The 144,179-nt window shown below is 39.5% G+C and overlaps 4 protein-coding genes across 8 annotated transcripts; 2 read left to right on the top strand and 2 right to left on the bottom strand.

Annotated features, from left to right (window-relative positions):
• Positions 1 to 8,036: 8,036 nt before the first annotated feature.
• LOC114002803 (probable acyl-CoA dehydrogenase 6) lies at positions 8,037 to 99,825 on the bottom strand. Of its 3 annotated transcripts, none has more exons than XR_005566234.1 (10): positions 99,667 to 99,825; positions 88,119 to 88,239; positions 52,781 to 52,910; positions 48,440 to 48,546; positions 42,618 to 42,785; positions 36,969 to 37,142; positions 30,879 to 31,040; positions 30,593 to 30,743; positions 24,073 to 24,226; positions 8,037 to 8,312 (listed from the first exon to the last, which is right to left on the bottom strand). XR_005566234.1 is itself a non-coding variant. In XM_027749079.2 (9 exons), the coding sequence occupies exons 1-9, from the start codon at positions 99,787 to 99,789 to the stop codon at positions 24,136 to 24,138; spliced, it is 1,227 nt and encodes a 408-aa protein (XP_027604880.1). In that variant the 5' UTR covers positions 99,790 to 99,824; the 3' UTR covers positions 23,400 to 24,135. The 3 variants fall into 3 exon arrangements, 1 of the variants encoding a protein (XP_027604880.1); XR_003546005.2 differs by lacking the exon at positions 8,037 to 8,312 and adding an exon at positions 23,400 to 23,645 and having other exon boundaries at positions 99,667 to 99,824; XM_027749079.2 differs by lacking the exon at positions 8,037 to 8,312 and having other exon boundaries at positions 23,400 to 24,226; positions 99,667 to 99,824.
• BET1 (Bet1 golgi vesicular membrane trafficking protein) lies at positions 14,586 to 23,233 on the top strand. Its single transcript, XM_027749081.2, has 4 exons — positions 14,586 to 14,749; positions 18,210 to 18,325; positions 21,409 to 21,465; positions 21,993 to 23,233. The coding sequence occupies exons 1-4, from the start codon at positions 14,731 to 14,733 to the stop codon at positions 22,146 to 22,148; spliced, it is 348 nt and encodes a 115-aa protein (XP_027604882.1). The 5' UTR covers positions 14,586 to 14,730; the 3' UTR covers positions 22,149 to 23,233.
• Positions 99,826 to 99,994: 169 nt separating the features above from the next.
• Positions 99,995 to 103,807, bottom strand: LOC114002805 (guanine nucleotide-binding protein G(I)/G(S)/G(O) subunit gamma-11). 2 transcript variants are annotated; one of them, XM_027749083.2, is made up of 3 exons: positions 103,605 to 103,807; positions 103,366 to 103,469; positions 99,995 to 100,433 (listed from the first exon to the last, which is right to left on the bottom strand). In XM_027749083.2, the coding sequence occupies exons 2-3, from the start codon at positions 103,459 to 103,461 to the stop codon at positions 100,308 to 100,310; spliced, it is 222 nt and encodes a 73-aa protein (XP_027604884.1). In that variant the 5' UTR covers positions 103,462 to 103,469; positions 103,605 to 103,807; the 3' UTR covers positions 99,995 to 100,307. The 2 variants fall into 2 exon arrangements, with proteins under 2 accessions (XP_027604884.1, XP_027604883.1); XM_027749082.2 differs by having other exon boundaries at positions 103,366 to 103,807.
• A 3,235-nt stretch (positions 103,808 to 107,042) lies between these two features.
• TFPI2 (tissue factor pathway inhibitor 2) lies at positions 107,043 to 113,053 on the top strand. Of its 2 annotated transcripts, none has more exons than XM_027749229.2 (5): positions 107,043 to 107,276; positions 107,383 to 107,562; positions 108,040 to 108,219; positions 109,466 to 109,639; positions 112,004 to 113,053. In XM_027749229.2, exons 1-5 carry the CDS (start codon positions 107,195 to 107,197, stop codon positions 112,099 to 112,101), a joined length of 714 nt encoding a protein of 237 aa, XP_027605030.2. In that variant the 5' UTR covers positions 107,043 to 107,194; the 3' UTR covers positions 112,102 to 113,053. The 2 variants fall into 2 exon arrangements, with proteins under 2 accessions (XP_027605030.2, XP_027605029.2); XM_027749228.2 differs by having other exon boundaries at positions 107,056 to 107,276; positions 112,001 to 113,053.
• The last annotated feature ends 31,126 nt before the right edge of the window (positions 113,054 to 144,179 follow it).

Raw genomic sequence — 144,179 nt, forward strand, 5'->3', positions numbered from 1 at the left:
ATTTCGTGCTGTATAACAAATGAGCAGCCTAACAGTCTGATTTTCCCCATCAATGTGCCATTATAAATGATAAACTGACATAGTTTAATAAAAGCACAAAATAGAACTAACTACATACAATAGAATTGTATATTAAGGCATATTTATTTGTTCACTTTGAAGAACTCTTCTGCCCTACAATCAGTGTTATTTCCTGATGCTGTAAGAAATTGCTGCCAAATAAGTTTTTCATTTGCAGATTTGTCTGTCTACTTAAATTGTCAGGTAAACCATCTAATTCTGACTTTCAAATGTCAGCTAACTTAATCTATACTGCTGAGTAAGTTGTGCTAATGAACAGTTGTACTTAGCCTAGTTTACGAGGGTGTAGCTTCAGTTTCCAGTCTGCTATTTGCAACATCTGCTAAACTATCAATCTCCAAAATCTTTTCCCAGAAGGTAAATGTAGAGCACAGTCCAAAACACAGCTGACATGTCCCTTACTACAGTGGAATGATTTAACCGTAGCTGAAATCATTAGTTGTTTCTGGTCTCCAGCAATGTAAAACAGGATAATCATTGCTACAAAGCATGAAAACCAAATAAAAATATTACATTCTATTGTTTCAATTCTGCTCAGGGTCATTGCTTATAGGCCAACCGGACTTTTTAAACCTTATGTCATTAACTTGGAATCTTAGACCACTTGGAAAGGCTCTCTGATTTTATGGTATCAGTACAAAATAAAATATGATGATGTCATCTTCAGAAATTTAACAGATGGTTTTCTAGTTAAAACAAAGTTCAGAAATATTTCGGTAGAATGTGGAGGCTGAAAATTTTCCAGACTCCTAGAACTAAAAGTCAGTAGTTCAGAGATGGCATTATTTTCAGGGACAGAAAAATTATTCTGGGAAGAAAAAGTAGATTTGAGCAGAAACTGAAGTACCTGATAAAGCTAAATGCCAAAGGATTAAAGAACCCCCTGAAAATGGATGGTTCCTTTCTCCTGTTTCCTAGATGCCGTGTTTCTTCACAACTGTACAGCACACACTTTGCCTCCACAGGTCATCCCCTCCTGCTACTCCACTCTGAACAGCACACTCATTCCAAGCAGCACAATCTCTCACATGGGCTGCATGGTACATGTGTCTGACAGGCCGTGGGACTTTGTAAGCATCATCGTAAACATTGCCTTTAATTATGACCAAACATGGATATGGAAAACAGCTATCTGAAAATCTTGTAGTGATTATTCATTGCCGTGTTATGCTCTCTCAGACCCAGATATATAAATATTATCCACTGTTTTATTGTCAGTCTTCTAGTTTAGCTGCTTTGCTGGCCCTTCCTGCTGTTTTATCTTTGTATTATTGATTTTATTTTTTTTTTAACTGAGAGATAAGGCAGCAAGATGAAGATTAAAGAAAACAAAATGCCTATGCTCCTCAAACTACATATATTCCCATTACAGACTATAAATACCAACTCCTCTTCACACAGCTGTTAGAAGTGAAGGTTCATATCACACAGTGGAGCATATCACACCAGATTACCCCCTACAAGCCTTGTAGATTAACTGTGAAGTTGATTTCTTCTGGGAAGCTGTCAGTCTTCACTTTATCCGTAAGTCATCTGTATTTCAGTTGCATGGATAAGATTTGAAGGTCTCTCAGTTCATCTGAGAACTTTCCATGTTGACGATAAAGAATGCATCAACATGACATATTTGTAATAGTGAACTGGCAATTTGCAAACAAAATGCAAACAAAATTAAAAGTTAAAAATACTTTTACAAATAATAATAGCTTATTAAGTGGCATTGGCCTCGCATGGCCACTGTAATTGCCCATGTAAAATTAACTTCTAAAATAGCTATGCTTTGCTGTTTTCATTTAGCTTGACAGAAACTATAATTCATCCAAGAAAAGGTTATCAGCTTTTTTAAATCAATAATTTAAAAGAATCAGTAAATCTCTCAAAAAAGTATCTAGGACAGGATCACTATTCCTTACAGAAGAAAAATACGGCTGTTGAGGAAGTTGAGGAAGGTGTATCTTTTATCTGTACTATTGTATATGTACCAGCTAACACTTGGCACCTGAATCTGTTTCACATTAGACAGCTTTCTGGTCCTCTTTCACATCCTCTTTGAGCTATTCATTCTCATTTCAGGATCTAAATTCTGCTTTCTTTAAGGTCCAGAATAATACTTCCCTTAATACTGCTTTGGTCAGAAATTCCACTGGAGTTGTATAAACACAGGCAAAATAAAAACTGTCCAAGGAGCAACAATTGCAGATTTCACTGAGTTAAACCTACTGAAGGCATTGAGTAATAATGTCTCACATGCCAGTTTGTGAAACATTAATAGTCAATGACTAAAGCAAACTTAGAGCAGGTGCTCATGATAATCTTTAATATAATGGATAAAATACCAAATACTAGCAAATATTCAGGACTTGTAAAGGAAATAAATAGATTTATATTTCTTGTTACCAGGCTATCAGCTCTGAAATAATTCAAAGTGAATGGTTTCCAAGATTCTTATATTTCTTTCCAAACCTTTTTAAGAGCCAGTAAGAGTATGAAACATTAATGTCTTAATTTTAAATATATTTCCACTTGTAGTAGGGTTTTTCCAGGTCATCAGCATATATTTAAAATCATGCTTCATTTTACATGAGAGGAAACACTCTGAGAACGAAAAAAATACTTTTACAAGGAAAAGGGATGAGTAGGAGAGATGTCCTTCTCCTACTCTGGTACTCCTGAAAATGTTAGCTAGTTCTCCTTTCCCCCCTCTGGTGGAACACAGCTGAGTCTCCAAATGATGTTTTTCCATTCCGGTGGAGGCCAATGATGCTTCCCAACACCACTGAGTTATTTCTTGTACTTCCTATCTTGCACACTGTGGTTTGGGTTAATTTGCATAAACCATTTCCATTTTCCAGACACATTTATAAAGTCATTTACATAGCTGACAACTGCATTTCAGTGAAAGATTCAGAGCGTAGCTTCTGATCTCCTGCTAATTGAGGTTAGAAAGGCATTACTGATGTAAAAATAGTATTGATATCCTGCAACTCAATACAAACCTGCTAATAATTCAGCTGTGGAAAGAAAATAATCTTTTCATATTCATTAAATGTCATTTAAAAGCCTCATTAGTATTCCATGAAATAAGATCTTAACTGTTAGTGCAATACAGTCTACCAGTAAGAGGTTTAATTGTTTTGCTGACGGTTCACATTGTATGTAAACACTTTTATTTGACTTCAAGTTAATATTCTCCAGAATTTTAGGAAAAATAAGCTCCTAAAAGATTGAAGGCAAAGAGTTGGACTATTTTAAAAGCCTCAGCTAGAATTTGTTTCTATCAAAGTTCACATAGGATATTCCTGAAAACCAGTTTTGCACAACACAGTTCAAAGAAGAACCTCAAAATAAGATATAACAACTTTAATGAACCTCTTGGCAAAAGTGACTCACAAAGCAACATAATCTCATTTTCAGCTGCCTACAATATTCACATCCCTTGTGTCATATGTGAGTGTACAGCAAGAATTTTATGAGAAGTCTGCCAGGCAGAGACAGTTGAACATCTCATCTCCCTTAAAACATCTCATACACAGCATATGGTTTTGTACTGACCATGCAGAAGGCTTCAAGTAATTTCTGGCTCTCCACATATTTTCTACCAGCCTAAGGAGGTCTCTCTCCCTTCTTCCCCCCTACTTCTCCAGGAGAGGGGTCTTGCCCAGCTACTGGGAGGATATCTGTCTTCAGTCCCTGAATCCATTTGAACACAAGCACTAGCTAATTGCTATCAAATTTGAAAAGGTTATGGCCCTAATAAGGTTAAATTCCCACAAGTATCCTGAAAATATCTGACTAGTAAAAAAACCCCTTATAACTCACCAGTGGAGGAAGAGCTGTTTTGCAAGTTCTTAAGCTTTTTAGGCTACAGAGAAAAACCAGGAGAGAAAGATAACATTGCCTTCATTGCTCATAGGAAAGCTTGAAGCTGACTGCACCTCAGGCATCTGTCAAGGCCCCTCCCTTGTTCCTTCCTTCCCTCTCTCTTCCCCCTTGTTTCTCTCGGGATGAGCACCAAGGCTGCTGTCTGACTGCCAAAAGCGGGGGCAGCGGGTACACTCATCCCAGCACCTGTACCGGTGGGTGTATCAGGGTGCAGGGATCCTTCTGAATACTACTGGCTGTTTTCCTCCCTCCGGCAGTGCCCTGAGGGAGAGATAAATTTCCCCTTTGTGACAATCACTGGTTGAAGGGTGCAATGAAGTTCAGGAGAAAGCTTTGGCAAAATCGATCGACAGTATTCAATAGTGTATTGTATCTGTGTAGTGTAAGAATCTGCCTATTCTTAACTGTCTAAATTTTTAGAAGTTCTTATTATGAATCTGTTAAAGGGTGATAGGTATCAAATATTTCTTTATAATTCCTAAAATGGACTTTTATGCCATGAATTATGTGATTCCTAGATTAGATTCTCATTACCAACACTGTAAGTGCACACAGAGATTTTGTATTTAGTCCACAATAAAACATAACCTTGGACAGCCTCGTGTAAAAGCTCTTTGTGTATAGCTGTTTGGTGGTATGGGTGAACATGATTTTGTAAACTTATCTGCATATTCCATATTGTTTTAATAAAACTGGAAATTCCAGCACAGCAGCATCAAGACATATAAGCTTCTTTTATCAAGGTATACATTATTTATAATAAAAAAAATTTCTACTTTATTCTAAATTATGTATTATATTATATTAATGTATTTTTATTAAGTTTGTGCTCCTGTTTATTTTTCCTTCCAATGTCTTCCTCGTTGCTAAAATGTGGCATAAATGTAATGCTCACAGTAACATAATAGATACTACAGGAATCAGAAGAGTTATAAGGCATCTGGGAGAGGTGTCGTGCCTTTGTGTACAACTTACAAGATGGACCATGTCATCTGACTCTATTGTAATGCAAAAAAAATGATCATTCCTCTCCCACTGATTCTGAGGGAGGAGTCATGTCTCCTTATATAATCTATATGATGGATCAGGTCATTTGATTCTACTGTAATGCAAATAGTGGTCATTCTTCTTCCACTGACTTTGAATAATACTTTTCTTTCCTAAGCCACATTTCAAGGCATTAGAGCATATTAGTAAAAATGATTAAATAAGCCTCTTAAAATCCTTGGCAAGAAATTAACATTTTAGTGACAGGGAAAAAGAGGAACAGAGATGTTACAGATTTGGCTCCATTCTAGAATTTATTTTGAAATTTTAGAATCCAATCATGCTCCCTCCCCATCCTGCATGTCACTTTCTTGGCACACTTTCTGAGCTGGCATCTGCACTGTGTGCTGCAGGAGTGATGAGGAAATGCTGCTCTTTCTCCAGGCAGCATATGAGCCCATACTGAACCTCACTTCTCATGTGCCATGATGTTAGGAGGCACAAACTTGCTCTTCTGGGAGGTCACCAAGATTTTCCTTGGAGACTTGGCCCAGAATATTTTATGTTTCCTATGATTCATAAACACCACGAGTCAGACCCCAGAGTGACACGTGCACAAGCATGTTGAACTTGCACACACATGGCACAGCTGGATATGTTAGACTCACATCAAATCAACTGCACATCAGCAGTGGCTCCAGTACCTCTCCTGCCTGAAATTTGGCACAGGATATGCCAAGTAAATGCCAGGTATGAGAGCCAGGTGCCTCAGACCTGCATTGTTTGCTGTCTGGTTTTGCTATCCTTTCCAGACTTCTTTCCATTACTAATTTCTTAAGAACTGTAATCTCTGGAAAATGCCTGAAGCAATTTGTACAACGCGTTTGGACAATGTTTTCATGCACATGGTGTGATTCTTGGGTCTGTCCTGTGCAGGGCCAGGAGCTGGATTCGATGATCCTTGTGGGACCCTTCCAACTCAGGATATTCTATGATTAATATACAGTCAGTCACACTGTAGCTGGTCATGATTTGCCAAGATACAGAAAACTGCACTTTGTAAAACAGGATCATGTGGCCAGAATCATCCCTGTGGTCAGTGGTGATCTGTGAAGGAGGAATGTGGTCTAAAGCTTATAATGCTGACACTGTTCAGCAGGAAGACATCAGAGGAACTTTAGAAACCAGATCCATGATCATGTATCCTGTCAGGAAATAGGGATGCTGACTAGGGCACTGGGAGAATGTTTAATTTAATAATTACTAAAGCATAACTTTTACATACATATGGAATATGTAACTTAAAAGACAGTCAGATTGAATAACAGTTTTAATTTTTAATAAATTAGGTTGTCCTAATAACCTTGTTTAAAGAAAAATTATCTATAAATGAAGATTCATGGATATGAAATTCAGATATCTTGTCTACATCTTCTTTTACATCAGTGGAGTATATGGACACTGAGCATTGCTGTAGTAAACTAACACTTGCATTTTAATTTCATGAGTTTCCAACTGAAGTATAAGTAATTAGCACATGGATTCAAGTCAGAAGCATCACTTTAAGTAGAGTTTACTTGTATATAGTGTCCTCTCCATCCTTCTTGAACCATTCTGGGAAAAGTTACTGTCTAGAAACCACCAACCTGACCCTTTCCCCTCATTCAGGATTTCAGAGAAGAGATTTGGATAAGAGGGTTCAGCTAAATATTTGTATTTCCTGTGTTAAAAGGATTTTAAAATACCAACCCACCTTTACTTGGCTATGTAGAACTACAGGTGGTAATTATTGAAGAAGATGGTGGTCATCGAGCAGCAGGGATATAAAATGGTGTTGTCTAGGATGGATAAACTGAATAAGGCCTCTTTAGCAAAACATAAAAGGGAAGCAAAAAGTGTCACAAGTTAAAGAGCAGGGTATGGAGTTTCACTAGGTCAAGACCAGCACTCAGAGATAAAAGACATAAAAGCTGTCTGGTGAGCTTTGAGCTGTAAGCCAGGACCCAATACACAACAAAGCAATAGCTGGTGGACCTTGAACCAAGGAGCAATCCACCACTGGATATGGGCTAGTGGATCTCAAGCCATCCACAACAAGATGTGGGTTTGGTGCACTTGAACTGGGGTTAAATGGGGTAAAACCCTTTTATCTGTAGGCAGTTCTCCAGACCTTTTACCAAACATTTTCCCTAAAGGGACAGAGGATTGTGGTTATTGTCCAACTAAGGGTTTCCAAGTAGAGTTTGTATGCATACAATAGATGGATTGTTGTGGTAGCATAAATGTGTAGACTGTAATTTAATTCTAACTCATATATAATGTATTTTTTTGACGTACAAGTGACAATGACTTTTCATGGTACTTTCAAGCAAAAGTTACTTCTGTTGGTGAACGGGCTGCGGGAGATGGAATCTTTTTACATGGTGTAGCATAAAACATACCCTTAGCTTGCTTTTAGCTACATTTATAGCAAACCATGAAGAGAACATGCAACTTCTTATTCTGAAACATAATGATCCTTTGTACTCCATAATTACTTCAGTTTTCAATCCCATGCCATAAAAATTGATGTAATTTTGTTACGGACTTTATTAAAAGCTAGATAATGTGCTCAGGTTTTTAGTAAGTTAAAAGAGCAGTTTCTTAGAAATGCATTAATGCATCTTTGTGAAGAACAATATTACACTTTCTTCCCAGTTGCTGCACTGCATCTGGCAAAAAATTCAAATACAGAAATGAAGTGTATTCTTATGGCACAGTGTAGTGCTATGCAGAAACACACAAGTAAACTCTGAATGAGCCACCACAAAACAGGAAGTCACATTGTCCCGTTACCACTGTGCTCCATCCAGTACAGGTAATCAGCCTGGCTGCTGCAGCCTAAGAAAACAATCTTTATTAATATGCTTTGGATGGGTAATTTGTTTATAATGGTCTTTCTGGAAAACAAGGGGCTTGCAAAAGCTTTTGCAGATTTATGTTCAAGCATTAGCTTCTCTAATTAGTCATCAAATAAATTGTTTTGTGCATGATTTGTTGATTCATGAGAAAACTAAAGAGAATTAAAGAAGTACATGATGGTTTGTTTTTATTTTTTTAAGTAATTCTTCAGTGGACAAGCACAAAGCTAGAATAAAGCTAGCTCCAACATCCAGAAATCTTGATTCACATTTTCAGTTTTGCTGGACAAAGAAAAAAGGATGATGTCTGTTCCACTTGTCTTGAGAAATACACTGTAGGAAACCGCTCCACCTAGATACAGGTCTGCAAAACAGTGCTCCTCTCCCTGAAAGTCATGGCACTCGAAGTCTCTGTTTTTATTGAAATCTCTGCTTTGACTGACGAAAGCCTTTCCCATGTATCTGGAAGGTCAACATAAACAGAACATAAATCATCAAATTAGTATTTAATTGCATCTTATGAACCATTGGGACTGTATGCTTCATTCATCCCATACATTTGTTCTACTAAAATGAAAAATTGCTTTGACTTCCACTTTTTATTTTAAACGTATTAGTCCTCCTCTTTAGACATTACTGTTATTAATGCTCAGGCTGCTGCAATGGCTCTGAATTCTTATCATTCATTCAGCTGATATTATTACCCAGTCAAAGCTCACATCAGAAATGGTACCTTAATATTAGAGAAAGAAATCGTGACTGGAATTATTCATAGATTACACAGCATACACTACTTGGAAGAAAGAATCAGCAGAGGCGTTTTTTTAATAAGAATTTATAGCCCGATCCAAAGTCAATACAAAAATTCTCCATGACTTCAGTAAATTTTGATTTTAGCCCTTTGTAATGAAATTTAGGAGGGAGACCAGCAGTTGCGTCCATACCCTTTCTTCTCTATTTTGATATAATTTAGCAGTACTGACAAGAAATTTATAAAAATACAGCAGAGATTTCTGTGTGTGTTCCCTGCAGAATTAAACAGGATACGGAGCAGCTTATGATACTGAAAAGTAACTAAAGGAAAGAATAAGCAGAATCACAGCATTTTTTTAATAATAATAAAGTAAATAATAATTATACTTACATTGACCATGAGCTAATATAAAGCTCAATACTTCCCAAACATAACTTATACAAAAGTGAGAAGAAAGATGTTTTCACTGTTAACAAAATTTAAAAGTGTTGTAAAGGTGAAAGAGACTGTACTTTCTTTCTAGATATTTTCTACTGATGCAACTACAGATATTGTTTCTCTTTCCCTCAGCTGGTCCTTCACTGTTGATGTGTGTCTGACAAATCAAGCTTCCTGAGGTCTCCCTCAGGATAACCTCTACTATAACTGTAAAACAGAGATGATTCTGAAATCAAGAACAAGAAAATAAAGTGGAATATGTTAAAGGCACAACTTTATATAAATACACCCTTTATATAAATGCACACTGGAAATTTTGCTCTTAGCATATTTACTGACTTTTAAAATCTTATTATGAGTTTACTTGATTTTTCAACCTGTAATCATACACAGATCCAAAGCTACGAGATAGGAAGTCTTTGTAGCTACAAAGTGTTAATAATCCTTTGAACTGTGTATGGAAAGGCCTAGGATGACTAAACAGGGATGAATATGATTACATATGTCTGAGGAAGCTCTGATTCCCAGCAACATGGTTTTATCAAAGATAACAGGAGCCCAGGTAAATATCTCCTTGCTTATCTTTTAAAAACAATAAAAGGCTATTTTGGCAGATATTTGGTAACAGTTTTATTAAAAGAACATTATATTAAAAAAAAAAGAAAGTAGTTGGAAAACACAATGAGACGAGATGACTCTTATCCCAGGAAGAAGTTCTCATCTATGATGGAAGTGCATTAAGATTGGAAACAGCTATGGTTCTCTGACAGTATTTAATAAAGTTTTGAATCATTTTGATGGGTGAAACTGGCAGTTCTGTCGGTACTTGCAGTGATTTACATATGGTGTCATCATCAGAGAACTTCAAAGACAATTGCACACAGTATTCCTCTGGTGACTTGAATGATCAATAGTGGCGGTCTGAAAAATAAAAGCTAGACACGATCCCAGTATGGGGAAACTGGAATAGTTTATTGGACACAAGAACACTATTTTAAAGGCATCTGGGGCTGTATGTTAATGAAGGGGACAACCTATGTTAATTGGAGAGTTACACAAATTTTTACTGCAATTTCCAAATAGTTAATTTTTCTTCTAGTAGGATTACATGGGGGATAGAGGGGATTACAGGGGTTTAGACATGGTTTGATACAATCATCTCAAAAGTCCTTTCTGATTTCTGCTGGAGCCAAGCTTGATCCATGAGGTAGAACTTTAACAGGTCTTGTGAGAAGGGTCCAGCTCCTTCAGATCACGAGGTTTTTGTCAGCCCTTGTTTTCCTTTGCTGAAAGCTGGGTTTGGGCTCCCACAATCAATTCTTTTCTTGACAGTCTGGGTGGCAATGAGCAGTGGCTGGGATCAGCCTCCTTCAGTCATTTAAGGTCTTACAGAAGGTGTAGTTTTGCACAGCATCTGGTTTTCTTGACGACACTATTTGGAGAATACAACCAGGAAGAGCAAGACTGATAACATCCTGAGCCCACTATCAGTTTTATCAGCTTAAGAATATGGGAGCAAACTCCTGAGTGATCTGAGTTCGTTGGAATAGGAGCATTTTGAGTGTTCTCATTTGCTAAATAGCATTAGAACAAAACAGGATGTTAAGTGACAAGGATACTGATGAAAGATGCTGGCATCACTCCTTTTTGAAGATACTGAATTCTAATTAAAAATAGTCTGTTACCTAGCTCTGCTTCTGTGTGGTTAATGTTTTAGTTTTATTTAAAATGTCTTGTCAGCTGTTACTTAATTGCACAATGGATCAAGATTTAATTAGCAAGTGGGTTTTTCTTAATAAGTGAAGCTTACCGCTTAACAAAACAGCAATTGAAATATTTGATACTAACATAATATCATGCAATATCAGCTTTTCAACTTGCTAATGATGCCTGTGACTAGATAGGCTGTTTTCATAATCTGTAATTGTTGAAAGTAGCAAGTTAATAATGAAGACTGAAAACCTGTTTAGCAAACATGTAAGAATACTGACATTCTGGTTACTTATTTAATAATTTGATGGAAATCATGTCATTATTATTATCATCTTAATAAGATTCAAGGGCTTTCAGATATGTATTGGAAGACTATACAGGAACATTATACAGGACCTTTTCAGATGGTTTCCCTGCTTGTTTTTTTTTTTCCTTTTTATTCCTTTTGCAGTAGAGTCATGGAGCAATCTGCTAATAAAATATATGGTCTGTTTGTTATGTAAATGTACTCATCTAATTTAATTAGAGTTAGTAATGACAATCAAAAAATGGTAGCAGTGGTAAGAGAGTTGGTAAGACATGTGGAACACCCCTTTTATAACAGACACCTTTTTTTTTAAACAAGGAGTTCATTAATAGTTTGGGAAAATGAGACTGACATACAAATTGCCTCAGCACGGTGTCTAAAAATGACACACCTATAGTAGGCTGCTATTAAAAGATTATAAGGGCATCAACAGGATGGGTAAGCTGCAGTCTGCATACATCTTTGTTTATTTCTTTAACATGCTTTTTTTCTTCCTGTATGTTGTCACTGTTAAACAAAACATTGATGAGTCAGTCATTTTAAACCACTTGCTGACTACTCATTTAGGCTTCCTGGCAGGAAGAACCGAAGATAGTACGAAACAGCTGCAGCCACACTGGCTGACTGACTATGCACAGCTGGTTTGCAAAGCTGGGGAGCTCAGGGCATGGCCTCCATGTGGGGGGCTGCCAGGGAATGGGCCAGAAAGCCAACAGGAGTACAGTTAATCATCTCAACAGAAAAATTGTATTCATCTCACAGGCTCATACTGTGAAATTATTAATATGAATACAAACCAATCAATGGAAATATAACATAAACATAGTAAATAATAATCACAGAGTAGCAAAGTCATAGAATATGCTGAGTTGGATGGGACCCCCAAGGATCATCGAGTCCAACCCTTAGCCCTGCACAGGGCCATCCCCAAGAGTCACACCATGTGCCTGAGAGTATCATCCAAACTCTGTCAGGCTTGGTGCTGTGACCACTTCCCTGGGGAAACTGTGTGCTGGACATTTTGTCCAGAGGGATACTGTGAGAAACAGTACCAAAAGCTTTTTTGAAATCCAAAAAAGATTCCACCAACTGGCTTCCCTTGATCAACTAGGTGGGTTACCTTGTCTTATCAGGAAATCAAGTTGGATAAGCAGGACTTTCCTCTCATGAAGCTGTGCTGGCTGTGACCAATGACTGCATTGCCATTCAGGTGCTTTTCAATACTTCCCAGAATAATCTTCTCCATAACTTTATCAGGCACTGAAGTGAGACCAACAGGCCTGTAGTTTTCAGGGTCTTGCCTCTTGACTTTCTTGAAAATTGGGATATGAGACCCAGTTATCTCTATGTCTAGATGGAATCATGAGTTCATTATTGTAGTACTATGAGATCTAAAAAATTAGCTTTCCTATGAGATACTTTCAGTGTATGAAATAAACATAAATTCAATATGATTAAAATGGATTTGAAACATTAATCATGTCAGTATCATTTCCACACTTTGCTGTAAGAAGCTGTAGAATTCAATGTGCTATTTATAAATTGCATATTGACTCAAGATGTTATTTCACAACATCATAAGGAGATTATATGTCTAAACACTCTGAGTTGTGAACACCTTACATGTGGTTAATTGGGATATTATTTTATAGAAAATGTAAGTAAAAATGAAAAATAAGCCCCTTAATGATGACTTATAACTACAGTCTTAGTGGGGAGATGTACATTTTACCTTGTTGTGTATAAATCCATATTTACTGAAAAATGGAAGATGAGTCACGTGGAAAAAAAAGAAAGGTGACAAAGAATATGCAAATACTGTAAAGACAAATCTTCATATAGCAGTGCCACCAAATGCAATAATTTTTTGGATGGTGTATCAAGACAAAAACGTAAATAAAATTATACCTAACAATGAGAGACTCAGACCAGCTGTTACTAAAAGACATTTTCCTACTGCTTCCTTGAGCCTCAATTTTACTCTCTGGTTATTTAATTATTGCATAGACTGTCACACTAGTCCTTCTTGAAAAATTGTGATGATGAGGATATTGGTCCTAACTTCAGATCTGAAGCAGTCAGGAGGGAGGTTTTCTCAAAATCCATTTGTTTTCTGTAGATTTTGCAATATCTAAATTTTACTGTCCTAAGCATAATCCTTTAAGAAACCTCTTTGCCCTGGTAAGGTGAGAAATGGGCCCATCTGTGAACTTCAGATGAATTTAGTGCAAAGAGTGTCTTTAATCTGATGATAGCGCTTTCCCCTTCTTTGAAACAACTGCTGCATTTCCCTGAACTAATGTAATCAAGTCACAGGTTATCAATGAGGGCAGCTTGCAAACTCCTGTAAGAATTGCAGAGTTCCAGACAAAATCCCATGGAGATTAGCTCCACACTGAGCACTGGAGGTGTGAAAAGCTCTGCAGCTTCGCAGAGCTCATTTCTTCTCTTTGGCCTTCTGTTTTGGATGTGTAACTAATACCATAGTAGAAATTTTGGATAAACTGCTTAAATTATCAAATATCAAAAAAACTAGAGGACCATTTTCTACAGTAACTAAATTTTCTTTTTGTAATGTTGTTTGAGACATAGGTATCCAGATGTGACTGAGAAGTAAATAACGAGTACCTTCTCAACATCTGTCCAAAAGTTGGGCAGACACAAGACTAACGACTCAATTGCACTTTGACAAGTGGAAAGAAAAGAAATGCTACATTTATTTATTGTTTTGTGCACTGCAAAGAAGATACATGGGGTACCCTACAGCAATTAAACAGGATGTCAGCAGGAGGCCATAGGCCTTCTCATTGACCAGAGTTATTGTATCCTTCCTTCTGCAACTCTACTGTCTAGATGAATACTTCTGGCATACCGCAAGCTCACTGAAGTAGGAGCTTTGGTCCGTATTTATATACCTTGTACAAATACCAGTGCATCTTGGTCCAATACTGAGTGTCCCAGTTCCTACCACAACACAAATATGAAAGCAATTAATGATATGGTAACACGTTGTAATTGAAAAAGACAGTGCAGCTTCTTTAGACCAGTGGACACCACAGCTGAAATAGGAAACTCTGAATGGGCTCTGTGATGTTGTTTGCTTTTCACTGGAGTACTGATTAATCCTTGTGGTATCACCCTGGGAAATAAATTCAATCCACTGCCATATGTAGTGATCCACATCTTTAGTGAAAGCAAGTGAAACACTTTTATGCTAAAGCAGCTCAAGGGGTTAAAGAATGAAGGGGAAATGATCTTTGCAAGTCAGATTTAAATCATTCAGACAGCTGAAGATCCAATAATAATAAAATCTTCAAGTTTCCAGTTCGAGTTGCTGTATGCTGCAGCAACGTGGTCGTTACTTCTAAATACACTGGGGGGGCGGGGGAGGAAGGTGGAAAAGCTCCACTGAATTTTCATGGTTTTGTCTGTCACAGCCCTCGGCGCGGGACTACAACCCCCAGCAGCCCCCGCGCGGCCCGGCGGCCCGTTCGCGCACCCAGCGTGCCGCGCGCGGGGCGCTGTCGTGGCGCTCGTGGGTGAATGAGGCGCGGCCGCGCCGCCGAGCCCCGCTGCGGCCCCGCCGAAGTTTCGGCCGCCTCCTCCTCATCCTCCTCCTCTTCGGCTGCCTCCTTCTCCTCCTCCCGTGGCAGGCTCTGGGCAGAACCATGAGGCGCGCGGGGCTGGGTAAGCGCGGCGGCAGGGCCGGGCTGGGCTGCCTCACGGGCAGGGCCCGGCCCCGGGGAGGGTCTGGGGCAGGTGGGGCGTGAGAGGGGCTGTGCCCGTGGGCGCAGGGCTGCAACGGAGCTCGGAAGCTTTTGGGGGAAATGCCGTCACCCCTGCTTCTGCCTCTTTCTAGCTGAGCTGGATTTACGGAGCAGCGCTGGGGTTTGTATTTATCATAGAGTCATAGAATTATAGAATGATTTAGTCTGGAAGGGACCTTAAGGATCATCTAGTTCCAATCCCCCTGCCATGGGCAGGGACACCTTCAACTAGACGGGTTGCTCAGAGCCCCGTCCAACCTGTCCTTGAACACCTCCAGCGATGGGGCGTCCACAGCTTCCCTGGGCAACCTATTCCAGTGCCGCGCCACTCTCACAGTAAAGAATTTTTTCTTAATGTCCAATCTAAACCTACTGTCTTTCAGTTTGAACCCATTCCCCCTTCTCCTGTCACTGCATGCTCTTGTAAACAGTCTTGGCTCATTTAGCTCTGATCATGATGTTCCAACGTGGTGTTAATTTGAGCCGTGTTTGATGGACAGATTTGTCACTCTTCAGTCAAGTCCTTTCCAATTTGGAGGTTTTTTCTTTATTTTAGTACTTCCATATGTTTTCCTGTTATGTTTGCGGGGGGGGAACAAAAACCCCCAACTATTATAAATTTGTTACAAATATAATCTGGTGCAAATGCAGAAATCTTTGCAGAGTTCCTGCTGAGTGTTTTGAGCAGCTTAGGCCTCATTTTTCAACCAGCAGTCATGTTGATGACTGTAAGGAAACTTTGAACTCCCACGTCGTGTTCTACAACCACATGGGTGCTATGACAGCATTGTTAAGCTTAGGGGATGTTTATGCCCCAGAAGTTTATGACTTAGTTCTGGTGCTTCTTCCTAGAAAGTATTTAGAGGTGGTAAATGCCACATGGCTAAACCAAGTGTGTCTAACACCAGCTTACATTTACTTCTACATTTTAGATTTGTGTCATGCAATGGTATTTTCATGACATAAAACAAGTCTTGGGAACACTTCTTAGTAGAGCAAGAGAGATGTTGGGATATTTATCATAAAAAAGTCGGCATTTGATAGGGCTTAGATCTTCAGTCCTTTCCTTTGTCAGACTGACAGTTTGCTGTTGAGTATGAACTGAGAGGGCCACCCAGTGCAGTGTGCTGTTTCTGAAGAGGTGATGGATGTTGGTGCAAGGAGCGCTGAAGAAAGAGCATGCTTTCTTTTAGGTTGATTCTGGCAAACAATGCCTTAAGAATCATCCTGAAACTGCTTTTTAAAAAAGTCTGCTGGAAGGTCAAGCAGAAGACTTAAATCAGCTGCAGTAAAATTTTCTGCTTTACCTTGACATTTCAGCTGTCAGTTTAGAACTATTTTTTATGTAATAGTCTGGAAATAGAAGCTGGGCACCAGCACTTAGACTGTTGTCATCATCTACCTGGTACCTCTTTTTTAGCCTGCAGTTGTGTTATGGCCATGTCCCTATTACGTGTCAATGAGCAGTGTTGTGGGACTGTCCGTAGAATTGCCACGCTGGACTTTCTGCCCTTCCCATAAACAACTGTAGCCAAATGTCTTCACTGTGCTTCCTATGACATTTAAAGAAGCAGCCATGCCTGTTGAAAAGCTTTGGGGCAGTTGTTCATATCTGCATTGTCACAGTCCATGTAAGAATCATAGTGTTTTGGCATGAAGCTGTGTGGTGTATTAGCTTATAGACACAAAAATTGTGTCACAAAATACTGTAGTTAGATGCACTTGTAAAACAGACACAAGTGAGAACAACCCTAATTCTCTAAATGATAGAATTTTAGTCAGATTTCTGTATATGACATTGGCACTTTTGATTTAAGTGGGGGGAAAAAAGGCTTCATTTCACTCAATGTGGTGAAATGAAAACATATATTTCATTGCAGTCAACAACTCCCTTATGAGGAGAAGAGGAGGGGCCGGCACTGATCTCCCCTGATGACCAGTGACAGGACTGAGGGAATGGCCTGAGGCTGTGTTTAGAGGAGGTTTAGGCTGATATTAGGAAAAGATTTTTCACCCAGAGGGTGACTGGACACTGGAACAGGCTCCCCAGGGAACTGGTCACAGCACCAAGCCTGACAGTTCTGGAAGTGTTTGGACAATGCTCTCAGGCACATGGTGTGATTCTTGGGGTTTTCCTGTGTAGACACAGGAGCTGGACTTCGATGACCCTTGTGTATCCCTTTCAATTGAGAATATTCTGCCATTCTGTGATTCAGTCTTGTTGAGGATCTGTCATTAGCTGAACTTGTAGAGTAACAATTTACAAGTACAAATTAAAAAATTGTCATACTTAGATTTAAGGAATGGCTTCATGGGTTCATAAAATGATATCTATTGTCAAAATAGCATTGTAATTCTCTTTTAAAATATTAATATTATGTATGCCAAGCACACAATGAAATTATTTGAAATGGAGTTTTCTCTGTGATTGGGATTGGTGTCTCTCTTCTCACCCTTTTTCCTCAAAAAGAAAAAAACCTCCACAAACACAAAAATCTTTACAGCGTATTTAAAGTGCAATCAAAGGCATTCAATTTTAGTGTGCCATTCTGGCTAGCTATATAAGTATATATTAATGTTATAAATGGATTGTTAGTTGAATTAATGTAGTGGGATCTTTGTCATAAAGCTTATAGTAGTTCTTTTCTATTTGCCTTTCTAAGTCTTGATCTCTCTTCATTTTTTTCAAATCTTAGATTTGAGGTCTAAGACTGATTTTTGTCCTGACTGGACGTGGCTTTAATTCTCCAGTGCCTATGCTGCTGTCCAGCTGCTGTCTATAGGAAATCTTTATTAGAGGTTGGAGGAAGTGAATGTGTGGAGCTGAGCAGCTTTCACTGCTTTCTGCCCTGCATACTCTGCTGCCTCACTTGTCTGGATGACAGTCCTGAATCTCCATCACCCAAAACGCCCAGGCAGGAGTGGGAATAGAACTGCAGAATGGTGACTGAAACAGAAATGCTCTGCTCAGAGGCCTGGCTTCTGCTCTCAGGTCTTGTTTGTAGAGAAACTCATGTAAGGATCAGAGTATGGTTTTTCCTTTAAATATGTAATCAAGTGATATTTGTTAGAGGATGGTCTCAACTCTCCTATTTTCAGTTTAGTTTCCCACATGTAGTGGCCTCAATGCTTCCTTCACATCTCTGTGTAATGCCTGGGTTGATTCCATAGAACTCATCTGAAAACACTGTCAGGAGAAAAATTTGATAGTGCTAAATTACAGCCACTCCTCAGTTTTTCTTCTTTTATTTGCATATTGGAAGGTAACTTTCACATTTGGAAAAGGTAACTTACACATTTGAGTCTCTGTCTCAGGAGCATGCAAATCACTTGTTCCAATGGTGTTTTCTGTCTGTAACTACAGACTGTTGTGTTTACAGGTGAGGGAGCACCTGCAGGTAACTATGGCTATACCAGCAGTGGATACAGTGTTTATGAAGAAGAGAATGACAGGTTAACAGAAAGTCTGCGTACGAAAGTCAGTGCCATTAAGTCGGTACGTATTTAACTACAGTGATATTGTCACATTTATTGAATTAAATTATATGAATCAGTGAAGCAGTAGACTTAGTTTAAAACATAAATTTAATACTGTGGTGAGTTAACTATGGCTGGATGCCAGGTGCCCACCAAAGCTGCTCTGTCACTCCTCTCCTCAGGTGGATGGGGACATAAAAATAAGACAAAAGACTCGTGTTAAGATAAGAGCGGGGAGAGATCACTCACCAGTTGCCATCATGGGCAAAACAGACTCGATTTGGGGAAATTAATTTAATTTATTGACAGTCAAATCAGTAGGGTCATGAGAAATAAAACCAAATCTTAAAATGCCTTCACCCTACCCCTCCCTTCTTCCTGGCCTCAACTTCCTCCCCCTCAGCAATGCAGAGGGACAGGGAATAAGAGTTGCAGTTTGTTCATCACACGTTGTCTCTGCCACTCCTTCCTCCTCGCACTCTTGCCCTGCTCCATTGTGGGGTCCTCCCATGGGAGACAGTCCTCCACGAATTTCTCTAACATGGGTCCTTTCCATGGGCTTCAGTTCTGCACTGACTGTTCCAGCGTGGGTCCTTCACTAATTGTTCCGATGTGGGTCCCTTTCACGGGATGCAGTCCCTCAGGAACAGGCTGTTCCAAGGTGGGTCCCTCACGGGGTCACAACTCCTGACAGCACACCGGCTCCAGCTTGGGCTCCTCTCTCCTTGGAATCACAGGTCCTGCCAGGAGCCTGCTCCAGTGTGGCCTTCCCACAGGGTCACAGCCTCCTTTGGGTATCCACCTGCTCTGGCCTGGGTCCTCCATGGGCTGCAGGTGGATCTCTGCTCCACTGTGGACCTCCATGGGCTGCAAGTGGACAGGCTGCTTCACCATGATCTGCACCATGGTCTTCAGGGGAATCTTTGCTCTGGTGCCTGGAGCACCTCCTCCTGCTTCTTCTCTGGCCTTGGTGTCTGCAGTGATCTTTCTCCTACATGTTCTCACTCCTCTCTATGCAATTGGTCTTGTGCAGTGTTTTTGCCCTTCTTAACTATGTTATCCCAGAGGTGGTACCACTGTTTCTGATGGGCACTGGCCTGACCAGTCATGAGTCTGTCTTGGAGCAGCTGACATTGGCCCTTTTGGACACTGGGGAAGCTTCTGGCAGCTTCTCACAGAAGCCACCCCTGTAGCCCCCCCACCAGTACCAAAAGTTTTCAAAAGTTTCCAAACACAATACAAATACAAGAAATAAGTAATGTCAGCCAGGATGCACAATTATTCATGTGTAAAACTGATTCTTTCTTTAATTAGTTTTTTAAGCTAGAGATGTCCTTTTTTGTCTACCTTGAGCACACCTGTGGTTTAACTTATGGCTTACTGTCCTACAGAATGAATTACTATCCCTGCAGAATCTAAAATCTTTGAGTTTAGGTCAGTAACCCTGTTTCATTTAAGAAAATGGACTACTACTTTTTGGTCTTATCGCTACAGCTCACCGTTTTCTGCTGTATCTGCTTATAAATGTGTAATGTGAAAACTGCTCTTAGAAACAGTATGCTAATATCCTCTGAAGAAGTTGTTCTAATGATTCGGATTCCTTCCAGAGACTGAGGACTTCTTTCAAACAAGTCTAACTGAAAGACAGCTCTGTGATTAAAATTATGTCAGTTTCTTGTTCTTAAAAACTACAAATTTTGTCAAATACATTCTTAGCAATGTATTTGACAAAATTTGTCAAATTTTGTAGGTACTGTTTCTACATGTAGAGTACAAGCTAATAAATTCTTTCCATTGAAATTCTGAACTCATTCAAAGTCCTATTGCTAATACTGCTGCTTAAATGTAATTTGTTTAGTCTCGACTAGAAACTAAAACAGATTTAGAATAAGAATTTAGAATAAGTTAAGAGGGTAAAAAGAAAAGTTTTGACCTTTGTTAGCAAATTTTATTTCTTGTCTTCTTCTTGGTATGTTACATTTCAAAATCGATGTATGTCAACAGTGCAGTTGGCAGTGCCCCAAGGAGCAGCACATGTGCTCTTTCTGCAGTTGCATCTTTTAGTGCAACATAATAATCTTGGCGTGTGGAGTAACCTTCAGATAATCTTCCCAAAAGCCTCATGTAAAATCAGTTTCACTCTTGCTTTACTATAGATTGCACTGAAATGCAGCAGTAAGAAATAATGAGATTCAGGCTGTGACACATAAAACCAAACGTGTTCAGTCTAATCCAAAGCATGGGGGCCTGGAGCACATTCCTCTCCATTCTAGGAGTTGAGCTGGTTGTTCAAGGCCAGTGTGCTGCTAAGAACTGTGGCAGAGGAAAAGCTGCTAAAAATTAGGATCAGTGTCAGTTCTCCCTTATTTGATTCCAGAGCTGCTTTTAAGACAAGGCTCTTCTGGCTGGCTCCTGTCTTTGAGATGTTGCAGCTGTGTTGCAGCTCCATCTGTGCCTGGTCTCATATCTCCCTGATTCCAACTCTAACCCAGGTTCACTTTGTGGCTTGACCTTGGACTGTCTTGGGCTGCTCACCAGGCTGTTGCTGGCCCTGGTCACGATCTCAGGACTGACTCTCCCTGGCCTATGCAGCTTTCCTCTTGGTCCTGTGGTTCTCTTGCTGTGAGGAGCAAGTTCACTAAAGAAAATCCCATTTATAGCATAACAGGAATTTGTCAAAAGAGATGCTTTAGCAGGTTACATGTGTCAGCTTGGGCTCCACTGAGTCAAACGGGTGCTCATGGTCCTTTGTGCTGTGTGCCAGCAGTTTTAACAGTTGTTCCAGGAAATGGGCAATTGCTACTTTAGACTTGACTAGATCTTGAATTTTTGAAAGTCCATGCAATAATTCTAATAAGACATTATCTGGAAGAGGACCATTGAGCACCTTCTGTGACTCTTTAGACTCACCTGATGAAAAATCTTCTCTTATGAGTTATTGATAGAATACTATGCATGTTATTTTGTTTTTTGAAAATATCAGGTACTGTTTTCACATTTTTCCTGGGGAAATGCTAGTCATGTTATGTATTTTAGACTGGGTTCTCTAATCTATGTATAAATGATTACTCATGCTTTATACTTTTTGGTGTTTTTTAACAGCTTTCCATTGAAATTGGAACAGAAGTTAAAAACCAAAATAAAATGTTATCAGAAATGGTAAGTATGAAGTAACTAAATTTCTTTAAATACAGGGCAGGACTGAGAAGTTAGTAATGTAAAGCATCCTGGTTTTTAGTATGAACATTTTTATTAAAATGTTGACAGCTTATTGACTGTAACGTGACTGATTTGGTAACAGTATTTCTGTTCAAAAAGATAAGATGTGCAAATATGTTACTTTCAAGGCATAACCAAGGCCTTTTTACTTCAGATATGACTATTGATTTTCAATTAGAAAATGTATAGTACTATTAAAGAGGCAGTTCTATATTTAATTGTATTCAAGAATAGAAGAAGGAAGCAAAAAAATTAGAAAGTCAGAAATGCCTTTTTTTCTTGCACTTTGCTTTGGCTTGGGGAAAAAACAAGTTTTTCGTGGTTAATTTTTGCCTCTAAAATAATTTTAGTTTTGGAAATTTTGAAAAAACAAGGAATACTACACTTAGCGAGCTGTAAGGGTATTTCTTTTCTCAGAGTAACCTGTTTTTTATTGCTTTGTTTGCTTGTTTTTTTTTTAAATGTAGGAGAATGATTTCGACTCTACAGGTGGACTTTTAGGTGCAACTATGGGCAGACTGAGAACACTCTCCAGAGGAAGCCAGACAAAGCTATTATGTTATATGATGCTCTTTTCATTGTTTGTTTTTTTTGTAATATACTGGATTATTAAACTGAGGTGATGCACGGTACCTCTGGTTTACATTGTGTAATTTCAACTGCAGTCTTAATTAATGAAGACATTGATCTAAAGTGGCATATTCTGTTGATAAAAAATGGTGAAATTGTTCTAAATTGCATTAACTATTAATGCAATGGTATATATAGTTTTCTTAATATGTCAGAATTTTTCCCATCATCCCCTGTTTTGGGGGGGTGGATTGTAAATACACAGAAAGTGCATAGTAGGTGGCTTTTTTTAAGGGCAAATAGTTTTTAGAATTGATTTTAAAAATACAGAAAACAAGGGTTTTTCGAATATGAAGTAATTGCAGAATTACAAGGCTTTCTCTTTCATTCTGCTTTTCATTCTGCACCATGCTCTAAATTAGAGCTCCAGTTTCAGGCATGTAGTAATTTCTAGATTGCAAAAGCAATTGGTTTTATCTGTGGATTTTTAAAAGGCTGGCCTGAAGCTAACAAATGGTAAAAGTGGTACCACCAAAAATTACTTTTGTGGCTAGATCTGATAGTGTTTAAGTAGCTTAAACTGTGTGCTTAAATGGTATTTTGGGGAGAAGTTACTTAAAACTGGATTTTATTTTTTAATTCAAATGTGACAAATCATGCTTACACATCTCTTTTAAGCAAATGCCTTTGATCATTGGGATCAATCAGTATGGACACAGTACAAATGTTTTCTTTATATTTAAAGTATCAGAACTTAATGATTCCATTGAATCACAAACTTTTATCATTAGGATGTTTACTTTTCAATTTGTGATGGTCTCTAGATCTACACTGCATGATGCCTGAAATACAAGGGCAGATATTTTGAATTTTATATTAAAGTAAGTTATGATGCACCTGTTGGAGGTGCAGTCACAGTAAGGCTTTTATTTTGAGGACTTAACTTTGGCTCACCAAATAGTTTCTAATCGTTGAAGCTATTATATTAGTGAGTTTAACGTACAAAAAAATTAAGTTTCCTAGATATTCAAGTTGTATCTACAATTTTTGAAAGACTTTTCTAGAAATACTGTATAATGTGTTGCCATTAATAACTAATTATGAAGTGTCAAATAAAGTGTCTTGTAGTATTATTCTAGCTAGTGTTGTTCATATACATTCTTCTCTATTGTAGAATACCAGTATAATTTTTGGAAATGGTGCTGCATTTAAGGGGCAATTTTTTTTTTTTTAAATCCATAATACAGGCTCTCTCTTCTGGCTTAAATGACTGTTTTAGGAAGAGTTTAAGTAATTACGCGCAATTTTCATATTAACACGTTTAATATTTGTCTTTAATAATTACGCACAAAACATGGTACTTTGCTGCTGAAGTTCAGGCCTCCAAAATCTTCAGATACAATTAAAGAGTTGTTTATGGAATTCTGCAAATAAAAATCAACCACTACTCTCATCACCAAACATCCAGGACAGAGTTGATGTGAACTTGGCAAAGATGACACAGCTCATTGTCATGATTGCTTGCTAAAAGTGAAAGATAGGGAAGGTACCTGTAATTGAGAGCAAAGGCACTGTTCTAGTATTTGGACATGGCACAGAATCATTTGTGCCTTAATTATGGGTCTTAAAAGCAAAGCTACGCTGAAATTAGATTAAACTACTAATGAAATTGTAGCCGTATCCATATAGAAGTTCTGTTTCTTAATTGGTGGCATAGATGCTCTAAAATGTAGATAAAGCTTGATTAAAGAACACATTTTTTCTGTGTGCTTAGCATGGATCCTTGAAAAAGTTCAGTAACCTACTGAAAAAATGGAAAAATACCTTGCAGGAGGCTACATTCTCTCAGGCTGCTCTATATCAACAGAATTTTGACACTGGAGAACACATAGAATGGTAATGCTGAAAGACCTGGATGTGCATTTTGATGACAAAATTACCATTAAGTTTTCTACTCAAAATGTACTGGCTGTTTACCTTCAGTGTGCAGCACAAGCCATGCTCTTGCTGTCCTAATTTTCCAGAAAGAGTGGAGCTGTTTCACTTGCTTGGAAGTATTTCCATGTATTTGCATATGATGGAAAGCATGGTTTCATCTGTCCCACCTCCTATTGACATCAATCTCAAGTCTCTGTAGAAATATAAAGAGTAGATTTAAACATGTGCATGCTGTTCTGATGGTTTTCTGCTGGGAAACCCGATGAGATTACCTACATGTGTCATACTAATTCCAGATGCCTGCAGAACACCTCAGCCACTGCCTCCTCCTGGGGAGGTGGTCTGTGATACTTCCCTCAATATCCCTGCTGGTCCTCTCCCAAAGCAGTAGGTGCCTAAGCCTGCAGTTGAACTTTAAGAGGGGAGGGAGTTTTTCCAGGGCCAGCAGCAAAAAGTGTTGCAGCCCTTAAGTTTGATGAACTGTGTGGTAAATAAGAGTCAGTCAGTACACGAGAATCGTACAGAGAGGGTACAATTTTCATTCAGGTTTTTTAACCAGTAAGCATCCTGGTCTCCCTAATGGCTAATGTGAGACCTAGCAGAACACATATATATTATATAGCGGTATAGTGTTGTATAGTATTCTAGTATAGTTTTATATAGTCTGTAAAGCTGCTGTGCTTTAAAAAGGAATGGCTGCTCCAAGAAGATTTACTTTCAGTTTGATATATCTAATCACAGTCATTTAAAACCTGCCATTAACATCACTGAGTCATCCCTAGCAGTATTGCCTAAATTTCCTGTGCTAGCCAGATTGCAAAATACTGCAACCTCAAGCAACTTTACTCACAAATTTCTTTTCTCCTTTGGGGAGAATTAAAAACCACCATCGTCAACAAAAAAACCTACCGAAACAGTTCTAAACTACCTCTACTTAATAATCTGAAGATTCCCCACCTTCCTACAGGCCTTGTTGAAGGCTGCGGAGCTGGAACAATGGTAGGTTACTTGTTCTTAGTGCTGCAGTGTTGCCTGCTTTGTCAAGCTGCAGAAAGCCCCTGCCCATGCTCAGCATTTTGCATCTTCACTGTAGCACCAGCAAGTAACTAATTCTTAGGACTCTTCTGTGATGCCAGTAAGAATCCTCCATTTGCAGCAGGAGTCCTGGACACGTGGCTTGTTTATAAGGTGTTAGAAATGGGCACTGGGTTTGGTGGTGTGTGTGACAGAAAAGTCAGGTTGTCATGTATAAAGACACGTTTTAAAAAAATAAAACAGCTTTCACATATGTTTTGTGCATGTGTGTATCTTTACAAAGTTCCTAGTAATTATGTTTTTGTAGGAGTGAGATAAGGAGTATTTCTTATATAATCTACAGAGAAGTGATTAATGGTGATCTCTCTCCTGGGGAGACAGGGTGGAAGGTTTCTCCTAATTTAACGAGATCAAGATGACAAAAGACTCAAGTGATTTTAATCTAGCAACCCTCTTCTGGGAAAGAGGCTTTCAGAATAAGAAAACAAAATCATAGGACCAGCTATCCTGCCAGGAACTGCAAGGAAGCTGGGAAAGAGGACATAGTAAAGTAAGCTTTTATATCAGCTATTTATTGTATGCTTTTGGTTTGATAGTTTATATTATATCAATAATGCATAGTTAATATGGCACATAAATATTTTAATACCTATAAATATTAGAACTTAATTGCTTTACTTAAGCTACCTCTAGAATCTTTTCATCTGGCACAGTGACACTTTGCTTTCTGATTTTTCCATCGCCTTGTTACTGCCTCATGACAGAGCAGCAAGTTCTGCTCTACTACAGCGCCACTGAGGTGAGCACCGACCTGTCATGGCTTCACCCTGACCAAGGACAGTTAGGAACCAGCCTGCAATACACCATGCAGTTTTGTGAAGGTGTCCTTCTGAGGGACCAAACCTCTAGCTGCTTGTTGAATGCTGAGAGAGTGGGAGTTAGCCTGAGGAAAGAGAGAAATCCAGCTATTGTGTTCTATCCCTCTAAAACACTCCCTGCAAAGAGTTTCTTCTCATTCGGGAAATACCATGCATCTGATACACTCACTATAGATTATAAGACTTATCCTACTCAACCAAATCAAGAGATGTAAATGTTGAAAAAGTAATCCAACTTTTTGACAAAGAAAAAATTCCTAAAAGCCAAGTTAAAAAACTGCACTTATGAGGGAGCGTAAGGAGCCATTCCCACTCAATCCAGGTTATCAATAATTTCTAGTTATGTAGCAAAAGGAACAAAGAGAACCCTCTGTGTTGTCAAATCATGTTTCCCATCTCCATAGGTAATGTCATATAGCCTTCAGAAATGTGTCAAGCACTGCTTTGAGGAGAAAAAACAAGCTCCCTTTAATCTTGGACTATCCTAATTTGAAGGCTGTCAGATAACAAGGTTATTCTAATGATTAGGAACCCTCTAATTTACAGCCTGGATGTGTTTCTGAGTAGTATAATCCAATATAGTCCGCAGTTTAACATTCCTCTGTTGGCTGATGTTGACCCCCTGCGTTCTGAGGGCCATTCAGCCTTTGCTTGCACAAGCTAAGCCATGTCCATTACACTGCCTGTAAAGCAGGCAGCAAGTTTTGGTGACTCGAGCCTTGGTTTTCCCTAGTAGCCTGGCTTCATGGCAGTAGTCCCTCAGGAGTCGTGCTCTCTGATTCCCTGGTTAGGAGGCCATTGGTAAATCCATACCAAGGTTTATGTGGCTTAGAGTAGCACTGCTTCCCAGTGGGACATTTTTTACACTGCTTCTTTTCAGCACAAATTGCACTTGATTACAAAATGTTTACCCTTTTTTTCTCAACAATTACTATTTTTAGGTTGCATTACTGGCAAGATTTTTCTCCACAAAATATACTGATGCACCCTCAAGCTTAATATTTTGTGATTTCTTCAATTTTCAGACTCAGCTAGTTTGCCTATAGGCTGTCCAAATCAAGCAAAATCTAAAGGAGACTGACCACAGGGAGAAGTTTGAGCTGATGCCGCCCAGTACAGCAGGTCTCTGGCCAGGCTGCCACAGCCCAGACACCCAAGGCTGTGCTTGCTAGTTCCCATGGCCCTGCTCTTTCCATTTAGGGACATTCTGAAGACCTAGCTGAAGAAATGGGCATCACCTTGGCCTGCTCTGGAGTGTAGCTCTGCTGTAAAGTCATCACTGTACAGTTGGTTGCTTTGATTTGCCATCTTAGAGCTAGGTGTCACGTGCTTTATCTCCTAAATTCCCTGTCAAGATACTCATAAAAGTTAAACAAAGTGGTAGACAGGCATCTGTTTGTCTCAAAGCCTCTGCAGAAAAAGGCTGAAACTACAGATATTGTTTCACAGATGACAGAAATTAATATTAAGCCTTATCTCAGCAATTAGCTACAGACTTCAAAGCAAATTGTTTTTGTCAGCAGAAATGGATGGATAGGTTTCATTTTGTTTGGTACAACCATAAATGGTTATAATGACAAAAACTGATTAAAAAAACCCAATTGTCTAGACTCACTCAAGTTTAGAGATTCTTTGTAAAGAAAGACTATAAACAACAAAATAAACTGAATAAAATATTTCAAATTACTTTTTAAATATGTGAAGGATACAAAAACAGAAGGAAATGCATTACTTATAAAAAAATCCACTTAAAACTGTACAGAAGTTTGTTTTTTTAACTATCCTCAGTTACAGGTAGAACTTCATATTGCAATAACAGGGGAAAATTGAAATCTATGTTTGTTCTGCAGCTGTGTGTATTTGCAATGCTACTTACACTTCTATTTCACATGAATAGTCAATATTTTTCACTGCTGCTTTCTTGATTCTTTCACAACGCAGCAAGTGAAGAAATGATAGCATTCTCCCCCTCACAGCCCACAAGAGTAAAACTTGTAAGAACTGGCAGCAGTTAGACATGGTGATTAGTAACATTAGTCACAATCTTAATTTAAAAAAAATCAACTCTTTTAAGAAGGCCACACAAGTTCTTCCTATAACAATTGAAGTGTACATAATTAGTATTATAATCACTATTAGATCACTACCTGAAATTTTTAAAAACTCTTTAAATCTGAAAAATTGCAATAAACTTGCTACTAGAAGGTTTCTTCCCTCTGATCTCTCATAAACTGGGGTTTTCATATAGATGATGGGTTTGTTCAGTAATTGATTTTTCCCAAGTCATGATGGCTTTGAGGCCTTTCAGACAAGGGAGAGAAAAATAAACAATCATGACTCCAGGCTACTGCTCTCCTTCTCTAGAATCCTGCTAGTAGGGTATATACTGGAAAGTCCATTCTTCATGTTTTTTATATTGGCTTTTATATTGGCTTTTATTTTTCTATGATACCCTTTGATATTTGGGCTCTAAACTTTTTTTAAAAACCCATTCTCCTTATCAGAATTCATACAACTGAAAATAAACATTTACATATATAAAATCAGCCCCAGTATAGACACCTACATGGTGAAGCAGCTCTCTTTATGCCTTCTAGAGAATACTGCACTTAAGAAATGTCAGTTGTTCTACAAGGTTTAAAATACTCATGATTAAAATGACAGAAATGAATAAAGTAATCTGGCAAACAGTTTTGTTCCATTTCTGTTAATTATCTCTGACCGACAGTAATAACTAAAATTCAAAGACTTCATGCACTAACCATGCATTGTGCTGTGTGTTCTTTGAGAAGTCTTTGAGCCCAACATGTCAAAGACTATCCAACATTTCCTTGGAAACTTTGTGAGGATTATGCTACAAAAATATTTGTGCATTAGGACTAGATGTCATGCTGTGCAGTTATACTGCTACTACTTAAGAAATATCACAGTGACGTGAATGGTTACTCAAACTGCTGTACTGAAAAGAACAGATTTGGGAAAGTTGCTGCATTGCTTATAGTTACAGATTAACAAGATTCTCACTTGAACTTGTAATTGTTTATTTAGGTAATACTCTACTTGTCCCTTCCTGGACCTTTGGTTACTCAATGATGGAATTTTACTGATTCACAGAACAGTTTAGAGTATAAATATCTTACCACCTTTAGCCTCATTTATAAAGGTGTTTGTGTTAGAGGCAGAAAGATAACGTTTCTTTAGCCAGCTGATCATGTATACCAATAGGAAACACTCTGGATTTCTCATCAAGAAAAATGTGACTGTGCTGGTGTACTTGGAAACCACTCTGGAATCCACAGAGAAAACCTCTGCTCACAGCTAGCAATGCTATGCTGGGCTAGGAAATCTTAAGACAAAACAAAGCTATATATAGCACATACACATTAATCTGTACAGACTACAACATTTACAGTAAGTGCTTCAAGACAGAGATTCATTTTATTCAGAGTGCCTACTGCAGCTTTTAACACCTCCATCACCAGGGACTATTAGTTGTTAATAGAGGCTGTGAATAACATAACTAAGAAAAAACATCATAATGAAAGCTGGCTTAAAACCACCACCATAAAACAGTCCGTACCTTCACTAGGAAATTTCAGGAATCCACAAGTCAAAAAATGTTGAGGCTCTCTCTGATTTACTACAATGGCATTCTTATTCATAAAATGCTATTAAAAATAGAAAAAGTAACTCAACCTTCTAAGAAGAAACAAGCTTTTTGCAGATTTTCTTGAGTGTTCTGCTCTCACTTTACACAGATACATTTACCAAAACTTTCAACTAGCTAAACCACTTATTTTGCTAACCTTTGATTAGGTATTTTGTATGTAAGGGCTGAGTGCAAACCTGTTACTGCAAGAAAATTCAAGTTGCATTTTGGTCTATCTACAGAACATAAGACACTGGAGCCAGAACTTTCCTGAAGCTACCAAGAAAGCTGTTTGCTTAGAGAGAATTATGCTCTAAGTAGATATAGAGTAAAATTTGAAGGGGCTTCAATTAATTTGCAAAAAGGCCTCTGTACCATTTTAATGGTCTAACAACTTGCTGGAAGCATCTACCTGTCTCATAGGTCTCACACAGTATTTGGTGTGACTAACCAGGTGGAGACTGCTATCAGAAAAGACAACTGCAGAAGCCAAGTGGGGAACTCCAGTTTCACACACGTGGGGAAAAAGATAAAGCTGATTTTCATTCATTTTGGAAGAAAGCTTCTCGTTTATTTCTGTCCTTATAATCAAGACTACAAGCAAACAAAAAGCAATGAGAAAAGAAAAAATCACTTGCTGCTAGCCCTTTTTTCCTTTGTTCTACTGTCCTTTGTTCTACTTCCTTTGTTCTCTGTCTACCAGAGGACCATCAGGGAAAATATTGAGTTTATTTGACATCTAAGCCAACCTGTGGATAGTTCAGACTTCACAATTGTAATGCAAAGCCAAGATTTGGCAAAGGAATAGTCAGCCTGTGTCGTGACACACATCACCCCAAAATCAATTGCACTGTGTGTCCTTGCATCCACAACGCACATCAGTGACGTACCATTCCGTAGAACAACACCGTTCACGCTGGCTGGGAGCTGGTGCCCTTTTCAAGTAGGTTATCTTTTAGCAGGACATTTAAGAGGCCAAATTTCACCACTTGCTTACCTGTAAAACCTGCTCACCAGAACTTCACTGGTGAATCCCATTCCTCCCCAAAACTGGAGACAGCTGTCAGTCACTTCACGGGCCAGACGTCCTGCCTTTAGCTTAGCCATGGAAGCGTATTTTGTCACGTCATTTCCTTCTACATACAGAGCTAATAAAGAGGATAAAAAAGGAGTCACTGGCCACAGCTTGCCTCTCTGGAAAGCACCTCCCTGTGTTACTTTAGCCTGACGAGGTTCTTTGCATGAAGAGAAGCACATCTGGGAAGGCAGATGTGGGAGCTCACCAACAGCACGGTGCAGCAGCGAGCGAAGGAGCTCCACTTCGGTTGCCAGCTCGGCCAGGCGGAAGTGCACGGTTTGGTTGTGCAGGACAGACTGGTCAAACACCTTCCGCTGGCGGGTGTAGTCAATAGTTTCTTGTATTATAGTTTCCAGTGGTGTCAGGACTTGAAGAAGCAAAGCATAGAACAAGACATGGTTTTAGCCAGATCTGTTGTTTAGCTTCTTGTTGAAAAAGATGTTTTTCTCACATTGTATAACCAATACATTAGGTTTTCTAAAGCAAGTTGTTCTACACACTTAGTTGGGGTGCAACTTCAATCCTGAAAAAAGCCCTCCTTGTACCTTAAAGACATCTATCTCACCTGAGCCCCAAACTGCCAAAACTTGGAGGAAAATCAAGGGAGGTGGATAGAAGGGAAGGAAAGTCATAGAAAGCAGTACATCATGATGAGTATATAAACTTTATCCTTAATGCCTCATTTGGGGCCTTAGCAAAAGCCTGTAGTAACTCCTACTTTCCATTCTGCCTGTGTCCTGAGGGTTTGTTACAATCCCTGAAAAAATCTGAAGGCAGACAGTGTAGTGTGCTCAGTGAGGGATGCTGTAGAAATGTAAATTGCAGGAAGCTTTCAGGGAGAAGGCAGAAACCTATTCCAAGATCAAAGAACACAAATTTACTGCTTATTATATCTGCATTCTGTAATTGGATTCCAGCATAGAAAAGAAGGGAAAAGATTCACAGCCACTTTTAATAAATGTTAAATAGTTCTTCTAATGGGAACAGAATCAAAATAGGATACTACTGGAAAACAGGTTAGAGAGATGGCAGACACTGCTTTAAAGCAAGAGAACTAGTTTGCTGCTTCTCTTTGCGCAAACTGAAAGACACCCCATTTTAAACAAGAAGAAAAGGGAGAAGTTTCTTTTCCAAGGCCATCCTTGAAGTGAAGGACTAGGCTATCAGTCTCTTGCAGCTTAGCTAGGATAAGAGCAGGTGCTGAATATGTGGAGAAATTTGTTTGGCAAATGTGGGCCCATGTCCCTATGGCAAGGAGCAGTGACAGTTCACAAATCCATCTGTGTAAGAAGGGTCACATTTTCTCTTTTCAAAATATGCATATCCACCTCAATTTACATTTAGAGTCTAAACCACAAAACTCTGAATCTGAAATGCAAAATAGAACCGAGCCCTGGACTACTACAAAATCCCTTTTCCTACCTGTCAGTTACTCACATGAGAGTCCCTTACAGGAGCCTGATGTGGTTCCATATTCCTTTTTGCATTTCTTTCAAGATCACCTCTATTTAAATTTCATCTCTGTTCTGCTCTCATATGCAGACTCCACATCCCACCAATTTCCTCGTGCCATGATCATTTACCAGCTCTTCCACAGAGCACCATTTTTCACATGATGTCCCCACATTCCATAATCATCAGCTTTTGTCATTTCCTAAGTATTTTCCCTTCCTTTCTCATACAACTAGCCTCAATGCTTATTTTTCAAAAGAGCATATACAGTAATGTCCTCATTTCTTCTGTGTTATTACACTATGCTGCCACACTAATGCTGGTTTTCTGGACAGGAAACTAAATTTCTGTTTTCAGGAACATCTCTTGAACAGAAATATTGTTATTCCAAAGGATTATGTCACACAACACTGTGGTATGTATAATACCAACAGCTTTTTCACTTGTATTTCTATGGTCTCCAGCTTGAGAGATGCTAAAGAAACAGGAAGGGGTGTCCAGGTACCCTTTGTCCCCTGCCCCCAGACCAAAACCTGGGAAGCATACAGCTGAGTCTGAGCTGCTGGGAGGGAAACTAAACTGTACGTGCCAGTGCTAGGAGAGCAGAAGGAAGGCAGTAGGGATAAGGACAATCTTTAGTTGATCTGTCAGAGCAAGGTGCTCTAGCACAGCTTGTGTGGTTCCCAGCATCCAGCACCAGGGAAAGAGGAGATGGGAAACAACAAAGAGGAGGAAGGAGCAGGACCAGATGGGAGGGAACAGAACAACAACTGTTTAGGTCCTGCTTGCAAAAGGTCTGAAGATCATGAAGGGGCTTTGGCCCATCTCTGCTCAGGCTGTCACCATGCATCATGGCTCAGAGCGGGTTCCTGAGAAAACTGCTCCCATAGTATCCACCTCTCCACTTCACTGCCTCCTTCCTGCCCCTGCTGATCCAACCTCCTATTTCCTTAGCTGCCCTTCTGCTTTTTCCAGGAACTGCCATTTGCACACAGAAATAAACAGAGAAAATCTTCTTAGGACTGCCCTGGGCTGCATCAAAAGCAGCATGGCCACCAGGTCAAGGGAGGTGATTCTCCTCCTCTACTCCATTCTTCAGAAACCCCACCTGCATCCAGAGCTGGAGCCCACAGTACAAAGCAGACACTGAGCTGTTGGAGCAGGTCCAAAGGAAGATCCTGAAGAAGATTAAAGGGATGGAGCATTTCTCCCATGAGAACAGGCTGAGAGAGTAGGGGTTGTTCAGCCTGGAGCAGTGAAGGCTCTGGGGAGACCTTATTGCAGCCTTTCCATATATAAAGGGAGCTTGTAAGAAAGATTGTGACTTTTTATCAGAAGTAGTGACAGAATAAGGGGCACTGGTTTTAAACTGAAAGAGAGGAAATTTAGATTGAACATAAGGAAGAATGGTATTGGGGTAGGAACTAGATCTTTAGGTCCCTTCCAAGCCAAGCCATTCTATCATTCTATCATTCTATGAGTCTAAGAAATCCTTATGATGAAAGTGGTGAACAGGTTGCCCAGAGAAATTGTGGATGTCCCATCCCATCAAGGAGGTTGGATGAGGCTCTGAGCAACCTGGTCTAGTGCAAGATGTTAGACTTGATGGTCTTTAAAGGTCCCTTCCAACACTAACTCTTCTGTGATGATATGACTACAGGTATTTAGAGCTATGAACATAGCTCTAACATGGCAAGGTCTAGCTGTGCAGCAAACAGCAATGAAATGCAGCAGATCAAGAATACCATGATGGCCAACAGCCTTGTGCAACATAACAGCACACAATACTTTGCTGGTCATACCAGTACAGAGAAATGCCATTCACAACACTGAAACCCATTTTCCCTAAGAATTTTTTCCTCCCTTATATTTGTTTCCATTTTTCATCATAAAGTGTTCTCCACATCATCAGACAAATGTAGCCCCATGGGTTTCACCTGACAGCATATGCAGGAAATCTCACTCTAGGGCAGCCTAAGGAATGCATGATCTACCACACAGCTGAGAATTGTGAAAGCACTTGAAGTTGCCAAATGCAGAATAATCTTTTCCTCATACGTCCATCCAACTTATATTTTTCCACTTGAAACTTCTTCTCAATGTAAAGATGCTTTGCTTTGCTATGTTTCCTCTCAAAAGAAAAGGAAATAGATATATTTTTCTTAGGTTGTGGCTGTAGTGAGACGTCCAGTGAGCTCTTAAGCTGAGCAATCTGTCTCTTAAGGACATGTGTTGCCCATGCAAAAGGACCTGTCATCCTGGTTACTGGCCATGACTCAATGGTGCTCGTAAAATTGAGATTGCAGGAGCAGATAGAAGTAATTAGAAAAGTGCCATTCTGCTCTCTCACGGACACTGAGACACCCTCTTTGTCTCCAAGTTAAGCAATTCACAGAACAACTGTTTGCTTTCTTGTCATAGCAACATTCTTTCCCTGTGATCAGTGCAACAGGTCCTCAAATGGACAGTATTTACCAAGTGTCACAACATGGCAGACACACGTGGCAGCTCTTCTCTTTCCATGAAGCAAGAAACACAGCGACTTTGACCAATGTCTTTGATAATGTGTCACTCAGAAGGAAAGACCACACCTGGAACCAAATTTTGCGATTCCAGGAAGTTAGTTTTCCATCTCTATTTTAAATCTGTTCGACCAAAAATACATTTTAAAAGAAAAAAATCAGTGAAGAAGGAAACTGGCCACAAAGAATATAATTAATAAAAAGAAGGCTGGGGCACATGGTACTTGAAACTAAAAATACATAAAAAACAACCAACCAAACCAAAAACCCACCCACAACAACAAAAAAAACCAAACACAACAAAACTAAACCCAAAAAGGAAAGGTAGACAAGAATGGCAATCAACTGCCTTCTCCAAGTTTTAGGAAGCAGTGAAAGTGAGGATGCCAGGACTGATCTGGAAAGTGTTTAAAAGCAGACTGACAATTTTCAATGTTGCATGAATAGCCATGAACTGGGAAGGAATGGAAACATCATTCTGAGGGGAAGAAGTGACGATGAGGATTAAATGTGCAGACCTAATCACAAAACTACTGAAGGCATGTACATTGTTTCGCACATCTGAGAGCCTTCAGCAAAACACTTGTGGTTGGACATAGGTAAAACTATTTGCAGGAGTGGAAGTTAACAGCTAGATGTTGTGGTGTAACAAATCTCACTGATCAAATATTGGGCTCCCTTCTAAACAAGGGTTTCTAGTTTACCACAAATGGTTACCCCCAAAGTTTGGAACACTGCCTAAACCATAGGTCTTGCCCCTGCTCCCAGTGCTTTCATGCATTTTATATCAGAGAGTGGATAAAAGCAAAAGCAGGGGGCTCAGCAAGGTATAACACAGTAGCCAGCACACTGCAGGAGGCAGATCCCTCTCTCTTGGTGAGCTCCAAGGCTCTTCTTCCCTGATGGCCTCTCCCTGGCCTTCCCAGGCTGCTCATGCAAGGTAAGGGTTCACCTGCTTCCACTGGGTTGTTCTAGGGAAAAAGAAGAATTGAAATCTTGTGTCCCATTTCCTGGCAGAGCATGGTGACTGCCAAGTAGTTGTGCAAGGCTGGACAGTACCAAGCTGTCAGTGGTTTTAACAGGAGTGATCTAACCTGCCAGGCTTTGTGTGTCAATGCTGTTAGTGCACGTCACTTTTGCCTGGGGCATGACTAATGCTGCGAGCTACTCTGCTGCCTGGGGAGACTCACTGCAACTCAGAGCTTCTGATGGTTTGTTTAATTTAGACTTCAAACCAAGCATAAAAATGCACAATGCACATCCTTGCAGTCTGCATACTCCTTGATTAAAACAGGACCAGTGGTAGGATCACATCTCTGGCTTGCCTGAGCCTGCAGTGACGTCCCTTGCAAGTGTAACCTCCGGTCCTTTGCTAAAACTACTCTCAGGCTTCCTATTTATCTCAGGCTCTCAAACCAAAGATTTTTGTTTTAAAGCATTTGAACTCCAAAATATTTGGTCTGGGATCAACTCAAAACAGAGAGTCATTTTTTATTTGCTCACTGAATCAAAACACCACTTCTTAGTATTCCAAATTCCCCAGCCACACACAGACAGTAGAGACAGGGAATGTGCAAGAGCACAAATACAGTGACATGATTAAGACAACCCTGAAATTTAAAGAGGACCAATTTTCTTACCGTGAACCACATTATATTTAACTTCAAGAAGCAAACACTGGTGGATAGGGGGAAAGTTTGGAGGTCGAAAATGGACCATCCACACTTGGATCTGGTTTTCTGGAATATCCACAAGCCATACAACTCAAGTACATGGATTTGAGTACTGCCTGAGTTCTGAGTAACAGAAAGAAACTCTGAAAACATAATTTCAGGGAAAGGAATTTGGTGTTGTACCAATTTGGTGCTGTACAGTGGTAAAACAGATCTGCAAAAACAAAGCTCTGGCATCCTGTAAGAGACACTTCTTTACACAGCCAATAAGTTAAATTTCTAAAATCCAGGATAAATATCATCATTTACTGTACTACAGGAGAAGTCAACGTCCTTCTATTTCATGCCAGTATTTTGTTAGCCTTTGCACTATATTTGTAGCAAACATAACAGGATGCCATATTTTCTTATCAGCAGAGAAGCACCAAGAGAAGGAAACAAAACAGCCTCTGTGATGCCTCACAAAATGCCTTCTATTTCAGGTTTTTCCAGAGAAACTGAAGTTTGTCTGTATCTAGGCTATGACAGATTTCAAAAACAGATCGTAAAATATCATTGCAGCTTACAAGAAAAGGAAAGTGCTGTTAGTCATGAGAAGAGTGACCCTTGTGTCCCTACCCAGCCACAGAAGCGCAAATGATGACTTACCAGTGGCTACTCCCCACAGCCGCTCTTCTTGGAATTGCAACATCTGATATGTAAAACCCTTTCCTTCCTCACCAATGAGGTTTTTGCTGGGGACCTTTACATCTTCAAAAAAGATCTGAGCTGTATCCGATGATCTCATGCCCAGTTTGTCTATCTTTTTAGCAACATGAATGCCTAAAGAAAAAGGGGTATTAGAAAGGCCTCAAAAAATGAAAGCACTATGAACAAGTACAGCGTTTTCAGAAAGAAAAGTTTGCAGATGTGAAGGTACGTTCCAAGACTACAGTGAAACCTACCTTTAGGAAAAACCCAACAGTATTCTGGAGTAAAATGGCCCAAAACCCCTTTCGAAGACTTTTTCCATTTTATTTAACCAGCAAATCAGAAACTTGAATTGTAAAGGTCCCACTTTTCATTATGTCCCCAAATAATAAATGTTTACTAGTCATAATAATCTCACTTCAGGCACACATTCAAACAATGCATTATTTATTTGCTTATGTTTGATTTTTATCTAGCATTGTAATATAGTGCTGGAATTCAATCTGGCAGTATTTGCTGAGTGCCTGCACTGCTGTGAAACAGTAGAGAAATATTCAATAATGACAAAAATAGAGCTATGTTTTAAGGTGCAACTAGAGAATTTCTCCCTCTGGAAATCCTCTTCCTTCTCTCTCTTCCTCATTTGTTCTCCCCTTTCTATCCCATCCTGATTTTTTCTGGAACAATGATCATTATTCATTCCTCTGATTTTTCATGTGGACGTGTTTGTGGGAGGGTTTGCTTCCACAGAGACCTTCCTACACTGCACTGATTCTGACCCCACACGCAATGGTCTGTTGAAGATGAACCCATTTCCTTCAGGTCTGTCTATGTAAGAGTTCAGCTACCCCATCACACCAGGCAGAACTCCTTCCTGTTGTTTGTTTTTTCATAGCTTCAAGCTCTTTCTTCCTATTGTTCAGATGCAAACATGGCTTATACCACTGTGCCATGAGAGTCTAACAGGCACCTACTGTTTTCTTGTGGCAATTCCATTGCCTTCAGGTTTTACCTTCCTGTTGCTCTGAGGCTAATGCAATTATTCAGGATGAAAGCCAAGAATGGTTCAAAGGTAAAAGAAGGACAGCAACCAGGCATGAAATATCGAGCAAAACCTGCTAATTTACAACTGCCAAGTCAATACGTAGAAAAACTGTCTTCCAAATCAACATGTGTATCTTTGCAGAAAACCAAGCCTTTTTGCTATCCACATACATAGTATTCTAATCAGTTTTGTGATGAGGAGGTATTCTGTTAATATTTTTCTCTTTATTCTATCTTTTTCAATCCTCTACTACTCTCTAACATGGCTCAGTAGGAGCTGGTCACCACACACAGATTGTTGTGGTCCCTCTGTACTGGTTTGTACCTTGCTATCCTTCCTGGATTTCAGAGAACATCTATTTCAAACTAATGTAGATATCTCAACTTCTACTCATAGGAGGCTTTCAGCCATGTGAAAATCACTTTGGTTTTGCAGGCAGAAGAAGTTGGCAGTCATTTCCTTCAAATTCACTCTCTGGCTGCACTGAATAAGGTTGTGGAAAGTTTCATCTCTTCACAGAGATGAAATACTGACAGTATTTCCAAATGCCAAGGCTGCTCTCAGAATAAGGTCCACATAGACATCCACAATTTTCACTCTAGATTTTCCCCCGCCAACCAATCTGTAAACAGATTATGAGTTAGGAATACTTGCTTTGATATGTGTTCAATGCGGGAAGAAAATCAGGACAGCTGTAAAAAAATTCTTGACTCTTGAATTGAAAATTATCCAGCAATTTGCACCCAGTCAGCCAAAAAAGCATTTATGGTTTGTTTCTGTATTAAAATCAGAGCTAAACAACCACATACTGAGCCATTTACAGGCCCAAATGATTTCTGGAACATTGTTTCCCATTGGAATATTACTACTTGGTTTCTTTGAGAGTCTCAAAGATCATGTCTTTGGTCTAAAGCCAGCTGGTTTTATGCAATCACTGTTCCTCACTCATATGAAGATGCACTTACTGCTCTTGTTAGTGGGTGGTTTACTAAGGTCTCTTCTGGAAAAAGCACAACTGCTGCCAGTTCTTATATTACTAAATCAATCCTGTTGTTTTCTTCCCAGATCCACATACAACAACAACTGTTGAGGAGAGCTCTAACAGGTTTGGCTGAACTAGCTAAATGTGCTAATAATTTCTATTTGTAATTCTTCCAGATTGGGTTGTGTGTTCAAGTTTCATGAATCCAGCAGTATCTTCCTTTGTCATGCCCCACCAGTTTCACTTGCTCTTAGATTAATTCATGTTTCTCTCACAGAAGGAGGCCAAGCTGCATCAGCCTCCTATAATACTCCTTCTGTTGCTAGCACAGGCTTTACATTTTGGAAGACAGTGATACATAATTATCTCTTTGGCCAACATATGGGCATAAAAATCTTCCTTTACTTCATTTAATTATCTTCCTTCTCTTCATAAGGGGTACTATAAATGAAAAATTACCAGCAGCAGTACGTGCCCAGATAACTCCTGGAATTTGTCTGTATTAAATAAATCACACACAATAACAAAAAAATCTTTATTTATTAAGGCCAAGTGCTCGACTCACTAAAAGCATTCTAACAGAGCTATTTATGTTTCTTGCACCAGTATCACTGAGATGGATTGCTCTATTTCTTCCTGGGAAGTTCTTCCCAGACATCTTTGATTTTTCATTTTCTCCCACTCCTCAAGCCATCTGACAATCTCTTTTATTTCCTATATTCTATCTCACGAGAAAGGCAGTTGCTCTCTCCTAACACCATTTAGTGCCATTACAAATGGAAACAGACATGTTCGAAATTGCAACCTGAGAAATGTGCTCTTTTCCTTCTCCTGGATGCTTTTCTCTTTATTAACTCCTCCTTGCAACCTACTCTAGTGCTATCTGAGGGCTCAGAGGACAAATACTTACCAGATTAGAGCTGCAAGCCATTTATATACCTTACACACAGACATTTTACAACTTGTTAGATTATTTTTCCTCCTATGAAAAATTCAGCCTTTTTTTTTTAAAGAAACTGTAAGTATGAGGACTATTCACCTAATTTGGATATCTACTGTGCATCCACACTGCTGCTACTGAAATTCCCTTTATGAGAAATGTATTCAGCAGTCTCTGTCAAACTAGACCATGATTTGCTTCACCTCAGAATAGACAGTGTATACATCTAAAATTAGACAAAGCAAACCCTACTTCATATCTCCAATGAACTATCAATTGCTGAAATTAATAATTTGCTTTCAGACTTGAAACTTTTTTCTCTTTTTTTCCCCCACCACATCACAGAAATATGAAATTATTTAGATTTTCATGAAAAATTATGGACCCTGCATGATGGATCATTCATTACCCAGACATATAGGCTGGTGACTGCAGCAGTGAGTCAGACATTTGCTCTCCATTGCAGCTGTTCTGGAGCTTTGACACACATAGATCCACAGACGTTTGAAAGTGCATCATTCGGTGATATCCTCCAGACACTTCCTGTAAGTCTTGGTCTGCTGCCCTCCACAGAGTACAATCTTTGGCCAACAGACATCCTTAGGATGTATCAAAACAGATGGAGCTTCCTGAAAAACCTCACTGATACGACTCACCACTGAGCACAATCAGCTGTCTCAATACTTCATTTCAAAAGATCACCCATCTTGGTAAAGTGACCCTTTTGTAGAAAAATGTCTATATCACACAGAGGAATTAAAATATACACTTTGAGGAGTGCAATTTTTGTTTCTAGGAAGACTTCTACACTTCCTGCAGATCAGCTTCAATCAGGCAATCTTTCTACTCTAAATCTATTTAATGCGGGTAAAGAAGGTCTGCTTTGTGGCTGTGAGATCTAAAAACTTCCCCTTCCTAAAGTTAGAACAATTCATGTGTCTTTTTGGAATAGGCAAAGTAGCTGAAAACCTGTAAGTCAATTTCTGCATATTTGATTTGCCACTGACAGTGGGTCAGCTGCTTTGTTTTTTAGGGAGACTGATCTCAGAGAAGTAGTATTGCATCTGCATTCTGACCCTTTCATGAAAAATCACAAGAAGGACTTCATTCACTTATCAGCAGACAAATCTGATAAGTGAATTTACCTGGAAATTCAGGGAGATTCTGGCTCTGAGTTATATGTTCACTGATCATTTATTGGTAAGGACAGTCTACAACTAGTGAAGCAGTTCAGGTTCGTCTCCTGTGAGCTCCCATTCAAAGCCTGTCCCAAATGAGCAGAGGTTGTAGAAACACAACCCACTCAGAACTTGCTTAATTCCCAGGGCAACTCACTTGCTCGACTTACTCCATACTGAAATTCACTTAAAAGACATTCCCTTAGGAAGCTCTCATCATTCTCTTTTGCAACACTGGAGACCTGGGTTTTGTTCTCAGTCAAATTTGAACATATCACATTCACATCACTGCCGTGGTGGTGTTCCTACATGTGAAATGCCCGTAATGCCAATAATGACATATATTTTGTATGTAAAATACTCTGAACTGAATTAACAAAAATACCATAAGCTTAAATATTTTATACGTAAAATAATATACATTATTCAATATTAAAACAACATTAAATTTTAAATTATGTATTAAATATATTATATATATTATATATGACATAAATGAATACATTGCATATTTTAAATATTAAAATGAATGACTACCAAAGAGATTTTAAAACTTTTGAACAGGTGTCAAACTGCAAAAGATCCCCACTACTACAACCTTAAGTGCATCCTCTGAATAATGTCCTTCATGCATACAGCATATTATGTCTGCAAGGTCTGCAGACTACTCAGGAACAGACACTGTGGACTGTACCACTGAAACTTGTACCCATGGATCAGGATGTGTTTCTTCCACATCTTCACCCAAATTATTAGTCTTCTTCAAAACCAAATCCCTACTTCCAAGATATTTGAATCTTTTGCTCCAGCCCACATTTAACTCACAGGCTGTTTTTGTAATTTAGACTGATAGTGCCCTGGCAAAAAGATGCCTTTGCACAGCACAGCCATGAAGCACTCAGTATGCCTGCACTTCTTTTCAGCAAGCCCATCAGGCTGGGTGGTGGAGGATGGTTATCGGAGGAAGATCAGGACCACCCACACAGCACAGCATTGCATCTTTCTAGCATTTAATCCAACTGGTCAGTAAACCCACCCCAACAGCATCAGATCTGCTAATGGGTTCCTCGGACGAAGGTAATGGCTTATGGGATTAGAACTATTTTGAGAGGTATTTCCCAAGTTTGAAATCTTTAAATTCTTTATCCTTCTATTTTCATATGGTTATTAAGTATTCCCATGCAAACATATCTTAAAAGCATCTATAAATTCATTGGTGGTGAAAAGGGCTCTCCATGTAAAATTATTTGGGAGTCACAAGCTGAAGTCTGCAAAATATTTAAATTTCTTCTCCTTTCTATTTTTTCATAGAAGTGTGCAAATGCAATTCAGTATCAAATTTGTATGACACCTAACTTAGAATAACATTTATGGGTGCAGTCAAACACCTGTCAAACATCTTTCCTTCTTGTATTAGGCATATAAAAAACCACCAATAAAATCAAATTAGATGTGTTATTACCAGGTAGATTCATTGGCAGACATATGAGAGATTTATTTCGATGGGGAGGTCCTTCACTGGTGTTTGCCAGCAGGCACATCCAGTCTGCTTGGCTCCCAGACGTAATCCACATCTTACCGCCATTTATGACATATTCATCACCTTTTCTCACAGCTGTTGTCTTGATATCTATTTCAAAACATAGGAAATGAAGGGTTATTCCTGTGAAGGGAAGACAAGTTGGTCCCTATACAACTGGCAGAGTCACTCTCTTGCTCTGATAGACAACTAATATTTGGTTCTCCCTCATACCTCCCAAGTCCTCTAACCATTCCAGGCACAAGGTAAACCAGTATGGACAACTCTTAGAAGACAATCCAGGGAAACAGGATCACTACTCTTACCCTCCTTTAGGTGGAGTCTTCATCCCAGTGGATGAAAGCAGAAAACTCCCTAAGTAAATGTGGTGGTCAAAAACTTGGGACAGAAGCATTCCACTCTGAGGTGATCTATTAGTGGTTCTGTGCACATTAGTCACTGAGGAGGCCTTTAATTTCAGAGCCCTGACTTAAACATAAATCTCAACACCTGTGTATGAATAAAGATATATCTACGTGCACTTCCTGAATGTTCTTGGTCAGAATGGTGCAATAAGTTCAAAGCTGGTTAACTATCAAAAGGCTAAGTCTAAATGCTATGAATGGCTGTACATGATGGAGTTCTAAACACCTACTATTTATAGCCACTGGCAAAAAATTATTTTCTTCCATGTGTTTGCACAGCCCTGGCTGCAACAGACAGCCAGAGTGAATCATTAGTTATTATTTACACTTCAGCAGAATTTCCAAAGAACTGGCTTTTTTCCCCTGCAATTGAACTTCTTCAACTAGAACCCCATCTGAGGAAGACTCTCCAATATATCCAGCTATAAATTGGTGATGTATAAGAGAACCCCACCATACCCCTAATAGCATCTATAAATCTAACTAGACTATAAAGTCTGTAAGAGCCCACCTACTGAGGAAAACTGTAGATTTGGAGAGTGGGAATCAGAAAGCAAAGTGGAAGCACATTTGAGTCATCTGGTTATACTTTCATACACACTCAATCTGCACATGAATGTTCTTCCAAAGGCTCTAAATACAAACCAAAAGCAAAACCAAGTATCTGATCTTCATTTACAAGACAAACTAGGACTGAGGTAAGCATGGCTGAAAAACAGTCTTATTAATGAAGGAACAGGGGAAAAATGATGGGAAAAAATTGTATAAGGTATAAAACAAAGGAGTATGGGATATAGCTACGGCTAAAGGAATGTACAAGCAGATAATGATGAACAGCAAAGAGATAGTACTAATGTGAATAAAAACAGCAGCCATAGAGCAATTCAGTCTGTGAAAGGACTATACCAAATCTGTCCAAGGGACTTGATATGAAATCTGTATAATAATGAAGTCCAAGAAAGTGAAGGAATCTAAAGTACTGACGCTCATAATACATGGACACAGACACTAGACAATCATATACATGGAGACTAAATAACAAGCGAAGGACATAAAGAGCTGGAAAAAAAAATACAGCTATACTGAAATAGTGTTACAGGGATGGCAGCATACACAGCAATTTACATCACACACGTCTTTGTTGTGGAACAGCTACTGAAGAGATTAGATAGAGGTTCCATGGAAGGTCTGCAGAGGAATAATGAGCACTGTGATGTTACCACAAATGTAAATAGTTCTTGCAAGCATGGCGTCACAGGCTGCTAGTCACCCAAATACAGATTAAAGAACAAATGCCTTACTAATGAGAATGTTCAAGTACTCTCAGATTCAATGGTTGACATTTTACTTCAAACACTTGAGAAACAACTATTAAAAATGAACATATGAAGAGTTGATTCTTTTTAATTAGAGGAAAGATTATCAAGTCAATATGTTTTATGTTTAAAATACAGCAGGCTTTGAAAACCTACTTAACAACTTACTAAAGTCAGGTGGACTCAGTCTCAGGGATATGGCTATGAAGATAATTTGGAATGTTTGACTAACTATTCTCCCTGATAGAGCATAGCTCTGGGAAAAGCCTACTTCAGCGAGTAATTCATTTTTGCAAGCCCACACCACTGACTCTCTAGATTTTCTAACTCAACAACTTACAGAGCATGCTGTAAGAACCCCTTCTGTGAAAGAGCACAAGGCATTACTGAAAGGCATATGATACAGTTAGTGCCATATAAGCAATCAGAGCTGGTCACTTCACTACTCAAATCACATATACTCGAGCCTCAATTTTCTTTTCCACTGTTCTCTTGAGTCCAGCCATGCTCTAAACAGATTTGACTAAAGGCAAGGTTGGCTCCAACTTTCAAGGTTAATGTTAAATCAAAGATAAGCAACATATATTCTCAAAGTAAAATACGAAGAACACATATCTGGAATTTGCATCATTAGCAAAGGAAAAAAAAATCCAAACTTTAAAGAAATACCTTCAAGTCTAACTGAATGAATAATCACTTCAAAAAAACATGAGATGACCTGCAGGAAAGGAACAATTAATCATCAAAGTAAGCTACAGTTTGGAGGTCAGAAATAAGAACCGTGACGAGTCAAACAAAGTTAAATCTTTTAGATGAGAACTAACAAAATCAAAGAAGATTGAGGTGGCAAACAAAACTCTTTTAGCCACAGAAATAAAAAGTGAATGGGAAAAAAATGAGGCATATAGAAGACACCTCAAAAAGTAAATATTCCACAGGAGATTACAGAGAGATTCACGATATAGATGACAAAGTAAAACAGCTACAGGAAGGACTGTACAGAAATTGAAATTAGTGTAAAGAGAGGTTGCTGGTTTTGGCAATCTGTGCAGCCTCAGAATACATTTGTAAAGAAAAGAGAATTCAATTTTTCTGTGATATCTTGCTTAAACCCACCTGATTTATTATGAAAAGGTATTTTCTAGAGAGGAGCAGAACATGAAAAATCCTGTTAGACCACTCAAGCTAAAATTGACACTTCTAGGTAACTATGAATTAAAATTTGAAAAGAATTAGGAAAAAAGTGGGAATGTGCGTAAGGACCTAGTCAAAAGGGGAAATTGCATCAGGTTACATTAAAAGAGGAAGTGCTGATGTGCAGGGAGGGCACCGGTTGAGGTCCTCATTGATTATGAGCCTTTGGACAAAACTTATTGAATATTTCCATTAATGATCTTTAAAAGGATAGGAATACACTAAAGAAATTTGCAGGTGACACAAACCTGGGAAACATCATCAACACAGACAACTGAGATATTGCCTAGCAAGAAAGGAAAGATCTTTTTTCAAATTCAACATGGTAAGTACAAGTACCTTGACCCAGAAAAACAGGACTGGATTCCACTGAGACAAAATGGGGCAAGATATCTATGTTGAAGAGGTAGATATGAACAGCCTTATTAGGTACAGTTGCCTGGAAGATAGAACTTGAAGAAAGAGGAAGTGTCTTCCATGCTGTGTTCTTACATATCCCCCACAGATAATCCGCAAAACATTCTATAAATTGTGGAATAGTAGTGAGATAGAATGAGACAAAATCATTAAAACTAACACAAATGTGTATGATTTGTGGTACCAAGAATCCAATCATTAAAACTAACCCAAATGTGTATAATTTGTGGTACCAAGAATCCTGAAATTAAAGACATATTTCATACCAACCGTACTGTACCGTTCTTCTTCTCAAGCCAAATCTGTACCAGATTTGTTGCACATAGTCATTGTACTATGTATATTGTATTATGTACAATATACAACAACTAAATTTGAAAGCAGACAGGTGTTTCCTCAAATTGACATGAATTTTGTATTAGACTAATGGTCACAGTACTTTTTGTTCTGATGAATTTTGAATAAATTAGTTTAAGGCACATTTCAGTTCTCATGTAGATAAACACTTCCTTTTTCTTCCGTGTTCATATCACCTTCAGTAATCTTGGAACTGGCAGCAGAAAATGCTAGAGATACCTTCCTCTGTGTCATTATTAAGTATAAAATATACCAGCTCACAGAGCAGAAGCATGTCCCCAGCTCACTATGTCCCTCCACTTATCTGAGGGAGACAAACATCCTAAGAGCATAAGAAACCAAAGCAAGTACCACGAGCAGCTTCACACAGCTCAGTCTGCTTTAGAGCTGGACCACCTGAAGATGGTATATTCTCTACCTTGTGCAAAACAGTGCTACTCAGAACACAAGCTAGTGCTGCTCATTACTAAGTTGTCCATTAAATTATTCTTTGGAAGCACCGTAAGTTGTTTCTGAATTTATACCAGTAATCAGATCTTCCATGACAGGTTAGAAAGCATTGTCATTTCACCCTGCAGTCTGCCTTCAAGCTGCAGCATAGGTTCATCAGATAATCCTAGTTGATTCCAAATTTGTTTGTAATTGCATTAATTCAGGTATATCATACCAATTAAACTAGATGATAAACAACAAGAATATTTATGTTACTTATTATCTGGAACACTGCATCAAACAAATTATATCATAGTTAGAAATTTCTGATAATCACCTAATTAAACTAGAGAGGCATTCATTAAAATAAATGATGTTGTATTTCCTACATTAGCAAAATTCAAATTTCTGATTGTTTTAATGAAAAACAAGTCTATAAAAATTATGGAATTTTTCTTATGAACAAATTCAATTAACTAGAAAGGAAAACAGCAATGATCATTTAGTCCCATTATTTCATTATCCCCATTAACTCTCTTGAAATCACCTATTGCACCACTGCTCGAGCACTGGAAAATTATCTATTTGTCTTGAGACAATGACATGAGTTGGGTCAAGGAGATAGACATAGGACTCCTCTGATCAAGAAACTTCTGTCAAACTCAGTAAGTTTGTCTACAGGAAGACATTGTCTCAGGAATTTTTAAGAGCACAATATGTTCAAATTAGCCATGCTCTGTTCAATAAGTAAGCCTCTAAAAGTGGTTTCTTATCAATCCCTTTTCCTTGAAGCCCATGATTCATTGTCAGAAGAGACATCTTTCACGTCTTCTACAATGTGTTTTAATTTAATTCTTCAAATTTTCTACTGCCTCAGGCACTTCAGAATAAAAGTTTCATTTGTCCGTATTTTTAAACATATTCTTGCACTAAAACAAGAAAAAAAGATGCATGCGAAGTAACTAAATCACAAAGCTAATAGATCTGACATGCCAAATTCTTCATTAGCTCTAAATAAAATAATCACCAATTCAGAGATATTTTTGCTTCTCAGGAATGACAGAAGGGGCTGTGGTGAATTAAGGATGAGCGAGAGGAACCCATTGTGAAAGTGATGCCATCACTTTCAGAACAGCGTGGCTCCACAGTTTGCCCACATTTAATGGAGAGGTCTGTTTTAAGGCAGTGCAAGTTTTAGTACATTTGAACAGCTCATGTTACCTGTCATGTACATGTGCAAATTTGCATGCCTGACAGTGGCTGTGCAACTAACACAGTGCTGGAGCGCTCTGGCCAGGGGTGAGCCCGGACAGACCAGGGGAGGCAGCAGCAGGACAACACCAGGAGAAAACTGGGGCCAGCACAACAGCTGCATTTAGCCTAGATAAGGTTATAGCTATTGATTCACCTGACAAATACATTAAATTTAATTGATTTTGGATGCATCAGAAGCATGTATTACCGCTCCTGGAATATTACTTTTTGCCCTCACCACACCAGACTTTCTATCCTTTGTGTTTCTTACAAATAAATGATAGTGGCAAACAGAAGGATCAGGTAAACACGATTTTTTCTATTAAAATACCAGGCTGTCTAAAGTTGTCAGTTTGCTAGGTTAACTTACTTGCAACATCAGATCCAGCTCCAGGTTCACTGATTCCCAAGCAAGCCACAAAATCACCAGCTATAGTTGGTGCAAGGAACTGTTTTTTCAACTCATCAGAACCAAACCTGCAATAATATAATGAAAAAGATAGGATCTTAAAAGCTTTTAAGGTAAATTTTATTTAGAAGTTAGTTACAAATTTTTCTCTACCATACAATGATCAATTTTCCTATGACTAGGTAAAAGCTGTCCCAGAGCTAAAAGAGAGAATTGATACCCTCTAAAGGGTGATTCTATGACACTATGATTCAGAATTTTCACCAGAAACGCAGTCACAATCATTTCAAACAAGTTTTAATGAGTATTCAGGCATCTTACTCCCACAGAAATGTGTGGTCCAGATGCCCAAAATCTATCTTTATGACTGTTGTTTTGAAAGCTACCAGAACTAAATAAACATAACCCCTGAGGTCTCCCCTCAATGCTCCTGCACCAGTCTACAGTCAGCCAGGATGGAGGACCTGCTCTCTGTACATCTTTTGACTTTTGCACACGCCAGCTCTTTGCCAGGATTTAGTGGTGACTGAAAAGTTATGACGTGTGATGGACACCTTCTGCAAATATCAGTATTTAAATTATTAGTATTTCACATCTGCATTTAAATCACACAGTGAAATCCATTAGTCCTTCTTCTCAGCTGTCCTTCTAGTCTCCACAAAAATAAAAAAGGAAACAGCAAAGTGTTGATGGCATTTTAACACAAAAAATTCACTTGGCCACGTTTTCATCCCGTTAAGGGACACATGCTATTTTCCCTTGCTTGCATCCATTCAAAATTTAGCTGCTTGCATCCATTCAAAATATTTCATGATTGATTCTGTCCTAATTAACATTCACTGATTTTGTCTTGCAGTGTGAATTGTGAGTTTGTGGTCTAGTTCTTGAACCTCTCTTGTGCAACTGAAAAATTCCTCAGGTCATGTAATGAGTTTTCTGTGTGCAGAAATCCATAAAAGTCAAGTTCTTCCTCGTCTTTGGTATGAGGCTTCTCAGGTCATCATTGCCACTCATCTCCTTGGGCTCACTGGCTGCCTAAGAAAACTGCAGTTACCTGGGCTCTCCTTCTAAAATATTGTCCCAGTACTTCAAAAAAGTGATGCCATTCTAGTTAGGACTAAGCTGTCCCTTCCAGTCCAACCCTGGCACAAAGGACATAGGACAGCCAAGGAACAGTCTGGGAGCTGGCAGACACTTTCACTTAGTTCACAGAGGGAGCTCAATTCCTATTTCTGTCTCTGCTGATAATCACTGCAGGAATCCCAAATAAATACAAGAAGCAAGTCTCCAGCATACTTGAACAAAGTCCTCATGGCTGTTATGTAGTGTAGTGCTTTTTTTTTTTTTTTTAATTTTCCTTGGGACATGATCAAGTATGGCCAGCTGAACATTCATTAGTCAGAAAAAAAAAAAAATCCCAACCAACAACATGGAAAATCAAATTATGAAAGTAGCTAGTGGGGATTTTTGGTAACGCTTTCTGACGCTTGAAACTTTGCCAGCCTTTAGTTTTTCAACTGAGGATTTTCACAGTAAGAACTTTTCTCAGAATAATGTTTTTGATTTGATATCTTTGTTTGTATTAAGTTCCAGAAAACTGTTCAGTTCTTTCCAAAAATGAGGTCAGAGAAGAAGTTATTTTGCAATTAAAGAAGTCTGGCAACACTATTTTCATACAATCATGGGTCTCTTTGCCTTGCAGGAAGCAATGCAGCTCAGCAAGAAGCTAGCTATTGTGTTAGAAATATGTAATTTCTGTAAAATTCTACCCATCTTATATGCATCCCAGAAAAATCTCAGTTTTGCACAAATGCAATACCCACTTCTTCCTAGTTTAACAGCTCCAGAATTAGAAAACTGTTTGTAATGAGATCATGCTCTGGCTCAACACAGACATGCTTTCTGAGCTGGGGCCACATCCCTGAGCAGTTTCCCATGTGATTAACTGTGCAGACTTAGCATCACTCTAAAATACATTTCTATGCATGTGTGTATGCATACACACACGAGTCTACAGTCAGTAAACCTTGCTGATGCTGAGTAACCCAGAAGTCCCAAGTGTGAGATTCTGACACAGGGCATTGCACGAAAGTGATCCATCCTTTCTTGCTCCACATTTTATAAGTAACATTGGGGTGATGTCATGAAAACAAAGACAAAATGCCAGTGGTATACAATCTTGTAAACAGAGGGTAAAAGGAAAATAAAACCATGGCAAAATACAGAGGTAAGAACACTTCCATGATCCACACAGTTACCTTTATATGTTTGGATTGTCAGCTGCTGCTTCTCTCCTTTACAGCAAACAAGAAATCAGACAGTAAAACTAACTTTTTGGATATTAATTCCCAGGTATGCTGCTGTCTAGGGTGGAGAAAGAATCAGTGACAGGTAAGCTGATGAAATAGAAAAGCACTCTCTTCCCACTAAATAGTCATCATTATCCTTACTGTTTTCCTATAAATGATAGGGAAAAAAAAAAAGGAGAGTTCACTGCCTACTGCTGAGATAAAGCAGCTCTACATTGATCTGATATCACTCTGGATTTGACACCCTACGGGTTTGTTTATAAGGTCTGACAAATGTGTATCCTTCACTTTCTCAGCTAAGAGTTGCTTTCTTCACTCTACTTCTAAGTAAGCAACTGAAGTATTAGATCTGAATGCATTTGGAAGACCTGACAGAAAGTTATGTTCTGAACCAGGTCCATTTGTGAATTATCTCTTTGAGCTTGTCTAGAATTGCCACAGTACACAGATATCTTTATAGAAACCATCCCTAGGCAAAATTTCCTGTAGCAACCAGCTTTCTCTTTTCATTACCAAGTTTCACTTCTACATGTGAAGAGTGGGACATTTTACTGTATAAATAGACAGTGGAATTGACTTAACAGTGGGTGGAAAATTCACTAATACAGACACAAATTCAGTTAACAGATTTCATCAACTTAACAATATTTTCACACTTATTTTCCAAGAACATCCCCTCTAGGATTTCACTAGCAGAAATGTGCATAGCTTCACTGCTTTACTACAGAAGACCAAAAAAACTGCAGTGAAACAAAATCACGTCTTCTTTTACCCACATATTTTCTTTAAACCCCTGGAAATAAAAAGCTGCCATGAGGGCAAGGTACTATTCTCTGAAGTCTTTTAAAATACAATTTTTATTATCTGTTGGACTATAACTAAGCTGTTTTTTCAACAGACATAGTGAACTCCATGCTTGCAGCAAGCTTTTGGTGTATTACACAAAGGAGAAGAAAACTTTAGGAAAAATTTGCCATAGATGAGACCTCCAAAGTCACACATACCGAGCAGAAGGATAAGTGGATGTCAAGGGAATAGAGCTTACATTCCAGACTACAGTAGATGTAGAGGCGTTTTCATTCGGGGGGGAGGGGAAGGGAATAAAGCTGAAAAAACCACCAACAAATAACCCAACCCTAAAATGCTCTTCAGAGCAAAATTTCCCCTCATGTATATCTGTTTTGTGCAGAGAAATTCCCAATTTCATGATAATCATTTGAATTTCATTCCTACCCCCATCTTCCAAAATTTTAGGCATATCCATATTCCAGGGTCAAACGGTTGGACCAGCCTGTTGCCTCCCTCTAGTTTTGCAAACTGATGTTATGATGTAGAATGATTGTGAAACTATTACATGAAGAATTTGGTAATTGTCACTTCTATTGAGGGAGGAAAAAAAGAACAACAAAAGAGGTTCAGAAAGTACAGGAGCCTGAATGACAGCAAGTGCTAAAAAAAAGGAACGCTGACATAGCAGTTAAGAAAAAGTAAAATGATTATTTGCATGGAATGGGTATATTTAGGAAGCATGATACATCTGCTACAACTTTAGGACATAGAATGACTCCTTGCAAAGCTGGAAAAGAGGAAGTAAACTATAAACCAGAATTAGACTGGTTACATCATTACAACTAAATGCATCCTCAGTATGACTGCACTGGGAATATCTACCTAAGAAAAAAGACAAATATGAACAGAGGGATTCTGGAATTAAAAATTTTCTATTGGCTGTGACACCAACGTTTTGTGTTTGTAAACATATCATCTACTACTAAACAAGGCTTATGTTTAAATATGTAATAATCTAACATTAAAAAAATTTTCTTCCCTAAACCAAACTGTCTGAGAGAAGTAAAGAGTGGGTTCCTTCCTCAAGCATTACTGAAGAGCGACTGCACAGTATTGTTTTTTCCTGCTCTTATACAGACTGGGTTTAAGGCCTAAACCTAAAACAATTTGGGTTTTAGGCTAAACTAAATTTTCTGAAAATTACCTTGTAAGAGCAGGAGTAGCCATGCCAGCTTGCACTCCAATAGCCATAGGAATACCTCCACAGCGGATATTTCCCAGTTCTTCTGCCACTGCAATATTATAGGAGAAGTCCAAGCCCATGCCACCATATTCTGAGGAAAAAACAAATCTATGATTCTCATGTTCTAGACTGGCATAAGCAACAAGAAAAAAAATAGTATTGCTACTGCAAGGACTTGCCAACTGAAATCTCACTATTAATTTTTAAGTATTTGACAATTACCATCTTTCCTTTCACAAAAGTGATACCACACTATTCTAAATTGAGAATTACACCTGCTCCAATTACCTGTGTGCACATCAGGTCACCTCTAAATATCCTAAGTAGCCTCATTACTTTTACTGGAAATGGCAGGAAGAAGTGACATGCTGCTGAAAACAACATCAGAAGGCAAAATTATTCTTTCTAACAGTAAGGTCATATGAACAAATCACTCCACGAGGTAATAAGTGCTTTTATTTCTCCATGATAATGCCTGACACTGGCTCTCACCCCGCAATGCAATCATTTTTCTCAGACGCAACACTCAAGTCAGCACAGAGCAAGACCACAGGCAGGTTGTGTTTGTATGCTGAGTTACTGACATAGCTCAAAGTCCAGGATTAGACACAACTACAATACAATGAACATGTGCATTTCATATCCCGGCCCTTGGTCTGGGCAGTCATTAAAGCATTCTTCGTTAGCAGGAGGCTGACGACCTGGGGTGCTGGCCAGGTCCCAGCACAGGCCAGTGCTCCGCCACACACACACATTCCAATCTGAAAATTCAATTAAAGAGGAAATTATTCTTCACCTTATTTCCATGGCCACTGATGATAAACCCACCATGTAGTGAAGCACAGAAAAGGGCTACATTGCTATAATGGATGGTAGTTTCTAGTTGCATTAAATAGCTCGTAGTCCAAAGGAAATATGGTGAGAAAGTGAAGGTTACTGCTTGACGTCGTTGGTTGACTGAGAAGCTTTGATTAGATAACATTTCCTCTTTTTTTTTTTTTAAACTCATTTGAAGACTGATGAAGAAAATGTCAAATAAATAGATATAACCCCCATCCCTCACCCACACAATACAGGCCTTTCTCTTTTCGCTCGCTGACATCAAACACTGAGTTCACCTCTCTACTGACCTGCTCTGAAGTTTTCAAAAAGCACCACTAAATAAAAGTCAAAACACCACAGTGCGTATAAACACAGGGCTTTGCATGCTATCATCTGTTTTGCAAACCCACAGAAACTATCTTTGTGCATCCTTTTTCTGCTGAAAGAAAGGAAAACATAAATGGAAAAGGCTAAGCATAAGTTCAGTTTTCAAACAGCATTTCTTCTTGGGTCATTCTGAATAGTCTGGATTGTCAGCATTAAAAATTGGCTACTTTTCCAGACTTTTGTCTGAAAGGAATGTTTCTTAGAAATATACACAAAATTCAAGTTCCTACTGGGAGCTTAAGCAGTGAAAGGAAAAAACCAGCACTAGGGGAATGTGTTTAATATAATAGATAATCCAATTCTCCTGCCTTTACAAAGCCCCCATCAATAAATACATGCTCTGAGGAGCAGTAAGGAATGTATGTGCATGTAAAGACAGGAGTATTTAAAGATATCTGGCATGAGACAGTTTTCGCTAATTTTATATGAATCCATAGTAGAGTTATAATACCTAACCTCAGTTTTGGCACCACACATATGCTTTTCAATTCATTTTTTTTTTTTAAATCTGTCATTATTTTTATTGCCAAACTTCAGTTATTACTGATTTTATCTTTTGTTTCATCTACCAGGTAGTTATATTCCTGTCTTTCACTTAAATGTCACAAATCACAACCTTAGTTTTTTTGATTTGCATGCACAAAATTGACCCAAAGAAGGACCACTTTATCCAAGTACATGGCTTACAGGCGTTCTTTGTCCATACCACAGTTCATTACATATTACCATGTAACAGCCTGCCTTGCTCTTATTTGAGATTAGTTACTACGCAGCACATTTTAAAAACAAAATGCTGCAAAAGGCCAGCTCTCAAAGGGAGAAGGAATTTCCTACCAAAGGGAGTAAAGGAGCAGAATGAAGCTTTGGGAGCCAGAGGTGGAGGGGGAAGCCCTTCCAGGCAAAGAGATGATAAAATCCGAAGATTTTATAATCTGGAAATAGATAACACAAGAGACATCCACAGATGCAGGCAGGCAGGAAGGGCAGAAGCAAATGGTAAAAACATTAATCAGACCACACCTAAGCTTTCATTAGGTCTGTTCCAGGAGCCAAGGAGATAGAAATTCAGGGAGAAATGTGAGTGGTTGGATGGACAATTATAGGGAATGCCTCTTTTGAACCGAAAGTACTTGATCGAGATAGAGATTCACTTATCAGTGCAGTCTGTGCCGCTATATCCTCAGCAGTTTGGGTAACGTGCCATGGCTGATGGGACAGTTGTGTCCCATCTCTTTGGAGAATTGGACCTCTGCTCCAAGACAGGCTGCCAGCGATATCACACACAGTAACAGCATGCAATGCTGGCTCCAGTACTGAAGGAACTTTCTTTCTTCCCCAGCACATGGGTGGCAGCCTGGTTCTTGCAGCCCCGCTGCCGGGCATTCCAGCTGGCTATTTTGGGGCCTGTCTGAGCACACTGCCTTGTGTGTCACGGGACTCAGCCCTTAAACTGAGAAAAAAACCACCAGGCTGTTCTTATTTCCACCTGCTGCAGTGATGCTGGTGGATGTTTAATGGAATAAATGTTTAGGTTTTTTATGGAATGAGACTTACTCTTTCTGGAATAACTCTTACTTGCAAAAAGAGAATATACTGTTGTTAGGAGGGTCATGTTTGCCAGTCTCATCAACAAACACCACCTCCTGGAAGTATCTGTAACATGATGCAATGCTAATAGGCCAATTAAATTTTCATTCAGAAAAGTGAACATCATGCCTAACATAATTTTTGGTGAAACATCCATAAGGAAAGGAACCAAATCAATTCCAGATTTGATTGCTCAAAAAAAAAAAAAAAGGGAATAAAAAGCTATATATAAATATTCACTCTCAAAACATTTCTAGGGTAAATATTTCATCTAAATTTAAAACAAGATGAGGTACCTTTAAAGAATTCTTTGGCTACATTACTGTTTTTAATTTACAAGAAACTTAAAAGAACAGACCAAAGACAAGCTCGGCAGAAAGTCTAATGCACTAATGCTTTTATAATCCAATACAGGTAGAAGAAGGCAACTGCTATTTTCAAAGTGGTTTTGATGACAATAGAACAATTTCCAGCTGTTAAATGGCTTAATTTGATATCACATCCATTGTTTGATTTCAGGTTAAATTACAGAACCCTAAGTGAGAACACAGGAACATACAAATAAATAAAAATACAAATAAATAAAAAATCTGCACAACAAACTACAGGCAGGACCCACATTGGAGGAGGTAAAAAGTGTGAGAAGGAAAGTGTAGCAGTGAGAAAACGCTGTAGACTGACTGCAATCTCCTGTCCCCAAGCCCCTGTGCCGTTTGGGGTGCGGAGGGAGGTAGATGACTCAGGAATGAAGAACTGAAGCTGAGCTTAGAGGCGAGGCTGGGGGAACATGTTTTAATTTGCCTTTGTTCCTCACTACATAAATCTATTTTAATTGGCAGGAAATTGCAATAATTTTCCCCCAGCAAGTCTGCTTTGGCCATGATGGTAACTGCTGACCAGTATCACTGACTTTTTCAAGACAGCCAAGCCTGGCCATTGTATTTTTTCCCCTGTTCCTGCTGAGGAGGAGGAGTGAGTGAGAGGCTGGCCAAGGCAGGCCACCACACCACAGTCAGTATATTAACCTATTCTTTTAAATTTGCTCTGTGCTTTTCTACCAATCACAATCATCACCACATTATTTTAAAACTCCCAGCCCCCAAGAGCTCCTTACTTCATACAGACCAGCAAATTTCTAATGTTAAGTTTGTGACACTAGCAGTGGAGTCCAAGAGAACACAGTGAGTTTTAAAAAACATTGTTTTTAAAAGATGCAGGTGTACATTCTACTAAATCTGATAATTAAGGATATCAGGACTTTTATGCATGAATATAGGCACAGAGCATAGATGACGCCCAAAACTACAAACAGAAGTACAAGACTACCTCATCTTCAGCTGCAACATGTCAAAACAGAAACACTGCTGGAAGATCAGCTGGGAAAACAAAAGAAAGGACTCATAAAGGCAAATGAGAAGCTAAAGTCTTTCATATAATCATTTCATTTTTATGAAGATCAAGGCATTTCTTGTCACTTGTTCAGGCTCCCTATTCAAACATGACTCTGTGCAATAATGAGAGAGGCTCAAAGTCTCTAGTCCAAATTTTGTAAAAGTTTAGAAGTGTCTCTATTTGAAATTTGCTTCTGAACCCCATCTAGTAACTGCCAGTGAGAATGACACTATCTGTGGTGAAAAGCGTCTGTAAGTGAGCTGAGACAAGGTGAAACAGGGGGCCTTCAGAGTGTTTTAAGAATGTAAGTGAGCCTTGAAAAACTTTCCAAAGTTTGCAAAAGTGTATCTACACCAAAGAAAATCACACAGTATTATTTCCACCATCAGCACCTACCTCAGTGCGAGAACAAATAAATGTGTGCTTTCTATTTCTAGGGACTAGAAAGGCAAATAACACATGAATAAAGTCCAGTTTTGAAGACAGGCCTGAGAGACTCCTACATCCGATACTAGGATGACAGAGCTAATTGCCAGTTTTAATCACAGCCCACAATTTAAAATCAACAGAAGCAAAATTAAAGTGCTCAAACCTTACTCACCTGCCATAAATATAGTTCAAGAATTTTAACTACAAGGAACTACAAAGAGCCCTGAATTAACATAACTGCAAATGTCATCAGGTAGGACAGTACAGAAATCCTACCATAATTCCTTTCCTCTTCTTTATACAAAAGGAACTTAAAGAATTACCAGAGGTGTACTCTCTGTGTTATACAGTTTCCCATAAACCAAATCTGAAAAGCTGAAGAAGCTCAAAAAACACCTCCTGCCTTCTTGGTTATTTGCTCTGGCTGGGTGTAGAGGAAAAAACCTCTCATTTTGTGTAACAGAAACACCGTGATTCCACTTTAGTCTTGTTAAAATTAAGACATATGTATTTTTTGGCTACTTCCACGGAATCATTTAATGAAAAAGAAAACAAAACAACACAACAAACCATAAAAACACAACCAAACAAAAAACCTGCCCACATAAATGAAACCCTTGTGCCAGATGCAAAGTTCTTTTTAACAGATTACCTTAGCCAGATAGACCAAACTCCCTCAGTGTGACTGAAAGTTTGTCCCAAACCAGAAAAAATAGTGCTTTATGATTTTGTTTGCTTGATCTTAGAAAGATCACAGCCACATGCAGTAGTTTATCTCTCATGGATATTCACTAGTTTATCCAAAAAATCCAAGGCAGATAAGGACTTATTGTGCTAATCAAAATTTTACTGGTAATACCGCTCTTGTGATCCACTAGCCCTTGGAAAAAGAAAATTATGGATTGGCTGCTCATTACTTTTCAAACACCCATGGTTATCGGCACAAGTAAAATTCCTGAGCAATTAACAATGCAAATTATGCACTTCTGTAATACTTCTGTATTCTATATGCTGCTCCTTCTTGCTATAGAAGTCATCACAGTTGCCCCCATAGAAATTAAATTTACTGAGATGAGTAAGGTGATCAGGTCTGTATGTTTTAGATTAAGACAGAGCTACACTGGAAAATACAGTGTAAGGATAAAAACTCCCCCCCCCCAGTGTAAGGATAAAACAAGAACACAAAATGCCACAGAGGAACTTAGCTGTGCCTGCCACTGAGCAGATAAATGCACGATAAATGTGCCACACTGACCTTGCCATAGCTAGTGATAGCATGGACATGTTCAAATAGGACACTGCTTTAGAAAGCCAGAACAGTATATTCTAAATCACTACTTGTCAACAGCTGAACTTGCTGCCCTCTGATTTCCAGAACTTCCCTCCCAACTTTGTAAGTTTTCTTAATTTTCTAAGGGGTTATGCAGTGTCACCCAGCGCCATCTGAGTCAGCAATCACATCTTCATAAAACTTCAAACTCAGATGGATATCAGAGCTCTTAAAAAAAATACATACAAACCCCCCAAATTGTGTATGAACAATGTTATAGGGAAAGAAAAGCTAAATTGCACAACACCATAGAATAAAATGCCCCCAAAGGGAACACAAGAAACACTAACAATCAAAAAGATGCAGTAGCCAAAAGAAAATGAGAAAGAAACAGAAAACCCAAGACTGCACACAGCCCCAAACACCAGCTGTTGTGTCAGCTCCACTCAGAGAATAACTTTAAGCAATCACTGCTCACAGACTCCTCAGGCATTTTCTGTATGCTTTTAAATTGAGTTTATTTTTCCCCCTCAGCTCTGACCCAACATCAATTCCACAGAAACTGGAGTTTAATCGAAATAGTTAAACCACCCTGGAATTTTTTTCTTTAAGGTTAAAGAGTACAGATCTCAATTACTGTATGTTTGAAAATGTCAGTCAAACTAAATGCCACAGCATTAAGAAAACAAACAAAAAAAAAAACCACACAGAAAAATGAAGTCAAGAAGTGTATAGGCTGAATATCACACCTCCTGAGCTTCAGTGGAAAAGCCTGCATCTTCTCATGGGGCTTTTTTTTGGACAAGCTCGTAAACAGACAGTAGAATAGATTTCAAGAATATCAACTCTGCAACCTACCCACTGCTTGAGCTCAGTCAAACAGTAGCAATTGCCGACCTCCTTATGTACATCGAACACACACATTCCTACAAGCTGCTGCACATTCCCCTGGTTTAATCTTTGCCTGTGGACACTCAGGTTTATTCTCTGAGTTAGGCTTATCCAGCATTGAATACTGCTTCTCTCCAGCTTGAAGGCTCACACCCTTCTGATGAACAGGTAAACACCATATCAACATACTCAAACACCGTGCACGTCCACTGCAGTCCTACTGACACCACCGTGAGTCAACCCTCAGAGGCACCGATATCTGCTGTCAGGCTGGGTGAGACATCTGTAAACATGTAAAATGTGCTCTTCCTCCCAAGAAAATGTCTGCACAGCTGCTAAGCTATCTTCTTTTAAACATATTTACTCATTTTGAACAGGTAATAAAACAATCAATCTCCCACCCGTACAAGAATGAAGCAGGTACGTCATCTTTATGTGCTGCTGGTGCTCCTATTCAAGATTCTTGCTTTCACTTGAACTAGCTACAAAAAGTTCATGTTACTCTGCATCTGGCAAATTTTCTTCCAGCAGCATCTGACGTGTGAACGCACAAATAGATATTATAAGGAATCTGTGGTAGTGTACAGACATTCAACAATGCAGAGGTCAAAAGGGAAAGAAAATGGGAATTGACTTATCAATAGGCAACAGACAGAGATATCCCAAAGAACCTTCCCCCTTTTAAGCACAATAGAGAGAAAAGATTAGTAACAGGACTGAATATGTACATCGGTAAGGATTTTTTAAAAGCTGGATGAAAAGGGGTCACTGTACTTCGTTTTGTAGTGAATTCTATAGCCAAAAGCATATTTACTGCTTTCATTTCTTTAAGGGATTGAATTACTTTCATTTCTTTAAGGCTTCAGGATATAGAGTTGATATTAAAAAAATCCGGAGTTAATTATGTCGCTTCTGAATTCCAAATAAATAAATAATTAAACCAAGAAGCAATACTAAGTGATTCAAGGATTACAGATTTATTAAATTGGCTACTTCTTAAAATTTTTATGCTAAGGTTTAATACAAAGGTTGACTATTTATCAGCTGAAAGCTATGTTTAATTTTCTTCCCTACAAGATCTTTTATTCCAGTCCAAGTTGATAAATAGCTTGTTGGAAATCCATATTGGTCTTACATGAAGAACTTTAGCCACTTAGCTCAACATGTCACACACAAAGACATACATTTTACTGTATCACATGTACCAAAACTTGCAATCTTCAAATGGAATAATGAACTGAGAATTGAAACTGTGGGTATGTGAGGAGAACCCTGAAAAATGCTGATTTTGAATAAATTAGGAAAAGAAGAATTTCATCATGAGTGCAGTAAATAATGAAATGAACTTCAGACATGCTCTGGAGCTAGCACAGGGGTTTTAGTTCAGTAGCACCAAACTTGGAACAGAAGTGCACTGCAGGGAGTTTCCACAGGAATTTCTGATCTGCACAGGCTTAAGGGGCCAAATGGCTTTCCAGTGGCTGAGTTTTTAAGTCCTTGAGAATCTGGACTAGATGCTGACAAAAACATGCCATGCCATCCTAGAATACCTGCCACGTTGCAGGTATTCCTAGCATATTCCTAGCACAGTCGCAGCGAAGACATTAAAGAGACGTCTGTCAACCAGTGCCGCACCTAGAAGCACATTCCTCTCTCACTAGGAAATTCCTTGTTTATAAGCATTCACTGGCAAATTTCTCTTCAGCTGGTAACATCTCCACCTGCCCGTGATGCAGCCTTCAGCATGGGTAGGGCTGGGACTGCCAGTTCCACAGCTCCTCATCTCTGTCAGCTCCCAAATCCTCAGCCTGCGGGACAGCCCACTGTACTGCTGGAGCATCTCCAGAGGTTTCTGTTCCCATGTACAGCAGAGACCAAAGGAGAGCATCTTCTGTATTTTGTGATTTTTTGTGAAATCTGATTGGTTTTGGAACTGCTTTGAGTTAGCAGAAGCAAAGCAATAAAAGAACATTCCTAGTTCTGAGCACTGGAGTCTGGTAAGCTCTTTAAGAAAAAATTCAAATTTGCAATTTTCTGGGAAAGCCAGTGGGTTTGATCTCAAACTGGGAACAAAAGTCAAATAAAAATGCAAAAATCTGAATATTTTTATAACATTAAATTGTATTCTTTTTTCAGGGTTTTTTTTTGTTAGTTTGTTTTTTCCCCAAAAGACACATAAAGGAAATTTCACAATAAAAACCACTTCTAGGATAAAAATGAAAGATCTTTTGCAATGTCAGAACAATGCATTTCCCCTTCTTTTTCTCCAAAAAAAGGGACATTTCAGAAAAACTTATATGTTCCCATGCTTGCTCCATTCTTGATAAATTTAATGGAGAAAACATTTAATTGACAACTTTTTAAGGAGGCTAAGGTTTTTAAGGTTTAAGGAGCATGGACAAACACTTTATGCCCTATTCTAGAGCTGAAAATATCTGATTTAGTTCTCATTTTTGCCTATCATACTGCGTGCATCCTTGTCCTTCAGATTTGTCAGCCAGGCCATATCATGAGGCGGATTGTCCTTCCCTGTTTGTTAAAGAGCTAACAGAGCAAGGATTATAATATGAACTGCAATCTCCAATGTGAAATAAACTACACTGCTATTTCTATTTATGTTGACATTGGGGGGTGTGCCCTGTATGTGATACTGGACACAAATGAAAGAATTTTCAGTATAGTGGAAAGCATACTGGAAATCAAATTCCCTATTCAAGATTGTTTTCTTCAAAAAACTTTCTACTCAAAGTATTATATTATTTCCATAAACATTTCATCATCCTATGTACTATGCCCCAAGAAATTATTATTGATCAGGATTACCTGTTTCTTCTTATTGATTTGGTTCTAAAATCAGTAACAAATCAGCCCTCAAACCAATGAGAAGCAATTTATTCCAAGGGGGAATGACAGTAACATTCTGCAGAGCAGAAAAAATTATAATATAATTTACTATTAAAATCACATCAAACTGCCTAATGCACAATTATTTGTGTCACACAACATATCTAGAGAATAACTCTCACTCTATGTTTAAAATAGTTGAGGAAAGGGCGAAAACATTGTTCATTGAATACTGAATACTCAAAATTAGTAATAAGGTTTAAGACCATGCTATATGACATTGAAACAATGAAAAGTTACGAATGTAACTCAAATGTAAAGCTGAAATTCTCTTTCCATTAAAAAACAAAAAAGAGAGGGGGCAAGTGAGATAAGTTTTTCTGTCTGGAAAAGATCATAGCATCTTCTGAGCTACAGCCTCACCGCTTCAAGTTGGGAGATATAAAACAAATCAAACATAAATGAATGTGTATCTTCCTCCTCAAAAAAACCCAACCCAGAAACAAAGGAAAAAATGAGATTATTTATTTTGTTCCCATTTATGCAAACATGGTAACTGTAATGACTGAGCTACAGATCTTCTGTTTTTCTTACAACACCAAGCGTCAATAAAGAGTTTTTTCTTGTTTGAAGTACTTCTCACATTGTGACTGTGACTAATGCTGTTTTCTAAATTTTAGAGTAGCACTGATAAAGTATGGACTGAGAACAATTAAAGCAACACATGAAAAATTCAGCGAATACAAACTCACCTAAATAGCATGCTAAAACACAGACCTTAACAATTACACTTCCAAACCAAACCTTGCCACCATTCTCTGCATTTTAAGGAGGTTTACACAAAAGAATAGATACATTTCTCTATTGTACAGATTTTTCTTATGTGTAAGAAATATTGCCATGGAAAGAGAAAAAAAAAGAAACACGAAAGAAACACCAAACTTTTACCATTTTAGGGAAATTTCTATGTTTGGGAGCGCTGCTGCTGCAGGCTGAGGTTACCCTGGTTAATGTTTTACCACTGGAAAATATCTTCCACTTGCAATTTAATTGCAATTCACTCTGCAAGATTTGGCTTGCTCCTGATTTTGTGTCAGAGTGGTTAGTGCTGTTGGAGTTCTGTTTAATCTAGCCCTGCAGTTGAAAACGTGTGCAGACAGTCAACTTCCAGAAAACTTTGGGCTAAATAACTTGAAGCAAAATAGAAGAAAAACTACCAAACTTTACTATATTGGAATGAAGAACATAAGGAAACTGGTTGCTCTTATTTGAAGATGAGTACAACACATCTTGATATGATTTTTGTTTGTTTTCCAGTTGTTTTCCATCTCTCAGAGTCTCCTTCTGTGCTGACTTTCCAGAGCTAGGATGTGTCTTCAGACAAATCCTGTCCTCTGGTTGATTTTTTTCCACCCTAACTTGGGGTGAAACTGCTCCCTAATCTCTTCCTCACTGGAAGGTCCTCATCAGTGCAAACCTGGCTTTGGGTGCTGTGCATCACTCAGTCCGGCTCCTTATGCTAATGAAGATTTACATTCTTTTTTGCCACATTCTGGATGCTTTTAGAATATCTTATCAAGGTGAATGGAAATTGCCAATTTGATTATTTGGTTGATTACAAACACAGAAAAGATGGAAAAATCCAAAACAAATTCATACAGATTTTACACTGGATCAGGAGACCTCTCTGTTAAGCCTGCCAGCAATGGAGAATGTGCTACAGCAAGGTTATATAAAAACTAATCATATTGGAATTTAATTATCCCTAATGTTTCCCTATTCACTCATTTGACTTTTTTTTTTTATCTGACATCTTGCTAAGTTTCTTCAGTGCTGTGCTACCAACTGCTGAGCAAAAGGTCCTCACCTTCCCACACTGCTGTGCTGCCATCCCCATTCCTTGATGGTAAGATTTCATTTTAGAGTTACAAGGTACTACCTGCTATAAGGTCTTTCCTGCTGAGAAAATGTCATAAGGAAAAGAGGGGCCAAACACTCATCTACCTTCATTTTCTTGTCTCCTTGCGTAAGCACAGAAGCATTTTTTTATGTCTTTAAAATAAATGGCCAGTGAGGCAATAAAGCCTTGGTATTATACTGTGGCCTTTCTTTTAAAATGCTTTACTACTTAGTGAAAACATTAAATAGTTTTTCCCCTTAATGATGACAGCAGGATTTACAAAACTGGTAAAAGGCATGGAAGAGGATGGCATGGAAGGACAAATTAATTTAGCAAAAGTGCATTGCCTGAAATTTAATATTGTAGTTCTTATGGTCTCTATGGCGAAGTAGATGCTGTGAGATAACTAACAGAAGTATAACAAACAAGTCTCTTGATACACAAATTACAGGACTTTGCCACAATCTCAAAGAAGTCAAAGGAGAAAAAAAAAAGCCTGAAGCTAGAAATAGTATAATTAATTAAGGAACACAATAGAGGAGCAATTTCAGGGAAGTGCACAGGGAAGTAAGGCAGACAGCTGGGGAGAATGATGCTCTGCATAGCACAAAACAAAGGAGAAGGAAGTTTAAGAATAAAAGTATTGTATTTTTAAACCTAATTCAGTGAAGCAGAGGGTGGAAGGCAGCACGAATCCTCACAACCAACTTGTTATGTGCTTTAACTTGAGATTCCTCCTGGGAGAAGTAAACTAAGAGAAAGCTGCTTCAGAGAGAGAAGAACTCTGAGTGGAGACTCTCGAGAAGCACAACCCAGCGCCACTTCTCAGAGTAACTCAGCTTTAACAGACTCAGCTTTTTTTTACTGCCATCCTCTAACCTTGTCTGGTATAAGAGTGGCCTCCGTGGAAATGGGCAGATACAGGACAAACCTAACCTTGGGGTGCCATGCAGAGACTGCCACCCCAAACACATTTGGGACTTCTACCAGCTGGGACTGTCATTTTCTTCATCCCACTGTGAAGACTGGTTTGAAGATAACAGATTATCCCTAAGTAAGTATGAACCACTGCCTCTTCTGCAAGCAGAAGTGAGCAGGAGGAAAATTTTTGACTCCTGGAGCTGTGATGAATGTCACACTATCCTGCTGTCAGCAGCTCTGCTGTTATTCCAGCCTAAGCAAAATTTGCCTCTGCCTGTTTGTTTCCCCATTCCTCAGCCACACAATCAGAACTGCCCGATGCAACAGAGTTATGAAATAACTGGTGCTATGAAGTGGTAGATTGGTTTAAATTATACTACAGTATACTTCAGTGGTTATGCTGTCTCTCTACACAACGCAGTGGGCCCCTACTTTTAATTCTTAGAAAGATACTTCTTTTTTTCCTGAAGTTGTAAAATTTTTATCAGCTTTTGAAGAACCTTTGTGGCAAGAAAGTATGCTTCTACTTTAAAACTCCCTTTTTGTAATGCTAATGCCCATGCTACACGCTCTTTAATGACAAAAAGACCATTTGAATAATGCAAAATCAAACTAGATGTATACGAAAAACCTCCTGACCCATATCTAAACTCTATATGGAAGTTTCAGATTTATCTGTTTAATATCCTTCTTGGGTCTCTTAGATGACAGAATAGCAAAAAAAAAATGGATAAAATCACACCAATTTTGGTGGTTTGTTCCACAAAACTTACTTTAAAAGTCTTTCCATCACATACGCTAACTTCAGTGTGACTGAACAAGATGTCGAGGGACTAACATGAAGACTGATGTTTTTCTTTTTTATATTATTCTATTTACCACTGAGATTATTTTCTCATCAGTTTCACGATAAATGACTTCAAATTTTTCACTACTTTAAATGATGTCATGAGCGGGTGTTTTTTTTTTTTTACACAGAAACAGAGCAGGACCTTTTTTTTTTTAAATAATTATATGTGATAGAAATGTGCATTGCAAATAATTGGCAGTGAGAAGTGGTCTTTCTGCCTGTTTGCTAAAAGTCAGCAAACTTAAAAATGTGTTTGAAATTGCTTAATAAACACTTTTTCTGAAAAATATTATGAAGACTCTGAACACAAACTGCCCATTGGCAATAACAACCTGATTCCCTTTTCATTATTCATACTCTGACACTGTTCACTGAAAAGAGACTTATTTATATCTCTCTTATCTATAAAGATGCTCTTAAAGATGATTGAAAAATGAAGACTTGAGGACATGAAAAAGAAAGCCAAGAATGTCTACCAATGCAATAACTGTAAAAGTAGTCGGCATATAAATTAAAGAATATTCATTTATGGAATTCCTACTTATAAACTTCAGATATAAGTATTAATATTGCCCATAGCACCTACTCTGTTTTTATCTTGGCTTACTGCCATTCCTACACTAAGTTATGAAAACTAGATTTGAAATTACTCATTGCATTGCTATTGCATTGTTATTTAAAGGAAAACCTTTAAAGCATTTCCTGAGTTTAATGGAAAAAACAATTTGCGATCCTCATAACTTTTTTCATTCATCTTCGAAATGATCTAAAGAGATCCATAAACCACAGGCTGAAATTAGTTCCCTAATTTATCCACAAGTACTGAATTTGGTCAGTTGATTACTACATGGAACTTAATTACCCATATTAAAACTGAAGTCAGACGACATGCTCTGACAAGCAGTCCCTTGCTTGCCACTAAATCTGAATAAAAAACCCCAAGAAATTAAAGAATCCCATGAGTCCCAAAAGACTGAGTCCCAGCTACATATCTTCTCCTGCCCATTTAATGAAACTGGTATGTCTCTAGCAGTAAGGTTTCCAGCTTTTGAAAGCAGCCACAGTCTTTACGTCATAATCTCCCCATTTGCTGGCAGTTTTTCAGGCTGTATTTCTCCTTGTCTCCCACTGTCCTAAACAGCTCCTCCTTTCCTTGCTTATACTTGGCACATATGTTGTAATCACATGCCTCTAATCACTCCCTAGCTCAACTATAGAGCTCTTTAATTGTTCCTACAAATCAATCCTTCGAGCTTTCTTTACTTCTTACCTGACCTCATTAGTTTGCCAAAAACTTTCAGGCCAAGACATGCCCAGCTAAAAGCTTCCATTCCAAATCTGTCCTCAGTGTTAGTAAAATATGCAGTTAATTTGGTGTTTGTCCAAAGAGTTGTAGATGAAAATTCCCCGAAACACAGAAAAGATAGATTCCCTCTTTTTTGAGATTTCACTAGTAATTACAGTGATGACCTCTGCAACGTGTGGTAAACAGATGCAGAAAGCAGCCTTGTAGCAAAGAGAAAAAGAAAACAACTTTTCAAAATAAAGAACGGATCAAAATCTGCTCACGCTTATGTAAAGGATAACTGCAAACTTCTGACAGTAGAACACGGTTCAGTGCTACTTACTGAACTTAGATCTTCTACTAGCAGAAGCAGTCCAACATCACAGCAAAGTTATTCCAACAGTCAAACATGAAGAGCTTTCAAAAATGTCTCTATAGTTGATGGAAAGATAGCTTACAAAACATTAATTTTAAATCAAAATCACAGACCAAGTAAGACTAGATAAAATATAATACCTGTCTTTAGCAACATGTAAAAAATGGTCCTTATTCAGTATTTTTTATTTTGGAAAAATAAAAGAACCGTAAGAAATTAAGCTGAGTTAAAAAAAACCCTGAAAACAGATCTAAGATTTTTTTTTATTGCCACTAGACATGGCACATGCCAGGAAAAGGGCTCTGTTTTTTCTACCCCCTTAAACAAATTAACCACAGCTTTCCTCGTCAATAATGTGTACTGCATTAATTATAGATAACAGACTAAAAGACACCTCACTTAAGAATATCCTCAATTGCTACTTGGGATTTGAAGCAGCCAATGAATGGAGATCCAATACTAATCTTACTGCAAGTTATCTTACTGTCATCTAAATATGAAGGGTGACAGAAACTGCAGTCACTCTTCCTACCACAGACTCAAGTCATTCAGCCTCCAGCTCCTCATGAATATCCTCATGAAAATAGCTACACTTCATCTCCTATGTATTTCAGGAGACAGCACGGGAGGTTGGGAGACAAGCGTGAAAGGAGCCACAGTCTTTATGTCAGCGTGAAGAACAAACCCTCACACTGCATCACTGCAATTTACAGCAGCTGAGGATCTCTGAAACTGCAGGGCACCTGCAGTATTTTGTTTGGAAATACCTATTGCCACCACATCAGGAACAATTGTAAACACACAGAAATAAATCTTGCTATTTTCTCATCACAGTAACTTTTGCACTGATCTTAATCAGGCAGAAGTTGGGTTCACACTGCCACTTGAACAAAATGATGGACAGAAAAGTCTAATCTCCATATTTCTGCATGTCCAGACCCCACAGCAGCAACGTGGTTTCTCAGACAGCAGGCTCTCTGCTCTGCCATCCACACCCTTTGCTGCCTGGGAGGGTTGCAGGTGTGTGGGAGAACAGCTAGGTGGGCAGGATTTGCACAGCATACCACAGCAGTGCTTCCATGCCCATAAGTCCACTGCTAACAAGTCACATCCAACCATTCCGCAAGATATAAGACTGAAGTCTCAGGTGAGAACCAAGCTGCCAGCAGGAAAAATGGACATCTTTGTTTTGGAAAATATAAAAAAAAATAGTACAATTTTACTTTTTATTCTTCTAATAGTGAGATCTGAGTCTGTATTTCTTCTGAAGTAACAAGGAAGTTCAGGTGTATGTTCCTCATGATACTTTGAGATTGCTTAAGAAATGCTTACACAAAACTGCAAGAGTTACAAAGCATGAGCAAACTTCCTCACTTCAATCAAACTGGCACATTTTCAAATTTCAGTATGACACATTTATTGCAAGTTTACAGTAATGTCCATCTGCCCAGAATTGAGAATGCAAAGCCTAAGAGTTTGTAATGCTTCACTGGAATTTCACTTGATGATTAACAGATCAGCATTTCCAACTAACAGAAGTATGTCTACTAGCCAAAAGAAAAAAAAAAACAAACACGTTGAAACTCTTAAGAAATAAAGCCTCCTGCACAGATACCCATACCTGTAAATCCAGTCAGGAAAGGGCCTAAGAAGAAAAGATGGTGTTCCACAAGCAGTGCAATTATTCTGCCCTTTAAAATTCATGGCAAAATAAAAATTGTTCATTAATGCTTCTTTAAAGCCTGGAATAGTTACATTGTCTGGATGATGCTCTTAGTCACATAACTTAGTTTTAGGTAGTCTGGAGAGGGGCAGAGAGCTGGACCCTATGATTCTCATGGGTCCCTTTGAACTCGAGGTAGTCTATGATTGTATGATGTGCTGTAAGATACGTATGTACACACATTTGTATATGTGTAATAAAAGACACACGTGTATACAGAGGGTGTACAATGTGTCTTGCCACTATAGTGGCAAAGCCACTAAAGTGAAAAGTTTCTCCTTGTAGGACAAACTCCACGCACAGCATCAAGCCTGTTATGCCACTCACCTCTTTCCTCTTTGCAAATGACAAAAGGTTATAGACAAAGCTGGAGAGATTTCATTAAGTCTGTTCAGCCACGGCTGAGCTTCATCTTTGATGTAAAACTGAATCCACTGTCTTCATGTGGACCAATTTCTACATCTGCAAATCTGGGTAATTAATAGTCAGTGAATTAGTCCAATTAGTTTCAAATTAAATCTTTTAAAAACTGATGGAGAATTACAGCGACTAAGCCATCTTAATTAAATATTGAAGGAATAAGTGGAAATAAGCATCAGGAGAGGTGTTTCTGTGCTCCACTCCCAATGCACAAAGGTTTTAAGGGCATTTACTGGAACTCATTAATTGGATCTGTGAGCTTCTGCTTGACCCCTGATTTTTCTTTAACACATTAAGGCTGTGTAAAATATTTATAAATGCATAAATATGTAAAGCACAGCTACTGAAAATGGATTTATAAAGATTTCCTTCGAAAAACCAAACCAGTGAAGCCCTTGCTAAAATATCCCAAAGAAAAAAAAATACACTTAACAATAGTAACTTACCATCTCAAAGCAGTACAGAAACACTCTAATGCCTGTGTGAAAAATATATAGTAAAAAAAGCACTTCTGCAAAAATAGCACAATCATTTCTCTCACAATATGTGCAACATTACAGTAGCCCAAAGTGTAGAGTGGTGAAAAATGAATCAAATGAGTAACCTGACAATAAGCAGAGAAACAGTGAGGATGAAAAATTCTCAGTGAAAGTGGAAGATGGGATGGAATTTTTTTCTATAAATATTTATGGCATCAGTTATGAGCATTGCTCTACTTGGTGAAGAGCAAACAAAAAAGAATTAGATTGTGGTATCTTTTGCCACCATGCCAAGGGAAATCCTATCTCATTGTTCTCTGCTCAGGGCTCTGTATCACCAGCTCCCCCCCTCCAGGCCCTCAGGCTGCAGCCAGGAAGGAAGCAGTGCACGGGATAAGTGGTTCCAAATGCAGCTGCCCCAGCTCATACCAAGGGAGCAGCTAAGACAGGTGTTGGGCCAAGAGAGTGAACAACTTCAACTCACACCACCATGTTTCTTTTCTTGGTGGTATGCATTATTGTCTTGCTCCTCTCACCCATTAATGACTTTCTCGGACACACAGAAACTGGTTATCTTTGGGACCTTGAATTAATCTGACTAAGCTCAGTAATATCCAAAAGTATTAAAGGAAAATGAGCACTTAATAATGTAAGAGATTTATAAAAATACCTTTCAGTGCTCCCCCTTGCTTCGAAAGACCACTGATACATACCAGGTAGCATTGGTATTTTTTCATCACAGCTATCTCTTTGCCCAAACTTTAAAAACTGTTCTGTTCTGGACAAGGAAGGGGGTGTGGTGACATCTGCTCATCCCCTGGGTGACATATCCACCGGTGGCTCAGGAAGCTTCCTTTGGTTACAGAAGTTGCATTAGATGTCTCCTGCCCTTTAATCCAGGATTTAATAAAGTCATTGAGGATGCTGCCTTTAAATCCACCATGAACAGTACTTGCCACCTATCTCATCGTTTCCTTTCTCTGCATTGCACCAGCATAATCATTCTGAGATACAGGAGAAGTCTACAGCAATGAAACACTTTGGACAGACTGACTGATCTGGTTACATGGTTCAAGGCAACTTGAAGGCTTTATCAGAAACCAGTGAGGAAAGATATCCTAAAGAAGTAAACAAAGAAGAAAAATATTTATGACATCATTTCTTTCCTCTCATTACAATCTCAATTTTCAAAAAACAAAAATTGTAAATATATGCCCAATTCTCATTGATGCTCAATAGCATTCAGGCCTTATATTGCACAGAGGTTATTTAAAGAAAGGCAATTTTTGCCTCATAGTAGCTAAAGAGGCACAGGCAAGCAATAGTGACACTATATTCCATTATCCAAGTCTCAGCCAACAGCCTGAGTGTTTCAAGTACTCTTGCAAGAACAAGATACACCTTCACAGAGTATCATCTTGAAAAAAAGTTTAACTATAATCCCTTGAGTTTCATCTTTTGAGACTGGATTAAAACACACATCTCACAAAAAAGAAGAACAATGCATTGATTCTGCTTTTTATTTACCATCTTCACAAACATGATAAATTCAAAGCCTATGCTGAAGATGGATATTTTCATCTGGCCCTGTGCTTTAGAATGACTTCATATTGTTGAGCTATTTTTCATCCAAAATGATGCCCAGATCGGTTGCAATTTATTGCTTATGAGTAAAATTGCAGCTGACCATTAAAGGGTCAGCTGAAATAAAACCACCTCTGCCAAGTGATTTCACAGCCTGATGTTTTGAGCAGCAGGAATGTTTTCTAATGTGTTTTAAAAACATTCCCCTTGTTTCTGAAATTAACCACTCTCACAACAAAAAAACCCAACCTTGACTGCAAAACATCACAGACCACAATGGCAAGGGTGATGGGGAGCTGAACAGGGATGTTGGGAGATGCTGGAGATAAGCACTTTTCTGCAAGGTTCATCTGCTGCAGTCTTTCAAGTCTTGGACTATAGTAACTCCCTCAAGATTTTCTGAGATCAAACAAAAACCATCCTGATCAGGAATCTCCTGTCTCCCACATTCATCACAGCTATCCAGACTCCTAAATTTAGGGCTCAGTTTCTGGCTCTGCTCCAGATTTTGCTATCTCTGCATTTCAGCTCCCAGTTGTGAAGCCTCCTGACTGCAGGTGGGCAGCTACAAACAATCCAGCATCACAGGCCTGCTTACACTGGTGGCCTCTAGACAAAATTTAAAAAAAGTATGACCATGTGAAGGTTTTCATCCCACCTTAATAACCCTGTAAGTGTAGCTCTTGGGCTGTTGTTTGGGTTTTTTTTTTTGGTTAGTTGATTGGGTTTTTTGTTGTTATTGTTGGGGGTTTTTGTTTGGTTTTTTTGTGTGGGTTTTTTTTGTTTTGTTTGGGGGGGTTTTTTGTTGTTTTGGTTTGGCTTTGGGGAGGTTTTTTGGTTTTTTGTTTGTTTGGCTTTTTTTTGTTGTTTTTCTTTTTTTCTTTTAAAATAAGACAATATTACCCTGGCATAAATAGAGATAAAAAGGTGACATTCAAGGGCTTGTGCAGCTCCAAAACCAGGGATAATTGCAAAACACAAGTCTTACCTCATCACTGTCTACTGCACATTTTTCAACTTTAGCCACAGACAAATTGGTGTTTATGTTATGTTTTGATTCTTCCTCTTATTTGCTGTCTAATTTTCCTATTTCTTTTTAAAAAATACATCAATTAAATACCAATCCTTTTCTTTGAAAACTTTTGTTTACATTTGCATGTCCATGACATTATCTACTTAGAATTATAGAATGGTTTGGGTTGACCTTTAAAAGTCATCTAGTCCAACCCCTCCTGCGCTGAGCAGAGACATCTTCAGCTAGATCAGAGCTCTGTCCAACCTGACCTTTAATGTTTCCAGGGATGGGACATCTACCACCTCTCTGAGCAACCCATTCCAGGATTTTACCAACCTCCTTGATTATAAAAAATGTTTATCTTGCATTTAATCTGAATCAACCCTCTTTTAATTTCAAACCATTCCCCCCTGTCCTATCACAACAGGTTCTACTAAGACCTTGTCTCCATCTTTCTTATAAGCCCCCTTCAGGTACTGAAAGGCTGCAATGAGGTCTCCCTGGAGCTTTCTCTTCTCCGGGCTGAACAACACCATCCCTCTCAGCCTTTCCTCATGGGAGAGGTGCTCCATCCCTCTGATCATCTTTGTGACTCCTCCTCTGGACCCACTCCAACTGGTCCATGTCTTTCCTGTACTGGGAACCCCAGGGCTGGATGCAGCACTCCAGGTGGGGTCTCACCAGAGCAGAGCAGACAGGCAGAATCACCTCCACTGACCTGCTGGCCACACTGCTTTTGATGCAGCCCAGGATTCAGCTGGCTTTCCAGGCTGTGAGCACACATCTGCCAGGTCATGTCCAGCATCTCATTCACCAGCACTCCCAACTGCAGAGCTGTTCTCAACAAGGCTGCTCTCATAGTTCACAGCTAGTAGATATTTGGGACTCTGAGTTTGGGTATTTTTTGGATATTGTTCCATTTCACCTTTTCTCACCAAGCTCTGTTAAGACCAGAAATTACTGAATTCAATTAAGCTCATCTTTATTATTATTATTCAGTAGAACTTTACTCATCTTTCCCCCCAAACTGTTGACATGCTTCTATAACTACTTTTAAGGATACTTCCTTACAAGAAATTAAACGGCAAAGCCTTTTGATTATTTCTAAGTGTTGTCAGATTAAACTTAAATTAAAAGCTGTTTCATAATGTCAAAAGGAATGCTCTGGATAATAATTTGCCTTCTGATGGTAATTTTGTATAATCAATGCCACCTTTTCATGCAATCTTTTGTGTTCTGAACTTTATTCTGTACTCCTATGTGGAAAATTGGATGTGGAGGCACAGAACACAGCTCACAAATACATTGAATAAATAAAATAGTGAAATGAAGGGAAAATTATTTTAAAATATCAACTATTTTTTAATTTTAAGCACTATCAGTGTCTTCATTCAAATTACGAGGAAGGAAATGATGGTAGCCAATGTTGCAGATTACCAGCCTTCACATCATCACTTCATCTCCACATCAGGACATCAAAATTTTCTACTGGATGTTTGCTCCATCTTTCATTACGACAAGCTAGTTACAGCCCTCACTGAAGTGGCAGGTGAGGGGGCAGGTTCAGCCCCAAAGCCAACTGGTCATATCAACATACCCACAGTCTGTCCAGTTTCTCCTGACTAAATCCAGCAGTGGAAGATGATGCACACCACACCAGGGGACAAACAGATCCATCCAAATGCAGGCAAAACATTTTAAAACCGTGCAGGGCAGCCACATCCACTCAGCATGAGTCCCAGACAGCTTGAAACTAGCACAAAAGACCTGATAATGCCTCCTGACTCCCCATCATGCAGGCACAAGGTACAACACAGCATGTGTCTCCCCCTACATCCTCCCTCTCCACTTTGGTTCACACTTTTCCTTGCAGAAACCACACTAACCTATAGGTCTAGATAATAGTTGCTGCAATAGGAAAAACCTCCTATGTAATAATCTCATCATTTTAGCTTTGGAATCTTAGATTGTTTCAAAGTCCTTTGCCTGAAACCTGGGGGCAATTAGAGCTTCAGCAAGATCAGAAGTGGAAGATGTTCATAATCCTCCATATTTACATGTTTTATGTTTCAGACACATAGCTAAACTGCTCAAAAAATACCCTTTGAGAAAGTCCAATTCATTTTGTTCCACGGTTTTACCTCTTTCCTAATAGAAAACTGGTGTTTTCCCTCCCTTCCCTAGTTTAGCAGGCAGCACCATAGAATCTGTGCAGCAGCCAGATTCTGATCCATCTCAGACAGGTGCAACTCTGAAATCCCAGGAGCTGCTTAGGGATTACACAACGCTGTGATTCTATAGGACAGGTCAGTTCTTGTATGATCAGTCTGCAGAAACATATTCAGTGGGCCCCTCCAAAATTTAGGGTTCCTTTGGTTTTAAACATACTACCCAGGAGAACCCTTAACACCTTTCATGTACATTAAAGATCTGCTGCTGACTCAAAGTTGATGAATAGATAAAGTTTGGAAAGATCAAAACACACATCTCTTCTATGACAGAAGAAACCAGAGTAGCAGGAAGTAAATGCAAAACTGGTATAAAATGAAATTTGTTTCTTGAAAATAGTTACAAAGTTCTGCCGGAAGGAGCAGAACATTTCCTGTTGAAATGATTCCTCTGTAAAGAATTTTCCTCCTGGTATTTGTTTCCTCTTGAGTTCTCCTCTTTCCACATCCTCCTATGGGATATGGGACCTGATGACATCCAGTTACAGCCTGTACAGAGACAGAGGATGGGATTCCCAACGCTGTGTTATAGGGACATAAGGCGAAAATATAGGAAACTGCTTTTATTCTTGAGAGAATGTGGTTTATCTGGGCATCTCTTTAGTGTGGTGCCTGGAAGTCCAGGAGAGGCCTGTCCAAAGGTAGCAAATGCATAACCATTTCCTTTACAGGTCCACCAGGCCACAGGTTTTACAAGCACAACCAAGACATATGGTTTACACAACTTTTCCCATGCAGAGGCATGTAAAGAGAATAATACAAAGAGGCCAGAGCATTTATCGTGATCAGCTGAAATCCACCCCCATCTGAAATGCAGCATTGCTACAACTATCAGCTGCCATAACTATTTTTTTAGCAATGTAGAACCTGACATGTAGAATATGAATTAGTCTATTACTCCAAGGAGGACAGCATACAGGTGACATGGAGAAGAAAGACAAGGAAGGCTTTTAAAGGGGGAAAAAAAATTAAATTTTACGTGGTTCTTTTTCATTCTTCCAAACAACCCCAAGTACAGTGTCACTGTCCAAACAGCAAGACAGACTGTCTTCCCTCCATGGTGCCAAAGGACATGGTTAAAAGCAAAATAAAAAGCAGTCTCAAGATTTTTTTTTCTTTTTTTTTTTTTAATCATGTGCCAAGTATGACACCAGCCTTGTGCACAGGAAGCATCTGGACACACTGGAAAGAATTTCCTGACTTGCTGCAAATGACAAGCTCAACTAACAGCTACTTTACACCAGCTACAGAAGAGCAAATTGCTCCCATGCTACTTCTCTTAGGAAAAAAGGGGGGGGGGAAATACCTCAGTATTCTACCTAAAAAAACGCCAAACAAACAAAGCCCAAAAAGCTAGTAAAATGGATTCAGAGGCTTTTTGGTTTGTTTTGTAAACATGAACTTCCATAATACCAGGATTTAGCCTGAACTGCTCCTCTATGAGGAGAGAAACTTGGAAAGCAAAACCTAAAAGAATGTCGAAGGAGTAAGATAATCTATTTATCTTCCAAAACATAACTCTGAAAAGGTTATTGAGCAAAAAACAAACAAAAGACCAGGTAAAGGAAGCACAGCATGTTACTAGCTTGAGGCAAAAAACATGCAATTTAATCTTTAATAAGCTTTCCCTACAATGCAAAATCTATTTGTCTAAATTTCTCTTAAATGACACTGGCTTTGAAGAATAAATCCACAGCAAGTATATGATTAAAAAGGTCTCAATATTCTCAGTCTTCAGGATCTTAACTTCTTTAGGAATATCAACAATATCTGACTATAAAAGATTATTTCCCGTCCCCCCCTTATGCCCAGATTTTCATTAGTTTTTCACAAAATATTTTTATTACCCTCAGTCCTTCCAAGGTAAGTTGAAATAGAAGAAGTAGCAAATAGCAGCTGTTAGAGCAGTTACACAAGGGCCTATCTGAATCCTCTTAAGAGGGGAAAAAAGCAAGAAGGAGATGAGAGGCTCAGTGAGAAACACAAGTAAACAGAGGTGCCTGAAAACAACCGGCAAGATTTAGAAAACAAATATGGATAGTAATGATCCGTAAAAAATGGGATCATAACCATTTCAACATACAAAGGAAGGAAGTGCAAAAATTAGCTTTGCAGTGCTGGGTTAAGGGTTGTACTCGATGATCCTAGAGATCTTTTCCAAACTTAAAGATTCTATGATTCTAATTAAAGGCTTCCTTTCTTGGGCTGGGAAAGGATTCTGTAAAAATTGAAATATATATTGTGGTTGTTTTTGCCAGGCTTAGGCCCCAGCACACAGAGTAAGTGCTATTCAGTAGGGAATTAGTGAGCCAATAGAGGCCACAGAGTAGAAGATGCTGTGAAATGGTGTATTCATTTGCTAAGTGAGTAGCTGATGATCAGAAATACAATTACTCTCCCTGACATAACTGTGGATGGTGCCACCATCTATACCTTTACGTAATAGCTTCTGGATTCCTATTAAACTTTGCTCCTTGTGATTTCTGCAGAATGAGTTTCACAGGTTATACATAATGTAAAAAAAAGGGAAAAAAAATTCCTTTCAGCAGGCTTATTAATCACTGACCTTCCACTCTGCTGAGAGATCCCCATTCTTGAACAAAAAAGCAAGGGTGAGCACAACAGTCTCATTCATTTCCTCTGACACACAGTATAGGAAACAGTATAAATGTTGACTAAAGTCACCTTCAGAGAATTTGAAACCATTTAATGATGCCATGAAAAGCTCAAATATGCACCCCTGTGATACTCATTCAAGGAAAATCTCCATTAATTCCCTCTTTGTTTCCCCATTCAGCTGTACGAGCCAAGCTGATTTGTGAATGGTTGAAGTTCTGAGCAAGTGCACATTTTCTCCCCGTCTCACAGGCTCAAGGAAAGTGCACGTGCACAGGTCATGGTGTTTCAAAGGTCCTACACAAAAAGTCCCTGCCCTTCTTCAGAGCTGTGCCATATTCCTGACTCCTGCTACCCATCACTGAACAGATGTCCCAGAGCAGACAAGACCACAGAGCGGGTTTGTGGTCTTAAGGGAAACAACAGCAATTGCAATAGAGATGACGGAAAAACCAGCTCTTCTAGGCCACCCAGGAAAGGCACAAAGAGAACAAACAGGGATGTTCTTCAGGAAATACCACTGTCCTGCAAGAAGTGCTTTGTTTATCACAAATGGCCTCCCATGCCTCTGCTTGAGAAACAAAACAAAGAAAAAAAAAAACACACAAGAAAAACCCCTGACACTGAAGTCTGATTTCAAAACTTACTCTGTAAAACTGAAAAAATATATTAAATTTCAATGTATGTACAATTGTGGTGACTGGAAGAACACTTTCCTTATTGCTCTCTTTTTCACAATTGATCTACACTTCACTACTCAAACAGATACTTTTTAACAAATCTCTGCATTTGAAAAAGGCTCCAACTTCTTTATATTACTGAAAAAGACCCTAAAAGATTAAGATATTTAAAGGGTTTCTTGAGCAAACTGAAGGAAAATAATTTTAAGAAAATAAAATTTTACTTCACCTTCTTTTTCACTTTTTTTTTTTTTTTACTGACACACACTTTTCATATGTTTAAATTTCCTCTCAAACAGGGTGAAGCTGTATTTCCTCCAGGTGATCATGCCTTTCAAGTGACAGCACAAAAACAAACATACCTGGAATAAAAATGTTAAAAAATCTCCACCCTGTCTTGCAGCTTCGTCCCCATTTTCTCCCAAACCCCATATCTGCTCCCCAACATCTGCCCTAATAAGCTTCTGACATATCTCCTCCCAATGTTTCTGTCAACAAGCTCAGCTGCAAAATAACTAAACCAGCTGCTCAAATTTCACTGGCACCACACTGCAGAGACAAGACTGCCACAAACTGCCTAGCACATCTAATTCACCAGCCCTGCTCAGTGTGCCTTCTGCCCTCAAAGACTATATTGTTCCACAGAGCCTTATGGTTCTGATATTTTCCCGTCCTTCATTTTACATTGCACTGTTCACCCATTCCCTGTGGAGATCGATCCAGTTTCCCCTGAATGCTGTGTGTGTTTCCACTTAGAAGATGCTCTCTGCACCATTCTTTTAAAACATGTAGGAGATCAGAAAAACAAAACCCATTAAGCCCACTACACTGACCTTCCAGTATGTTGATGATAGTCTGCAGAGAAAACACCTTATCTAACCAGGACTAGGATTTACCTAGCTGGGGAATAGCTCTGTGGAAAGAGAGGTCCTAGTGGACAACAGTCCTGCAGGTCCTAGTGGACAACAAGCTCAGTATGAGTGAACTGCAGGAAAGAAAGTCAACAGGATGCTGGGCTGCATCAACAAGGGCAACACCAGCAGAGATAATGAAGTCATTTTCCCACTCTAGTCAGTGCTTGTCAGGCCATGCCTGGAATATTATGTTCAGTGTTGGTTCCTGCTACACAAAACAGATGTAGACAGGCTGGAGAAGGTTCAGAGAAAAGCCACAAAAATGATCAAATATGGAGACTCTCTTTTCACAAGAAATCACAGGGAAAAGACAAGGGATAATGAGTATCAGGTACTCCCGGGGAGATTTTGATTAGACACAAAAGGAGAAGTTTTCACAATGAGAACCATCAGCTATTAGAATAATCTCCCCAGAGGAGTGATGAGTTCCCCAATGTTGGACACTTTTAACAATTTAAATGAACAACGTGCTGGGCCATCTTGTCCATGCTTTTGCCAAGAAATATGTGAACAGATGATCCTTGACATTCCTTCCAACTGGCATTTTATGATTTAATGATTTAAAAGAACAAAAACCATCAAAAAATCCCTCTATCTCTATAAATATATATATATTTATTGCAGAATTTACTGCAATATATGTAAAAATTTATAATGTATATACAATAATGCTTATCACTATAAAGTACTATGCAGGACAGAATATTACTTTTCCATATGGGGTACATATTACATTCTGGAAAGAGCAGTTGCACACACCTAAGCTTCTGGTTCAGGGAATCTGAATTTTCATAATCAGAGAATTTTCATAATCCTCAGAGGTTTCAAAGCACACAGTAAATAGCACAATTCAAGTTATGATGGTGCCAAATACCTGTTTGCCTTCCCACAAATGAGCCAAGCAGTTGTCTTGCACTGGTGAGATTGTCCCATCAAAGGAAGAAGTTTTGAAGTTTTAAAGCATCCTTCACTCCTGTCTCCAATGTAACCTTCACTTCAAAAACAATTCACATGTTTTTACTAATCAACTGACAAACTGAGGGTACACAGATGATTTTTTTTGACTGATAGCAAATCTACTATACAGTACATTATTCAGATAATGCATATATTACAGCTTCATTATTCAGATGAAACTATGAAAGACTTTCAACGTGATTGTACCAACAAAAAAGAGTGTAGACTCCAAATATTTCTCAGACCAAATTAATAGACTTTAAAAGTATTTTGTAATAAAACCCATCTTCTCACTTCCTACTTCACTTAGTATAAGATACCATGCAGTCTCTGATGTGCATATCAGTATTACATGAGAGTAAACAGTGAAATCAAAGTAGGTCTAAAAGCAGCATAAACATAAGACCCATATCAAATAAGTTACAGATAACTTCCGGGTTTGTTGTTAAATGATGCTACCTATTCCCCACAATACAGCATGATTAAAACCATATTTCAGTTCTCTTCATCCCTACCTCCAAACTCACTTGTTCCAGTCTATAAATGGCCAGCTCTAACCCTATTTAAGTATTAAGCCTGAAAGAACTAAATTCTTTATATTACTATCCCTCCTTTACACCTTTTTATTACTGTGTAGCATATGAATGTTTAGTGTTGTGTGCGCTACTTATCCTATAAACAAGTTGCCTGTCACATGCAGACTCACAAATACTGGGTCCATGCCTTTGCCTGGCCTCTTTTCTGGGATAAAACAGAATCATAGAATAGTTTGGGTTGGAACGGACCATAAAGGTCACCTCGTTCCAAACCTGTTGCCATGAGCAGGTACATGACCTGTTTTTCAGCTGCATGAGAAGGTACTTTACTGTTATGGGAACCTCTGAACTTCCTCTCAGATGCTGGAGTGACCAAGGTCTTATGTAAAATCTCCAGGGATTAGATTATTAATGATGCTTATGATTTTGCATGAACTGGGTCACTAGGGATTAAAAATGTTAGAACAGAATAGGAGAACTAAAACTAAACACCTTTCTTGTCTAGTTTTTCCCCTTTCATTTCTTCTTATTCAGCTAAACACGTTCAGGTTTGCACAGCCTGGACACTAGCTTCTTATCATGCTCAAATACTGGGGATAGAAACACAACTAGGAACAACACACTTTTACTGCAATCTTGTTAATCCTCTCTTCAAGTCAGATATCATTCAAAGTTTTTAATTTGGTTATTGACCCATGGGATCTGCAAGTGTTGACAAGTCAACATCTTTTTAGAGATTTTCTATGTCATCCTCAGAATGACTGTGTCACAATATTTTTCCCCATTTCAGCCCCATGACAGAAATCAACCTTCACTTCCAGAAGTTCATAATGCAAAAATGAGTGGTTAAAACTGAATTAGGCCTACACTTCACAAAGATAATTTTCCCATGCTCACAACACTCAGTGTACTGACATGTCTCAAAGAGTAGTAGGTGCACTCATACCTTTCAGAAAGATTTTTGATTATGCCATCCAGGTATATGACAGGATGTCAAGAATCTTGATGGGAAAAGACAGCTATGTGTAAATTAGAGAGACTTGTAATACCAATTTTATTTTAATATAAGCTAATTCATTGGCCAGGCTTTATCAAGAGGCAGTCTTGCCATTCGATCCACAAAAGTAAAGAATAAACATTATTCTTCTAGTGCAAACTTCCCAAACAGTATGTCTTATCAAATAAGGTCTCCATTCCTATATTCTTTTCAGGTGTTATATGATTTCATATTTCTTTAATATATTCACCTGCTCTCTTTAGTGTGCATTCCTCTCTTATTCACAATCATAAAATCAAGACCATCAGATTTTTAGCAGATTTACCTCTGTGAAAAATCCCCAAACCGAACGATTTCCTACAAAACTGAGGGAATGTCAAGTACGAGAGAGGACAGACTCTCCTGCACAACCCAGAGCAGAACAGGTACAGAACGAGAACAGAACAGTGACAGCTGCTTGTAACTACCTCTTCTCTACAAATGTAGTCTAAGTGCTCCCAGTCAGCTTCAAGACACTATAGAGGTCTGACAGTTTGTGCAAAGCCTGTGATACACAGAAGGGAATTTGGCACGGCAGGTATGACGTGAGAGAATGGTGCGTCAACAGCTCAAGGATTTCATTGCACATACATAGGGGAGCATTTGCTTCCAGTTAAATACTTCTCAATTCCTCCAAGAAAGAGGCATTTTAAATTTCTTTCTCAATATCATTTTGACATAATCTGTAACTGCCAGTGGTACAAGTACCAGATTTCAGAAACTCCTAAGTCTGCCCCTGAGGTACTGGTATAAGCATACCTGAACCATATGAGGTACTGCTGTGTTGTGCATTACAAGTCAGAAGTGTGAGGATTTGCCTTATCTCAAGTACAAAAACAGAATCCCAGGAACTAATCTGATCCCTCTATCAACAAAACCTTTAAAGGAAGATTATCTCTTCCACAGAGACTGACTGTCCTTCAGTAAGTCTGTTCTCTGCTGGGTGTTTCTACAAAACTGCTTTTGGTAGCTGAACAAGCTATTCCCAGAGGTACTGCTGCACTTCCCAACCAGTCATGAAGAATGAAGCACTCCCATTTCCAAGTCATGTGCACAGCTGAGAAAAAAAACAAAGATGAATTCAAGTTCTCATTTCCTTGTCTGATCAGAAATATCTGATGATCTGTGAAATGCAGCAAACTGCCCCCTCCCTACTATTTTCAATTGAATTTCATCCTGCACTTGCAAGATGCTAGGTGGGACTTGAATTGTCAGCATTTCACAACAGCAGAGGAGGGGAGAAAAAGTCTTAACCACACGTGAACTTATACGTGCACTTACAAAAACCTGTTTTCCTGAGATTTCAATGCAATCCACCAAATTAACAAGGTCAAATAAGCACCTGAAATTTCTTATACTTATCTGATCAAGGTCTCCAAACTCCTGCCACCCATCACTAATTTTGTCATCAAACTGATTCAAATAAAGCAGTGACTTATTTGGTTTTTCAGAGGCCTATCAAAGTTATTTCTTGATTGCAAAACAGGTATACATGATAGCTGATAAACATTTCAGAGTGCTGATTTACTGGTTCATTGCTGTCTGAAAACATGGCTTCTCTCACAAACTTTTGGAGAGCAACTATTATTTATGAACTACTATTGCACTCCTTTGTAAGTGAAAAAGAGATAAGCAATTAGTTCAGCTGACTATGCTTAAATCTAAATCAAGCACAAGCATTGGAGCCAGTCCATTGTAGCCATACAGAAATGGTTTGGGGCAAATGAATTCACTTCTGACAAATATATCCCTTTTCGCTTTTATCCATAGATGTACCAGAAAAACTTTCAGTTACTCTATTAAATACAATCAAACACTGTTTCACCTGAACTACTAAATCCCTTTCTAGTGACAGAATTCACTGCTCCTCCCAGGTCCTTCCTTTGCTCATTCCATATAATAAAAAGGTTTAGTATTATGGAAAGGGGAAAAAAAAATAACCTCACATATTCTTTCCAAGTGATTCTCATAAGGTCCCACTATACCAGAGAAATGTACACATGTGAAGAAAACAAAATTAACCTTAGAGGGTAGTCTAGATCTATATTCCCACATTCACACACAGACGGGCTTTCTTAAGGAAAGATATTGCATCATTTTCCAATTGCAGTGCAATCAGTCATTTGAAACATTTGTTTCATCAGATGCTTATCTGTCTCAAATGACAAGAACATGCTGCTTATTACTTTCTCCAAGTAATATATCCCAGCAGTAGGGGAATGAGATATGTAGTGCAGAATTATACTTTCCCATCCATGTACAAGTCTTACCACAGTTTCCTGACTTTCCTGATATATTTAAGAACCTATTTTCTAAGTTCACTGCTAAGTGTTTGGCTATTATTTGGACAAATCTGTCATAATTATTTCTAATCATTCTTCTAAATATTCCTACAGTACTACCAGTGAAAACACTAACGAAATACCCAGAGTGGGCATCGTTAACACTCATGTTTCACAGTGATGCTATGTGAGTATGCAGGAGAGCAGACACTGCCCTCTTACAAATCTTCCTCTCCCATCCTTTATGGGATTCCTGTACTTACGCATCAGCTGATAAAATCAACTTTTAATCATCTGCATTGGCCTACACAGGCACAGAACAGTACATTTTGAGCCTGTGTATTTGGCAACACATCCTAAAATTTAGCAACAGCCAAGGCTTTGATTCATAAACCGTAAGATCACAAATGACCACATAGATCTTTTCAGTTTTTACTCCAATATCTCATCCAATGTTTAATGTGCACATTAAATAATTGAAAGAATATGTCTTGCCCACTTCCCTTAGAAAAGCAGACAATGGCCAACAACCAAGACAACTTAAAATATTGTTGCTCCATACGCTACTATTTTCAGCCCTTGCTTTTGGGATTGTCAGTACCTCCATAATCCAGAATTTTATAATTTATGGATAAGTACTCAGTAAATATAAATGAAGAACAGTAAGTATATAGAGATGCTGGTTTTTTCCCCTCAAACGAAATACTTCAGGCTGGACTGAGTGATTCTGTAATAGAGCAAAAAGACACTTTCTATGCATAAATGATTTCATTTTTCTGCATGTATTTTACTAACAGGAAGAATCTCCCTATATAACAGAACACAGACTTTTTCCTAAGGACAACCAGCACTATTTTTGAGTCATGTAAAAAATAACAGAGCAGACAAATGGATCAACAAGAAGACACTTTTTCTGGTAGAGAATGGACCAGACAGTGTAATAAGTTAAATCTGCTTACCATCTTAAGAATTCTCCAATTATGGGTGCATGTTTGGGCCTTGCCCACAGTGTTTACACAACCTCTCCAACTAACATCCTGAACCACAGCCAATATTCACTAGAAGCATAAACAACTGTGAAAAATATATAGGAAAACTCTGTTAAGTTTGTAGCCCACAACTGACTACAGTGGGAGTCGATGGAACCTTTGCAATAAAAATAGTGCCCCAAATCAGTTCTCCACATGGAGAAAGTTTCCAATGATAAGGGACACATGTAAGGCACATTCTTTAAAAAACCTGCTCAAAAGCAGCTCATTGTTCATAAAGGGAATGGTGTTTACACAGGAAAAAGTCCACTTTCAACAAATCTGAAATCCAACAGATGTTTCCTTCTATCTAAGCAAAACAAGTTTGTGACCCTTTTCTGCCCAACCAAAAATCCTCAAAATTAATTCTGCAGGAAAAAAAAACTTCCATACTTGAGAGAATGATCTTGAAAAATGAATTCAGAAAAATTTGTATTTCATAATTGCAGCTGCTACTGAAGTGAGTTAACTAAAAAAAAAAAAGTGTTCTTTAAAGAGAATATTTTATGATCCGGATTTGAAGAGATGCAATATGATAATTATAATTTGGTTTGTGCTGAAAAGAGAAAGTAGGGCAGGCTGTTACTCACACTGCTCTATATTGCAATTGTTCTCCTCAAATCAATTTAAGCTCTCTTCTCCAGACCTCCCACAACATCCCTCCAAAACTCCCAGCTGCTCTCGGCTTCCACAAATCTCTTAAGACCTCTCTTCCTCTGCACACAACACTTAAATAACAGAAGCATCTGAGCAGAGCATAAAAGGCATATCTCTTAATTTTATTTTAATACTACTACCAGTACCTGCTAATCACACATCAAGTGTAAGTACTTTGTAGAAGTGTAAAAGAGAAAGAATTTCAGGCTTTGCCTAAGTCATGCTGTTGAGATTGCACCACACCTGAAACAGTCCCACACCTGACTGTTTCACTTACCATCATGAGAAAGTTTCAGGACTTTCAGGTTCTACCTGATGTCATTACACCAATACACAGCAAAGCTGGATCTGGTGACATTCTGTTGCACAACTGAATGCTGCAAAGACAGCATCTTCCAAGGGGTTGGTGCATTTTCTGTACCCACCAATACCTTGCTCCAGAAGATGAATTGAGATGGACCACAGGTTTCTGAGAATTTTATCCATTTTTTATGTCTTTTATAAAATGCAGCTGCAGAGGCCAAATAAATTACATTAACAGCTAGAAACAAGCATCAAGGCCAAAGTTAAAACAGTCTGAAACATGGGTATGACAAGTATAGTCAGTACATGCAACTTTCTGTGCCTAACTTTACCTCCACAAGTCCCTTCTTCACTAGATATAACTCCAGTTATTTCTTGTCCTATCTATTTTGTGAGCATTATACAAAGTTCCCATCTCTACAATGTTTTATGTGCAGCACGCTCAGCAATGAGGTTCCTTACCCCAGCTGAAGTCCCTGCATGTTCCAAGATGAATATAACAAGACAGGACTGCAATCTGCCAGCAATATAATGCACCACTATTACAACCAACACGAATATTAGCAGTGTGAAGGAGACCCACTGAGATGCAATTCAAATCTGCCTATGAAACAATTATAGCAGAAGGCAGAGATGGTTTTCTCCCTCCCCCAATAATCCTATTTGTCCTTTAAATAGATCTGAAGTATAATCTCAAACTGTCAGCATTTCTGTAAAGAAATACCAGCTCAGACCTAATTGGATTTGTCAGACAATCATAGCTAAACAGTTCTCTGAGCTCCAACAGCTGAACAACTAGGGAAAAGCCTTCCACATTGTAATGTGTAAGAATATGAAAGTTTATTTCAAGAGGAAAAATTTCCTCTGAAAGTAGGTGGTAGAAAGGTACAATTTGTTCCACGGAACCCTATCCCTTAGCAACATAATGATGTGGTGTGGCATACCTAAGGTTGTGTGACTTGCTCCATATAGGCAACTATCTAGAGTTACCTGTTCATACATTGTCCCTTTGGGCTGTTCTGAATTCACCCCAGTTGCTAAAAGTTTGCTTGTGTAAACCTGCCTTTGTTTTAGACTTTTTGACCATGAATAAGAAAACGAGGGGAAAAGAACGGGGAATTTTGACATGAACATGTAACAGTAGCATTCAAGAAGAAAACAAGTATATATATATATATTGCATGTAAACAAAAAAACTAGTGGAATATGTATTGTATCTGAAGAGCAGAAATACTTCTTATTCCTCTGGACTTCCTGACTTTTTGCATCACCTATATATATCTATATATATCTAGATATATAGATATACGTACACATGAAACTTGCTCTGTCATTATTGTATGTTAGGCTGTTCTGTTCAGGCTATTGTGGGCTGGAATAGTGCATTTTTAAAGACAGTCTAGGGCATAATGGCCTAAAACCCACACTAACCTCATTCTTTGAACAGTGAGACAGAATACATTACAGTGATGTACAGGTTTCAAGTTCAGGAAGTGTATAGGCCAAATCTTAAAACACTTTCAATGTCTTCAAACTGTGGTTTCATTAATGAAGACTTAGATTATTCCATATGTGTCCAGATCCAGAAGAAAAGTTATTATACAGATTTTATGTTGAAAATTGAAATGATGTTCATTCCACTGACTTTAAAATAACAGTTGTGCAGGTTTTAACATTTTTACGTTTTGAGAATAACAACTTGAGCATTCAGCAATGTTATTTTCTGTATTTGCAGAGTTGGCAACCAGCACATATGCGACTGAGGAATAAAAGTAAACTTTGCATAAATTCCAACCCATGTTTTGATCTGGGTCAAGAGGAAATTCAGATAATGTATTTAGTCTATCACCATCAGCATCAATACTCGGGAGTTATACACTCTCTTACCTGTTGGCTTATCCACACCAAGGAATCCAGCCTGTCCCAGGGTTTTAAACACTTTATGTGCTGGGAACTGTCCTTCTTCTTCCCACTTGTCCACAAAGGGATTAATCTCCTTATCGATAATCTAGATTTGAAAAATAAATTTTAGATGTTAATAACACAGACATTTCTACACAAACAACTTTGATTAATTTTTCCTAAAAATTGTAATCTAGGAAGAAAAGAGAAAGGTACAGGAAAAATTTTGAAAGTCCAATAATTTTCTTATTTCCTGTTGGATATCCTTATTCTCCACCCATCCACAATTATTACAAAAGACTTAATGAAGCATATATTAATAATTCTTTTAGCAATTACAACTACTAAATCAGTAAGCCACCAGGGACTGTTCAAGCCTCTCCAAGTCCCATGAAAATGGTAGTTTCCCCTCACCATTTGTTACCTTTTTGGGTACAGATCCTAGAAAGTGACAGGAAGGGAAATCTGGATTATCCTCAAAGGAATGTTGCCAAAAAAGGTTGATGAGTTGTTCACAATGACCACACACAGTACCAAGACAGGCAAGTGGGAGAGACTTCATTTCCTCTCCCTTTACCTGAAACGCTCCCAAGGAAGTCAATGCTGTTCAGTTATGTTCAGTCTGTATTTAGATTTTCCTACAGTCTGACAGAACATATACTGGAAAAATATAGTCTCCTTCCAGAATTTGTAATATTCCCAAGTCTAGTCCCTGGGCAACTCTTGACTATTCTACTGCTGCACACCTACTAAAAGTCAACGTCCCACGCTGCCTGGCTATTGTTCTTGCTCTATTCAGGCTGCTGTCTTCCCATCCAGCTGTTGCAAGCAAAACACATCCGGGATACAGCCCCTACATTCAGTAACACTTTCAGGTTTAAGAGCACAGGGGCCAGATGTTTCACTCCACAAAATTCCACATTTCCTTGGCCATGGGCAGGAAGCAAAATGGGCAGGTGCATTTTTGCTGCCTACCAGCCCAGTGTGAGGCAGATGCAGTTTTGACAGCTCTCAAAAGGAGTCAGATGTATCCTGACCACCTCTCCTACATCCACCAGCCAAACCAGGAGTTGGCACAGGCTGCTTCTACCATGTGGCCAAATGTACTATGCACCTGTGTCAGCCAGCACAAGGGGGTCCAAATGGAAACAAACCCTACCAAAACAAACACCAGTTGCCAATAAAAAGCTAATGTTTTTAACCTGTGACCATGATTTTACTGCTACACTGTTTCATGAAGAGAGAATTTACTTTTTCAAGAACTTACTCATCTTAGTCTTCTCTCCACACTAAATAAATAAGCCCTGTGGTGCTAACTATTTCTTGAGCTGGAAATAGAATCCTCTCCCTCCCGAACTGCTGTGTTTTTGAGACCCTGAGGAACTTTCTTCCAAACTATCTATTTATTGAACATTCTTTGGAGAACTCCAGCCCATATATGGCTGGTTTCTGCCTTCCAGTTGGCCACAGAAGTAAGCATACTTCATTGCTCATAACAGAAAAATCACTTTTTCAATTCTCTCACCAAATTCTGAAAAATTAATATACTAGATGTTCAAGTCATTCAGTAATTATCATCTCTCTTCCTCTCTTATATTGATTAACATAGACCTCATGATCAATAGTAACAAAATACCAGAACCCTATCTAGGAGAGCTCACCTTTCATTTCTATATTGCAATATCCTAGATGCTCAGATCCTAAGATGCTGACCCTCAATGTTGAGTTGCAGGTGGTGAAATACCTTTTTGACTGTAGTAACGTCTGACAATACTCATCAGGTAATGTCCAGGGAAATGCCTGAAAGAGGTTATGAAATACAGAAAGTTTTCCCAGTGTTTTGATGGATCTTGGCAAAAATATGAAGTAAATGTACTAACAGAATTTTATGTTTGTTATGGCTGGTGCGGGGCCAAGTGTTTCACAGCCTTCATACAAAGCTACCTTTGAAGTTAAACAAAGTCAGAAAAATGACTGAGGCATGATTTCTTCTGCTTGCTCCTGTGCCTTTGAGGAAAACTCAAATCATTTAACAAAGCTGAATTATTACCAGGTAAAGTTTGCCATGCTGAGTAAAAGAAGATCTGTTTTGCATGACACAACAAAAAAACCCAGAGATAACCTCACTGCACAAACCACAAATGGTTTATGCCCCTAAACTCAAAAAAAGATTAATAGCACTGTCCAGATGCTGATAGCCACAGTTTTTTCTTAGCTGCTGAACGCTATTGGACTGTATTTTTACAAAGAATTAAATAGGTCCTGTCAGAAGCTTTTACGCTTCAGTCACAAACTTCTTCAAAAAGTCCCACGTTATTTTATAATCATAAGGGGTTCAGAGGCACCCTTATGATTATAAGGTGTGCCTTGTACTAACACATACAAACACAAGCCATATTGCTGGAGAATTGCAGTACTGCTCAGCTGGCTGATTCTTCAGCACTGATTATTGGATATTATCATCCCTTCCTAGAAAAGACAAACGGAAACAGGGAGAGGTATTTTCAAAAGGTCAAGTCAGCAATGAGTGAAGGAACACAAGTAATTACTAAACATGTGCTTAAAACATTGCTGAAGATGGGTCAAACAGTGTTGTACTCCTAACCACTAGATTTGTCCCTTTCCTTGGCTTTAACAACTTCCTCACATTTGTACCCTCAGAGAAATATTTCGCACTTGAACTGCAGACAAGTATTATGTAGGTACCTTAACTTAAACCATAATGTATACATGCAGTGTTTGGAGAATATAGAGCAGTGAGCTTTAGGCAGCATGCAGCAACTGTTCTGCTGATTTATATATGCTTTATCATCCCATGGAAATCATGGGTGTCAGCATCTAAACTTGCACCACTAGGATACCAACTACAACAATATGTCAAACTTCTATCAGTAGAAATATTTAGCACTGCATACTACTGATGCTATCTGACAGATATTCCCAGCCACAAAGGAAATCCTTCCACCTGGTCTAGCTAGTCAAATCTCAGTGGCATTTGGGATGTAAAGTTGATTTAGGAGCCATACAACTTTCCCACCTGCTGATAAATTTCCAGTAAATCACAACAGAAACTCTGTTATTTTCCTGACAGCGAGGGTACAGTAAGTCTCATGTATGGGACTGGTGTTTTTCTCAGGCTGCTTCATCTGAACAGTGACGATGCAAACCTAAAGGACTAGGTTCTGGAGGCAGCCTTGGTTTAGCCTGCATCCCCACGAGAATTCAGGCTACTCTCTGGGGAGCCTCCCAAAGAATGGCCTCAGGGCTGGTATCAGCTGTGAATTATCTTGAAAAACACTGGTGGATATTTGCCCAGTCGGAAATTGATAGAGCCAACAAACTCGTTTTTTGTTGAATGATGGTAAGAAAAATAAAAGTGTTTTCATTAAAAATAGTTTTGACAAAATTTCATGAAAACAGCACCTGCAGCTTCCTGCCCAGGAATGAGGAAATGCAATGGCAGGGTTATAGAGGGGACAGACACGGAAATTCAAATTTTTGAAAAGCAGATTATTCTAATTTCTCTTTAAAACAAAGCAATTAAAATATCCCTCCAAATGATTGCCAAAGAGTTGCACGTTTTGACTATATTCTATTGGAATTTATTGTACTATTTAAATGAGAAAAGTAACAAAAATTTACAGTTGGGGGTTTTCCTTCACATAATGCTCAGTATTCTGTGCTGATATTGTACCTACAGGTACCGAGAAACATTAGCAATTGCCATTTAATTCTCTCTGCATTCTAAAATAAATGCATTCTACAACAGTAGAAACTGTAATTGAATTAATTTGGGTACTGAGAGCATGTACAGATGTTCTTTACATCAATTAAATTTCTTTTCATTATTCACCAGCAAGTTTACCTTCCATCATGCAATTCAAACCAGAAATTAAAGGCCATACCACTTCTACACACAATACCTCTTATATCCACAGCTTATGATACTGTAGAGTGGTAGTACATTTCAGCACACTATTAGCAAAATGATGAATCTTGAAAATAATACACTGAATTCTTAAAAAAATTACACAAACCTTTCTAAAGTTAAGTTATATGTCAGTTGAGATTAGACTAACTTACTAGAAAAGCAAGAGAAAATGTCCAAGCAAAAGCTATTTCATATTAAGATTAAATGGATTCTGAGGGCGCAGAATTAGAATAGATGTTAGGAACAAATTCTTTACTCAGAGGATGATGAAGCACTGCAGCAGGCTGCCTAGAAAGGTTGTGGATGCTCCATCCCTGGAAATGTTCAAGGCCAGGTTGGATGGGGGCCTGAGCAACATAATCTAGTGGCTGGCATCACTGCCCATGGCAGGAGGTTGGAAATAGATGATCTTTAAGGTCCCTTCCAACCCAAACCACTCTATGATTCCGTGACATAACTGTACAATATTATGTTAGGAGCAGCATTTTTTTCCCTTTAAATCAAGTTACAGTAATCAAACTTAGCTCTATTAATATAATAACTGAAGATGATGCAATTAATAGGATCTTTAATGTAAAAAGCAAATAAATAAGCAACAAACTTCTGTGCTTCCAGTCCCCATGACACATGCTAGGAGACCGTAGCAGAAGTCAGGAGCTGCCTGAGTGCCTGAGTCACCCCACATGGTAGTGGCAAGCCCGGACCTGACACGGGCAGTGCCCCAGCAGGAGAGCCAATCGTTCAGTCTCTGATGACATGGGGTGCAGAAACAGAGGCAGCATGTGACTTAAAAAACCACAAGTTAAAAAAAAAACACATTAAACAAATATGATTTAACCACACAGCAGCCAGAAAATGCTCCCTGCAGCACTAACCCTGTCTGCTCATATGAAGTTATTTAGTGCACTTTCTTCTGGCAACCAAAATCCAGTATTATGAGCTTGTCTGAATTCTGCCATGACCTAGAGAGCAAAGTTGCAGCCTACTGCTTCCTCTTTCAGGATGTATCACCACCACTGGGCAAAGGTCTCCAGGAAGTTTTGCAGGACCGTTTTCTGGTGATTGTTTTCTTTGGGGTTTTTTGTTTGCTTTTTGTTTAGTTTTTTTGGTTGGTTTTTTTGGTTGGTTTTGGTTTTTTGGGTTTTTTTGTTGCTGTTGTGTTGATTTGGGCTTTTTTTAATACTAACTGAAGAAAGGGGGACAGCCCTCAATTCTTCTCTTATAAAACATACATTATTATTAGTTACGACATAACTAGGAGATCTATGTAAAATATGACTCACTGCTATGCAAGGGGTCCTGCCAAGGTAGCAAATGTCCTAGATGCTGCCAAAACACTTCTCCCCTTTACAGAAGGAAGGCAGGTCTCCTTCTTGCCCACAATGGAGAAGATTTGGCATTTGGATACACTCTGCACCTCATTCTACATTCATAGTTGACTACCCAGCCAAACATATGATGTGACCACCTGGGCAAATGACTGTCTACAAGAGTTGTCAATGAAGAATTTGTCCTACTGCAGTATGGGATTTGGGACTAGGCATCAGTGATGATACAGAAACTTATGTACTCTGAGCTATCATTGGACTGTTGCTGGAAAACAAGCCAAGAAAGTGTTTTCCACAATGATATGAGGTTGAACTGAAAAAGTTCAATTTAAGAGCAGACATCTGTTTCATGACCCTGTGAAAAAGATGTGGCAGGAAAAAAAGTCCTAAAAGCAGAATATGCAGACAATTAAAATAAAGAACAAAAATGAAGTAATTTTGACTTGAGCTTTTTAAGCTTTTTTTTAAATTCCATACCTAAAAAACCTTAAACAGAAAACAAAATAATGGTTCCACCTACCCCATTTAAACACATTGCCAGTCCCCTTGCTTTGGAGGGATTACAGAAAGATAAAGTTAGGACCACACTGAAGTACCTGGCTGAGCATGGTCTCCATGGCAGACACTTAGTCTCACCATGCTCCTTTTCCATGGACTGCATTGTTGATCTTTTATTTTGCTTGTAAATGTACTAAGCACTTGACAGAATAAACAAAAAGACATATCAACTACATCAGGTTACAAATAACCCCTCCTCAATCTACTCTGTGCATGTGTGCACATTTACTTGTAAATACACAGATATTTCTGATCATTTCCCCTTTTCCCTTTCACTATGGGTGTTACATAAGCTTGAGACAATCAGGAAAAAAGTAATTCCAGCTTAGCATTATAAAGCCAGTTCAAAGGGGCACATAATACATCATCTAGTGCTTCTGGTATCTTTAGGATACTTCTACTTCTTTGTTCATTGCTGTAAAGTGAGGGTGAACAGGCCTGGCTCACATCTGGGTTTCTCCACTGCCATTGCACATAGCTGTGGCCAGAGCTGAGCTTCCAGAAATGCTTCCAGTGGATTTTAAACCAATATTCACTAGTCTTATATAAGGGGGGAAAAAACCAGAAATTTTTCCTAATAGCTGAAAAATATAAGTCTGAAACGGAAAGCTGTATTTAAAACTGTTTAATTAGAGCATCACAATTCTTTTGTACCTTCAATAAAGCTGTGCCACAGGCAACAAAGTAATCATGAAATCTGCTACAGCACTGGGTACCAAAGACTGCAGTGATCAGCAGATACAGGAACAAACTGTTACTAAATTAAGTTTTCCATTTCTCAGAGGAAAAAAAAAATAGTGGAACGAAAACCTCTATAACATAGAAGTTGGCAGCTTCTCATTGTATAATAAAATATACCTGTCCTCATCTGATTTTACAAAATCTAATTTTTTCATGGAAAAAAGCATGCACTTTATTCTGTAATTTTGCCTGGTCTATTTACTTGGCAGTAACTGGACATACTTCTGTTTAAATCATTGTGTTTCTTCCCTTTCACTGTAACACAGTTCCTTGCAGCATACCTAATACATAAAGCATAAACTGGTTCAGAAAATCGAATACTGATAATCTTTTGATCCCATACATCTGGCTACAGATTTTACTTCAGGAAACCAGAAAATCCAAACCCTGAATCAACCACAAAGTTTTTGCCAACACTTACTGAAAGCTTAAAATCCTACAGGTCTGCCAGGAGTGCAGAAGCATGCACTGCCCTCCACCCTTTGCGTATTTGTTGGCACAGATCTGGGAGCTGACACACCTGGGAGCCCCACTGAAGAAGCAGAGGGCACACATCATCATCACCATCATACTAAGAAAATGAAAGACCAGTCTAGGCACTGATGTTGGTTGGACAAGCCTTTTGGATGACTGGGAGCTCTGGCTACTCGTATAGTACAGTATACTATGATATACTATACAAATATGCTTGTATAGTATCCAGGCTACTTGTATCAAGTTGTGAAAGCCGTACAAAACTGAGCAAGTGACGGGTTTTTTTGCTTCTGCAACTCATACTTTTCAACACATAGATGCTGAGTTGAGGTACAGTGTAATGTCTACCAGATGCTGGGATGCTGGGATTTGGGTCCTCCTGGCTCTGGATTACCTCCCTGTAGGAACAAAAGTTTTCTCACTATGGCTCACACCATTACATCTGAACTGTCATGGCAAAACCTGTTTAAGCCCAGATGTTTGCTCAGTCATAAACTGCTTATTAAGACAAAACTTTAGTTGTTGGAAGAAAGTAACTGAATTGCCTAATCTAATCAGATGTGGCAACGATAAAGCAATATAATAACTAGACCTGAGGCACAAAAATATCCCTTAGGCACACAAAGTCTAACTCAATGCAGTGGAAATCTGTTCTAACATTAATGGGGGTAGGAAAAAAATCCAGTGTTTGGACACAACAACTGCAATCTCAGATGTATGCAATACTCTGACACCAAGTAACAAATAGGAGCATTGCTTACAAAATTGTCTTTACTGCATTTTTGCTACACAATGAAGCATTCGTACATTAACTAACATTTGTCCTACTATTAGAAAAAACTTTTTACAGATCTTGCTTGAATATGTTGAAGCTCTTTTTTTTCCCTCTTACTCCTCTACACTGATTTAAAAGCAACTCTTGGTAGGGCACTCATGGATGTACTGGATGGTCCCTCTTATTACAGTGGTATATCCCAGCTGCCTCTTCCAATAACAACAAAATTCAACTATACAGATTTCCTCTCTGTTAAATCGACACCAAAATTCTTGGCACCAGCAAGACAATTGGTCCCTAAATGTTTGTATGATCTTTCTATCAGTCACAAGATGACAAAGGCTATTTCAAATACCCCAGAATCTGGGAATACATTTGCTTCCCTTAGACAGAAGGGACAGAAGGGCACTCAGTACAGACTCTGTGAGCCTTATCAATCTCACATTTACCTGTTTTCTTCCTGAAACTTTTACCTCAGGTACATGATAAATTAGGTTTTAAAATTACAGGTGCCAGTATTTTTCAGATTCAATTGTCTTTTTTCTCCCCCCCAACTCAGTGAGACACTAACTTTTAACTGATTTATTTGTAATACCAGCAACTTATTACTTTGCTGTTCTGTGACAGGGGTTTATGATTTGTTACAAAGATAAATAAACCAACTCCATCCAAGGTGCTCCAGTGGTAATAGTGGTCACCGTTCAGTATTTTGCAGGTGGTCAAAAAGAGCCATATTATTTTGACAGAGAATTTACAGTAATTTTACCAGAAAGCTAAAGCAAATGTTAATATTTAATTTGGATCATTCATGCACTAATATGAAAGGACATTAATTCTTGCAAAAATACATATATGAATAAACAGAAACTCATGACATACAAGCCAAGAGTGCAAATAAGGTATAGATGTCCTTCGGTGGAGTTTCATTGTCAAGGGGGAAATCCTCATCCTACAGACACACTACACAGTGTAACTAGAACCAGTCACCACTAGGCATAAAATGAAATGTCATTCATGGCACTCCAGAAAAATATGAATCAAATTTACCAATTTATCAATATCACTAATGCCAGAGAAAAAGAAAAATGAATAGCAGGTATACATCCTGTATGTATAGGAATATTGTTATGCATACATATCCAGAGTAGGTTAAACCTTTTTCCTTCAAACCAGTTATACTGTAAATTAATTATTGCAACAAGTCGTGGGATACCAGAACGCTGCAAGCATTGTCCAACAAGTTAAGGAAAAGTCACATTTTCGATTTCCAAGAGGAAGGGTGGTGACCTATAAAGTTGTAAAGGAAACCACTCACAGGGTCATTTCAATACCCTTGCTAAAAACAGCCCCCTGGAATTATAAGAGTCTCTTCCTCATCCTGCTCAGAACAATTGGAAAATTATAGATAATTTAAAATACGTTAACTTAATATACTAAAAAACAAAATAAATGGAGACAAAAAAAATAACAATTCTCACTCGTGGAATTGCATTGCTAATTTCTCAGATTTCTCTGATAGTGGCATTAGGATTTAGCTAGTGGAAAACTGCCCCAGATTGCATAACAGGTATATTTAAAATGTGGTGCAGATCCTGAGTGGTCTTTGTATCCCAAAGACTTTACTTTTTAGTTTATCCTGAAGTCATCAGGGACAGGCTTAACTTAAGCCAGAACAAATACTGATTGCTAGAAGCTTTAGGTGAACAACATCAGACTGGATTTGACATGAACTAGTGATTTTACTTTTTTTCCTATATGATCAGATCAAATCTAAAATAAATGCTACATAAATATTTTTTAAAATAGAGGACAAAGAAAAAATCAGGTTTATGTTGCCTACTGTGATTTCTTCTACAATATATTCATCACAAAGTTTTATGCAATACATGTACCACTACATTCCCTCTTAGCCCATGATGCAATTACAGGCACTGAACCCAGCAAGGTAGAACATGTTGTTAGTTTTTATAAAAAAACCACATTGTGTCACACAGCAGAACAGCAAACACTGCACCAGCAGACACTATAGAGCTACTTCCCCCTGCACTTCATCTCATCTCTGAGTAAACAAACAGCTGTGAACACTTGAAATACAATATAATGTGTGCCTTAACCTATCCATGACAAAGAAGCAGGACTTTTAAAATCGTCCCAACCACTGCCTTCACAATGTCTGGCTTTGTCCTCTGTGTTTCAGGACACTGATTTTTCATCAATGCACTTGTAGTGCCCGGGCAGGTGATAGGGAGCGGTGTGCATGGAACAAGGTTATTGGGCAAAAAGCTCTGCAGATATGCAGATACACAGATACATGAAGGCTCCTTCCAGATGGGATCAGCACAAATTTGACACGACGGTACTAGCTACAAAATTCTGCATTCTCAATCCAGGTGAGAGAGGAGGATTCATTTCCAGCTTCTTCTAGTGATTCTTTCTCTGGCATCTTATTTCTGCTTTGCAAAGGGCACAGGAATTTAGACTAATGAAACTAATTTACTAAGAAACTGACTGGTCATGGATCTCTTTCTCTTATTCCTCAGGTTTCTTTTGTCTTTTTTTTTAACACAGAAAATGAACTCATAGGTCCTAAAGCTCCGTGAAAACAGGCCTCATCTTAGTGACAGAAAACGCAATTATTTAAATTGCTTTTGGGATATTTTAACACTGGAAGTGTGAAAGTTAATGCCTGAAGCAACACAAACCTGAGGTAAACATCACATGACTTAGAAGTAACTCCACTATCTTTTGTCCACAGTGAACTGGGGAAGAGGCGAAATTGGGAAAAAGTTAAATTTATCCATAGAAATATAAGATTCTTCAAGTAATTTTTAAAAGCATCTATTAAAGATAGAACAGCACAGCTCCAAATCCACATAAAAAACAGTCAATATCTGGCAATTCAGAGCATACTGTTTTTAAAAAAACCACAGCAGAGCACTGCACTACCAGATAGAACTTGCAAACTTACCTACAAGTAAGGGTTAGGGTTACAAGTCTGGGACAAGTCCTTACACTCCTAACGCCTTCCTCTGAACTCACATACTGTTTGGTCCTATGTGGTTGCCACAAAAATGCTGTTTACTCATTGCAGCAGTTACTGAACTCCTGCACTTTTCTCACTGGTTCATAGTTCAAAGGTGGATGTCTCTGACAAACTGCTGCCCCGGCCTCGCGGCGTGCACCACACCAGGGCTCCCTGCCGTCACAGCGGCTGATTCTCTGGCTTTGGCAGGTGCTCTTAATCCCACCACGGTGTTCTACAGGTGACACTGACCTCGCTGATGGGAATGCACAGAGTTCACCAGCACTACCGTTAGTTGCAGATTGCCATTTGATACTCAATTTGCACATTACCTTACCAGAAGTGCCTCCCTTCTTCTGGACTTACGATCTAGTTTCGCAGGAGCCTTCCATCACTCCCGTCAGGAGCCTTCCATCACTCCCGGCTCAGTGATCGGCGGCATCCGGGGCCGGCTGGCACGGCCCGCCCCGCTGGACCGGGGCAGCACACGCCGGGAAGGGCTGTGCCACTCTGCGGGTCACAGGCAGGGGACCAGGGGACACGCTGCTCCGTTTCTGGCACTGGCAGCGACAAGTTACTTATCTAAGCACACCCCGGGCCGTTCTGGGCCACTCACTGCCCTTGCCCTGGCTCGCTCTCCCCGCGCAGGGTGGCACGGACGGGTGTCCCCCGGGCCCGCCGCTACCCGAATGTCCCCCCCGTACCTTTCTGAGGGCCGCCCGCAGGTCGCGGTGCTGCGGGGTGTCACCGCCGTCCCTTGGCCCCGAGCTGCGGCCGCGCAGGGCCGAGCCCAGGCGCGCCCAGCGCCCGCCGCCCCGCAGCGCCATGGCCGCCGCGCCCGGTCCCGCTCCAAAGGCAAGGCCGAGGGCCGCCAAAGCCTGTCCCGGTCCAAGAGCCAAGGGCGAGGGCAGCCACCGTGCCCGATCAGCTGCCCCGGGTCACCCCGGAAACCCCTGCCCCGCCCCGCGCCGTCCCGTCCCCTCCCTCCTCCCGCTCCTCTCTTCCCCGCAGCAAGCCACGGTAGCTCTCGGGTTACGGCAGGTTTTCTTTAATGCCAACGAACAGCCATGAAGCGACCGACAAGCGGGTGGCGAAAGGGCCCCGCGCAGCGACAGGAGCCGGCCCCGCCGGGGAGCAGGGCACAGCCGGCCCTGCTGAGCGGCCTGTGCGGGTCTCGGCAGCTTTCGGGTGGGTTTCTGTATTTTTGTAAGGAGAAATAGAAAATAACAAGAAATCCGCTCCTGTGCCTGTTCAACACGGACCGGTGGCGGTAGGGACACGCTAGTGACTCCGTAGGGGTATAGGAGCAATGTCTGCTCCGGGGGCAGGCGCAGGGGCCGTTCTTCTAAGCGATGACACAGCCTCCCTTCTCCTTGAAGGGATTCTTGTCCTCGGGAACCCCCTTCACCAGCGGGTCTTCGCCCGACCGCTCCTCGATGTAGTTCTTGATCTCTTCGGAGCACTTGGACACCTCGAGGGAAAGGACAGAGAAGAAGCTGCGTTATGACCGGAGCTAATGAACATCAGAGGAGGAAACCCGTGAATTCACAACTTCTCATTTACCTTCCCGCCAAGCATAAAACATCTGACCACAGAGCAAGCACTAAGCAGATGCAGACTCAGCTTCTTTCCTCTTTTTTCATAGTCTGATATTCACAGAACATGTGAGTATCTCTGGGAATGTATATGCCACTTGTAACAGCAGCTGCTGCGTACTTAAACTTGCATTTAAGTTTACATAAACTTAGTTATCCAACGTAGTTTTATTAAGCTGCAGATCACACTCTTCCTAAGCATTGGCATGACTTACGGTCAATGGTTTCAGGGTCAGTAACTTTCAATTCAGCTTTAAAGTATTCATGTCTTTACGTGTTTTTCCCAAACAAAACATTCAGCAGTGATTTTTCAGTGGTAATACAAATTCTTACTTTGTGGTTCTACTAGAGCAACGATGCATCTCGAGTGACAGTAAAGACCTGACTGGGAAAGACAATATACTTACAGGTTACCCGGGGTTATTTTGAACAATAGTTAATAGAATAGTCTATTTTGTTATGAGAGAACATAATACACATAACACTATGCGTGGCATTCATAGCAAACTAGCACTGATGTAGGTAAGCCTGCACAGAACCTGCCCGTGGAGAAGAAACGTGTTCAGTTTTTGTTCACTGAGACAAGAGAACATGCAGTGACAGTATCTGGGGAGCATGAGAGTGCACAAGCGAATCTCACGAGCTCCAGAGGTTCCTTATCCACAAACTCCTCTTGCTTCCTTTCCCTGTGTCAGCAGAAACTGTCCTTAGATGCTCGAATACCTGACATGCCTGAGGACACACTCTTGCTCTGTCCCCACCTCCTCCCTTCCTACCCACAGTCCCTGCAGTGGCACAGCTATGCAGCGTCAGCAGCAGGAACCAGCTGTTGGCCAGGCCACTAGATTATTAGTATTTCTAATTTAAGGCCTTTTACCTTCTTTGTTAATTACATTTTACTTCATAGGTAGAACTATAACAAGAGAACCAATGAATTTGCCTGCTCTATCACAGACAACAGAGCACGACCTGTGCAAAATTAAGCTTTAAGCCATCAGAAAGAATAGACTTAATTCCCAGTTAAACAGTGTATAAAATAAAATCTATCTGCCTTTGGACCTACAAATCCCATTGTATGTCTTACTCTTCTCTACCTTGCAAACCCTGTTCATTCAAATTGGGGCACCTTATCCCATAGTAAAGTTGTGCTCCAAAGTCTATGCAGGCCCAAGGTTTGTTTTACTTCAGTCAGCATTACCAGGATCATTCTCATTTATAAGAAAAAAAAGCCTGCTTAAATACACGTTCAAACATTTTTATTCATTCAAAAAATTATTCAAAAGGACACTTCCTTTTTGTGCTGTAAAGGTATAGGAAGGAGTCAAGAAAACTTTGGCTAAAGTTTTTACTTTTGGTAACAACAGAAGTGTGGCTTCTGCATTTCCCTGTCCCTGTACCAACCATACACGTACCAGGGGACTGTGGTGACTATAACACAGATTTCATTCTCACAGTGAAACTTCTGTTACAATGCACTGGTAAAACTGAGCATGCTGTCTGTGCTTTACTTCAGGTGAATCTAAAATATCCGTTTCCCTAAAGTGATCAGGCTTTTGGTTTATTTTGAAAATGTAGACAAGTATTATTAATAATAATAATTATTAATAATTAATATTATTATTAATAATAATGAATAATAATAATAACATAAAACCTTTAGCTCCTGCAGAGTAAATTTCAGTTGCTTGGGAACTCTCTGAGGGATGATATTGCTATCTATAGTAGTTCGATATCAAGTCCTCAACACTGCTGGAGCTTTAGACTATACCATAACACCTACAATCACCAATACCTAACTCACAGCTAAAATGTAACTCTGGCGTTCTTATTTTCTGGGCTAAACACCTAGACAGGTGATTAGTAACTAGTGTGACTAATGCCACTGATTCCCACATATAAATGTATTTTTAGTCCTAACTAGAAGTGTTTATTTAGGTGTAGTTTGCTTCTCTGGCATGCAGAATAAGAAAAAAAAAGAATATTAGCTTCACAGCAAGATCAGTTCTACATGTCTTTCATTTATAGAAAATGTAGAAAACCACAAACATTTAACTGGAAAGTACTTCACCTGTGGAAAGGAACAATCAGTATAAATGTCTAAAAGCACAACTTTTCTATGGGACAAAGCTTGGCGGGTCACGGCTCCGCACCGGCAGCCTTTTGGCTCCTGCCCTCCGCCCGGGAACTGCATAGCGCAGGAAGAGGGAAGCCGAGGCAGAGAGCGGTGCCGCGGCAGGGCTTCCCGCCGCACAGCACCCATCTCCTGGCACCGACAGGTCCCAGCGCGTTCTGTCTACAGAGGAGAGGAACACAGCGCGACGTGCTCCTCCCTCGCCTGGCAGGGCTGCCTTGTGCCGGCCTTGAGCTCCAGGGTCTCGCGGGGAGGGGAAGCCAAGGGGTGCCAAATGCACCGGGAACGGCCGCGGCCGGCGCGCCCATGCCAGCCTCTCGCGGCGCTTTCTCCCGCGGTGGTGCGCTCCTTTCCCCCCGCTCCACAGTCACCCCTGGGAAGGACCTACGCGGTGTTAGCGGTGCCGTGCCGACAACGCTGTCCCCGACCCCTGCTCCAAAGCGGGTGGCAGGAGCCGTCGGTGCAAACCATCCCAAAACATCCAGGGCTCTCCGGAGGAGCGGCTCTCACAGCCTCGCCGCCCCCGGCCCCGCCGCCCTTCCAGCGTGCCCCTGGCCGCCTCATGAGCCCCCGCACCTCCGTCCGGGGACGAACGGGCTGCTCCCCGCCCCAGCCCCGGCCCTGGCGTCCGCCCCGGCGGCAGGGCAGCTTCGAGTCCTTTCTCCGCGCCCGCTCACCGGCTGCCTCTCCAGCTTCACTTCTTTCCGGAGCTGCTCCACTTCCATTTTCAGTTTGTCCTTCTCGCTCAGGTCCTCGATGTTGATGGCTGGCATCGTCTACACTGTCAAAGCGCGCAGGGAGGGAGAGAGGGACAACAAAAGGTTACGTCTGGGCAGCGAGGGCGCCGGGCCGGAGCCCCCGGGCGGTGGCGGAGCGGTGGGACGGCCGCCCCCGGCCCGCCCCCGGGCTCACTCACACGCTGCCGTCCGAGTTGCCCCGCTGGTCGGCGGCGACCGCTTCCTCTCCGGCGCGCCCGCACCCGTTCTCCGTGCCGCTCCGGCCTTTAAACCTCCACGCTAATCCCCCCTAACCGGATTAGAGCCCGCCGTCCGGGCCGACTCCGCTGCCGGGGCGTTGACACGGGCCCTGCCTGCACAGGGAGGTCCGGCCGTCCCGGAGCGGCCCCGGGCAGTGCGTTCGGTCCCGCCGCCGCACCGGCGGCAGGAGCTGGGAGCTGGAGGACCCTGCTGTGCTGATCTCTCCGGCCTCTCCCTCTTCACCACTGCTGCGGAGAAAACGCAGCGAGGTCGGCTGGGGGATTTGGCCCAGCTGTGAAATCTTTCTCCCCGACACCTCCTTCTCCTCTTCCACCTTCTGACCATCGCAATGTCTCATGCTTCTCCATGCCACCAGCATCCTTTGGCTCTGTGTTACTCTGCCCAGCAGCTAGGGTAGAAGCAGGTGGTTTGCATGGGCACATTCCTTGATACTTGTGCATTACCATCACGGAGGGACTGGACTGAAAAGGTAGAGAGGGGAAGGAACCAACTCTGATGTTAATTTACCCATCAGGCAGCCAGCCCATCAATGCCAGACACAGCAACTTTTGTTGGTAGATGTGTCTGCAAAGCAGAATTGCAGCTCTGCATGAGACAGTTATTGTGTCTGGCTTGCATCAAGGGTCTCTGGAATCATGGAGTTAGGAGAAGTGTTGAGAGTGGAGTACTCCACATAAGAGAAGTGAGGGTTTCAGAAGACACAAGAAGAGCTAGGAAACTCTTCACCTGTGGTTGCATACAGCTTTGAGGTCTAGATACCAAATAGGGTGCTATGCTCTTTAGAACAGGGTTCCTGCCTATTTGTACAGCCCCTAGCATCACTCATCCTAGCAACTGCTTTCCTACAATACCACTGGAGGCAGAACTCAGGACCCTTCAGACAGATCATAGCTGCAGGCCATTAAAATGGGCTTGTAGGCCTTCTGTTATCTAGCAATTCAAAGGTCCATATAGGCAATCACCCTTCTCTCTTTCCAACTCTTTTTTTCCTATTAAATACACTCATTTCTCCTCCTCTCCCCACTCACCAGATGTAAGCAGCTGTCTGCAGTATGTAAGATTTACATCTTTCTTCTCCAGTGCTCTTCCTATAGTGCTCTTGGGGTCCGTATTCCTTTTATTTTAGCCAGTTCACTGAAATCAGTTTTTCTCCCTCTGTCCATTATCTCCCCATTCCCAGCTGTTGATATGCAACTTCTACACCCGCATAATCTACACTGACAGCTGCATCTCCAAACTCCACCAGCTGCTGGTCCTGGGCCAGTCAAAACAGAAGGAAGGAACTGGCCAGCCAGAGTCTTAGAGAGGCCAGGGCTGTTGCAGGAGCAGAAGCACTGTGGTGTGGAGAGGCAGAGAGCATGTGATGTGGTGGTGGTGGGCAAAGGTGCGGGAGTGAGCTGAAGGCGGGTTCTGGTACACCGTTGACCTAGTTAGGGTGGGAAGAACTTGGTATCCATAGCTCTGTAATGGAAAGCCTCCAGAGAGCTGTCTGCTGACATGACTAGCTCTGTTGATGGAGTCAGTAGTCAGTAATGGACTTTCTACCACTTGCTGTGTTAACTTTTACTGTATTTCATTTATTTTTACAGATATTTACCTAATCTGAGTTATAGCAAAGGAGAAGCTAAAAAGCAGCATTGATGGATAGGTGGTTTAGCTCACACTTTGATTGGTGTGTGCACAGAGGAAATGAAAAATATGGAAAATGGTGTTTGCATTATAGCATTCACTTTGCTGCTATTATTTTAAGTGGTATTTCAATTACTTTGTTTGCAACTCAAAAAATTATGAAAACCAAAGCACATCAGTCTAGGACATCATATTAAAGACCATCATATTAAAATCACTTGAGAATTTCCAGTATTAGAAGGATGACTTTTTGCTTTCTTCTGGAAATAGAAAATGTACATTTTTTTTTATTTGTTTGTTCTTTCCTGCCAGAGGGACATAAACTTTAATATAATTGTTCTGCCTAATAAGATGAGCAAATTCCCTAAAAATGAGGACACCTGTTAGTAACAGTTGTAGCTATAAAATACTAAAGGATGGCAGATGTGTCCCACAGTGATGACTCAAACTGTACTAGGGTTTATTTTCTTGTCACTAAAGCACCCACTTATCCTTTGGCAATTGGAGATTCTAAAAAAAAAGGAACAGTGCTAAAAAAAGAGAGGAAGAGGTGCCATTCATATCCTTTCAGAAGACATGTAGGTGGGGTAGGGATTAAATTTACTCATTTCTTGCCTTTAAGAAAATTAAAATTATGTCAGAAAACTAAGTTGTAATCCTTCATGATATAAGAAAAGCAGAGAAGTCATGGAGAGAAAGTCAGCTCCTGAAATAATCAGGGTGCTATTAAGTTCCCCCTCCTTACAGCCCCTACGGACTCTGCTGCTTTCCTGCAGGCCACAGATTTCCAGGGCCCTGTATCTCAACCCCATCGGCAGCAGCGCCGGCCTGCAGGGCTTTGGCCAACGCCCTTGCTGTAAAGGGAGCAGAGAAGAACAATAGGAGATCAGATTATCTTCTTGTTATCTATGGAGAGCACGCCTAATTTGCAGCCACTCTTATCTCTCTTACTGAACTCTATCTGGTGTAAACACTAATTAATGTAATGTCTCTAATAGATTAGAGAGGGAAAAGTATGCTGTTCGGCCGCTCATCCCTTTCTTCCCCTGATCACAACCCATTACCTAGTGGGATTAAAATCTGCAGAATAAACCGAGTCATGATATTTCCTGAAATCCATCTCTCTTTGCACTGGCCAGAGGTGTCATCGATTCATCTCCATGGGTTTTCCCAGAATCCAAGCTCTTTGACGATGCTTCGGTTTTCTCAAATTCATCAGCGTTTTACACAACAGTATTAAACTAATTACGCGCGTTTGCTTCAGTGGCACTCGCTAGGCAGCCTGTACTTGATCCAGCTGTATCAGGATTTGCAGCAGCCTAAGCCTTTGATTTTCGGCGTCCCACCGCCCTCTACCCGGAGCCTCCGAAAAGAGAGCGGCCTCAGGGGGGCGACGGCGACGGGGCGGGTAGAGAAGGCTTTCGCTAAGTGACCCGTCGCGCATTTCGCCGTGATTAACAGGAAATGCTCTTTGAGCATCATCCCGTAATGTGAGGAGGGCGGGGGACGGGACCGCCGGGGACCCCAGCCAGCTCCCCGTAGCCACGCAGCGGGAGCTCCTCCGCCATGGGCGGTGCAGCCCGGCGTGGAGCCAGCCCCGGCGGTGCCCCCCGCCTGATCTCGCTGCTCCCCCCGACGGCGGCGGGGCAGGGGGGGCTGCCCGCGCCCCCCGGGCACACGCAGGCGCGCAGCTGCCGCGCCCCGGTGGCGGCCGGGTCAGCGGGGACCTCCTGCCCCGCTGAATCAGACCTTCCCCTCCCACCACATGCGCAAGGAGGGAGGCGGCCCGGGGCAGCCGCCTCGCTGCATATAAAGCGCTGCCGTCGGGCCGTCCAAGCCGCTCGCTCTCAGGACGCTGCTGCCGCCCGGCCACCGCGACATGGACACGGGCCGCCGCCTGCCGCTGCCCGCGCTGCTGCTGCCGCTGGCCTGCGCCGCCCTGGCGCAGCGCTCCCTCACAGGTAGGAGCGGGCGCTCGGCGGGACCCCGCGGGGGACACGTGGGGGGCTGCGGAGGGCTGGGGCCGCCTGTGCCGGCAGTGGCCTGAGCCGCTGGTATCTCCCGCAGAGAAGCAGCGCGCCTGCCTGCTGCCCCCCGACGACGGCCCCTGCCGCGCCCTGGTGCCGCGCTGGTACTACGACAGGCACACGCAGAGCTGCCAGGAGTTCACCTACGGGGGCTGCTACGGCAACGCCAACAACTTCCTCACCTTCGACGACTGCGAGAAAAACTGCTGGACCATCAAGAGTGAGTCCAGGGACCGGCAGTGCCCCAGAGCGCCCTGGGGTGGCAGGGGGCTAGAGGGGATCTGCGGGGACACCGGGGAGGCTGCGCAGCTTGCGGGATGCTTTGAACCCACCCGGTGTGTCATAGAGTCGTAGAATTGTTAATGTTAGAGAAGACCTTTAAGATCATCGAGTCCAAGTGATGTCCCTCCTGCTTGTTGCTGCTTCTTGCTGATGTCAATTTTAGGCAGAGAAACCAGAATGAGTTGTCTCAGAGATGACATGTGGAATTTATCTATTGCCGGAATTTAATATTGCAGCTACTGGCTAATCAATGCATCAGATTCCTCCTGTAAATCTTATCCCACTTTATTAAAGAATGCAGGTGGGACAAGCTGGGACTTGCTTACAGCTGGAGTAATAATGTTTTGCCTACACTACCATGTTGTTCTCTCTGTGAAGAATGATTTTACAGAGGATGAAATTATTTCTATTGCAGAAGTGCCCAAATTATGCCGGTTGGAGGCTGATGGAGGACCTTGCAGGAGTTATCTGAGAAGATATGCCTTTAACTTGAGCTCAATGAGGTGTGAGGAATTCATCTACGGTGGCTGTTATGGAAATGGCAACAACTTCAGAGATTTGCAGTCTTGTGTGGACCACTGTCTGCCAGAAAGAAGTAATGGTTGTTCCAAATTTTTAATAAAATAGATGATTTAAAAGTGATATGAACATGATACTTTATTTGATATTTTCCTCTGGATACCCATGCAGTGGTAATTTTGAAGACTTCTGTGAAGCAGAAGTTTATATTGTCCACATTAATTTTAATGTGTTACTTGTCTCAGCTGTTACTGAAAGAGCAAAAATGCTGTGGCCTAAATACTTCCACGGCTACATGCAACTGATTTCTTGACTTCTAGAGTCAAGGTACAGGTGTAGCTGAAGGGAAATAACAGGGTTGGAGATCTGTGTTGAGGCAGATGTGTCAGACATTGTGGCAGTCGTGTTCAGGGCAGTGATACTGTAATATAAAGCAGAAGTGCCTTTCTAAAATTCAGGCCTGAGAGATGGTGTTAGGAGGCTTGGGTTTTTGGCACTCAACAGCTCAGATTCTGATAGAAGTTTTGCCTGATGTGATTCTTCACTGTCTCTCCATACAAGCTTTAAATAAGAAAGGTTGTAACTATGAGCAGGTGACTATAGCTAAGCATTGTCATGACCACCAGGTTAATGTCCAGTGCAAGATAGGATCTTTGAAGAAGAGAGATCTACCAGAATGTTTCAAAGCTATCACTGCTTAACCTTTATTAGTGCTTGATGACAGTTATTTGTGACTGATGACAGACTGTCAGCATTTTCTTAGGTAAATGATGAATTATTTTTAATTTCTGTTACACATCCAGTGAGCTGATAAAAGGTTTACAGCAGGAAAAGTAAAATTTTGTTGAGGCAAAATGAAACATGATTCTTTTGAGAAAAGCGGTGGAATTTGTATTTTTTGCTGAAAGCATACAGAATTTGCTGGCAAAATCATAGCAAAATAGTGCCTTTATTTTCTCTACAGAGGTTGTTCCACTGAAAGTATTGTTATATTTCTATATACAAGGAATAAGACTATGTAAATATCTCAACCATTGTATGCATGGCACCACAAATGGGCAGAGCTGATGAATTTCAGTTGTGGGACAATAATCCTGTTTTCTGGGCTGATCTGTTGCTTTCTCAAATTCGCAACTCACAGGAATTAGATGCAGTAAGTCTCTGAAGTCTTCAATAATAGTCATGTCAATTCACTGGGAAAAAAAGCAGTTTAGACACAAAATTTATTGCAGGGTAAATTTTAAGAAGCCATGCCCAGAGATTATATTTATATAATTTTTCTTCCTCTCTCTTTTGTTTTACTTTGTCTTTTTTTTCCCAAGCTGGTCCCTTGCTATGCTATAGCCCTAAGGATGAAGGATTGTGTTCCTCTTCTGTGCCTCGCTATTACTATGATGCCAAGACTAAATCATGTAAGGAGTTCAGATACACTGGCTGTGGTGGAAATGCCAATAACTTTGTTACTGAAACGGATTGCTACAATGTCTGTAGAAAAGGTAAGATTTTTTTTTTGTATTTGGTCAATCATAAGCAGGTAAAGCAATCCACGGACAGCAACCAGTATTCGCAGTGTTCTTTTACTTGCCTTGGCTTGCTACAGGGGTATGCTTTTTGCATTTTGGACTTGATGTTTTCACATTCAGGGAAAATTGAAAAGCAATGCAAGTCCTTCTGGCAAGATCAGTGCAATGGAGGTGGTTACACCATATATTAATGAAGTGTAGAGAAGGCCACACAAAAAGACTGAGCCCACTTACTTACTGGAGCCCGCAAGGAATCAATCTTTAAACTGCTCAGTACCTGCATGAACACTAATTAATATATCTTTTTATTCTGCATATTTTTTAAATAAGATGAAAGTGAGTTGTGAAATCAATTTACCTTTTCCCTTAGTATTTTCAGAAGTTACCATCCTACCTCGATTCCCTGCTGTTAACTCCCATTTCCTATTCCCATTACTAAAGATTTCTGCCTCATTAATTGTGCTGAGTAAACTGTTTCTGTGGCCTTGGGGGGAAGGCTTGGAATGATAATAGATTTTTCCTAATGGTTTTATTTAAACCAGCTACTGGCTGTGCTTGTAAATCAAAAGAGTTATGCTTTTACTTGCAGTCATATGTTCATACCAGCTATTGAAAGTTTTAGTACTCTAGTTTAACTCATTTAATATGAAAATAAGTGAGAGAGAGAAAAGCATAATTGTGTGTTGTTCCCTGGAAGATTCAGGAAGCAGACACAGCACAGTATTTTAAAAATTGATACTAATGGGAAAAGAATTTAAGACTGTATCTAGCATGTACATTGCCTTTGGAAAAAAGGAAAAAAGAAAAACTTTAAAGGTAGCTTTGTTTTAAACATGAAATGCATGAGAGTGGAGTACTTCAGTATTGAAGATATGTAATCTGAAGTCTTAAGTTGGAAGACAATTCTTCGGGAAATCAAGAGCTGGGACAAGGATTGCACCCCAAGCACTGTCCTCAGAAATAAAAATATTGCTTGCCAGTTAGTCATGACATTAATATTTCTGTGGATGACAAGTCTGAGTGTGTCTCTGCCGTTGTAGTATTATAAGAGAGTCTTTAATAGCATGCTAAGTTTATCTCAGATGCTTGCGATTATCTAATTTGCATCTATTAGTACCTGTGAAGTGGTAGGGCCAGGCTCCAGTCTGGAGTGTGCAGGGAGAGAGGAGGAAGGAAACTGCCTCTTCAGTGTCTGACCTCCATGCTCTATCCCTGCCCATGCCCAGCCAGATCCACCTGCATGTTCTTTCTTCCTCACTTTTTTTTTTGTGGAAGAAAGAAGTAGGGAAACACTGTCTGTCTGGTAACTGGAGCACCAGGATAGCCAAACATCAAGTATCAGTTATAAGCTTTTTCACCAACTTCTGAATTTCACAATTCAGTAAGGCTTGGTACAGCCAAAGACCAAAGTTAAGGGCATAATTAGTGCTAATTAATGTACTGCTGTACATATTCATTTCTATAGCTTGGGAGTGCATGGCAATATTAAGCAAATAATTCAGGCAACTTAAGCCACTCCTGTCCTACTCCCAGAATTTCCTCCTCAGCATCTTTCTTGTTACCTTCTGGAGTCTCAAGTTGAATTCAGTTGACCTTCCCTGTGCAAATATACAACTGCTCACTAAATTCACCTATAGTGTTTTAAGTGAAAAGGTTTCTGATTAATTTAATTTCAAAAAAGTTTATATTGGAAAAGAAAAATGCATTGGGGTGACAGCAAAAGGATTGAGAACTGCTGCTAGTATATAAGTAGCAAAAAGACAAAGATTTTCTATCAAAAGTGTTTTCTGAACTGCACTCAAACGTTTCATGCAGCCTTTGTAAGCATTTCTGGAATTAACTCTGACTGTCCTAGGCCACTCTGCAGCTTCTCTGAGTTTTGTGCAGAAACCACATTTCATCTCTTGATCTCCCATAAGCACCGGTTATATTTTAGCCTTTTCCCCACTGTTCAGAGAAATGTAATGATAATTTGAGTTTTTTTACTTGTGTATGGTTTTTGGTTTGGTTGTTAGGTTTTTATTTTTTTTTTTTAGGGAGAGCAGTGTATTTAATTTCATTCTGCTTTACTGGATAAGGACAGCTAGATAAGACTTTGATGACTGCTCAGGAAAAGAGCAGCAAAGTAGGATTCCAGTACCAAAGGTGAACACATTGGAGATCTTACAGTGTGTGAGAATAAGGTGTGCAAAACACATTTTACAGTTTCTGATTTGTTTGTTATTATTGGACAACTGTTAGAACAGCATAACATGAAAAAACCCCCTGCAAGCAATAAAGAGTAGTAACAGTTTTGTCATGCTGTTTCCTTAAATCCCTCCTTTGTTTTGTTAGCAGGGACTCAGAAACCGAGAATCAACAAGCCAATGAGTGTATCTCGCAGAAAAATGAGAAAACTGATTAAAAAACCTCAGGTGTATAACCAGAAGTCTTAAAGCTGATGTGCACTTGGATGTTTGAAACACCTTCTGTTGATTCCACTTTATTCTTTTGTAAGGTAGTTTCCACACAGTTTTATACTGACATGGTTCTGTCTTTCAGAACTAATTTTTATCCAACTTACTGTTTTATAAAGAACTGCATTTAATAGAGGAATGAACCTAAGTTTGGTTCTTCTGCTCTCTTGTCTTTGCAAAGACAGGTGTTTAGATTTCCATGTTTTTATGGGGGAATATTACTACCGCCTTAGGAGAATATTTCAGCTGTTGCAAATCAATTAAAATTTTAAAAGTCAATTGTCTCTTAGAATAACTAAGAAGAGAACAACAGTTAAAGTCTACCATGGATTTTTTTTTTGGCGTCCTCTGCTTGCTAAAGAAAAGGAACATTTCAAAAGTATGTTCAGAGGTTTATTGCCCTGGCATTTTACACACTTTGGCACTATCATTTAAATGGACTGTCTTTTACAGTTAACATTCATAGTCAAAGCTTTCAGAAGTCTTCATAACAGTAGAAGTATAAACTTGAGTCCAGTTCATCGGACAAGAGAGAACTGGGAGTAGGGATACATTGATAAACACTCTGACAAAGGCAATGAATAAGCTAGTTGAGTATTAAAATAACAATGTAGCCATTACCTTTCATGACATTTGAAATTTCTGTTAAGTTACACTCCAGATTCTTGTATGACATAAATCAGCATATTTGTACTGATTTTATGCTGATTACATCTGCAGAGGATCTTGATATTTGTGTTAATGCAGTGGCTGTTAGAGCAGAACAGCAGAAGCTTCTGCAAAAGTGTAATCCCTCTTTTGAAGGCACTGTTTTATTTCTTATGGTAGATTATGCCTATGGTGATATTGCACATTCTTATATGTTTTGTATTTCAGTAAAGTTTGAATTTCAATTTATTTCACCTAAATATTTTCTAAATATAAATTTGTAAGTAATGTTAATAAAATGTTTTTTGAGAAAAAGAGAGCTTGGTCTGTCATTATATGAGTTATATACACCAGTATGTGTAATGGAACCTATTATTTGCTAATTATGACTAGCAGAGTTTAGTTGTCTCTTGAATCGTTTCCTTATACAGAGGTCTTCATTTGAAGAAAGCCAATAAATTGCATAGATGTCAGCAGTTTTTGTGGCTCAGCTGGCTCTCTAAAGAGCTGCTCTCAAAGGGGTGTTTAGTTAAGCTGATTGTTTGCTGCTGGGTCTCCAGTTGAATGTTGCACTATCTGGGTAACACATTGCTTGCTTGAAACTACATGGCTCTCAGATAGAAAAATTCAGATGTGTACTTTATACCCATTTCAGAGAGGCAACATGATGGGCAAACTAGTCAAGATTTGTTTTCTTACAGATGTTTCTCTCGTTGCTGGATTTTTAATTAAAGCAGTTGTCTGTGCTTGCCACAGTTTTTTAGTTCTTGGTCTCAGAAACCTTTCTTATTTCAATTAATCTATTGCTTATTGCAGATGAATGAGGAAACTCTGTGATAGAAAATTGCAGGTAACTAGTGACAGTTTTAAGTGTTTGTCCTATGCCAAACCTCTTTGGTAACCAGCCTTCAAACAGAAAGGGGCTAGTCTAAACTCCCTGAAGGAGCCACGGCACTGCCTGTATCACTTCCTCTGTGTTGTGAATTTTGGCCATGCTGTTTAGAGCAGCAGCTCAGAGTGTCCTCTGAATATTTTTTCATATCTAACACTAGTATTTGGGGCAGCGTAGCTGCATTTGTTGCAGATTTCTGACCATGGCTTATAGAAACACAAGCCTGTTTCACAAGTTAAAGTTCAATTTAGACACTGTTTTTAACTGTAGGGGATGACTGTCTTTTAACAACATCCCCAGAGTATAGTCTCTGGTAACATGTTTGAGAAATTAGTATTATTCCTTATCTCTCTGGATCTTTGACTTTTACAGGAGTATCTTTGGATGGGATGCAAAAATGGAAGTGGACCTGAGATTTAAAGAGAGCAGCTCCAGCTCACTGGAGACTTTTTGGTCTTGTAATTTGGTGCCTTGTCCCACATCATGACATGTCCTGAGCAATGCAATACCCAGCTAGTGTCCTGTAAGGGATCCAAGAGTTTATTCTTTTGCTCGTGCCCCATCAGGGGCTCAGTGAGAGCTGTCTTGATGGCCTGGGCCACACCCAGGATGCTGCAGTGGCCACTGCAGCCCTTTGTAATGTGGCTGCTCTGCAGGTGTTTTCTTTCCTTGAATAAAAACATAATTTAAATTCTAAGGAAAAACATAATTTACAGTCTGAGGGCTTACTGCTACTCAGTGTAATTTCAGAAGCTTGGGGTTTAATCCCTTATCTACCTCATATCACGCAGAAATTTAATGTAAGCAACCCATAATTTTTACAAGGTTTCCTAGTGAGCAGACTCAGGTATTCTGGAGGAGGATGAGGGGGCAGGGGAAGAGGAAAGAGGGAGGCCATGGAAGTTTTTTCAGTTCCTTATTGAAGCTATTCCATAAATTGTACCATATTCTCAGGTAAATGCCTTATTCTCTTCTTCCTTCTTTTTTTTAAGCTACAAAGAATTTCAGCTGTCACCGTGCTGCTTTACTTCACATTCTTAGGTTACTCTAATATCCCTTCAGACGGCTGTGACTTTGACTAATCTAAATAATTATCATCTACAGCCTTCTATATGACTCATGACTTAATTCCCTTTTCAGTTTGCTGATGAAACAACACCAGCCCAAGCTTGGGCCAACTGTTAGTGTTTTGCCACGTTGAAAATTAACGCAGCCCATACCATCCTGCAAATTAGCTTTTATTATAGTAGCCAGTGTCCAGCATCTGGTGGTGTGTGTCACAGTGCAAATTTCTACTGCAGAGGAGGGAAGCAGGGATTATAATCACTTGGGTTCATCTTGTCTTGCATAGGCAAACTGCCACTGAAACTCATGACTAGTGATTTGCATGGGGCAGTCATACCTGCCACTGAAAAGTAGTTGCTGGAATAAGCAGATTTTAATAAACTGCATTGCAACATTGCTGCTCTTTAACTTTCATTATGACCCATAATTTCAGTTCATTTCTTAGTGCTAACTTGCAAAGAACTACATAAAAAGCTCCATAAAAATGAAAAACTGCACTGATTTTTCATCATAGATCTGTGACAAGAAATTGCTTTGTAAAGTATTTCAAGAGTAGGAGAGTAGCTTCATCTTTTTATTTTAGTGGAATTTTAAGTGTCAAAAAGAGAAAAGGAAAAAAAATCCATGGGGAATATTGTGGAATCCCTGTGGTAATATTTTTATTGATAAACTAAATGATGGTGAGCAGAATTCAGCCCATCTCATTTTAACAGTGATTTAGCCAAATAAATGGCTTTCTTGCAGTTCCATACTTTAGGAGCAAACTGGCGATGAGTTCAGCTTGTATCCCTGGAGTCAGATTTCTGATTGCCAGAAGCATCCCTGTTTCTTTGCCACTTCTCATCAGCTGAGGAGGTGAAAAACATAGAACTTTATTTTAGAAAAAAAATCATCTATTAGAAATAATGTGCCATGTAAAAAAAAAAAAAAAATTAAAAAAATTCCTAAACTTGTGTTTCAAATCACAGATGAGAGATTTTATCCCTAAGCTTGAAGTCAGCTATACTGCTGAGGGCAGCTGTTCTGATCCAGACAGGGATAATAAATCTGTTCTACTGGATGAATGCAGTCCAGCTATGACTATGTGAATCTGGAAGAACCACATTATGTATGTGCCAGAATTATTATGCATTTACATTAGCGTTATTGAAAGCAAAATCTGCCTCATTATCTTTCTAGAAAGAAAGACTATCACTGGCAATAATTAGCACAGAGATACTTGCTTCTCTTATTTTTCAGTATATGGTGGTCCTGTACAGTAATGTCTATCATCTGATAAATTACTTAATTGCTGAGGAGAAGGGTGTTAATCATAGTATATACAGCCTAATGAACGGCAATGATATTTAAAAAGTAATCTATGTAAACAAGATGCATAAAAGCATGCTGTTTGATGTGTTAGCCTCTGATGTGACCATGAGTTATAAATTCCAAATTATTTGGAAATGAGCATTCCCAGCTCATACTGGGAACTGAACTATTTATAAAAGAGAGACAGTTCAGGCAAGTTAAAGACTAATTTATGAAATGTAAAACATTGTATCTATTATGTGGGAATAAAACAAGTCACTTTTAATGAAGGTTCCCTTTGTACTGGCAGCGGTGACCATAATTTCAGATGAATATGGGCAAAACTGATGTCTTCCAGACAAATAGGATTAGGTGCCTAACTGCTTGTGTGTGGAGGCTTTTGCAGTTTCAGCTCACAGCACATCACATTGTCTGATTTGGTGGGGCTGAACTTTGAGCTGGTGAGCATACAGCATTATTGAGCCTTATTGTTTTCTCAGGCCAAATCCTTATTAAGCACCTTAATATATTAACTATAAGTTAAATTCTTTAATATATCTGCCATCTGAATTACAATGGTTTTGCTCAGTGAGCTTTCTTGGAGGGAGTGTAGTACTCAGGAAGTTTGCAGCATCTTTTCTAAGATGGCAATGCCTGTTTACATTTTTAAAAGCTTAGTGTGAAATGCAGTACTAAAACTCATAGTATGTAATAAATGCTTATGAACACTATTGTCTATGGGATATTTTTTTTGTATGTGGGAAGCAAGATAAAGAGGATAGATTATACTAATAAAAGCTATTTAAAGAGGCAAGAGAGTAAAGGCATTTACTGGCATTACCAAAGCAGAAAAGAGCTTCCCATCATCACAGTAATTTTCAACAAGGAGGAATCTTGAGTTTTACTGATGTTAAAGAAGAATATTTTATAAAAATACCTCCAGTAGAAAACAGCATAACTAGCAAGGCTTTTTTCCTCTTTCTCCCTGAAAGGAGGAGGGAAGTCTCATGAGAAAAACAGTTATGACAAATGGTATTTACTCTTTCTCATGGATCCAGGCTGCTGCACTGGAGAAAAAGAAACCTGTACAATCCCCCCTGTGCCAGCCAAAGGGATCCTACCACGATTTCAACAAGAGCTGGAGTGAGTCCAAAAACTTCAGTAACCTCTTTTAAGTGCAGAAACATGATCTGGCACAAAGCAGCATTCCCTTGCAGCAGCACCTGTATTTACCTTACCCAAGCTCTGCTTTGCCAGTGCTCATCAGTGGGTGCAAGCAAATAAACAAAGGCTAAACAAAAAATTTTTGACCTTTATTTTAGTGCCCACAGAGTTGCTGGATGTTTGATGTGAAGGATTACATGCTCTAGTGGGGCAACTAACTCACTGCTTTACTCCAGTATGTCTTCAAATAGGATTAGAACTAAAACTGCTATGAAGCCTATTCTATAAAACACTGGAAAATGTCTCTTTTAATATTAAAGGCATTTCCTTGATTAGGTTTTATCAGGGTTTGTTGCTTCCAATTCTGTCAAGAGTCTTCTTTTTAAATCTAAATCAATGTTCAGATAATTAGAGATCAGTTTATATTGAAGGAGGAAATTTAAAATCTCCCTAGTATGGTTTAATTTCATCAGATAGCTTGGATATTCTTCCTTCTGATATATTATACATTAGTAGACACCTAAGTGTAACTTTTGTACTGGCAATTAAAATGGGTTCCTTAACTGGTCTCATAATAGCTATTTTGCATTCTTCTAGTGTGAATTAACTTAAGCAGTACTAAAATAAAACAGTAAAGTATGAATCACATAGATTCTAATTATCATAAAACTTTTTAAAGCCAGAAAGACTAAAAAAATAAATGTGTCACTGCAGTAGATCTCACCTTATTCTGTTTTCTAATTTTATATTTTCTTCTTTAATCTGGGACTCAAAAAAGATTACAGACTCTGCAGTTATGCTGATGGAAAACTGTTCTTGATCTCCAGATATACAATAAAGAAGCTCTTTCCAAACCTATTGTGATAGAGCTGACAGAGAGTCATCCAACTCTTTACTGCCTCATTTTTTGAAGAGACACCTGCTGTTTTTCTATCCCGAAGAGACATGAATGCCTTTGAATACAACAGTGAGCATTCAGCAGCATTTAATATTGAAGTTTGTTTTTTTTCTCAGTTTTGAGAAATCTGATTTCTCAAAAATTGCTTTCTGATTTCAGCCCATAAAGTGTTAGGGAGGAGTGTGCTGAGTCTCAGCTGCAGAGGGTGAGGCTCCAGACCTCAGAGCCTCAAAATGCCCTTGAACTATTTATTGCTGAAACCCTCAGCTCTGTGAAGAAGCCACTGAGAAACAGCTCAGATGGCTTTGTGGAGAGAAAAGAGATGGGTCATATCTTAAGCACTTGAGAAAGGTAAATCAGAGGAAAATAAGATAGTCTCAGCTCTTACACTCTCCCTCCTGATCACAAGAGCTATTTTTGCTAGTCGTGCAGCAATGTTCATTCCCTGGCTAAGGAATCCTAGGCTGGAAGGAGGAGGGGAGAGCATTCTTTGACTCATTGCACTTCCTCCTGCTTTGCCCGCTTGAACAGCCTCTGCCTGCAACGTGTTCATGAAAAAACAAGGAACTGCCAGACCCGACCGTGTTCTCAGTGCTTATTAGCCAGGTGAACTCCAAACTCCTTTCAACCCAAATTTTGCTATGAGTATGAATGACTGTCTTAGCTGAAGTAATGCTGAAAATGCAAATAAGTTTTCTGAGGACATCACAGAAAAACTAAGGATACAAGAGAGTCCATCCTTCTGGGTACACAGGGCGCTTCACATTGCCATTGCCTGGGGAAATCCCTATTCCCAGTGCAAGTCACAGCCTGTGCTGGGAGCATTGCTTTGATTTGAGGAGGACATCTGTCTCAGTGTTGTGCAGAGCTACAGGCAGCTCACTGCAAGAGACATGGGCTGAGGGTACAGAGCAAGAGGAGCAGGGCCTGGGCAGGAACACAGGGCTGGGGGGTGTCACTCTGAATGGGGGTGGGGAAGTCGCTGTAGGGAGAGGGAGAGTAGGAGTGAGCAGAGGGGCTCCCACCACATGACCTGGCCTGCTGTGATGCTGAGGCCAGTGACAGAGCCTTCCTTCCCTGTCCCTTTTAGCAAATCCATCCCACTGTCTATTCTGTACAGTATACTCTGTGATAAAAGCAGCATATTTTATTTCAAGGAACAATATTGATTTACATTCTTTGAGGACTACATGATAAACTTGTTGGCCACATGGTCATATTACAGCACTATTATACACCAACCAACATACAAAAAGCAAAAGAAATCAAAAATTCAGCTATCTGGACTTTCACATGGGAGCATAGAATATTAATAGAGCTTTGAAATGCATCACTCTACTGGTCAACAAGTCTAAAAGGTAGTGTTTTTCACCTTCAGACACCTGAAAACATAAAATAATAACAGTTTTGTTTTCCAGTTGATGCAATAAATCTCAGCAGCACTGAATGCTCCATAAAGCCCACTAAAGCATGAGTGATATTTTTGCAACTGCTGAATGACTGTGACCGCTCTTTCCCTATGTTACTGCTTTCAAACTAAGCAAATGGGACAAGAAATGGCAATAAATGCATACCTAGCAGTGGTATAGATTACTGGTAGCATTCATTCACTATGGTCAAACTTATTCCATGAGGAGTAGGTTTGATAATGTCTCTTTCAGATGCTTGCATAATCATGGTCCAAAACATAATTAGGACTGTCTTACTGGGTGGTTTTTTTCTGCTAAATTTCCATTTAAAAGTTAGTTAACGTTCAAGAAAAATGCTTATTTTCCTAATCAGCAGGTGTGAAACTGCCTTGACTCAGTGCACTGCCTTAATGCATATGTTTGGCCTCTACAATGTCCCCTTTACTAGTAATGGAGAGTTTGAAGTCTGTACTTTGGTCTCTGTTATTTCTTCAGCTTCAGTAATGAAGAAGAACCAAAAGGAGCTTGCTGGGTAAAGAACTGCACAATACTGTATCTGTACAGAGAGTGTTTGTACAGCAAAGGTGAAAACAGAAGGGATCGAGAAACAAAGACTGCATTTACAAAGGTGTTTGATTTGTGGGATTTTAATAAGTGCCCAGCTGCCTAACTCCTACTGATAAAGTGGGAATTTCCCAGGAACTTTTAGAAAGTGTCTAGGGTACCTTATCCCTGTTCTTGGACATTTCTATCTATCTTTATTTATTAAAGTAAATATCTTTGAAAATCTGGTTTCACCTCTCATTTTCAAAGCAGTTGAAGACCAGATGGTTTACAGTTCATGCAAAATGTCCTGCTCAGAATCACACAATTTGGCATTGCCTAACATTAGGACTCTTTCCCTTCTTGTGTGCCAAGTGCCAGGATCTCACCATGCAGTACTCAGCAGGTTAGGTCACCAAGAAAAGGATGTGAAGAATTCTGCCTATTAGGTGGGCAGCTGTCTACAATGGGAAAGCTGAAAAAGAGGAAAATAAGCGAAAAATGCACATATAAATAGCCAACTTGGAGAACTGGCCAGAAATGAGTGTCTCCATCCATGCAGAATCCAGCAGAGACTGAGCAGAGACTGGGGCAGATCCCATTCTCTGCTACCTTCTGCCTTTGAATCCGTAAATTTGGGGCAGAGAATTTTGTAACATTGGGGGTTGCCCAAAAATTAATTAATTTGAATAAAGAAAAAAAATAGTATAAATTCCATAAATGCTGCAGTATGAGAAAATATCAAGATGTGAACCACCCCTGTTTTCAGATTTGCAAACCAGAAACCTGTCTGGCATTTTGTGTAATCAAAACCACACCCTTTTCCATTCAACTTTGATTTATTAACTAGAAAGCTTCCATATCATTCCCTCTTTCCATGGTTGCTTGTACTATCTGTAGTTTTAGATAACATAAAAGAAAGCTTGCTGTGCCAAAGATGGTAGTGATTATAATTTCCATTTTTTAACATAGTTATCATTTTGACTTCTACTTTATGTGTTTTCCAGTTCTGAAATGAATCACACATGGAAAAAAATAAAACCCTTCATATTAAATCAGTCTCAGAATAGCAAAAAAACATCTACCACACCCCGTGATTAATTCATTAATCCATCTTTCAAAACAAGCAATCTAATTAGCTTGCAAACAAGAATATGACGCACACGTGGCTCTTCAAACAGTGTTGACATACTGAATAGTTTGGATTCCTGCAATACACAGCCTTTCACTTGCTCCTTCCAGTTCCAGTAAGACTCAATACCAGAACATTTTTGATCTTGAAGGTTAGTTGATGGAATGAGCTCCTGGTCCAAGGCTGGGAAGCAAAGAGCAAAATCTCTTTGAGGAAAGCTGGAATTTCAAGTGCCTCTAACTGTCAGCCCTGAACACAGTTGACTGAAAAATATGCAATTTTAAAAGATCTGAGTGCTGTCATTTGGCCTCTTCATGAGGACTAAAACACAATCAATGGCTCATACCATATATATTTATATAGATGAAAGAGAAGGAGAACTGATGGAAGCAGACTGCCTGGTGAAGATTGCAAGGACAGATAGGTCTGTCAGCTCACTTAGGGGAGCTATACCACAAGAGGCCACAAAGCTGTGTAAAGTAAGGGTGATAGTTTGCTGGGGGGGGTGGGGAGGAGGGTCTGGGACTGAAGCTGAATTTAATATACACCTATCATCCAGTTGAAAGGCAATCCAGAAAAAGTACAAAATAAAAACATTACCATTCTCTTCATAATGATACAATTAACTTTAAATATTTCTGAAAAATCAACCAGGATAAACAGGCTGGTTTTAATCTCTTATTTAATAACTTTTGTCCTTAGGTGATGGTTGTTTTTATTCTCCCTGTTTATGTCCGACTCGCTGCCATGCCACAAAATCTCAGAAATGGGACTGAGATGAGCATGGGGTAACCCTCAAGGTCTCTGTCATGGCACCCACAGTCTCAGTCCTTTCAGCTAATGGAGATACTGCTGCACTGAATTAGTCCTTGTCATCATCCAGCAGGGATGTGTTCTGGTACTGACTTCTTGACTTTTTGCCTTTTTGCCAAGGCATTTTTTGGCACAGACTACGATATAAGTGGATTTTTTTTCTTTTTTTCTTTTTCTTTTTTTTTTCTTTAAATTTCAACACAAAAACCTTAAGATGTTAGCTGTGTTGTTCATGACTTTGTTTATTTTTGAAATCTGTAAGGAGCACAATCAGTTTCTGAGACTTAAATTCTCCCATTGATTGCAGAAAAAAGAAGAAAGCTATAAATGTTACAGCAACAACAGGGAAGATGAATGGTCTATCGCATTTACCCATGTCTGACAAGATGTCTTCTGTCACACCTAGTATCTGGTTAGTGGCTGGATGGGTGGAGAGTAGCATGAGAAAATACATATACACCTTACATGTTGTGTAATGGTTCTTGCGTCGGTTCCCTGCACATGAGCTGAATCAGAAAGCACTTACAGGGTGACCTTGTAGCAGATTATGGGAAAGGCCAGAGATTTGGGTTCATGTGGATCCAGTCATGCTAATAAAACAACAGGGAGGTTCACAAATGCATTGATGGTTGAGAATGACCAACGTAAGAGTAAACCACAAACTGGTGGAATTCATCCTGTAGAAGCCACACAGTAAGGAACTTATGGGAAGAAATCAGAATACTCAGTACATGTGAAATGCAGGCCTGGTAAGCAGTGCTGCTTGTCATACCTCAAAATTTCTGTCCTTTGGTTAATCCCAAAGTCTCACAGATGATGCATTGTTAGTTGTACTTACGCTGTCCTGGGAACAAGGGAGGTCCTTTCATGATCATTTTGCCAAGCAAGAAAGAGAAGTCAAATAGTTTCTTCCACTGCTAAGCTGGAACAGAAATAAAATCCTAAATATCATGATTTAATGACAGACTAGTGTTGTAAGACTGAATTGCCTTTCAAATGTATAATTTTTTGTAAAAAGGTACAAGAGTAATCAAGTCCAACCAAAAAGTCTGTAAAGTAAGGAAGCAAAATGCTTTGTTCCTTTCTTCCCTATGAAGTGTACAGAGAAGTATGTTCTCACTAAAGTCAGTCTCACTCAGACTGATATTTCTCAACACAGTTTGTTTCTTTTGTTATGCTTTGACAAAGCTTAGTCAGAGATTTCATGTATACCCTGTACATATATACTTTTCATATCAATGAAAAATATTGGAAACCTGACAGATGAAAAATTGGTATGTTCGTTTGACTGAGAAGTTACAAAGAAATACAGGCAAAAACTAGTGTTACATCATCTGAAGATCCACAAGACCTTTCAGTGTGCTTATATGTACACCATTAACACAGGTATTAGGGATGCTTCATCTACAGACAAGTGCCCTGTATCTGAGGCATTGGGGCTAAAGTTGAGCAGATAAGTGAACATAAAGAAAGTGTTTCAGCTTCTGCAGATGCACAGATTCCTGCAGATCCATATTATCCATCTCTGTGTTGTAACCCCAGGGCTTTCAGCCTGGAGGTACCAGCCCAGTCTCAGCCTTGCATGAAGGCACCAAGGCTGCTGCTGGCCTGAAGTGACTTTAAAAACATCGTGAAGCTGTGTTTTCTTGACACTGCACATGAGCTAGGAAATCCCATCAACAGGAAAACTGGGGACATCTTGGTCCCCAGCACATGGCTGAGCCTCAAGTCACAATCTCACAGATGCATTGTTAGTTCTACTTAGGCTGTTCTGTGAACAAGGAAAGTCCTTTCATGGAAAGATCACAATGCAAAGCAGGAAAGAGAAGCCATGTCCTGTAGTTCCAGTTAGACATGTAGCTCTCACAAAGTTAGTGAAAGCTACTTGCAAGTTGAATCATAGAGGACCTAACTGATTTGACTAAAACAGAAGAGAAAGACTTTGATATCAGGCAAACTTCAGTTTGGGGAATTCTGGTACCAAATGCCAAGAAAACCAGCCTCTCAAATAGGTAGTTTTTAGCACTACTACAGTCGTGTCCAGCTGGACCTCAGCACAGCAAGGCAAAGCTGGTCCATCAGCAGAAAGAGAGATGGACATACCCTTAGTTTATTTAGCCAAGTGTTTCCTATGTCAGTGCAATTTTATTTTATATTTAGTCTTATTACATACTTTTTTTTCTTCTCTGCATTAAATATTTGGATTCTTTGCCTATAAACACATAGATTTGGAGTCTAGTATAGTGAAAAGCAAAGATGCTGCAGCAATATTTGAAGGCAGACACCAGTGGAATTATTTTCACATATCATTGACCCATTCCCATACCTCAAATCTGCTTCAAAAAATAAAACTCATCAATATTTTACAAGCTGCATAAATAGCCACACTATTTTTCCGAAACTAAATCTGCTCAGCAGTTCCTCTTGTTGCACAAGACTGTCCTTTTTAACTTAGATGAACATCTTCTTTGATGTTCAGTAAAAGGCGTGGCCCCTAAAGGTTTACATCTAAGAGATGGATGTATAGAACACAAATTATACCGAGAAATGTATAAGCGTATACATGAGCTCACTTGTATTCATTTTTTTTATTCACATAAAGTGGGTTTGGAAATCTTAATCTGGGTAATAGGCTATTCCTGCAAAGTCATAATCGTGGACCCAAACATCTATTTTTTCAAACTAAAGTTTATTAATACACTGTAATGTGAAAGGAGCCATTGTCTCCAGTTTAGTTTACTACGTAAAATAATGCCTAGTTAGAGCTATTTGGAGGAAACATGGATGGTTCCTTCACTTCTGAAGTCATATTTTCCCCCAAAGTTAAAATAGAAAGATTCATTTATAAAGTGTTTGCAATTAGCTTTTATTTTGGACTCCTGGTTTTATAATCCACTATTTTACAGTGTTCCATAAAACTAATCCAGAAGCATCCCGCCATATCCATATTGTCAAAAGTCTAACCCTCCAGCCTTTTTCCAGGTAATATTCACTGAAAGTCTTGGGAATCCCATAGGATTTGGCTTTAAAACCTTCTTAGCTAATTTGATGTTTCCATTTGCTTCATCAGTTTTAATTTCAGGCATGCCCTACTACAGCCAAATATGACAATAGCGTCTTTCAGAAAATCATGTTAGTTTTGCCCCATTAGTTTACGTCCCCTAAAATTTTGCTTTGCGCTCTTTTAGCCCATGTGAGTCAGCTCATACTTCACTGACTTTACTATTGATAGACACTATTTAATAACTCTTCCCACACATTTGGTAAAAAAATGAAAACCAGTTAGCATTGCCAATTAAACCAGAAAATGTTCTTAAAATGTAATAACCAGGAAAAATGCTGAAATAACTCATTTCTTATACTAAGGATTTCTTTCCAAGTTTAAAAGTTGTTTGAATTGTCCTGAGGGCTGTCCATTTTCTCTTTTTCTTTGAATTGTTATGACTCAGAAAGATATAATGTCCCCAAAAATACAACCATTCTGTCTATAAAATCATTCTTTTTCAGTAATGTTTTTGAGAAAGCATTTTCATGGCTCAGAAGGGGGAAAAATTCACTTTTGGAAATGGATGTCCATCAGATATCCCAGGTCCTGCTGTCACAGTGCCATGAAACTCAGCCCTTGTGGTACCATTTCTGTTTCGCTGGGGTTTGGCAACAGATTGGGCTGAGGAAGTGATCGTCTTATGTGTTATTAAAAACAAAGTTTGGAACATGCTGGGCTGGATTTGGACAGAGAAGTCATGTGGCACTGTGACACTGTGGGACAACTATCTGAATTTCTGCTATGGAGCAGACATTACCCTGTCCCTGACACAATTCTTTCTTTAATCCATTTTGATTCTAGTGCCACACAGAACTGACATACTCCACAATTAAATGAGATACCATTTCACTGATTACTAGAAAAGAGAATAGGAAATTATACTCATCAATCTAGACTAAGAAGTTTTTAAAAATACAAAATATAACTCAATTTGAAAATCATTAAAAAGAAGATTTATATCATTGCTCATTACAATTCATAAATGCTGAACTGCTTCAAAATAAAAATTCCCTCATCTTCCAGGAAAGCCACAGGCTGGGGAGTGCAAAGCAGGGTCAGGATGAAGGACACATCAGCAGCTCACCATGCTTATTTGGGTGGGAAGCAGCATGTCTCACAGAGTTCCTGCTCTGGAAAGGACATGCTGCTTCCCCAAAACCTTCCCTGCACACTCCACAGGCTCCTTGCTTGCACAGTGGTGTGCCATGCCACCAAAGCCCACATTCGCTGGGTCCTAAAGCACAACAGCTTCAAAATGGGACTCAAAGAGACAAGAGTCCAATTATACCAAGACAGAAATTTTTTCTCCTCTCCTTCCAGCCTGTTGGAAATACCAAGGAGTTTATCTTCAGAGCTCCCAGAGACTTTGAAGTTATTTTTGTACGGACAAATTAAATTCCTCTTTTAATGTGAGGGATATTTGTCTTATATGCCGTTCATCTGAAGAAATAAATATTTCATATCCATGAAAATTTACTATGAGCCTTGATCGTGACCTGTTAACACCATATAGTGGGTGACTAATTTTGCCTATCATTTAGGGAGGTACAGCACTGTTAGGCTGTAATGAATGCACCCAACAAGGCCTAGTTGCTTAAACATGACAACTGTTCGTGATGTTTGTGACATCTCACATGGACTGCTGTCACAGTATTGCTGTGAAAAGATCCTTACCAGCTACAAATTGGCACTGGTCAACTGGATGGGTCACCTGAAAATCCATATCATATCCTTAAAAAAATAGTAGTACTGATCCATCTTTTAGAAAATTTTCTGACTTCATTGCCATTTTTTACACAGGAGCTGACTTCCTGTTGATGAAGAAATTAGTGACTCAATAGCTTAATAATTATAATAATGCAAGGAACTGTTTTGAACCATTTTGATTTCTTCTGAATTGCATGGATTAAATATTTGCAATATTACTTGAACTTCTGCCTGAATATTTCCCCAGGTATAAGCTACATTTTCCTTGTTTCATGAACTGTTGATTTTCTCATTAAGTGCATTGGGTATCTCAAGAAATCCCCTAGGGATGGATAAGTAATAGGATGTTTCCTCTCTTCCTCTTGCATGATTGCTTTGGATGAATTACAAAGAAAGGGAGAGAAATGCTTCAGTAGGGCAAATTAAAATTGTTCTTTTGTCTAATTTTATCTGCAAGTAGCCCACCTGAAGAAATTCTGCTGAGGGTGTGCCTGTACAGTGAAAAGTCTCTGCCTAGCTACAGTCACTAAGAAAGAGAATGAGAGGATAGGGAGAATATCAGTTTAGAAAGGACAGTGAATGATTCGGAAGACACGAGAGAAAAGACACTCCTCTGGTTAATGCCATTTCACCCCGAGTCCCATGAACATGACATTTACTTAGAGGTATTAGCTGCATCTCTGTGCATGTTAGTTCAGTCTCCTTTTTATCTGTAGCATTTGACCCCAGATCTCATTGTTGTACTGAACAGATAAATAAACATTTAAAGGATATTCTACCTGAACTGGTAGAAAACATTATTTCAAGCTGTAAAAAGCCCACATAAAGGTTTAAGATAAACAAGCAAGAAATATTTCTTGCTGAAGGGCCCCATGCCAGGCTGACATACAGCATTCCATGGGAGGCTTGCCTTTCAGAGCCACCGTCAGTTTTCTGCTCCCCAGAAAAAAGAACTTGAGAGCATTTAGAAGCTGATTTAGATAGTTTCTAGAGAGACAACACAAACATGTTACAATCAAGGGCCAAGCAAGTGTGGGAGCACTCTTGATTGTTGCCGTTGGGGGAGTTTGCATGTCCCAACCTCCTGACGGCAGCAAGGTGCCAATACCATGATGTGTGCTTGTCTGTGTGCCAGCAGAAACTTTGAAGCGTGCAGGAAAAGTTCAGCTGTGTTCAAAATCTGCATTATTACTTAAAGATGATTCACCAAGCAAAAGAAAAAATAAATTCAAGCATACTTAATCAGACTCATCACAGTTGAAATGTGGAAATTCATAAACTCCAATGACATTCTTAAGGCCTCTAAATTGTACATGGAGAAGGTTAACTCCCAACAAGTAGTATCTATTATACTTGGCATTTAAGGTAACCAGTACAAAGCGGTCTGCAAATGGGCCAGGGGGACTCAAGTAAGTCTCAGAAGAGTACTACCCTATCATTCCAGTTTAGTCACCACCTTAAACTCTTCCTTGTAGGGAAGTCTGTACTAAATAACATTGCTCCTACTGTTTCATCCATCAGCTCAATAGTTACAGCCCTTAGGTAGATGTGAAGACCCACAGTCACTTCTTTCCTCTGCTGAGATGTTATGAACCACACATTCTTCTTAAACACTATAGTCTTACAATGTAGCTTGTTTGTAGCTGTTTCTTTCAATCTCTTTTGTGGAAATTATTCCATAATTCAGTATTCATTGAAAGACAAAGATGTTACTAAACATAACTATATTCCAATGGAATATACGAAAAAGAGAGAGAACTGGACTACAGTAACCTGCATCAGGGAACATTTTATATGAAAAACTTGGGTATCTGCCATCTAAATCTCTGCTACTTCAGAAAAAAACTCATCTTTACAGTCAGATTCCAGCATCTGATTCATCTCCCATCTCCTATGGGCCCTGTGTGTGCAAGGCTTTTTCGTGTATGTGCTCTAAGAATGCCAGTGTCCAGCTGATTATGAGACATGAAAAACTGACAGCTTGGTAAATCTCACCAGGGTAGTTATGAATGAGATGTTGGTTTACTTCTGATCTTGTTTGAAAGATCTTTATTCACTTAAGATCTTTGGAAAAAAAAAATCTGAGTATCTACAAAATTTGGAATCTCCAGAGTTAGCTGGAAATCTGAGGACCTAAATTTTGAACACAGAGAGCTGTAGAGCAGCCGCTGACAAGTGCACAAAATTTCTTGTATGTGTCTTTTAATCTTGCTCTTCATAACTGTTTCCTGGAATGTTTGTCCTCTGTTACTTCTCTGGAGCTAGTGCTGTTACACCAGCATGCTGTGCTGGTGGGGTAAATCACAGCTGTTTCACTTGTGCTTCTGCACTGAACACCTTCACCACCAGCGTCTTTTGAATGTTTTCAGTTTTTTATTCTATATTGTTAGTCAAATAAAATAATCCCTAAAATTGCCTGTGAAACAAAGTGCAGTTACTGACCAATGACTAAGTTACAGAAATGAAATGTTTGCTGTTCCAGATTAGTTACTTTGCCCTAAATATTTCACATGTATTTCTAAATAACTGCATGTTCCTTTCAGAGAACTGACTTGAGTTTTCAAATGCAATAAATCTTGTAGGTTAAATAACTGCAACTGCTAAGCAATCCTATTTTATCTGTTCTAACCAAACATTGCACAATGCAGAGAAGTAGCCAAGGAAGTTATCCAGCTAATGTGGTAAGGACACCTATGTTAACTCAAGGACTCCTCATCATGCTTTAAAGATCTGTTTTTACAGCAATAGATTTAGACCAGTTGCTAAATCAGTTCAAGTCCCATGGAAAGTAAGTGTCATCTTGTGTTGTGATTTTAATTACCTTACACTGTCACGGTGAACTCTCCCTTAGGCTGCACCTCTGTCAGAGAAGTGAGGGAGGTTTAAATTATTCAGTTTAGAAGGCTGGGTTAGATAAGTCTAGATCCCCTTATGGAATACTTAAGTGTTGAACACAATATCTTTGCAAAAAAGATTCTTGATTTTGTGGGGTAAAAGAATTGGATTGCAATTAAAATTCTACTTTCTCAGTGATTTCTTAAATTATACTTAGGTCTGATCTGTTTTCCCTGAACAATTAGAGAAATTATTAAATACCTAAGAAAAGAATTCTGGCAAATTAAATACTGCCCTAAGTTCATTCCCAAGTAACTTTATAAAAATAGCACAAATATTCTCCTGGTTATTTTTTTTTCTCAAATTTGTTTTTAAATAAAGCTTAGTAAAATAATGAGTGTATTTATTGCTATAGAAATTAGGATGAAATGGTGTTTGTACTGAAATCAGTGGATGAATATAATCTACTCACACTGATTCCAATGTTTCATTTCACTTCTTCTAGAAAAGCTGACCACCTCACCTACCTAAGTAGGCTCCAGGTATCTTCTTCTAAACTAAATCAATATTCTGTTAAAATTATTAACTAACACATACGAATAAAATCCCCAGTGATGATTATCTACATTAAAGTACTGATAGATTCCTGCATTTAGTCTCCAAAGTAGATGATGACGACTGCATGTAAAATGATTGAGAATTTGATAGACAAAAGGTGGTTCAGTGCTTACCTCAGAAGTTGAGGAATGTCAGAAATTGAAGCATCCTGTTAGTGGCTTTTTTGCACCTCCAAACCCTTCTCTGTTTTGCTCCATACCTTAAGCAAGACCAGTTGCCTGAAACAGAGTGTATGCAGGCTCTCAATAATACCCTGACATTGCTGTGTACATTATTATGGACTGACCTAGAGATGTGAAGGTAATAATCTTCTCTACCCTTTCCTTCTTGTTTCATACACATTTATGCTATCACATTTTTACTCCAGCTAGGTCATCTGTCAAAGGTTAAGGAGATAGAAATGGAAGAGGAAATGGCTTGCTAACTCTAGTTTTGTGTCTGCCAACTTGACAGGCTTAAGCATCTAATGAGAGTTAAGCTGTGGATGCAAACCATTTGTGAAGTTTGCTCCTTCAAGAAAACCTGCACTCAGCCACCAATTGACTTGTATGTGTAGAAAACCTTTCTCAACTTTTCTTTTTCACAGAAAAAAAGCTGATTAGAGTAGAGCATCCTCACTTATATAAAGAGGGCAGGAAAAAAAAAAGAGGGAAAAAAGGCTAAGAAAGATTCTGTTTCCACCTATAACTTCCTCTAAATCTAAATTAAGAGGAACTTCTCTTTTGCTGGACAAGAAAGTTCTTAGCACCCACTTAGAGCTTTGTAGCTCTGGGTCTCAAGGAAATAAGTGGCGACTCACACCAAACCAGACCAATCTGTTGAAATACTTTACATTGTACCTCACCTAGATCCCTTAACACTGTTTGCCAAATGTAAGTGGCATGTATTTCCCATCATTATTGCTGATGAATAGGTAGGAAACCACAGCCTCCAACAGTCATAACTGTGAGCCAGGGTAGCACATTTGTCCTGTAAGGAGTCTGGTCTCACGACTAAGCGCAGCTACCTTTTGATGTCACTCTTACATTTGTTTCCACAGCAATGCTGCCCTTCTATCCCACTTAACTCTCTTGCAGATTTCTTTTTTAATGTCATCTTGATGGCCATCACAAAAATGCAAACATAAATTGTTGGATTTCACAGTTCGGGCTGGACTATGAGGAGCCAGATATTTTGTCCAATGAGTTTGTGCCCAGTACTATGAGACACTGCCTTCATGGTGAAGGAAGGCAATCCCCTGTATCAGTTGGCCTTTGAAAAAGTCAGAAACAACAAGGAGTGTTTTTACTCCAGAAATTATATCTATGCAGATTGCAAGTGGTTTATTGTGTGACTTAGCTTTTGGGGTGTCTTTTTTCCCCTTTGCTTACACAGTGCCTCCCACAGCTCTGACAAGAGCTTCCAGGTTCTCTAGAGTCTTGGCAAACAAAACCAGTTATAGAAATGTTGAATATCAAACTAATTCCCATTTGGTAGCAAATGGCAATGCATCCCTGGGCAGTTCTTTCTAATACTTAATAGATCTGGAATCACTTTTCTATTTCAGTTTTTTAGGTCTCCTGAAAAAATGCTTCTAGCAAATGTGTGGAGGAGGTTCATTGTGTTGCTTGATGATTTCTAAGAGTCTGAGGAATGAACAAGAGGAAAATAGTAATATGAAATTGAAGCACTTTGCAAAAGAGAAAGAGCAGGTGCAAATATCTGTTTATTTCTGTTATATAAAACCAAATAAAATTCATGTCCGCTACTGAAATAGCAGAGAATAACTTAACATTTTACACAGACTAGTTGGCTATTACAGAAACACAGATCATAGGAAAGAGAATGTAGAAAAGTGCTTTGGTACAAGCTTCATTGCTTTGCACATAGTTTTGCTCTGGAGAGCACTCAAAGAAGCCAGAAGAACAACATGGTTTGCTAAGATCAGCAAGAATTATTACTTGGAGAGTACATGCACTGCCAGGAACCAGTATTGGGGGAGTTAGGGGGAGGGAATTACGTATTTACATGTGGGAAAGGCTAGCAGAGATAAGAAAAATGCCAGTTCTGTTATGGAATCCAAGAAAGAAAGGGAAACAGTTGGCAAAGTGGAAGAGAAAGAGTGGGAGTCACTACTGCAAAGCTGACCCAGAGGATACTGACATTTCTTAGCAAGGTTAAAAGTGCAGATGATCAGATTTTATTGCATTTTGTCAGAGGAAATTTCAGAAGTTCACTTCTATTTTTTCCCTTTTATTCTGCAAATATCAACATGTTTTCTAATATTAAAACATACACTGAAATATAAATTTCAGTAATAATATTTCAGTATCATATTTACCTCATATGACCAAATAGTTAAGACTGAGTTATGTACAATGTTTGAAAGTTTAAAATAAAAGGTTAGTTTATCTTTCAAAAATGACATTTTATCTTTCTCAAGGGCATTTCAGTGGAAACTCCCTTCAGGTTCCTTAAAAAGATTCAAACTGATACAAATTAAATAAAACCTGACCTGGGGATTTTATATGCAGATTAGGCAGTTGAGAGTCTATAACCACTGTCAGGTTAAAGAGACTGTGAACTGTGCTAAATAGAGATAAATGATTTTCAGCATTAAATGAGATTAAATGAGGCAAAAGTAAACCATCAAGCAACCTCTGAAAATTAGCAGGACACCTGCAGAGTTCAGAAAGAAGCTGTTGGTGTAGCTGCACCTGTCAGCACAGCCTTGGCAGCTAATTCTCCTCTGGGCACCACTTACCTTTCAGATCCATAATCCATTTCCGTAACCCAGGAACAGGGAAAGCTAGTCACCTCATTTAGCCCCTGAAAACTGGATAATTTTACCAGTGATGCAAGACAGAGGTGACAGAAGTCCACACTCAGCTTTCTCTTTTAAGGGAAAAAAAGAAAGAAAAAAAACCACCACTAAACCTTTCAACTTGCAGCAAATTGTCACTGGTCCTGATCACTGTTTCATCCTTTTGGGACACTGACACAGTATCAATGCCATATGCTCTCTTTGTAGAGGAAGCTGTTGACCTACTAGATGCTTTACCACAAAACTGGAAACATTGGCCGATGGGGTTGAGTACCATGACTTTTGCCTCCTGGAGCAGAAGATGCTGCATTATGGACCTTGGAAAAGAGCAAGCTCCCATATGTGTGAGCAGCACTTGCAGCACTGCTCCTGAACTCATTTACAAGGGTTTGTTGGAGTGCAAGATAACTGCTGTTTCCTTGGATTTGCAAGTAGAGGATTGTGAGCAAGTGCCAGTTGTGTAGACAAACAGGACCTATAGGGCAAGAACTGACAATGGAGCAACTTCAGATGTTAATCCCATTATAGAAAAGGGATGGTAATCTGGGAGGCAGACTTTCAGATGTACAGGAAGCATGAAAAAAGTATTACAAATGAAATTATAAGCAATGTAAGGAAAATCTGTGAAGAAACACACTTCAAGACTTATAAGTAAGAAAAAGTAGGACGTTTTGAAAGCATTCAAATTTCTAGAAAGTTCTGAATTCCAACCCTTTTGGAAACCAAGGCTGTTTATTGTGCAGCATAATTTCAAAATCAGACAAAATAATTCTTTAACCTGAGCTTGTTTGGATGCTGCAGCAAACTGAGCAAAAGCAGAATTTATTAAGCAACTTCAGTTTTACTACCCAGTTATGGGTGAAATACATATCTGCCCATCTCCCTAAATGTTTCATCAAGATAAAATGGGGACTATCAGTGATAATTTCCATTTGTTCTTGAAATGACACATTAGAGATTAAAATATTGTTTCCCATTGCATAAATGCAACTCTTAACAGCCTCCTGCTGTGAAATGCTGGGTCATCAATAGATTGAGAAACCTTAGTAGTTTCAAAACAAATTTTAAACAAGTTCATTAAGAGAGTGATAGGATGGAGTTGGATATAATGCAGGCTGGAGTAGCTGGGATCCAGAACATGGATTATATCCTTCGCTTGAGTTTTGACTATCGGATGTAATGGTGTTATCACTGCTCTCCTCATGGCTTCATTTTAGGTTTTCAGAAAAGGGATAACAGTTAGAAGAGACTCATCATTTGAACCACTTGTGTGGCATTAAGTGGATGTCATCTTCCAGAATAAAATTCCAGTGTTGGACAGAAATACTGCTGATACAAAATGCAGCTGTCTTGGGAGCTGCGAGTGCTGAACTTGCTCCTTCTGTGTGGGAAAGCAGCCAGGAGAGAAAAAAATGGTATTGTTGTTACAATGACTCATTATTTCTGCAGCTCTGACCCCGCTCCAGGCATCTCCTGGTCATTCTTCTCCCTCCAGTGATTCTTCCCACAAAAAAACCCTTCTATAATATAATTTAAAAGGATTTATAGCCATGATACCAACACAGCTTCTGTTTGGCAGCTACTAAGAGTCTTCTCTGTTAACTAGGGCCTGTAAGGAGCCACTGGTTCATATTAATTTAGAAGTGAGAGAACTGGATGGCATGAGCATTTTACATCAGCATTTTACAGCATGAACTACATCATCAATTCCACCAGGTATTTAGGAAAGGTTCTTCTGGTGATCTAAGCTGTGCAGGTTTGTTTTGGCTGTTGAAGTTCTCTTATAGGTAGAGAACAAAACACTTGTGAGCAGAGAGTGACAGGTTCCCTGGCAAAAGCACTCTGAAAAGAAAAACAACCTTTTGACCTTAAAGAAAATGTAAAGGTAGAGTAATTCTGTCATCTAAAAAAAGTCCATTACAAGGGGTGGCCAGGAAGTTTTATTCACCTCCTTAGATGCAGTTAAACCTGCTAATGGTATTATAGATCTGTAGAAGGATAAGCCTGGATGGTACAGAGGGTACACAGAAAAACATAATGCAATTCTTTTACATTATGGTGTAAGTGTATTAAAAATAAAAAAAAATCTTTTGAGACAAAAAAATTTTTGTACCAAACCAATGGCATATCCTGGTATTTACTAGCTGTAGCAGGAGCTGTCTTGGCTGAGCTTCTGTACCTCATGGTTAGTCAACACCCTGTGAGGGGCTGAAGCTGCCTGGAGGGATTTGGAAGAAGGGATCAACTTGTGCATCAGGGGCCAATCATGAGTTTGATGGTGGGGAGGAAATACAGAGCCAGCAATCTCACAGAGGTATTTTAAACTCTCCTCCCTGTGCCTATGATGTTTATGTGCTTTAGCTTAGCAGTTATTAGGCAGCACCTGAGAATGCATAAATAAAATACCACCTGTTCTTCATCCTCACCTCAAAACTTAATATTTAATTCTTCACATAGCATTATCCAGGCCCACAGGTTTATGGGGCTTTCTCTGCTTAGCAGATGACTGCCAGTTCATGCTTTTTCCTCTAAACATCTATTTTTCGAGTAATTTCAGCTGTATAAAAGCCACTTTTTTCTACAAACATAGAAGATTGTACTATTTACTTGAAAGATTGTCCTGTATAGATTTTCATGTGTACAACATCTGTGATAAAATGTTTTCAAGAATCCAACCAAACCACAGCAGAAAGCCAGGTCCAAGTGTTGTCTAGAAGAAAATCACACATTTTATTTTAATTATAGTGATGTATGACTAATCTAGTCTACCTTTCAGATGAGAAAAGATCTCACTTCTCTGGCCTTCTTTCAGGCCATTATCATAAATTCATATAATAGTTTGGGTTGAAAGGGACAGGTCATCTTGTTCCAACTGTCCTGCAATGATCAGGGACATCTTCAACTAGATCAAGTTGCTGTTGACAACTTGATCAACCTGAGCTTGAACACTTCCAGGGATGAGGCATCCATCCACAACTTCTCTGGGCAACCTGTTTCAGTGTTTAACTAGTCTCATTGTAAAAGTCTTCTTCCTTATATCTAGTGTCTAAATCTACTCTGTTTTAATTTAAAACCATTACTCCTTGTCTTATCACAACAGGCCCTGCTAAAAAGTCTGTCTCCATCTCTCTTATAAGCCCCCTTTTAAGTATTGAAAGGCTGCAGAAAGGTCTCCCCAGAGCCTTCTCTTCTCCAGGTTGAACAACTCCAATTCTCTCCATCTCTCCTCACAGAGGGAGGTGCTACAGCCCTCTGATCATCTTTGAGACCCTCCTCTCAACCCACTCGAACAGGTGGGTTGGGCCTTTACTGTGGTGAGGACTCCAGAGCTGGATGCAGCACTTCAGGTGGGGTTTCACCGGAGTGGAGAAGAGGAGTAGAATCACCTCCCTTGACCCGTTGGTCGTGCTTCTTTAGAAACAAGTCATTCTGTTTTGCCTTTCTGAGGCATTTGTGTGGGTCTTGCTGTTTACTGGTAACACTAATTGGATGTTAGAAATGTAGTGTCACCACCTACTCAGTGATGCTGAACAGCTCTGGGACAAAGCCTGAAAATACTGCTATTCTTGGAACTGCAGTGCCAGATATGCAAATAGAGATCAAACAGTTAACCCAGTGTGCATTTGCATTTCACACTGCAACTGGCTAAAAGGAGCAGAATCTGAAAATATTAAAGCCACTCAAGCTGTTATCTGTGCTGTCACCAGTGTGAAGGTCTTTAGAAACAATCTATAGGTAAGAAGGTATTCTGTGTTAGACCCGGAGACTCGCATTCAGTGCAGCATTAAGCCACTGCTGGCTGTGTCCACAGTGCTGAGTCTGAGAGTGACCAAAGCGCATAGTGCACAAGAATATGCACTTTAGCGGCCCACTGACTACAAAGCATATAGTTCCTGGTGGGAGGGGATGTCAGTCATGTTGAAGAAGAAGCTTGACTCAGTTACCTTACAGAGTTTTAGCCCATACATCTTTATTTGTTAAAGGATGGAATTGTATTAAGTTTTCCTTCCCATCATGATCCAGTGTTTGTCCAGTGTCCAATCCCGTGGGCTAGAGTTCAGCTCAGACTATACTTGCATCCAAAAAAGGCAGGCCTGTGATGGAAATACACATAGATTCTTGTGTTTACTCATCAAGTAGTTATTCACATCTAAGTACTTCCTTGGAATATTACGGCACTTATCTCTGGGAGTTCATTCTTCAGTTGTCAGTCTACAAACTACATTTCACATGAAAGGTTTTGCTGATATTTTATCTCAGGGTTGTTGTCTTGGGGGCATTATTGGATATTACTGTTAGCGGTGGATCTGGCAGTGCTGGGTTAAGAGTTGGAATTAATGACCTTAAACGTCTTTTCCAGCCTGAATGACCCTATGATAATTGTTAGTCAACCCATTTTTCTCATCTGGCTTTTCAGCTTTCCAAAATGGTTACGCATATTCCCTGGTAGAATAAGTTCTGTATCAATGGACGTGTATTATTTAATGAAAAAATGGTAAACAAATAAAAAAATCTATAATTTGTATTTTCTCAAAACAGATAATTTTAATTCAGTTTTATTCTCAAATTACTGAAGTATTATTGTATTCTCCTCTCATTCAGAAGTAACTGGAAGCACACAGAAAAGGTGAGAACAAGCAGTAAGGAAACAATTTGACTGACTTCCTGACTTTCTGTCCTGGACCTGGTGACTTGTAGCCCTGGTGTCCAGTCCCTGGAGGTAATCTGAATGAATGCTGCCCGTTGCCATAGTCATGCAGGTTCAGAGTGTGACACTTCTTGAATAATGGGTTGAGAAATGAAAGCTGGTTGCACAAGCCTCATCATATTTCATGCAGACAGCTGCCAGTCTCTGCACTGTTTGCTGTTGTTTGTAATTTGTGGTTTTTGTCATCTAGATAAGAAATCACCAAAAATAAATAGTTGAACAGAAAAAAAAAGTCATGGGTCTGCAAAGCTTGTTGTGTTATTTCTCTCTACAAAGATTGCTATGCTTTTCTCTCCATCTATAAATATTATGTTATTCATTCCCAAAGCGACTAAAGGAAAAGGATAAAAACACAGGTTAACTCTCTCTTTAAATGACCTATAAGAAAAATATTGCTTGGTACTCTTAGTCCAAATATACATAGTCAGTTTTTTAAGTTAAAGGTTAAGTTTCGGTTTGGAGAGATGTTTTTAAAATCCCGGATCTGTAACATGTATCCTGTGTCTTTTGAATCATACTTTTGCTGCTTTACCAATGGGCTTATCTGTACAGGAAAAGGTGATCAGAGAAACCAGGCTGCTCTATGTGGAGCTCACTGCTAAGTAAAAGTGGCCTGGTTTTCTCAGATATCAGCTGGCAGCAGTTCTCTGAAGTCAGAGTTCTATGTCTGAGCCTGTATTTATTTGGGTATCTATGTCTAGATTTTGGCATGCATTTTTAGCAGCCAAATGCGAAAATTTTGGAAATGTAAAAATTGCTGCTGGCAAGACGTAGAGATGAAAAAAATCTGAGTTTCCTCAGAGTTATAAGTGAGATGTGATTGACAGACTGACCTTATTATTTCATGAAAAATCACGTAGTAAAGGACTGATTCTGCCTAGATGCTGTAGCTATGCAGATAGTGTGAGACAGAAAAGCCCTATCCATAGGAAGAGACCAGGGGTCATGAAAATGTGGTGTTTCTTCCTTGCTGATTTTCCCCCCTGTCCATGAAGGAATACAAAGAATTAGAAGCAGGGCAGAACTGTGGTTTTTTTCTCTTTCTTAATTTGTCTTTGTCAATAAGAGTGGCCAGTCATTGACCCAGAGACCTGCTGCATCTTTCCTGAGAATTACAGAGCTGCTGCTCTGGACGTGGATATTGGATCAAATTCCTGCCAACAAGTCCTCTACTGGATTTCAGCCGCCTCACGAGCTGATGACTCCCCTCATCTCAGTATCTCAGGGAAGACCAGAATAACCACAGCCCAAATTCAATCTTAATGTGTTAATTACCTCATAACATCCTCCCGGAAGAACTGAATGATCCCAGAAGAACTATCATCACTCTACCACTTAGCAAATCTCTTAAATTCAGTGACATGGCTGCATCAATCCTGTTTTGTAAAGCCAGCTCCTTCAAGCATTACCATGGGAATCATTATACCATGCATGGCTCTGAAAACATGATGGATACTTGCCTTCCTCAGACAAAGAGCAAAACAAAGCTTAAGATGGGATGTGGCTCCTCCCTGGCAATTGAATTACAATACTGGGAGAAGAACAAATGGAATGAACAAATTACATTTAGTTGAGGCTAGAAATTTAAACGTGGTGTGGATCCTGAGATCAGTGAGGTTTTGGAATAGCTACCCAGAAAAAAAAAGGAAGGTATTAATTTAAGAGACACTTTAGCCCTTTCTGTATAAAAGAGATTTTAAGATGTGGTTTTCTGAGCAGGAAAAGGCTTTGTCCCTTCCAGTCATATGTGCTGTGTTGGGAGACCTCTCTTCCCTCCCAGTTCCCACATTGGTGTGGCAATCTTCCAGATGCAAGTTTGCCTGGTGGGCCAATAAAGTCTGTGGGCCAATGTGCACAAATGACACATTCTCTGAACAAGCAAGGCTCCCATGGACCTGACTACCGTATGTAGGTTTTATGCTGCTGTTCACTTCTTGCACAGCCTCACTATTTCTTGGATGAGCTTAATTAAAGGTAAATCGGCAGACAAGGCTTAACTATTATTTTGTGCTTGCATCTCAGCTATCTCTTTTAGTTGGGTCAAAGTAAACCCATTACCCTCTATATTTGGTATATGGTAGGAAAATTTACCTAACAGAAATTGTAACTCCTTAACATTTTTTAAAGTATATATTGATTCACCTAACCTTGAGATCAGCCTCATTTTTAATTGTGTAGATGAACCCCGCAACACTTCTTAGACATTTTGATAGCAGTGTTTCAGGATCAAAAAAGAGATGCTTTGATGTGCAACACCCACTCTTGACGCTGTCCCTAAGTTCATGACTTGCACAGCAGTGCTATATGGGTGCCAGGCCATACCATCCTTCTGATGTAGGACAGGCAAGGGCAATTTCTCAGCAGATTCAGAAACCCTCACAGGCTCACCTCTGTCCAGACCATTCCTAGAGGACGCTGGTCCACTTGAGTCTTGTCAACTCAAATCTAAGAGAGATTCCCTATGAAATATCAATTCCTATTTCAAAGTTGAGCAACCACAGGCAGAGGTAACCCATCGAACCTGGCCTTGCAAGGGCAGTCTGCAGGAACTTGCTCGTACAACAAAGTTTGCTACTTGGAGGTGTGAAATTAAACATTATGTAGGAAAAGGCAGCTGTTTGTCTTGCTCTGGCACTTTGAAACTCCAAATTCTACAGTCTATTTTGCAAATGATGCTACTCAAACATACTATTTGCAAGTTTGTCCTAAAATCTAAAATGTGTCTTCTCTGCTTCTATGTAAACTGAATTTTCATCTTGCTCTACCTCCACAGGCTGCCTAGATAATCACTTTATTTTCATATTGTTCAGTTATATCCTCATTTAAATATCTAATTTCTATACCAAATTATTCTAATTTTCTTATTTTTTGTATTTATATTTTCTAAATTTTGAATAATTTCCACTGTTGATTGAATTTAAATTCTTCTAGAGTCTTTATGGGTACTAAAACTAAGCTGACTACGGTGTAATTCTCTAGATTACAGTTCTTTCCACTTTTAAAAAAAGTCTTTGTCTTTATAATATTTGTCCTTCTCCACTGTTCTGGGACTTAACTATTTTTTGGTAAATGCTTTTTGGTTTGGTTTGGCTTTTTTTTTGTTAAAAGCCATAATTATTTAAGCCCATGCAGTTTGACCAGTTCTGCAAGAAATCAAGGGCATGTTCTTTTTGTACTTTCAGTCTGAATATATCCCACTCAGCTAAACAGTCTTTAATCTACTCTTTCCCCTTTCCTGATGTGGACTTGACTTCTCAGTGTTCATTAACTGTTTAAATAACAATCACTACTGACATTTTTCTGAAGGTGACACCAAATAGGTCTTAAGTATTTTAATCCTCTTCTTGATGGATATTTCTCTCCCTTTCTCATAAAAGATATATGGATAAAAATGTAGTGCATTACTTAAATTTTTACGCATTTAGCCAGCACTGGTTTTACTTGCAATTTTTGCTCCTTCCTCTTTGAAATTAATTTAACTCCCTGCTTGTGGCAATCAGCTACAGACATTGATAGTTACTAGCACAGTTTTCACTTTTTATTTCTCTTAGATTTTCTGGTGTTCCAGGTATGCCTTATCCAGCATGATTAGTCACTATGGCATTTTCCTACTTCTATTCCACAGGAGGACAGAATGATGTTGTGTCCTTGATGTTGCTTTGTATAGGAATTGCCATCTCTCCTGAAATATTTCTACCATTTGGAATTCTCTGTGAGCACCTTGCCTCCCATTCTGGAGGCTGCTACGTTGACCCTTTTGCAGCACATTACTAATGATCATCATCTGCTCAGATTCATTCCTTTCTCTTAGAACCATGAACTCTGTCAGGACAAGATCATTTTCACTCAGATTGTTTTTTGTGATTTTTAAAAAAGTCGTGGTCAATCACAGTAAAAAACAAGCCAATCAGGGACACCTTTAGAATCTCTGAACTCTAGGACACAGTTGTGTCCCAAGTAGACCAATATATCATTGTGCTGAGTTGTACCATATTGCTTTTTTTTTATATCAAGAATAGGAAATGTGCCAAGAACAACAATAGATTTTCAGTTTTTTGCAGCTGTGAACACAAAAAAAAAAAAGGAACACAAAGCAAATATGCTGACTATATAGAGGAATAGTTATAACATGAATCCCACTCTCAGAAGGGCTAAGAAATGCATAACATTTGTGCTCATGAAGGGAAGGGGTGGCACAACGAGTACAGCAGCAGCAGCTTTTTGGGCAAGAGCATCTCCCTTGTAGAATTGACTTCCCTGTCAGGTGTGAAACCCCAGCTCCCCGTGGCAAAGACAGGCAGATGTCACATCGAATGTTGCTCAGGTCAGTCACCCTTTCTCTTCTTTCTTTGGTCCCCTTTTCTATCTCTTAACACCTCAATTAAGGGGTTGCTGATTTTCCTGCTGTCTCTAAATGCATAGGGTGCTGACAGTCCAGCTTGTTCCTTGTACGTCTCAGGGAGATTAAATCATAGAATAGTTTGAGTTGGAAGGAACATTACAGATCATCTAGGTCCAAACCCCAGACTTGGGCAGGGATGACTTTCACTAGACCATGTTGCTCAGAGCCCCATCCAACCTGGCCTTGAACAATTCCAGGGATGGGTTATCCACAACTTATCTGGGCAAACTGTTCTAGTGCCTCACCACCCTCATAGCAAAGAATTTCTTCCTAACATCTAATCTAAACCTACTGGCTTTCAGTTTGAAGCCATTTCTCCTTGTCCTGTCACTACATGCTCTTGTAAGTGGCCTCTCTCCATCTTTCTTGTAGGGTCTCTTCAGGTAGTAAAAGGCTGCAAAAAGGTCATCTCAGTCAGATACCCTTTTTTTTCCTCTAATAAGCACTCATCTTTTACTGCAAGAAATATCATTCACTTGACTAAATGGAGTCACCACCATCAGAAATTGCAAAGACATAAGGAAAAACTACTTTCAGGAAGTGTTGCAAACAACAAATAGACAGAATTTGGAATAAACAGTACCAACTATTTTGCTTCTATTCTTCTTCTTCCACCTCCACCATCACACCTTACTTTTGGGTCACAGAAGTGTTTCACGCCTGCAGGTAGCAGAGCAGTTCATTGGTAGCACAGCATGAACTCTCTCCCGCTCCAGTCTGTACACAGCTGTAGTTGTGTGGCACCTGACTATAGCCAACAACATTGAACAACTCTGTTGGTGCCCCAGAAAGTTTTATAGAGAGCATTCCCTAAAACCGTAGCAGGTGAAAAAGTTTAGAAATTGGATGAGTTTCTATTGGTTTCTAACGGTTTTAATTTTTAAATTTCAAATATCTCTTTTCTAGCAGTGCCAGATAAGTTAATGAAAGCTGCTGAAAACCTTGTGTGAGCTTTCTTTCTGGTGAGGGCTGGCTGGCAAAATCATGAGGTCCCTAGCAGCATATACCTGCCCACAATCTGAAGTGCCTAGAACCCTGCATTTATCTCTATTTTTTTTTACTGGAAACTGATACTGGATAATTTTACATTCTTAACACAGCTATAGAAGCCTATAACTTAGTTCTTTTACAACTTTTCTGGAAAGAATGCAGGTACATGGAAACCTGCCATACCTTGTCAAGGCGGGGAGGTATCCACACATATTCTCTCAGATTATTTTTATAGTTGCATAAGATAAACAGACTGTCCCAGTGAAACCTGTTATTGCCACAGTGTTTCTCCCCATGAATACAACCCAGGTATTTGTATTTGATCAAATAAATAATTTGTATAAGCATGTATGTCTGTGTGCCTAAAATGTATTTATTGAAGTGGTTGCTGTAGATGTTTGTTCAGTTAAATATTATTTATGTTTTGGCATAAGCAATTATTTTATGCACATTGTAGTCTCTAGCTTCCAACCTATTAGAATAAGTATCCTGATATTTTGAAGAATAACCATGTTTGTGGATACAATATCATCATAGGCCTTAGAGAAACCTGAAAATGTTTAAGAGGAAGATGAACAGTGGCTTTAAACTGGAAAGGTGGAAATTAGTTCTTTTTTATATGGTTCTTTTTACACAATAGTTTCTGTGTGTCTGCACTGTCTCTGCACTAGACTATAGGTCTTAGCATTCAGTGTTAGATCCCAAGTGTGTCTTGAGCACTGCTTATAATTCTTATGTACAGAATAGTTTCACAACTTGAATATTTTTGCATCTGTAAAAATCTCTCTCCAGATGTGTATCTCCTTCCTAATGTCTGTTTCTTCCCAGTAAATGAAAGCAGCAGCAGAAGCACAAAGGCACTGCCCTGAGACCTCTAGTAAAAATTGCTTCGAACCATTTCAGCACAGACCCTGAAATAAAGCCTACAATGGCCCAGTCTCTGACTCAGCACTTCTAAGTACTTTAGTCCTGTGATCACTGGATATATTTGGGAAAAATCAGCACTACACCAAGTGCAGTGTTGCACGGAAAGGACTCAACTCCAATTTCTTTTCATTCACAAGATCTCCCTTAAACATACAGTGGAAGTGTGG

Source organism: Pipra filicauda, unplaced genomic scaffold, assembly GCF_003945595.2.
Source record: "Pipra filicauda isolate LSUMZ 115617 unplaced genomic scaffold, ASM394559v2 scaffold66_size7647185_pilon, whole genome shotgun sequence".
In the NCBI taxonomy this organism is placed as follows: Eukaryota; Metazoa; Chordata; class Aves; order Passeriformes; family Pipridae; genus Pipra; species Pipra filicauda.

Bases quoted from the DNA above. Each gene is read 5' to 3' on its own strand.
- BET1 (XM_027749081.2), top strand. The intron at 18,326-21,408 runs GTACGTATTTAA...GTTTTTTAACAG, and splicing joins AAGTCAGTGCCATTAAGTCG to CTTTCCATTGAAATTGGAAC. The intron at 21,466-21,992 runs GTAAGTATGAAG...TTTTAAATGTAG, and splicing joins ATAAAATGTTATCAGAAATG to GAGAATGATTTCGACTCTAC.
- LOC114002803 (XM_027749079.2), bottom strand. From the start codon at position 99,789: ATGGCGCTGCGGGGCGGCGGGCGCTGGGCGCGCCTGGGCTCGGCCCTG. The intron at 42,786-48,439 runs GTAAGTTAACCT...GTTTTGAAATAG, and splicing joins AGCTGGATCTGATGTTGCAA to ATATCAAGACAACAGCTGTG. The intron at 24,227-30,592 runs GTAAGCAAGTGG...ATATTTCTACAG, and splicing joins CTGGTGAGCAGGTTTTACAG to AGACTTGAGATTGATGTCAA.
- LOC114002805 (XM_027749083.2), bottom strand. From the start codon at position 103,461: ATGCCAGCCATCAACATCGAGGACCTGAGCGAGAAGGACAAACTGAAA. The intron at 100,434-103,365 runs GTGAGCGGGCGC...CTTTCCCTCGAG, and splicing joins TGAAGCTGGAGAGGCAGCCG to GTGTCCAAGTGCTCCGAAGA.
- TFPI2 (XM_027749228.2), top strand. From the start codon at position 107,195: ATGGACACGGGCCGCCGCCTGCCGCTGCCCGCGCTGCTGCTGCCGCTG. The intron at 107,277-107,382 runs GTAGGAGCGGGC...TATCTCCCGCAG, and splicing joins GGCGCAGCGCTCCCTCACAG to AGAAGCAGCGCGCCTGCCTG. The intron at 108,220-109,465 runs GTAATGGTTGTT...TTTTTTCCCAAG, and splicing joins CCACTGTCTGCCAGAAAGAA to CTGGTCCCTTGCTATGCTAT.